Genomic DNA, 144179 nt, shown 5'->3' with positions numbered 1-144179 from the left:
AGTTCAGAATATGCCAAAATATGCCACTTTGGTATGCTGATTACTTCAGGAACTTCAAATACAGACAGAAGTTTTCTCTGAGCTCTCCTTATCTGCCTAAAGATGAATCATTCAAAAGGAACTCAGTTGTCTTGAATCCCCTCCCCAGGAATCTTATTAACCAGGGAAGATTGAACTGGATCATAGGAAAGAATGCTCCAAGCCCAGACAAATGTTTATTCTTCTGATGACCCATTCATCTTGCCTCCAAATCATTTACTCTCCCTGCATCCCCACTTTCATGTCTTCTATGAAGAGGGCATATAAGCTTCTAGATTCCACCAGGTTTGGAGCATATTCATATTTCCCTCATATTATGTCTCATGCATGTAATAATTTTGTATACTTTTTCTCCTGTTAATTTGTCTACTGTCATTTTATTTTATAGACTCAATTATTGAACCTTCAGAGTGTAACGGGAAAGTTTTTCCTCCATTACATAAGCAGCTGGATAAGAGTATTGGGTTAGGGGAACTGTTAGCTTTGCATAAAGACATGTGAGTATCATAAACCTGTAGATGTAGGCAAAGCCACAACAATGGTCAGTCTCACAAAGAATGGACAATCTCACAAACACATAAGGACTGAGGATCAATATGGTTCTTCAGTCCAGGAGGAACCATTAAAGGGAGACTGAGAAGTGGCCAGTGAAGTAGGAACAGAAGTAAGAGGGTCTTGAAAATCAAGTGATGAAAATTGAAGGATGAATGAGCAATCAGTGTGTAAAGTAAGATTCTTACTAAACACTGATCATTGGATTTACCCACATAGCAGTTATTGGTGACCTTAACAAGAGCAGTCTGGATTGCATGGTGGGATCAGAAGCCTGACTTCAAAAGATTAAGAGAGAATTGAAAGAGAGAAGTAGAAGACAGAAAATATAGGTAACTATTTTGAGGATTTTTTTTTACTCTGAAGGCTAGGAGAATAATGGAGTGTTAGCTGGAAAGATCAGTGGAGTCAACAGAAGGATTTGCTTGTTTTCTTTTAGGAATAGGGAGATAATGCATGTTTTAGTGCAAATGGGAAGGATCCAGGAGAGGGGCTGGAATTTAGACAGAGAGGAGGAACTGGCCTTGGATAGAGATAGTTGATGGTATCAGAAGAAAAGACAGTATACATGGGAACACATGCTTATGAGTAGGTAAATGTGATGGAAATAATCTGTAGAAAGTTCTCTTCTGATTGCTTCTATTTTCTCAGTGAAATCAGTCATTGGCTGAAAGTGTGGACGGGTAAGTGGTGCTGGAAGTTTGAGGATAGAGAAGATATGAAAGTGTCATGTAAGGGAATGAGAGAATGAATGAACCGGGGAAATGCCATACAGCAGGTGGGCAGCATTGCAGTCCTATGTAATGATGGTTTTGCTCTGGTAGATTTTCTAGCCACATGGATGCAGGTTTGGAGTAAGCAGAGAGTCAGCTGTTTTCCCAAGTAAAAATAATGAAGCAAGAGTGTGGGGATGAAGGAGTTAAGGGTTTATGAAAGACAGTATTAGAATAATTGACCATGGAATTCAGGCTGAATAAGGAGGGAAATGAAGATATGAAGAAAGGTGAGGGAGAGTTCAAGTTGCGAGAACAATGGATTTTAGGTCCTGGAGGTAGAAGCATTACTGGAGTTGGGACAGGTAGGAAGAATAATGACCCCTCAAAGATGTGCATGCACTAGTCCTCAGAATCTGTAAATATGTTTGGTATGTTATGTGGCAAAGGGGAATGAAGATTGCAGATGAAATTAATAGACTTTAGGATAGGAAGATTGTCAGAGTAGACTCAATGTAATCACAGGGTCCTTAAAAATGGAATGTTAGAAGAGAGTTGGGGGCAGATGTGACTCAGAAGAAGGTCAGAGTGACACGATGTAAGAAGGACCCAATGCGTCATTGCTGGCTTTGAAGCTGGAGGAAAGGAGCTATGAAGCAAGGAACACAGGTGATCTTTCAAGGCTGGAAAAGACAATGAAATGGATCCTACCCAGAGCCTACAGAAAGAAACACAGCCCTGCCAACATCTTGATTTTAGCCCTGAAAGTCCCACATCGGACTTCTGATCTACAGACTGTAAGATAAATTTGGTTCTTTAAGCAATTAAATTTGTGGTGATTTGCTATGACAGCAAGAAAACACTGTGGGTTGAGGATTCCCTTTTAAAAATGCTTTGGATCAGCCATGTTTTGGATTTGGTTTTATTTTGGATTTTGGTATATTAACATATATACATAATAAGATATCTTGAGAAAAGGATTCAAGTCTAAAAACAAAAATTGACTAATGCTTCGTATTCACCTTATACAAGTAGCCAGAAGGTAATTTTTTACAACTTTTTAAATAATTTTGTACATGAAATAAAGTTTCACACGTGACATGAGGTCACGGTCCCTCGTGGTGAGTGTTACAGCTCTTAAGGTGGCGCGTCTGGAGTTTGTTCCTTCTGATGTTCAGATGTGTTCAGAGTTTCTTCCTTCTGGTGGGTTCGTAGTCTCGCTGGCTCAGGAGTGAAGCTGCAGACCTTCGCGGTGAGTGTTACAGCTCTTAAGGCAGTGCGTCTGGAGTTGTTTGTTCCTCCCAGTGGGCTCGTGGTCTCGCTGGGTTCAGGATTGAAGCTGCAGATCTTCCTGGTGACTGTTACAGCTCATAAAAGCAGCGTGGACCCAAAGAGTGAGCAGTAGCAAGATTTATTGCGAAGAGCGAAAGAACAAAGCTTCCACAGTGTGGAAGGGGACCCCAGAGGGTTGCCAATGCTGGCTTGGGCAGCCTGCTTTTATTCTCTTATCTGGCCCCACCCACATCCTGCTGATTGGTAGAGCGGAGTAGCCTGTTTTGACAGGGCGCTGTTTGGTGCGTTTACAATCCCTGAGCTAGATACAAAGGTTCTCTACCTCCCCATCAGATTAGTTAGATACGGAGTTTGGACACACAGGTTCTCCAAGGCCCCACCAAAGCAGCTACATACAGAGTGTGGACTGGTGCATTCACAAACCTTGAGCTAAACACAGGGTGCTGATTGGTGTGTTTACAATCCTTGGGCTAGATACAGAGTGCCTATTGGTGTGTTTACAATCCCTGAGCTAGACATAATTGTTCTCCAAGGCCCCACCAGAGCAGCTAGATACAGAGTGTGGAGTGGTGCACTCACAAACCTTGAGCTAAACACAGGGTGCTGATTGGTGTGTTTACAAACCTTGAGCTAGATAAGGAGTGCCGATTGGTGTGTTTACAATCTTTGAGCTAGATACAGAGTGCCGATTAGTGTGTTTACAATCCCCGAGCTAGATATAAAGACTCTCCACATCCTCACCAGACTCAGGAGCCCAGCTGGCTTCACCTAGTGGATCCCGCACTGGCCTGCAGGTGGAGCTGCCTGCCAGTCCCGCGTGCGCTTGCACTCCTCAGCCCTTGGGTGGTCGATGGCACTGGGTGCCATGCAGCAGGGGGCGGCGCTCGTTGGGGAGGCTCGGGCTGCACAGGAACCCAGGGAGGCGGAGGAAGGCCTCAGGCATGGTGGGCTGCAGTCCCGAGGCCTGCCCCGTGGGAAGGCAGCTAAGGCCCAGTGAGAAATCGAGCGCAGCGCCGAGTGAGCTGGCACTGCTTGGGGACCCAGTACATCCTCCGCAGCCGCTGGAGCGGGGGCTAAGTCCCTCACTGCCCGGGGCCGGCAAGGGCAGCCAGCGGCTCCAAGTGCGGGGCCAGCCAAACTCACGCGCACCCGTAACTCCAGCTGGCCCTCAAGCGCCACACGAAACCCCGGTTCCCGCTCGCGCCTCTCCCTCCACACCCTCCTCTAAGCTGAGGGAGTGGTCTCCGGCCTTGGCCAGTCCAGAAAGGGGCTCCCACAGTGCAGCAGTGGGCTGAAGGGCTCCTCAAGTGCTGCCAAAGTGGTAGCCCAGGCAGAGGAGGCGCAGAGAGCGAGCAAGGGCTGGGAGGACTGCCAGCAAGCTGTCACCTCTCAGTATCATGTTGGTGTTTTAAAGTTTCAGATTTTGTAAAATTTTCAGAGTTTGGTTTTTAGATTAGGGATGCTCACCCTGTAATATAATATAAAATATTAGAGGAAATAAGCTAGACATTCAGATACCAAACTTAAAGGCTCTACAGGGTTGGGATTAGTTTTGGTGGTAACAAGGTCAAGGATATGACCATAGGTGTAAGTCTGAAGGAAGGTGGTTAGCTACATTGTTGGAAGAGTGCACCTCATAGAACTGCACAGTTTAGAACTAAAATTTTATCATGATTTCTATATATTGGTCAAAATTAAATGGTCAGTTATAAACATATTGGTTTTTTGTTTGTTTTTGTGCTAGTGGGCATACCCAGCAGCAGTGCCATCCCTTGCCTTCCTGCAGCTGATCTTTATTGGTGTTTACTGCTCTCGGTATAAACAGTGTGACTCTGAATTGGATGAGGGGGAGATCTGGTCTAAATTAAATCTGTGATAATGAACACTGTTTACGTTTCCTCATACCCTCCCTTCTCCACACACACACACACACACACACACACTCGCACATCAAATTATTCTGGAAATGAAATGCAAAATAAAAGTAAATATAAAGTGCTAGGGCTCCCCTGCTGCATGGAAAGTTAAAGCCCATAGCAGGTTATTAACTGTGGGTGAATTATTGTTTTCACATTTTTACAAAAAGATGAGTGAAAATGAGGACTTGAGTAAGATCTGTACCCCCTCATGAATCATAATGAGGGGAGAAAAGCAAGTGGGCAGAACTCTTCACATTGCAAAACAAGAGCCCAGTGGTTTACTCTCTTTTGATTCTCTTGATCTGACTTTTTTAAAAAATAAGCTAAATAATAAGTGCCTTATAAGTCAGCTTTAATTCCTAATTTTAAACCACCTACTATTTTATAAAAATGCAGTAGAGGTCATAGAGATGCCCTCTATTTACTTTGATTTATTTTAAAGATAGTTAAAGTTAGATAGTTAAAGATAGAGTATCAGCCCTGGGAGGAGAGGGAGAGAAGTGACTCATCACCCTACTTAGACCCTGGGGTCACATAAACTATTAGCATCTCAGGTCAGCTGTGTGGAGAAGTCATGCTCTCAGAAGCTCAGTTTCTTCATCTGTATAATGCAGGGGATAATGGTTCAATGGGTTTCATGGTTATTGGATGAATTTGATGAGACTATTGATAAGAAATCCTTGCATAGTGCCTGGCACAGTGCTCAATGGAGGGATGTTATCATCTCTGTTCTTGGCAGTGAAGGAAGAAAGAAGAGGAGATCTGTGTCCTTTATTTCAGTTTACCTTCTCCCAATACTGGCCACTTTGGGCTTAATTTAAAACTTTGTATTTGATCTAAAATTTGATTCTCAGTAAGTAATTTCTTTATACACTACTTTCCCAAATAAATAAAGGGAATAAATAAGAGGGAATATCAACTGGTTTTTTGTTAATCCCTGTATTGATGAATGAAATATATGTAAGGGCACGTTGGTAAAAAGATATGTTTTTCTTCAAAGAGCTTATAAATGTTATTTAAGGATGCATATGTGCTTTCTAATAATAAGCCAGCCACCAGCCCCATGTGCCTATTTAACTATAAACCAATTAAAATTAAATAAAATTAAAAATTCAACTTCTCAGTTTCACTAGGCATATTTTGATCACGTGTTGCTGGTGGCTACGATACTGGACAGTGAAGATAGATCACATGATCATCACTGTTCTGTTGCATTCATGATAACTGGCCTAAATTGGAATTGGAGAAGCAAAGAATAGAAAATAAAATACAGGACGGACACAGTGTTGAAAGACCAAATGAGAAAGTAAAAAAGAGGAATTTCATCAATTTCATAAGTCAGTATGGAACTAGTCCTATATTTTACCATAATGAAGTCACAAATACTGTACAAAATTTCTCATAAGTTGTCTGTGGATTGTGTTGGAAGGAATACTCAATAAATATTTTAAGCTATTGAAAATTTTGCTTCATTTTGTAAACTTTCTATTTCATTTTGCAGAATGATATTTCATTCATTCATTATATTTATTGTGTGTCTCCTATGTACCATGTACTAGGTAAGGGAGTGAGACATCTGGAGGAAGAGTGTTTCAGATCTATGGGAAATAAGTAGATCAAGAGAGGAATGAACAGGAATGTGGAGTGAGAAATAGACTGGAGAGAGAGGGTAGGATTAAATGAATTGATCAGATAAGACAGCCCATAGCAAAGGGTCTTCGAGCAGATTTTGAAGGGGGGCAGGGAGGGAGTGATGTGGTTACCTAGAGGAAGAGTATCCACAAGGGCACAGGACTTTAAGCAAGGGTGTGCCTGGCATAGCCAAGGAACAGCAAAGGGCCAATGAGGCTGACCAGAGTGAATAAGGGTGTGAGTGTGGAAATGAGATCTGGGAGGTAACAGGGGAGGGGGGTCAGATTATATTTAGTTTAATAGGGCTTTGGTCTTTAGTCAGTGTGAAATAGAGAGTTATCAGAGTTTTTAAAAGTAAGACAGGCTGATCTAAATTACTGTATTAAAACAAGTGTTCTGTATCCCGAGTGTGCAGAGGATATCTTGGACCAAACTGATAGCATGTGTAGGTGAAAATAAATGTTTTCTCACCCATCACTACATTCATGGGTAAGGTCCCTATAACAAAAGGAAGAGTCACAAGATAAAAGCATACACATTTATTTAATTGAAGTTCTACCTGACACAGGAGCCTAAATAAGAAAATGAAGACCCCAAGAAACAGGTAAACTTATGCATTTTTGTGCATAAGTTTTGTGCATCATCATAGATTTGATGAAGAATGGACAGTTGCTGTGAAAAGTGATTGGAAGACAAGAGTGTGCCCTAAGTCATAATAAACTGGGGAGATTTTAGCAAGGCCTATTTGCTCAGAGTTGTCTCTGTATCTTTGTGTCTTCGGAAGCATTATGGATTGAATGTTTGTGTCACCTAGAAATTCATGTTGAAATTTAATCCCGAATGCTACCATATTAAGAGGTGGGACCTATAGGTGCAGTGGCTCCTGCCTGTAATGCCAGCACTTTTGGAGCCTGAGGCAGGAGAATTGTTTGAGCCCAGGAGTTTGCGACCAGGCATGGCAACACAAACACAGTGAGACCTCATCTTTATAAAAACAAAGAAATGAAAAATTACCCAGGCATGGTGGTTTATGCCTGTAGTCCCATCTATTTGAGAGACTGAGATGGAAAGACTGCTTGAGCCTGGGAGGTTGAATATTTTGGTTACAAACATTTAACCAGTCTTTAAAATGTTCCAAACTTTCCCTGATCCTCTGTCTTCTTCTGAGCCCTACAAACTTTTCCAACCTCTGCCCATTAACCAATTCAAAAGCCAATTCCACATTTTCCAGTATCTTTATAGTAATACCCCACTCTCAGTACCAATTTTCTGTGTTAGGCCATTCTTGCATTGCTATAAAGAAAAACCAGGACTGGTTAATTTATAAAGAAAAGAGGATTGGTCATGGTTCTGCAGGCTGTATAAGAAGCATGGTGCTGGGAACTGCTCAGCTTGTAGGGAGGCCTCAGGAAGCTTACAATCGTGGCACAAGCTAAGAAGGGAACAGGCATGTCACATGGTGAAAGCAGGAGCAAGTGAGGGAGAGAGAGATCTGGGCAGGAGGTGCCATATGCTTTGAAATGACTGGATCTCATGCGAACTCACTCACTATCATGAAGACAGTGCCAAGCCATGAGAGATCTGCCCCCTAACTCAAACACCTCTCACCAGGCTCTAACTTCAACATTGGAGCTTACAATTCAACCTGAGATTTTATGGGGACACACATCCAAAATATATCAGCCAGAAAACAAATTGACCTTAGAACATGTGGCAGAAGGGTTCCAATTACTCAAGACTGCTTTCAACTTCTTTTATTATGTGACCCCTTCTATGGTATGGGCACTGAAATTAAAGCAAACAGTAGAAGGATTGGAACTGTATGGCAACATTTTTAGAGAAATGAAAAGGCATGAAAGTCAGACAAAAATTACAACAAACTTCCATGAAGCTACAAGTGTACCTGCCTCTCCCCCTTCACCTTCCACTATCTCTATCTATTCATTTCTGCCACCACTGAGGCAGCAAGACAAACCACCCCTCTTCCTTCTCTCCTTAGCCTACCCAATGTGAAGATTCCCAGAATAAAGATGGTTGACTTCCACTTAATGCATAGTATCTAAATATATTTTTCTTGTGATTTTGTAGCTAACATTTTTATTTTCTCTCATTTATTATTAATATAAGGATACAGTTTAAGATATATATAACATTAAAAAGGTGTTAATTACTGTGTTTGTTACCAATAATGCTTCCAGTCAACAGTAGGCTCTTAGTAAGGATTCTGGGGGAGAACAATGTGATAAACAAATTTTCAAGTGGGTGGGAGTTTGGCTCTCCTAACCCCTGTGTTGTTCAAGGGTCCATTGGAAAATGCTACAGTATTGTTCCTTCTGCTTAAAATTTTTGAAAACAAATGGCTTTTCTTAAGAAGGAAATTATTCATCACATTTCTCCCCAGCATTTTTCAATTGTTAAAGAGAAGATCCAGAAATCATTACTGGCATAAGCTATATCCCCCAGGGAGCTTCCCTGCTACAACAGGCAGCTCTGAAACCTGTCCTAACCAAGAAGTTACATTACAAGGGTTTTTTAAAAAAATTATACTTTAAGTTCTAGGGTACATGTGCACAATGTGCATGTTTGTTACATATGTATACATGTGCCATGTTGGTGTGCTGCGCTCATTAACTCCTCATTTACATTAGGTATATCTCCTAATGCTATCCCTCCCCCCTCCCCCCACCCCAAGACAGGCCCCGGTGTTGATGTTCCCCTTCCTGTGTCCAAGTGTTCTCATTGTTCAATTCCCACCTACGAGTAAGAACATGCAGTGTTTGCTTTTTTGTCCTTGTGATAGTTTGCTGAGAATGATGGTTTCCAGCTTCATCCATGTCCCTAGAAAGGATATGAACTCATCCTTTTTTATGGCTGCATAGTATTCCATGGTGTATGTATGCCACATTTTCATAATCCAGTCTATCATTGATGGATATTTGGATTGGTTCCAAGTCTTTGCTATTGTGAATAGTGCTGCAATAAACATATGTGTGCGTGTGTCTTTATAGCAGCATGATTTATAATCCTTTGGGTATACATCCAGCAATTGCATGGCTGGGTGAAATGGTATTTCTAGCGCTAGATCCCTGAGGAATCACCACACTGACTTCCACAATGGTTGAACTAGTTTACAGTCCCACCAACAGTGTAAAAGTCTTCCTATTTCACCACATCCTCTCCAGCACATGTTGTTTCCTGACTTTCTTATGATCACCATTCTAACTGGTGTGAGATGGTATCTCATTGTGGTTTTGACTTGCATTTGCCTGATGGCCAGTGATGATGAGCATTTTTTCATGTGTCTGTTGCCTGCTTAAACGTCTTCTTTTGAGAAACATCTGTTCATATCCTTCACCCACTTTTTGATGGGATTGTTTGTTTTTTGCTTGTAAATTTGCTTGAGTTCTTTGTAGATTCTGGATATTAGCCCTTTGTCAGACGGATGGGTTGTAAAAATTTTCTCCCATTCTGTAGGTTGCCTGTTCACTCTGATGGTAGTTTCTTTTGCTGTGCAGAAGCTCTTTAGTTTAATTAGTTCCCATTTTTCAATTTCGGCTTTTGTTGCCATTGCTTTTGGAGTTTTAGACATGAAGTCCTTGTCCATGCCTATGTCCTGAATGGTATTGCCTAGGTTTTCTTAAAGGCTTGTAAAGAATAAAACATTACGAGGCTTTTGATTGGTCATTTTCCCCCCAGCTACTTGATTGAAGGCAGTAATTATGTCCACATTGTGTGAGTAAATGCTGCTGGTGTATGCCATTAGAGTTGGTTTCAGGCAACTTTTAGAGAGCAGTCTGCTGTCTTCTTGGAATAGATCATGAAAGTTGGGGCTGAGCCCCACAGCTCTCCTATGTGTCCTGACACCTCCAACTTGCAAGATAAGAGAAAAGAACAGTTCTGAGAACCTTTGGAAAGTGGGAGGACCCCTGCTGTTCTCTAAAAGGCATTGTAAGAAAATACTTTACAGAAAATCAATTGTTGTCACATCAGACCTTTCCTTTAACTCACTATATTCCATTGCACACTTACATTTTTCTTCCAGTGGGACAAAGCAATGTGTAAAAAATTGTGCAATGTTCCTGTGGTGTCTTGAAAGGAAGCTTATAAATTCTTAATATGCATTATTATAAGTCAAGAGTCTCAAAGAGAATAGGGTGTCAATAAAAATTATCTACAGGGCAGATGATGTTTTTGAAGCAGGGAGAAAGGATACTGTTGGGACTGAATAATATGGCTTCAGGAAAGATGACATGAATTTGAAGAAAGGAAAGTGTGAGGTGAGACACAAAACTTTCCACCCCTACCCTGTGAAGTTCTCCAATAAGTCTTCCTGGACATTTCATGCTTTTGCTTCCCTGTGGCTTGAGGCTTCCATTCTCCAGAGGAATTAAGGGAATATTTCTGTGAAAATACTAGGTCCTGATGGATTTCCTGTTGGATTCATGAATTTGCTTCTTTTACTCTGCTTGCCCCCAGTACTCCTTATATTTTATATCAAATATTTTACATATACAGCCACTTTAACTCCAACTGCTGTGTAGCTGACAGCATGGATTCTGGAAGCAAACAAATCCTTTGGTCTAACCCCAGGCCTGATACTTCCTAGCTCTGTGAATTTAGGCAGATTGGTGTAATCTCTCTGAGCCTTCTTTTTTCCCCTATATATGGGAGCACCAGTCATCTCTGTCTTGTGGGATGGCTGTGGTAGTGAGTGTGGCAACACATACATGTTAGGCTGGGGATCTGGCAATTAGAAATGCTAAGAAATGTTAGCTACTATTATTAAAGTGTGAAAAGGTGTTATACCCTCACTCACTGATCATAAGTGTTATGGCAGACACTCCTATAACAAAAGACATGTTAACAAGAGAAAAGCATAACAAATTTATTTAATCAAAGTTTTATGTGAAGAAGAGACTTCAGAAATGAAGACCCAAACATCAAGGAAAACTGTCTGTTATTATGGTTACATTTGATGGCGAATGGACAGCCATATAGAAATGTGATTGGCCAAAGGCATAAACTAAAACAAAACCATGCTAAGCTGCCCAGCTAACTGAATAGACCCACCTCTTGGCCAAGGACTTTCCAAATTAAACCTGAAAAACTAGTTCAGGCCATGATGGGAAAGGGGGCATGGACGTACCTCATTATACCCTCCTCCTTCCTCTAATTCATTTTGAATTCAGGCACAACTAACCAGCATTCATATTTAAAACAGAGATCTTAAGACTGACAAGACAGATCTTTGTAGAAATAATATATCAGATTCCAACATGATTCTAGCGCAGCATCACATGACAAAGAGCAGAGACTGAAATAAATAAAAGTATTTTTAACCCAAAATATATTCCTTTGACATATTTTAAACAATAGCCCTACAAAGATATCTCTTGTGGGGAAAAACTACATTCTGCAGAGAATCCCCCCTTTAAATGTCTTTTCTTTATCCAGGAGAGATTTAACCAAGAATCTAGCATCTTTTAAGGCCTGATAAGAGACAGGTACCATCTATTCTACATAATAAGAATGTTGTTCTCCACGACCCCTTATTTTAACCCATGTAAGGATGTTCCTTTCCTCTGGGTACAGAAAGTGCACCTCTTGAGGGTCTTATGACCTGCTTCAAAGGAGAAGGAGCAGGGGAAAAGTGAGAGTGCCCTTTCTGCTTTTGCTGTTTTTTTCAAAGTCCAAGGTGCCATGTTTTGGAGTAGCATATCCTGAAACCCATCAAAGCCAAGCACCTTGTCTAGATTGTTGAGTGGAGTGCCTTATTCTAAAATAAGACACATTAAGTGATGTGATCTTCTAATATCTGTGAACTACAGAATGTTCATTTTACATATTGTTTGTTCTCCAAAGTTATGCCTAACTTATAATAATAATGTTAGGGTTCAGAAGACAATACCCAAAAGTATGGAACTTTGGCATATTTAATATTTTGAACTAAAGGAGCTTTCAAGGCCTCAGAAACAAGATCTCTCTGACCTTTTCTTGCCCTCCTGTCTCTTGCCCCTTTTTCTCCTCAAGGTAAGTCATAGAAAGCAGAATTCCTCTTCCACAATGCAAGTCATAGAAACAAGAATCCCTCTCCCTGCAAGCACGCAATAAAACCACTCTCCTTTCTTCTCCCTTGAAGACCCTCATTCTAGGGGGTCTTGCCCTACCCAGGAGGAAGAAATGCTACACCAAGAGAACAAGAAGAATCTAAACAGACAGTCCTTGCTGAGATTTCATCCTCAGTTTATTACTATTATGTCATACCTTTGTATCAGTGAAAAAGTGTCAAACTCGGCCGTGTGCAGTGGCTCACACCTGTAATCCCAGCACTTTGGGAGGCCAAGGTGTGCAGATCACAAGGTCAGAAGATCAAGACCATCCTGGCTAACATGGTGAAACCATGTCTCTACTAAAAATACAAAAAAATTAGCTGGGTGTGGTGGTGGGAGCCTCTAGTCCCAGCTACTCGGGAGCCTGAGGCAGGAGAATGGCATGAACCTGGGAGGTGGAGCTTGCAATGAGCCGACATTGCACCACTGCACTCCAGCCTGGGCAACAAAGCAAGACTCTGTCTCAAAAAAAAAAAAAAAAAAAAAAAAAAAAGAGTGAAGCTATAAAATATTTGGAGATAATTATTCTGAGTCAAGTGTGAGAACTATAACACATGACAGTCCTAGGAGGTCCTGAGAACATGTGCCCAAGGTGGTTGGGTTACAGCTTGGTTTTATATATTTTAGGGATATATAACACATCAGTTACTACATGTAAGGTAAGCATTTAATTCTGTCTGGAAAGGCAGGGCAACTGGAAGCAGGGGCTTATAGTTCACAGGAGAACTCAAAGATTTTCTGATTGGAAATTGGTTGAAAGAGTTAAGTTGTTATCTAAAGACCTGGAATCAATAGAAAAGAGTATCTGGATTGAGAAAAGAGATTGTGGAGATCAAGGTTCTTATGATCTAGGATAGATGGTAAATGTCTCTTATCAGGCCTTAAGAGGTGCCAGACTCTTAGTTAAATCTCTCTTGGATTAGGAAAGTGCTTAGAAAGAAGAGTCCTCAAAAGCAATTGCAACAAACCAAAAATTGACAAGTGGAACCTAATTAAACTAAAGACTTTCTGTGCAGCAAAAGAAACTATCAACAGAGTAAACAGACAACCTATGAAATGGGACACAATATCTGCAAACCATGTATCCAACAAAGGACTAATATCCAGAATCTATAAGGAACTTAAATCAACAAGAAAAAAAAAAAAACTATTTAAGGTGGTCAAAGGACGTGAACAGACACTTCTCAAAAGAAGACACATGAGTGACAAAAAACATGAAAAATTGCTCCAAATCACTAACCATCAAAGTAATGCAAATAAAAACCATAATGAGACACCATTTCATACCAATCAGAATGGCTATTTTTAAAAAGTCAAAAAATACAGATATTGGTGAGGCTAGACAGAAAAGGGAATGGTTACACATTGTTGGTGGGAATGTAAATTAATTCAGCCATTATGGAAAGCAGTTTGGGGATTCCTCAAAGAATGGAAAACAGAGCTACCATTTGACCCAGCAATCCCACCACTGGGTATACACTCAAAGGAAAATAAATCATTCTACCTAAAACACACATGCACTCATATATTCGTTGTAGTGCTATCACAATAGCAAAGACATGGAATCAGCCTAGTATCCATAAATGGAGGATTGGATAAAGAAAAGGTGATACATATACACCATGGAATACTACACAGCCTTAAAAAATGATATTATGTCTTTTGTAGCAACATGCATGAGGCTGGAGGCCATTATCCTCAGTGAATTAATGCAGAAATACAAAACCCAATTGATATGGTTTGATTGTGTCCCCACCCAAATCTCATCTTGAGTTGTAGTTGCCATAATCTCCATGGGTCATGGGAAGGACCAAGTGGAAAGTAATTTAATCATGAGGCAGTTACCCTCATGATACCCATGCTGTTTTCACGATAGTGAGTTCTCACAAGATCTGATGATTTTATAAGGGGTTTTCCCCACTTTTGCTCAGCACTTCTCTTCCTGCCTCCATATGAAGGAGGACACATTTGCTTCCTTCTGCCATGATTGTAAGTTTCCTGAGGCCTCCCTAGCCATGCTGAAGTGTGAGTCAATTAAGCCTCTTTCCTTTATAAGTTACCCAGTCTCAGGTATGTCTTTATTAGCAGCTTGAGAACAGGTTAATACACAAATATTGCATGTTCTCACTTATAACTTGGAGCTAAATCTTGGGTAGACATATACATAAAGATGGTAACAATATACACTGGGGACTCCAAAAGGAGAGAGGAAGATGGGCAAGGGCTGGAAAACTTTCTGTTGGGTACTATGTTCCCTATCTGGAGATGAGGATCAATAGAAGCCCAAACCTCAGCATCACACAATATACCCTTGTAACCAACTTGCACATGTACCCACTGAATCTATAATAAAAATGGTTGTTTAAAAAAATAAACAAAAATAGCAGAATATTAACAGAATAAATCAGCAATTCCCAACATATGCATATAGTATACAATATAGCTGGATGCTGTCAGTTGGATCTAAAAAGCATGCCCTCTACAGAGAGTGGGTGAGGGAGAGTTGTATGTCCACCCATACAGAATAGGGGTCCTTCTGCTTAATCCTCTGTAAAACTGCTTTCTAGGTCTGTGATGAGTATTCAAGTGTTAATGCATAAAAGCTTTGCCTTAGTGTCTGGCATGTGTTAGCAATTATTCTTAAGACTCTTGATATTGGAAATTTTTGGCTTATTATAACTGGTGCTTTCAAGGGGCATCAGCTTCATAGAGTCAAGAGACTTTGGAATTAGCATATTTGGTATTATGTCATAGTCTTGACTTGACCCAAAATCACCCATGGGAGGTTGGGTTTGAAGAGTCCATAAAATCCGTACCTACCTCTAGACTCCCAGAATGTTTGCTTTTGGAGAAATCCAAGAACATTTCCTGCTTATCCTCCTCTTTTGTAGAGAAGGGAACCCAGGCTCCCAGAGCTAAAGTCGTTTAAGATCCCACAGCCTAAGCCTGTCAAATTCAGACCTAAAACATGACGCATTTGTTAAAATATGTCCATTAAAATCTTTGCTTGGACTTTCCAGGGACATTCCTTGTTGCTGTTCAGTATTTGAACAGAAAGTCTATAATATGGTGCCCACCCATGGTGGCTCACATTGTAATCCCAGCACTTTGGGAGGATAAGGCTGGCAGATTGCTTGAGTTCAGGAGTTTGAGACCAGCCTGGCCAACATGATAAAACCCCATTTCTGCTAAAAATACAAAAAAAAATAGCTGGGTGTGGTTGTGGCCGCTTGTAGTCCCAGCTACTCTGAAGGCTAAGGCAGGATAATTTCTTGAAGCTGGGAGGTGGAGGTTGTAGTGAGCCAAGATCACGCTACTGCACTCAAGCCTGGGAGACAGAGAAAAAAATGAAAACAACAAAGTTTGTAATATGGTATACTGAAATAAAACAAGGCAAAATCTTAAGGCTTTGGCTGGAGCACATTGAACACAAGAGAGAAACAGCCTTCCATCCTATTGGCTCCTATACAAAGTGAGCAGGTTGGAACTCAGGAGTGAGCTGAGGAGCTGGGGGACCTTGGCTGCTCAGTGGCAGCTGGCATTGGATAAGAGTGATGATTGGATAAGGTGTGCCCTGGATCTCTGTGAGATCCAACATGAAAGCCCTCTGCTCTCCCGACAAAAGAAGCAGTAAACTGAAGCAGTTGAGTTTGAAATGAGACTTCCCTGGGACTTGTCCATTTCATTCTGCTTCACCCACCTGCCATGTCCCTTCCTCAGGAGGACACAGTGGAGGCCAAGAGGAGAAGGGGGAAGGATGTCAGCAGGGGAAGAGGAGATGGAGGTGTGGCATAGGAGATGGATGGATGGCAGTTCCATATTTAAAGGAAGGGAAGGGGAGGAACAAAGCAAAGGGGGATCAAAACAGACTGGAATAATAGAGACAGTTTATTGATAGATACTTGGAAGGAAACAATAAATGAAGCACATCCAATTTATTTTCTCACTCTGCCTGGGGGACAGGTGCATGATTATCCTTGAAGGATACCTGAATATGCCACCCCACAATATATCTGTTTTCCACATGGGTTTTTGAAATACTGGGCATTGAAAATCAGCAGATTCAGGAAAAGCTCTAAAAACAGGGCACAATTTTTTATTTTGTTAAGGAAATTTACATTTATAATGGAAATGTCCATATGAAAAAGTTAACTTCCTCTCACTTATCTAAAAGAGGAGGACTCAACAATTGTTATCCATGGAGAAAGCACTGATTTAAATCTGCATTACAAACCTTATTAAAAGACTATTATTTGCCCTACTTTTCTTTGTCATTTTGTCATAACTTGCTTCTCCTGCCCTGAAGCCTCAAACTCCTTTTCCTTTGTCTAGCTTAAGATGGAACAGAGGCCCAAATCCTAACCATCCCTTTGAGTTACTTACCACTGGATGCTCCCATATGTATGTCCAATGCACATGTTAATAATCTGGCTTTCTTTCCTTGTTAATCTGTCTTTTACTACATTAATTCACAGGGCCTCAGCTGGAGAACCCAAGATGAGTAAAGGAAATTTCTTTTTTCCTTCCTTCCATTATCCAGATGAAAGTCAGAGATTCAACAAGCTTAAGGAATTTGTCCAGAATCACAGCCTCTCTAGATTGGAAAGCTAGGATTAAAAACTAAGCCAGTAGTCTCAAAAGCCATAATGAGCTCCTACTCACTGGATGTTATCCCCCAAGCTCTGTACAGAAGTGGAAATATGCCCATTCAAACAGACAAACGTGGGTGAACGAGGCTCGGAAAAGGGGAACATGTATCTTGCTTGACAGGAAAAGTTTACTGAGAGGTTGAAAAAAGTTCCAGGGAGTAGATATAGTAATGGATTTCCCTCTTTTTACAGAAAAAATGAGGGGATATCTCAAAGCATCCTGAAGGGATCTGCTATGAGAAAAGGAGAAGTGGACCAGCGGGCAAGAAACTTCTTAAGAGTCCTGAGTCTAGACACTAGGGGGAGTGGTGGACTCTACAGAGAGCTGCAGCTTACTCTGTGCAAAACTCTACCGACCAGTATTGAGAAAGAGGCCTGACTCTACCAGGAATGAAGTTACAGCCTCCTGCAGGTTAACATATTGTAAGCAGACAGGCAGGGTCTCCAGGGACTATAGGAATTTAAACAGCTTGAGTAATCAGCCCGTTTTACAGCCTCTTGCACTGCAGCCTGTTTTTTCCAAACACCAAATGGGATAAGGTCATCTGGTTTCCTGAAACTAGTTCCTGACAACCCAGGCAACTTATAGATGAACCTGAGTGAACTTTCCTCATGACCTTGCTAAAGTCTCCCCCGAGGGAAGAGCTATAGCTTCATTACCATAATGTGCGACCTATATGCTGGCATGATGACTTGCAGTGTCTGCACCACTGGTGACTCTTTTATTTCTTTTCTTCTCTTCTTTTTCTTTTCTTTCTTTTTCTTTCTTTTTTTTTTTTTTTTTTTTTTTTTTGAGAAGGAGTCTCACTCTGTGGCCCAGGCTGGAGGGCAGTGTCCCAGTCTCAGCTTATGAAACTTCTGCCTTCTGGGTTCAAGCAAGTCTCCTGCTTCAGCCCCCTGAATAGCTGAGTTACAGTCACCTGCCACCACACCCAGCTTTCTGTACTTTTAATAGAGACAAGGTTTTGCCATGTTAGCCAGGCTGGTCTCAAACACCTGACCTTGGGCGATCCACTTGACTTGGCCTCACCCGGCCTCAGGACCCTTTCTATACATACAATGATGCACCCTCTCCCCTCTCCATTGCCCCATAAAACCTCTACCTCTGGGAGACACTACTTTGGAGAACATGCCTGGTACACCCCTTACTTGTGACAAGTAATAAAACTCCTATTGATCAAAACCTGCATTCTGTGGAGAGTCTGTTGTTATTCAGCAGGCAAAGAAACTCTGGTTTTATTTGGGTAGCAGTACACATATAAACACTAGTCATACAAGTACCTTAGAACAGAGTCAGATTGAACTCATTGTCATTAAAAAGAGAGAGAAGTTACTTATGATGGGCTTATGCAGAAAACCTTCACCAATGATTGGGTATCTGAAAAATGTGTGGCTCCTTGACCCAAGGAATTCAGAGAGATTCCAGGTAGAGGTAAGGGCTGGGAGTTGGAAAGTATGGATGGTGTGTGTGATGGGCTAAATATTTGTGTCTCCCCAAAATTCATATATTGATGTGATAACCAATGTGATAGTATTTGGAGGTGGGCCTTGGGAAATAATTAGGCTTAGTATAGGTTATGAGGCTAGAGCCCTTATAATGGGATTAGTGTCCTTATAGGAAAAGGAAAAGACACAAAGTTAGTCTGTCTCCACCATGTGAGGATAGAGTGAGAAGGGAGCATCTATGGACCATGAGGATGGTCCTCATCAAGAACCTGACCATGCTGGCCCTCTCATCTCAGACTTGCAGCCTCCAGGCTTGGAGAAATAAATGCTTGTTGTTCAAGCCACCCAGCCTATGGTATTTTGTGATAGCAGCCAGAGCTAGGACAGTGTATTAGAAGAACTGTTAACAATTTCATTTTGCTGACTAAATCAGTGAGGTGAGAAAGGTGGCAAGAAAGAGAGTGGAGTGAAACTGGAGGGCTTTGAAGGTCACTTTATTTTGAGGCAATAGAGACACATTGAAACTTTTGAAAATGACATAAGTCCTTTGAGTTCAAAGATTAATCCTACTCTTCACATTCTTTTGTGGCGTGGACGGTCAGAGCCTGAAGGCAGGTGGACCATCCAGCAGGCTCCTGCAACAATTTTGTAGAAGAGCTGATGAGGTTCATTACAAAATATGAGCCAAATGTATGTGTCCTTTTCTGGTGGAAGCTTTAGGAGCTAGAGCAAGCTTCTTCATATGCTTCTTACATCTGCTGTCATGGCCAGCAATGTTTCAAACAGTTCAGGCATCTCTGACAGGGTCCTGAAGTGGGAATGAGGAGAAGAGCCTCCTGCCACCATGCATGCAATGGCTACATAGTATACATAAAATAAAGCTTTGAGGTTTGAAGCCACTGAGATTTGGGAGTTGTTTTCTAGCAGCATAACCTAGTCTCTCCTGACTGATGTAAGAACAATATACTTATGAAGGCATTCGGTCAATTCAGGACTCATTTATTGCATGCTTGCTCTGTGCCAGGCACTGAGTTAGATGCTGGGGATACCAAAGTGAGCAAGACAGATGTGGTTCTAAGAGACTGAATGTGGAGAGTAGGAGAAGAGAAAAAAGAACAGAGAACAGGAGTTGGGGGTGAGAGGACCTAACATTAGGGAACCAGAAGAGGACCCAGATGGTACAGCCTCCAGGAAGTCCCTTAAGAACAGGAGAACATGGCATGAGCCAAAAGAGGGACAGCAGCCTGTGTCAGTCTCAGACCCTTAAGAGAACTGAAAGAGCCAGAAGATCTGGGTGCTGGGCTAAGTTTTCCCAGCCTTGCTTCCCTAATGCAGTCATTCTTGAAGTGTGATCCCAGGCCAGGAGCATCAGCACCACCTGGGATCTTGTTAGGAGTGCAGAATCCCAAGCCGCACTGCAGGCTTACTGAATCAGGTATGGGGCCTAGTGATTTGTGTTTTAACAAGCCCTCCAGGTGACTGCAGTTGGATGACCACTGCTCTGGTGCATCTGTCTTGAAGGATATACCCAACTCCTTCATCAGAGCAGTAAGGAGTTCCTGCATCCACTAGAGGAACTAATGTCTGTGGTGAGAATTACTTTTAGCAATGAAGTCCCTTTGGTCATCTCTAAAGACAAAAGGCTCCAGAGGGTGCACTGCAAGGGCAAGGATGCTATGTTTGGGCGACAAAGGGCAAGACCTCAAGGAACAGCTGGTGAGCCACTGTGGAATTAGGGCTACTGTTGGGACTCACAGTTCATGCATCAGGCTGGGCACCCTGATTGCTTGGAGGTTCCCTGATTCCAGTGTGGGTCAGACCTAGCAAGGAGCAAAGCTGCATACTGAAAGATATGCAGGTGCTAGCCAAGGGAAGAGAATATGGAAGAACACTCTAGACACAAAGTATGTGCCTAGGAAAAAGCAAGTGTTTCTTGAAAAATGCCAATTATTAGACACATCAGTGTGCCTTGAGCACAGCACATGGGCGAGCATGTGTGTCGTAAAGTGGTGGCAGTTAGGAAGATGCTAGGTCACACGGGTCCATATAGGGCATGTGTGGATTGGAGGGTAACACTTGGGGAAAGTGAATTATCTGGATGACATTCAATATTTCTAACTCAGAGTAGAGGATCTGTTACATTCAGTACATGAGTTCCACAATTAATTAATTCCCTATACTCCTTCATAACAAAGATATCATGATAAAACCAATAGCGATAACAAAGAAATGGTGTAGCCTACATGAAATTAGCAAATAAAAAACCCTGTATCACATAAAAAGCAATTATTGAAAGAGGTAATTGCTGCCATTTATTGAGAACTTACTCCCAGATAGGCAGCTCTTATTATATACAGACAATTTACAGACATTCGTTTATTATTTATAATAAACCTATGCTTCGTAGGTAGAGAGTAGTTTCTGTATTTTAAAAATGAGAAAGTGAAACTCACTGTCTTAGTTACCCAGCTAGATAATGGCAAGGAAGGAGGCAAACCAAGTTTCCTGATTCCACTTTCCAGGCTCTGAGCCACTCAGGCTTTTTTGTCTCTTGTGATATGTGGAAGCCAACAAATGGCCTGTGGGTTTGGAGTTGGCAGGAACATGAAGAGGGAAGCTGTGGTTTCCTGGCCCTGGATTGGGATGGGATTAGGGAGTTGTGACCCTGAATTTCTATCTGTTTCTTTTTATCTCTTTCTTAGATCAGATCAGCCTATGAGAAATTAGCCCAGAGTCATCTGTCATGACCTCTTTATTATGTATCTGTGCTATTTTATAAAAATGAAAGACCTCATCAATAACAGAAAATTATTTTCACAAGTGAGATCAAATATCAGAATTAAATATTTTACAAATTTGAAGAGCTTCTCAGTGCCCTTGGGTTTTCTTGGGTAACATCAGTCTCTCATTATAATCTGTTGTTGCCCAAGAAAAGCTGAGGAACAATCTGCTGTGAAGGACAAGCTAACATCTTATTTCAATAATGAATGTTGTAGAAACAGACAGCGTATGCCATCTCCCACAGATTGCACAGCATTGGCCCCTGTCTCCATTGCTTCACTTCTGTGTTCCTGCTCTTCCTTTCTTCCTCCCCCTCTATCAATGGAGTAACACATTACTTTCCCTCATTCCATACAGAGCCATTATATCTAAATCCAGGCCCCTCAGAATCTCCCCCTAAACCCTTCATCTTCAGTATCAGTCAGGATGGTCTACATTATGCTATGGTAACAAACAACCTGACAATGTTAGTGGCTTAAAACAACCAGAGTTATTTCTTGCTCATGATACAGTTCACTATAGGCCATCTAGGGACTTTGTTCTACACCATTTTCTGCCAAAATCACAAGCTGATGGATACCCCACTACTCAAAATGTTGTTGTCAACAAGGCAAGGGAAAGGGAACGCAGCTAATTTTCTTACTGACTCATAAGGCTTTCCATGTGCCACTTCCACTCACAGGTGCATGACTAACTTCAAGAGGAATAGTTCATCTTATCATGTACCAGGAGGAGGAGAAACAGAAACATCAGTGAACAGTACCCATGACTAGCACATACCCATGAAAGTTTATCAAAATATTTTCTCAAACAAAAAGATAAAATTCTGGCACCAGTATCTGAGAAAATACAATTTTTCTCATGTCATTACACACATTATTAAATACTCAAAAGTGACTCTCTTTTTCTTTCTCTCAGAAGTGGCCTGGGCACACAGGGGACCAGAAGAGGAAAATGAATGGGACACTGTGGTGGGAACTTTACTCGTGTTGTCTCTCTTAATACTAACAACAAGGCAGCAAGGTAAACATTTTACATTCCAATTCATAATGAGAAATATAAGCTGCAGAGAGGATAAGTGTGCAGTGAAGAATTAATCTTATCTGAGGGGAGGCCTGGCCTTTGTGTCCGGTCCTGGCAGGGGTTGGAAGTAGTGGAGGGAATTGGGGTAACCCCTAAGCCCTTGGAATTTACTGAGTGATAGGAATGTCTTTGTTATTCATGGTGGACCCCTTGGATCACACATGATAGTTTATGCTAATGAACTGACTCTGGGTGGGGCTGGCTATGAAAGAATCACATTTAACTGTGTGATTAGATGGTTGGGATATCAGCAACATGATGTCTATCTGCCTAACCTCTGGGAAGGGAGGAGGCTGGAGTTTGAATTCAACCACATGGACTCAATTATTGTGGTAATGAAACCCCAATATGCACATGAGGCTTAGATGAGTTTCCAGGTGTGATAGGAAAATAAATATTTGGGCCCCCAAATCACTAAGGTAAAGGGAAAAAATCAAGCTGGGAACTGCCTAGGGCAAACCTGCCTCCCATTCTATTTAAAATCATCCCTCTGCTCACAGAGATAAATGCATATCTGATTGCCCCCTTTGGAATGGCTAATCAGAAACTAAAAAAGTATGCAGACGCTTGTCTCTCACTTACTTATGATCTGGAAGCCCCTCCCCTCTTCGAGTTGTCTTGCCTTTCTAGACCAAACCAGTGTTTTTCTTATATGTTGATTGAGGCCTCATGTCTCCCTAAAATGTACAAAACCAAACTGTGCTCTGACCATCTTGGGCACATGTCTTTAGGACTTCCTGAGGTTGTGTCATGGGTGCACATTCCCAACCATGGCAAAATAAACTCTCTAAATTAACTGAGACCTGTCTCAGATTTTTGGGGTTCACATTTTGGTAACCACGAAGAGACTGTGAGTGGAGGTACACCTGACATTTGACAAATCTCCTATTGGTGCTCGCTACCAGCATGAGCTGTCTATATGGCTCAAAAAAAAAAAAAAAAAAGGAAAATTTGCTGAGTCCTGGAAGCACCTCCTCCAGAGAATCCATGATTGCTCACAATTTGGTCAAGACCTTAAGTTTATTTTGCTGTATAACTTTATAATCTTTATTTTGCTATTTACTTGCTTGCAACACAAGGAAGGCAAGTTTTTCCTGCTTCCATGACAATAGAAAGCAGGTAACTTCTTTATGGAGTTTGAGCTTGCTTCCAACAGAGTAGATGAGTAATTTTTTCCTGCTTCTAGAATGGTGGATAGCAGTTGTCAGCCTGAGACTCAACCCTAGATAAGTAAATGAATTGGGGTTTGTCTTGGCTAAAGTTAAGATTAACAACCAGCTCATCTTAATTTATCCTTATCGTTAGAGTGTTCAGTAATCCTATAAATTGTGCAATTCTTTGTTTTTTGGCTTAACTGTTTTGTTGTTATTGTTTCTGTGTTTCAGTTTTTGTTGTTGTTTCATCTGTTTCCCATTGAGTTTGATCAACTCTATCCAACTTGATCAAATCTGAAGCAAAGTTCCAAATTATAGGGAATAAATCTTCGGAAATAGCTAAATTCCCACACATAGAAAAAGTTGATACGATTGGGGGAGAAAAATGGCCAGCAAAAGGAAAAACCTGTGGTCCCAGCTTTTGGGAGGCTCAGGTGAGAGTGAGAGGAGACAATAAGCGGAGGCTGGAGCTGGCTCCTTCGACTTGCAGGGAGATGTGGAGGGAGAGGTGTGGAGGGAGAGGCGTGGGTGGGAGCTGGAGCTGTGGAGGTGCCGAGAGCAAGGGAAGGCTGCTAGCACATTGTCATCTCTCACTCTGGGACTGCCAAGTCTATCAAAGACTTCTGACACTAACCACAAGTTTGGGAGTCCCCAGGGTTACCCTCACTTCAAACAAGTTGGCTATAAATTCAAGGGCCCCACAAACCTCTTCATGTTCATTAAGTTGCTAAATGACTTACAGAACTCAGGAAAGCACTATACTTATGATAATTTTATAATACCAAAAAGGATACAAATCAGAACCCCCCAAAGGAAGAGACACGTAGGAGTAATCTGGAGCTGGGAGGGCTCCGAACATGAAACATCTGTTTCCTTAGGATTGTGTGTCCCTTTGGTGTCCATGTGTAGCAGTATGTGTTTGGAGTATTACCAACCCTGGGAACTAAGTTAAGTATGGAATGTTACCAACCCTCAATGAACCTTGATAATCTGAGACAACTCTCAGTTAATACAGAAAGTTTATTTTGCCAAGGTTGAAGATGTGCACCAGTGAACAGCCTCAGGAAGTCCTGAAGACGTGTGCCCAAGATGGTCAGAGCACAGTTTAGTTTTGTACGTTTTAGAGACAGGAGACATCAACCAAAATATGTAAGATGAACATTGGTTCAGTCTGGAAAGGCAGGACAACCTGAAGTAGGAAGAGGGCTTCCAGGTCATGGGTAGGTGAGAGACAAAGAGTTACCTGCTTTTTTGACTTTCTGATTAGACTTTCCAAAGTGGGCAATCAGATATGCATTTATCTCAATGAGTAGAGGGATGACTTCGAATAGAATGGGAGGCAGGTTTGCCCTAGGCAGTTCCCAGCTTGGCTTTTCCCTTTAGCTTAGTAATTTATATACTCATTTATATACTCATTTCTGAGTATAGAGCAGATGTTTTCATCTGGGGTGGTTTTATGCCCTCACAGAATATTTGGTAATGTCTGGAGGCATCTTTTGGGGAGGATCCTACTGGTATCTAGTGAGTAGAGGCTAGGGATGTGACTTAACACCTATAATGCACAGGACAGCCCTCCCTCACAACAAAGAATTACCCAGCTTAAAACTCAATCATGCTGAGGTTGAGAAACCCTAGTGTAGAGGTATATTGTGCTCTGGAATTGTGTGAGAGCAACACCTTCTATATTAGTCTGTTTTCACACCGCTTTAAAAAAGTACCTGACACTAGGTAATTTATAAAGGAAAGAGGCTTAATTGACTGATAGTTTTCACATTGTGGGGAAGACCTCAGGAAACTTTCAATCATGCTGAAAGGGGAAGCAGCATGTCTCACATGGTGGCAGGTGAGACAGTGAGTGTGAAGGAGGAACTGTTACATACTTATAAAACCATCATATCTCACAAGAACTCACTATCATGAGAACACCTTGGGGGAAACTGCCATCATGATCCAATCACCTCCCTCTCTCGACATGTGGGGATTACAGTTCCCTCCATTGACATTTGGAGATTACAATTCGAGATGAGGTTTGGGTGGCGACACAGAGCCAAATCATATGACCTTCTTATATATGTTTCTCAATGCTCTGGGAAAGGGTAACACGCATAAATAACATGACAAATCAAAGTACAGGGTAATTAAGCTATGATCATCATCATTCTCTTAACTCATGAGATGTAGCTTTGAGCAGGATGTACTTTCATAGGGGGAATGATAATGTTGGGGCACAGAAAAGAATACCCCAAAGTATGGTGTGTTGCCATGCTGAGTACTTTGAACTGAAGTACATTGGAAGGACCTCAGAAGCAAAGTATCTCTCTGATATTCTGCCTTCCTATCTCCTGCTCCCCTTTTGCCCCTAAGGCAGGTCATATAAACTACAACATGTATTTCCCAAGGTAGGTTATAGAAACTAGAAATACTCCTCTAAACTTCCCTTGCCTTTCTGTGTAGGAGCTGACCACAAAGAATAGTAGGTCATAAGACCATCATTCCACAGGGACCTGCCCTGTAACTGGGAAGAAGGAATGCTGCACAGAAAGGCTCAGAAGAATCTGAATAGACAGGCTCTGCTGTGTTCCCCACTCAGTCTATTAACATCAGATCATTCATTTTTTTGGCAATCACATTTCTACATAGCTATCCATGCTTCATTGAACTGAAGCATAAACATAGTTTTCCCTGGGTCTTTGGGTCCTCATTTCTGAAGGCTTCCAAGTCATGTGAAACTCTGATTAAGTAAATCTCTTATGCTTTTATCTTGTTAACCTGTTGTTTTTTATTGATTTATTTTTTTAAGTTCCAGGATACATGTGCAGAATGTTCAGTTTTATTACATAGGTACATGTATGCCATGGTGGTTTGCTGTACCTACCAACCTGCCATCTAGATTTTCAGCCTCACATGCACTAGCTGTTTGTCCTGATGTGCTTCCTCCCCTTGCCCCCAACAGGTCCCTCCCTGTGTTCATGTGCTCCCATTGTTCAATTCCCACCTATGAGTGAGAACATGCAGTGTTTGATTTTCTGTTCCTGCATTAGTTTGCTGAGGATGATGGCTTCCAACTTCATCCATCTCCCGCAAAGGACAGGATCTTATTCCATTTCATGGCTGCATAGTACTCCATGGTGTATATATATATACCACATTTTCTTTATCCAGTCTATCATTGATGGGCATTTGGGTTGGTTCCATGTCTTTGCTATTGTGAATAGTGCTGCAATAAACATATACATTCATGTAGCTTTATAATAGAATGAATTATAGTCCTTTGTTTTTAACCTGTCTTTTAAGAGTTGAGAGTCTGTAATGATTCTTATAAGTTATCACACTTCCCAACCCTAAAATAGTTATTTCCTAGTTAAAGCTATTGTTTCCTTGGATAATATGTTAGTTTGAGTCCTCTAAGAAGGAGACACCAAGAGAAAATAAAATTTACAATAAATATATTAAGGGAAATACTTACAGGAGAAAATAGGGAAGGACCAAGGGAAGGCAGAAGGAAGACAGGAAGGTTTGGCAGAAGCATACGAGGTTGAAGTATCATCCTTGTGAAAATTAGGTAACACTGTCAGGGTGTCCTTGAGCCAAAGTCATCCATCAGAGAAGTCCTGCATCTTGTGGCTCGCATAAGTATCTCTGCCTTTGCTCAATCCATAGTGGAAAGCAATGCGTGGGAACTGTGGCTTTGTGAGAACACAGCAGTGGACATCTAAGTGCAGCACCTGGGGCTATTGGTCAGTTTTGCTTGCTCCAGTTGGAGATCACAAAGGCACATTCTCACAGCCACTGCAGCTAACAAGCACATTTCTAAAATTAGCATTTTTGGTATGATTTCTGGCTTTTCCTTTCAGACTCCTAAAATTACAAATGGCTAGTTGCATCTGTTTTCCAAATTTACCACTTCTGCTCTCAGAATATAGATCAGAAAATTTCATGTCTGTCTTTGAAAATTTTAATATTGCTTAAATCCAAGATGACATAATAGCATTATTTGGATTTGACATGATCAAGCCAGGACACATCATCCCCAAAATAGCACTGTTGAAGAACAGTATATCCATCTTTTGCATAAGGATTATTTTGAGTTGGTTATTTTGAGAAATTGCAGAGAGAGGAGTTCACCAAACTTACAATTTTGTAAGAGAAGTTTGCATCTATAAAGGAAATGTCCATTTGTAAGGGTGTCTCCCTGTCTGCACCAGGAATGAGAAGGATGACTAAATGACTAGAGACTCCGTGATCAATGGAGAAGGCATCCATTAAATCTGCATAACAAATCTGACCTCTGTTTTAGTGTTTTTCATGGCTATTGCATCTTAAGGGAAATTCTCCCCACACAATTCTTTCTTTGTTTCAGAGAAAAATGGGATATAAGCCTGAATTCTAAGACTACCCTTTTGAGATCTACTCTAGAGATATACTTATTGATCTTGTTATCTCCTTTGTATACAAGAGGTACACATTACTAAACTTTTGTTTATTTTTCTCTTGTTAATCTGTCTTTTGTTAAATGGAGTTCTACCTAAGAATTCATGAAGGGTGGAAGAGAAAATTATTTTTCCCCTCCTACTGACCCTTTTAAAAGTTCTACAGACATCCAATAATGTGTGATCCATAAAAGACACTTAGCTTTGTGTGGATTTTCAAGACATTTGCAATTTAAATAAAGCTTGGCTTTCACATTCACACCAAATTCTACAGTGTAGAACCATATTTTTAAAGATACTAGCTCTTATTCTTAAAGATTTAAGGAACCTTTATTTTTAAATCTTTCTTTTTAGAATATTGCACATAAATTTTAAAAGTCTGGAAGAATATATAACAACTCATCAAGTAGGAATACCCTGAAAGGTTTTAACATTTTTCTTTGTATCAGTTCAGAATTACATTTGGCTGTCTATTTGGAAACTGGAGAAACAGAGGCTCAGGCAAATTGGGGAGTCCATTTTCTCACAAAGTGAGGACTGGAAACAGGTGGTTCAAAGATACCAGAGTCAAGGTCTCTGTGATTCTCTCAGCCTTTCCTGCTTGTTCACAAAGTGGTAGCTACTGCTCCAGCTATCCTGTCAAGAGGAGAAAGAAGGAAAGAAAAGGGACGAGGGGCAATTACCAGCCAAGGCACTCCATTTCTTTATTTACTTTTGATATGAAATTTTGTTCTGTCACCCAGTCTGAAGTGCAGTGGTATGATCTACACTCACTGCAACCTCTGTCTCCCAGGTTCAGGCAATTCCCCTGCCTCAGCCTCCCAAGTAGCTGGGACTACAGGCATGAGCAGGCATGACCACCTAATTTTTGTACTTTTAGTAGAGATGGGGATTCACCATGTTGGCCAGGCTGGTCTTGAACTCCTGACCTCAGGTGATCCACCCACATTGGCCTCCCAATGTGCTGGAATTACAGGCATGAACCACCATCCTTGGCAAAGACACACCATTTTAAAGACAGTTTTTCAACAAGCTCCACCCCTACAGAAAGTTAGGTTTCTGTTAGTGATGGAAAAAATCACTTAATCTCCATTTCAAGTTCCTTTTATTCTAGTTGTTACAAGATGTATTCTAGTCAACTCTTGGTTAGCAAAGTCATTTCAGTGTTTTTATAGTTAAATCACACTTAAAACTCAGTCAATTCAGTTTTTACCTATTTATCTCTCCTTTGCCCTGGGAAGAGCTGGATAGAGAGGTGTCTATGTGCTGGGTAAAGCAAGCTGTGGAGGGGAATTGGTGGTTGACTGTAGTCCTTGGTGGTCTACACTGACAACTATGGAGCTGTTGGTGGTCTCAGATGTCCATTTCAGACTTACTGTGTCCTCCTTGTCCTGGAATACTATCATCTTTTATTCTAGAACTGCCATACCATCTTGGCCCCAGAAACTCTCTGTGAGATGTACCATCTTCTAGGACATTGCCTGGGAACAAGGCTGAGAAAGAACAGGAGCCCATAGTAAGAAACTGAAGCATGGAAATTAAGGAAAATATTGAGTTCCTTCAAGAGACATTCCAGGAAGCTAGTTAACCTTGAGATGTAAGTAAGCAACCTGATAGGCAAGAAGGTAAAAATATCTTAAAACAGTAGCCACCCAAGAAAATTAGAGCCACAAGATGTTTGGTTCCCTACAGAAACTAAAGATAAAATCTTCACATATATCCCTGGGTTGTTTTTCAGAAATCTAGACTCCTATCAGATGGGAAATGACAACTGTTACCACGTAGATCACAGAAAAGAATGAGCTGAAGACTGAACTCTGTCCACTAAGTTTAGATCTCTGTCTTTGTTCTAAATTTATTCCTGAGGGGCCTAGAGAAATTCACATCTGCAGGGCACACATTAACATTTTTTTCTGTTAACCATAAGTTTTTAGGCAAAGCCTTGTTTCCTTAACCAATTGTAAATCAAAGAATCTCTGGATCTACCTTTGACCTGTAAACCTACTGCATCAAGATATCCTGCCTTTGGTGGCCAAACCAATGTAAACTCCATGTATTGATTTACAGTTTTGCCTGTGTAAACCAAAAGGTAAATGGGGCAGGTGTATCAAATGATTAGAGGTTTATTTAGCCAAAGTGGAGGACATGCCTGGGAAAACTACAAATCATAGGAGCATTTGTGACCTATGATTTTCCAAAGAGGATATTGCAAACTTCAGTATTTAAAGGGGAAAGAGCAAGTAAGAGGGAGGGAGGCAGTGAGGTAGATCATTACATTCTTGTGAGTCTCTAAGTAGCCTCAGCAAATCTACATTTTACATATGAGAAGACTGAGTAGGGGGAAAGTCAATTATGCATTGTCTTATGCCCAGTAAATCAACATTTTACATAAGATACAGTTTAAGGAGACAGAATTTAAAGGTAAAAGCATAAATCAATACATGGAAGCTATAGATTGGTTTGGCCCAGAAGGTATACATTGGTTTGGCCCATCTTAAAGTAGGGGCTTCAAGGTCAAAGGTGGATCCAAAGATTTTCTGATTGGCAATTGATTAAAAGACTTAAGCTTTGCCGGAAGAGTTTAAAGTCAGCATAAAGAAATGCTTGAGTTAAGATAAGGGGCATTGTGGAAGTCAAAGTTCTTGTCATGTAGCTGAAGCTTCCATATGGGAGGTTTCAGAGAGAACACATGATAAATTTCTCTTACTGGGCCTTACAAGGTGTCAGACTTTTTAGAAAAAGACCTAGCAAGGGAAGGTGATTCTCTAAGGAATGCAAATTTCTCCCACAAGAGACAGCTTTGCAGAGCCATTTCAAAATATGTAAAAAAAAAAAAATACATTTGGGGGTAAAAACACTTTGATTTCCTTCATGGCTTACTGTCTGTCATGTGATGCCCTACTAGGCTCAGGTTGGAATTTGGTATCCAAAGAGTCTGTTTGTTCAATCTTGTGATCTCTATTTTAATGTTAATGCTGGTCAGTTGTGCCTAAATTCCAGAGAGGAGGGTATAATGAGGCCTGTCCAGCATCCCCTTCCCATCACATCTGAACTAACTTTTCAGGTTTCTTTGGGACCACCTTGGCCAAGAGAGGGGTCTGTTTAGTCAGTTGAGGGCTTAGAATTTTATTTTTGGATTACAAGGTAAAAAAAATATTTTATTCTCTCTTAATGTTACATGGAAATCTTGTTCAAAAGAGAAAAACAAATTTATCTTTGTACTTAGTGTATTATTAACAGCTAATTATACATATGTATATGTGTGTGTGTTTGTGTGTATGTAAGAAATACTAGTTTTATTTAACTAGATTTCACAGCTGAATACTCATTCTATAAAAACTTTACAGATTGCACAGTTTTTACACAGTTCAAACTACTGAATGAAAAGGTAGGCCCCACAGATGCAAAGCTACTGTACCAATCAATCCAAGGTAAAGGTAGATTTGCAAACTATACAGCACTTTGCATGGCTGGTGTGGTGGTCAGTTTTAAATATAAACTTCAAAATTGTATAGAAATAATGTTTTGATTTTATTTCATTCTTCATACATTCAATATGATTGCAAACTGAGAAGGTGATATAATTTGGCTATGTTCACCCCCACATCTCACCTTGAATTGTCATAATCCCCACGTGTCAAGGGTGGGGCCAGGTGGAAATAACTGAATTATGGGGGCACTTCCCCCCATAGTGTTCTCATTCTAGTGAATAAGTCTTATGAGATCTGATGGTTTTGTAAATGGGAGTTCCTCTGCCCAAGCTTTCTTGCCTGCTGCCATGTAGGACATTTGCCATGTAGGAACCTTTGCTTCTCCTTTGCCTTCTTGCCTTCTGCCATGATTGTGAGGCCTCCCCAGCCAGATGGAACTGTCAGTCCATTAAGCTTCTTTCCTTTATAAATTATCCAGCCTCATGTATGTCTTTATTAGCAATGTGAGAATAGACTAATTCAATAAGCATCTGTAGTCTGGAATCAGTACCCCCTCCTGGAAGGAATGCACATGTCTATCTACACAGGAATCACTTGGACACCATATTGTATTAGCATATTGCATAGACATAAAAGCAGAGGCCAAGAACATTAAATGTTGAAGATAAGGCAGTTCTTTTTTGTTTTGAAAGGAGTTTCTGCAGTCAATACTATCTTAAAAAAAACTTTAACTTATTAAATAAAATATATTCAAGTGAACCTCAAAATTACATTTTATAAACCTAGAAATAATTTATTTTAATAATACATCAGTCATATCTGCAAATAGAAAATAAAAACTGTAAATAAGATAGTATTTCTGACCCAGTAACAAAATGCACTTTTGTAATTTTTGTTAAAGGGTCAGAAAAACTATTTAAAGTTTGTTAAGACTAACTTACAACTTAGATATTCATGGTTAAGCTATTCAGTGATTCACTAATACTAGAAAACAAGCTTTCTTTTAAAGAGACAGTGGTTTCTTCATGCTAACTGGGTAACAGCTGGACATAATTTTAAAAAAGGGGACACCAATTGGTATCTCAGCATGAATCTTAAGCATATGTTTGGTTTAGGGGTGTGCTCATCAGTGGATTTTTAATTAGAAATATTTATCTTAAAACATAAGTCTCAGTTTTGATTTAGAATTTCCTATCTCTGAAGTATTTATATCTTCTTGGAGACAAAGGTAATGCCTCAGATATTCTGTATCTCTGTATCATTGAGGCTGGCTAATACCCATTTAGATTCTGTATTCTAGTAGAAAAAGATGAGAAAAACATTATCAAACATTATTCTAGACTTTTCTCAAATTCAAAATTAATAAAACAGAATTTCATTTTTTTAATACTGTAGTAGCCAAAGGAAATAAAAATTAGAGCTTCCAAGAGCAGTCTGGTGCTCACCATTATACTTGAATACTTGTCTGTATTTCAGTATAAAATAATGACATTTGGACAAAGCAGCTTTGTAGTTATTTATTTTAAAGCTACAGTACTTAAAAGCTTCTTGATAATAAATAACTTAGGTGTTTCTAGTCCTGCTTCCAAGTGTGAACTACGGGTGAGCTTATTTCAGGTTGCAAAAATGGATTAGAGCAACCAAAGATGTTTTTCTGCTCAGCCCATCCTAGTGTCATAAGCAGGCAGCTTGACACTCACAACTCATCACTTTTCCTCTACAAGCACTTTGACACGGAGTCTATCAGTTGGGCCAGGACCCAGATTTTCTCCAGCACTTTGTGTTCCCTCTTGTTGGCTTGCTCCAACTCCATCTCCATTTTTGCAGCATACAAGGGCTTTGGATTCCCCAAACACAACTGGATTACATGAGGCAAGCTCCTTAATTCAAATGGTAACTTCCTGGGTGAAGGTTCCGGGCCAAAATACCTGGGCTACCAGCCCTTTGCTACATGTCTCCTGTGTGGTCAGCTTCTGCCCACTGAGCAACATCTCATTTGCAAATGCTTCTCCATTATCTTGGAAAACAATGGTAGAACAGCCAACTGGATTCTGTCCAAAGGTAGTAGATAGCGGTGGAAGCCAAGCCTTTTCATTCGTCCAGATGACATTGCAAAGAGGCAATATAGATGCTCCTAGTCCAATGGCTGGGCCATTGACTACTACAATAATAGGCTTCTGAAACTGTATGAAAGTATTCATGAAATTTATGATAGCTTCCGCTGTTTTAGTGCTTTGTCTTTGCTGTAATTTGTCGAATGCTATATAAAATAAGTTATGTGTACAACAGAAGATGCTGCCAATAGCACTGAGCAGCAACAGCTTGCTGTCATAAGCAGCAGCTGTGCTCAAAGCACTTTGGACTTTTTTTTTTTTTTTTTTTTTTTGAGACAGAGTCTTACTCTGTTGACCAGGAGTACAGTGGTGCCATCTTGGCTCACTGCAACCTCTGCTTCCCAGGTTCAAGCAATTCTCCTGCCTCAGCCTCCTGAGCAGCTGGGATTACAAGCATGCACCACCATGCCTGGCTAATTTTTTGCATTTTTAGTGGAGACAGGTTTTCACCATGTTGGCCAGGCAGATCTCAAACTCCTGGCCTCAAGAGATCTGCTTGCCTCAGCCTCCCAAAGTGCTGGGATTACAGGCATGAGTCACCGTTCCCAACCTGGACTTCTTTCATTACCTTGGGATTTAGTGAGTTATTCTCTGATGATTTTGTGAATATAACAAGGTGGGTGAAGTCATCCTGCTTCCTGATGACAATGTCTATCTAAAGGCACTTTCTGTTTGCCTCAAGCTGAAATGCAATTACTTGCCAAAGGTTGGCTTTTTCTGTTGTCAATAAATTTTCTTCTCCCAGGTGTCACTACTGTAACAAATGCCTGCATGTTTGTTGTTCCATTGGCTGTTAGGGCCATGGCTGCAGTCATGGGACCAGACACCTGAGGCACTAGTGGGTGTATTCAGGGCCTGTTTCCCATCCTGGCCTGCTCCATGCACAGGGTCCCAAAAAGGTCCAACTTGCTATTCTCCTGCCACTATTCTATAGCTCCAACTGGCTATTCAGGCACCACCATGTCCTTCTGACCCTGCTCAACAGGGACCAGTTTCTGGGGGCTCTTGTTCTGAAAGCTACCCACTGTGGTCCTGCTCTTAATGGGGCTCTTAAGCAGGAGTATCTTGATACTTGACTTCACTAATTATACTTGACTTCGTTAATATTATTCCAGCTAGACGGAGATGGAGCTTTGTTTTTCCAGAACTTCTGGGTAGCAGCAAACAACTGGCTGTTTTTAGATTCATGGTGTTTGCCTATCACCAGTGACTTAGGAGAGGTTTCACCAAAGCTGCTTTTGGTGGATCTGGATATTTGTTTCCTAGCACTGTTTGGAGAGGTGCTAATTGTTCTGGCCAGTGTGTTCTCTTTCTGCTTTTTGATGTGGTGTCTATATTCCTCATGGTTCATGAGATGCCACTGTGGTTCCCAAGTGTCATCCTCACTGTCATAGCCATTCCATCAAACAAAATACTCTGTTTTCCCTTCTTATGTTTCATTTTATCAGCAATTCTTTCAGCCTCTCCTTTTCTAGTTGGTGACGGCCAACATAATCCAGTTTACTCCTTTTCCAAATCCTGTGTGCCCAAATAATAGATCACTGGAAACCAATACTACCCAAGATAAAACCCTTCAGATCAGGAATCACAATCATTTCCTACCTTAGGAGAATAATGACTTAAAGCTATTTTTTCACAAAGCCTTATAAATAAACAAATCTGTCCAATTTGTCAGTGAGACTGTAAGGTAAGAGTTCCATAAGCCTTTTAAAAACTGTTTCAATCTTTTGTTAAAGAGTGGATTGATCCTGCAAACAAACAACAAACAAACAAACAAGCAAAACCCTGTTATTCTGACACAGGGGCCCACACTCTGCCATGGTTGTGCATTTGATAGTGTTTAATTTACAGGAAAACTAAATAATCCCTTTTACATTTTAGCCCATTTAAGCACACACAGAATTCCTTTCACAAGATCAATTTCATAAATGCCTATAACTTGCTTAAACCTTCAGTTTTGTCCTATCATTGTACCTTAGGACAAAAATTTACATTCTTTTTCATGTTTCTATGTTTATATATCTTTACCTGACACTGTTTTATTTTTTTAATTTAAAAAAGTCTTCTAAAGTAGGTAAAATTACTTTCTCTTTAACAAAAAATTACATTTCTATGCCTTCATATATATATATATATATATTTTTTAATTGAAACTCATCTTACTTTTCTTATACACTTTGTGTAAAAAATATAGACTGTAAAAAAAATGGCCACCATAAGGGCTGACAACCCACAGAGCTCTCCCTGGCCCAGCTATGCCTCCTGGTTCAGCTGGAAAGGCCAGGCTTCATCTGCAGCTGTGTTTTTTGTCCCAAGCTCTGCATCTGGTACATAATTAAAAATGCATCCTCTTAGGTTTTTCACTAAAAATAAGACGTGCTAAGAGTTAATGCTGTAATTAATGTAAACCTGATCCAAATATACATAAATTGGAAAATTGAGACTGCCTTTGCAAAATTATAACTGAAGAAATAATGACAGTGAAAAAAATCAAACCTAACTTACTCCATCTTTCTTCTAACCTTTAAGTTCTTCTTGTTCATTCCTGGGCATAGGCTGAACTGACTTTGGGAAAGAATTCAGTTCATGGTTTGATTCTGAAATAAAATTGATAATAGGCCTTTCCAGAAAAGACCCACTTCTTGCCTGGGACCATTCTGCCTAGGCAGGACTAATAAATTAACTACAAGATTAGAAATTACAGCTTAGGCATCATGCAGCCTCTGGTTCCAGGAGTCTGAACCTCCGCAAATTCCTTCTGGGGATAACATCACTATTGTAAAACCTAAGATGAGTGCTTGAGATATTTTGCAGACTCTGCACTCCATGGATCAGCTGACACCACTCAGACCTGTCGTCTGTCTCAACCAGTTCTGCCATCCCACCCAGGAACAGAAGACAGTAAGAAAAATTCAGTTTGACCCACTATGGGTACATCTCCAACCTGACCAATCATCATCCCCCACTTCCCAAGCCCCTGCCCACCAAATTATCTTTAAAAATTCTGATCCCCAAATGCTCAGGGATGCTAAATTGAGTAGTAATAAAACTCTGGTCCCTTTTTTCCACTTAAAAAACTTGCCTCACTCTGGAAGCACAAGGAATCATGGAGTTCCCTTTCCTAGTCAAAGAAAGGGGTGACAGACAGCACCTGGAAAATTGGATCACTCCCACCCGAATACTGTGCTTTTCCAATGGGCTTAAAAAACAGCGCACCAGGAGACTGTATCCTGCACCTGGCTCAGAGGGTCCTATTCCCACAGAGTCTCACTGATTGCTAGCACAGCAGTCTGAGATCAAACTCCAAGGTGGCAGCAAGGCTGGGGGAGGGGCGCCCACCATTGCCAAGGCTTGCTTAGGTAAACAAAGCAGCTGGGAAGCTCAAACTGGGTGGAGCCCACCACAGCTCAAGAAGGCCTGCCTGCCTCTGTAGGCTCCACCTCTGGGGGCAGGGCACAGACAAACAAAAAGACAGCAGTAACCTCTGCATACTTAGATGTCCCTGTCTCACAGCATTGAAGAGAGCAGTGGTTCTCCCAGCATGCAGCTGGAGATCTGAGAAGGGGCAGACTGCCTCCTCAAGTGGTTCCCTGACCCCTGACCCCTGAGCAGCCTAACTGGGAAGCACCTCCCAGCAGGGGCAGACTGACTCCTCACATGGCTGGCCAGGTACTCCAACAGACCTGCAGCTGAGGGTCCTGTCTGTTAGAAGGAAAACTAACAAACAGAAAGGACATCCACACCAAAAACACATCTGCACATCACCACCATCAAAGACCAAAAATAGATAAAACCACAAAGATGGGGAAAAAACAGAGCAGAAAATTAGAAACTCTAAAAAGCAGAGCACCTCTCCTCCTCCAAAGGAAAGCAATTCCTCACCAGCAATGGATCAAGCTGGACGGAGAATGACTTTGACAAGCTGAGAGAAGAAGGCTTCAGATGGTCAAATTACTCTGAGCTACAGGAGGATATTCAAACCAAAGGCAAACAAGCTGAAAACTTTGAAAAAAATTTAGAAGAATGTATAACTAGAATAACCAATACAGAGAAGTGCTTAAAGGAGCTGATGGAGCTGAAAACCAAGGCTCGAGAACTACATGAAGAATGCAGAAGCCTCAGGAGCTGATGCAATCAAATGGAAGAAAGGGTATCAGTGATGGAAGATGAAATGAATGAAATGAAGTGAGAAGGGAAGTTTAGAGAAAGAAGAATAAAAAGAAATGAGCAAAGCCTCCAAGAAATATGGGACTACATGAAAAGACCAAATCTACGTCTCATTGGTGTACTTGAAAGTGACGGGGAGAGTGGAACCAAGTTGGAAAACACTCTGCAGGATATTATCCAGGAGAACTTCTCCAATCTAGCAAGGCAAGCCAACATTCAGATTCAGGAAATACAGAGAATTCCACAAAGACACTCCTAGAGAAGAGCAACTCCAAGACACATAATTGTGAGAATCACCAAAGTTGAAATGAAGGAAAAAAAGTTAAGGGCAGCCAGAGAGAAAGGTCGGGTTACCATCAAAGGGAAGCCCATCAGACTAACAGTGGATCTCTCAACAGAAACTCTACAAGCCAGAAGAGAGTGGGGGGCCAATATTCAACATTCTTAAAGAAAAGAATTTTCAACCCAGAATTTCATATCCAGCCAAACTAAGCTTCATAAGTGAAGGAGAAATAAAATACTTTACAAACAAGCAAATGCTGAGAGATTTTGCCACCACCAGGCCTGCCCTAAAAGAGATCCTGATGGAAGCACTAAACATGGAAAGGCACAACTGGTACCAGCCACTGCAAAATCATGCCAAAATGTAAAGACCATCGAGACTAGGAAGAGACTGCATCAACTAATGAGCAAAATAACCAGCTAACATCATAATGACAGAATCAAATTCACACATAACAATATTAACTTTAAATGTAAATGGACTAAATGTTCCAATTAAAAGACACAGACTGGCAAATTGGATAAAGAGTCAAGACCCATCAGTGTGCTGTATTCAGAAAACCCATCTCACATGCAGAGACACACATAGGCTCAAAATAAAAGGATGGAGGAAGATCTACCAAGCAAATGGAAAACAAAAAAAGGCAGGGATTCCAATCCTAGTCTCTGATAAAACAGACTTTAAACCAACAAAGATCAGAAGAGACAAAAAGGCCATTACATAATGGTAAAGGGACCAATTCAACAAGAAGAGCTAACTATCCTAAATATATATGCACCCAATACAGGAGCACCCAGATTCATAAAGCAAGTCCTGAGTGACCTACAAAGAGACTTAGACTCACACACATTAATATTGGGAGATTTTAACACCCCACTGTCAACATTAGACAGATCAACAAGACAGAAAGTCAACAAGGATACCCAGGAATTGAACTCAGCTCTGCACCAAGTGGACCTAACAGACATCTACAGAACTCTCCACCCCAAATCAACAGAATATACATTATTTTCAGCACCACACCACACCTATTCCAAAATAGACCACATAGTTGGAAGTAAAGCTCTCCTCAGTAAATGTAAAAGAACAGAAATTATAACAAACTATCTCTCAGATCACAGTGCAATCAAACTAGAACTCAGGATTAAGAATCTCACTCAAAACTGCTCAACTACATGGAAACTGAACAACCTGCTCCTGAATGACTACTGGGTACATAATGAAATGAAGGCAGAAATAAAGATGTTCTTTGAAACCAATGAGAACAAAGACACAACATACCAGAATCTCTGGGATGCATTCAAAGCAGTGTGTAGAGGGAAATTTATAGCACTAAATGCCCACAAGAGAAAGGAGGAAAGATCCAAAATTGACACCCTAACATCACAATTAAAAGAACTAGAAAAGCAAGAGCAAACACATTCAAAAGCTAACAGAAGGTAAGAAATAACTAAAATCAGAGCAGAACTGAAGGAAATAGAGAAACAAAAAACCCTTAAAAAAATTAATGTATCCAGGAGCTGGTTTTTTGAAAGGATCAACAAAATTGATAGACCATTAGAAAGATTAATAAAGAAAAAAAGAGAGAAGAATCAAATAGATGCAATAAAAAATGATAAAAGGGATATCACCACCAAACCCACGGAAATACAAACTACCATCAGAGAATAATACAAACACTTCTATGCAAATAAACTAGAAAATCTAGAAGAAATGGATAAATTCCTCAACACATACACACTGCCAAGACTAAACCAGGAAGAATTTGAATCTCTGAATAGACCAATAACAGGAGTTGAAATTGTGGCAATAATCAATAGCGTACCAACCAAAAAAAGTCCAGGACCAGATGGATTCACAGCCAAATTCTACCAGAGGTACAAGGAGGAACTGGTACCATTCCTTCTGAAACTATTCCAGTCAATAGAAAAAGAGGGAATTCTCCCTAACTCATTTTATGAGGCCAGCATCATCCTGATACCAAAGCCGGGCAAAGACACAACCAAAAAAAAGAATTTTAGACCAATATCTTTGATGAACATTGATGCAAAAATCCTCAATAAAATACTGGCAAACTGAATCCAGTAGCACATCAAAAAGCTTACCCACCATGATCAAGTGGGCTTCATCCCAGGAATGCAAGGCTGGTTCAATATATGCAAATCAAGAAATGTAATCCAGCATATAAACAGAACCAAAGACAAAAACCACATGATTATTTCAATAGATGCAGAAAAGGCCTTTGACAAAATTCAACAACACTTCATGCTAAAAACTCTCAATAAATTAGGTACTGATGGGACATATCTCAAAATAAGAAGAGCTATCTATGACAAACCCACAGCCAATACCATACTGAATGGGCAAAAACTGGAAGCATTCCCTTTGAAAACTGGCACAAGACAGGCATGCCCTCTCTCACCACTCCTATTCAACATAGTGTTGGAAGTTCTGGCCAGGGCAATTAGGCAGAAGAAGGAAATAATGGGTATTCAATTAGGAAAAGAGGAAGTCAAATTGTCCCTGTTTGCAGATGACATGTTTGTGTATCTAGAAAACCCCATTGTGTCAGCCCAAAATCTCCTTAAGCTGATAAGCAACTTCAGCAAAGTCTCAGGATACAAAATCAATGTACAAATATCACAAGCATTCTTATACACCAACAACAGACAAACAGAGAGCCAAATCATGAGTGAACTCCCATTCACAATTGCTTCAAAGAGAGTAAAATACCTACGAATCCAACTTACAAGGGATGTGGAGGACCTCTTCAAGGAGAACTACAAACCACTGCTCAAGGAAATAAAGGAGGATACAAAGAAATGGAAGAACATTCCATGCTCATGGGTAGGAAGAATCAATATCGTGAAAATGGCCATACTGCCCAAGGTAATTTACAGATTCAATGCCATTCCCATCAAGCTACCAATGACTTTCTTCACAGAATTGGAAAAAACTACTTCAAAGTTCATATGGAACCAAAAAAGAGCCTGCATCGCCAAGTCAATCCTAAGCCAAAAGAACAAAGCTGGAGGCATCACGCTACCTGACTTCAAACTATACTACAAGGCTACAGTCACCAAAACAGCATGATACTGGTACCAAAACAGAGATATAGATCAATGGAACAGAACAGAGCCCTCAGAAATAATGCCGCATATCTACAACTATTCTATCTTTGACAAACCTGACAAAAACAAGGGGGAAAGGATTCCCTATTTAATAAATGGTGCTGGGAAAACTGGCTAGCCATATGGAGAAAGCTGAAACTGGATCCCTTCCTTACACCTTATACAAAAATCAATTCAAGATGGATTAAAGACTTAAATGTCAGACCTAAAACCATAAAAATCCTAGAAGAAAACCTAGGCATTACCACTCAGGACATAGGCATGGGCAAGGACTTCATGTCTAAAACAACAAAAGCAATGGCAACCAAAGCCAAAATTGATAAATGGGATATAATTAAACTAACGAGCTTCTGCACAGCAAAAGAAACTACCATCAGAGTGAACAGGCAACCTACAAAATGGGAGAAAATGTTTGCAACCTACTCATCTGACAAAGGGCTAATATCCAGAATCTACAATGAACTCCAACAAATTTACAAGAAAAAAACAAAAAACCCCATCAAAAAGTGGGTGAAGGACATGAACAGACACTTCTCAAAAGAAGACATTTATGCAGCCAAAAAACACTTGAAAAAATGCTCATCATCACTGGCCATCAGAGAAATGCAAATTAAAATCACCGTGAGATACCATCTCACACCAGTTAGAATGGGAATCATTAAAAAGTCAAGAAACAATGGGTGCTGGAGAGGATGTGGAGAAATAGGAACAGTTTTACACTGTTGGTGGGACTGTAAACTAGTTCAACCATTGTGGAAGTCAGTGTGGCTATTCCTCAGGGATCTAGAACTAGAAATACCATTTGACCCAGCCATCCCATTACTGGGTATATACCCAAAGGACTATAAATCATGCTGCTATAAAGACACATGCACACATATGTTTACTGTGGCATTATTCACAATAGCAAAGACTTGGAACCAACCCAAATGTCCAATAATGATAGAGTGGATTAAGAAAATGTGGCACATATACACCACGGAATACTATGCAGCCATAAAAAATGATGAGTTCATGTCCTTTGTAGGGACATGGATGAAATTGGAAATCATCATTCTCAGTAAACTATCGCAAGAACAAAAAACCAAACACTGCATATTCTCACTCATAGGTGGGAATTGAACAATGAGAACACATGGACACAGGGAGGGGATCATCACACTCTGGGGACTGTTGTGGGGTGAGGAGAGCAGGGAGGGATAGCATTGGGAGATATCGTAATGCTAGATGATGAATTAGTGGGTGCAGTGCAACAGCATGGCACATGTATACATATGTAACTAACCTGCACATTGTACACATGTACCCTAAAACCTAAAGTATAATAATAATAAATAAATAAATAAATAAGAAAACCAGTAAAAAAAAATTTTTGAATGTATACTCTTTCCTCTTTCTGCAACCCCCAATTTTGATATCAGTCATGGTTGCTAATATCCCTGCTGTCTTCAGCAGAGCTGCCAACTCTGTCAGTTTCTGAAATATTGTTTATGCTGGAGCAATTTATTTTTTAGGGAGATGAAAAGCAGATTGCAAAGTAGTCTATTGCCAACTTGTTGGAATGTATGTATTCTAGTTCAGAACACTTCAATATAACTATTGAATTATTATTTATGTTGATTGGTAAAGTGCTTCTCAAATAATTGATTCGTAAAACAGTCTATGCTCGATATAATTAACAATGTTTCCTTATTTGTGTTTATAAGATACTATGTTCTTCAAAATACTGGACATATGGAGGTTGAATTGTAACAGTGCTTCTGTGTGATGTTTTCACATATGTGCTATGCTTAATTTTTGTGGAGAAGCATATTTTTGCTGTACTTTCTCATTTAAAATAGTTAATCATTTGTTTCAAAACTTATTACATTTGTTTCTATATTAAAAAGTACTTGTGGGAATTCAGGTATGGCAAAAATAGCTCCTGTTTTATTTAGTGCTCTTATTTCTAAGAAAAGGCAAACAACTATAAACATTTCTACTTACAACATGTTGAGTGTTGTAGGGAAGATAATAAAAGTGGACTTTCTAAGGAATGCTTACACACTGTTGCTTGCAGTATAAATTAGTTCAGCCACTGTGGAAGACAGAAATACCATTCAACCCAGCAATCCCATTACTGGGTATATTCCCAAAGGAATATAAATCATTTTATTAGAGACACACAGATGCACATGTTCATTGCAGCACTTCACAATGGCAAAGGCATGGAATCAACCTAAACGGCAATCAAGTTTAGACCAGATAAAGAAAATATGGTACATTTACACCATGGAATACTGTGCAGCCATAAAGAATGAGATCAAGTCCTTTACATGGACATAGATAGAGCTGGAGCCCATTATCCTTACCAAACTAACACAAGAACAGAAAGCCAAATACCGCATGTTCTCATTGTAAGTGGGAGCTAAATGATGAGAATACATAGACACATAGAGGGAAACAACATACACTGGGGCCTTCTTGGAGGGTGGAGGGTGAGAGGATCAGGAAAATAACTAATGGGTACTAGGCTTAATATATAAGTGATGAAATAATCGGTACAACAAACCCTCATGACACAAGTTTACCTATGTAACAAACCTGAACTCGTATCCCTGAACTTAAAAGTTTAAAAAAGTAGACTTTCTGCCTTTCATTTTTTAGTTTCTTTTTAAATATCACACTGCATTCTAACGTTCTATCTCTCCCTTTCATTCTCTCCCCTCACTTACCTTTTTTTTTTTAAGTCTAATCTTTTTAAACTCCTCTATTCTCTCTCCCTCTCTCCCTCTCTCCCTCTTGTAGAACTTAGGGAGGTACTAAGTTTTTCCCTTCCAGCATTGATTATCCTGGGAAGTGATTCCCTCACTCTGACTACTATTCTATACTTAGGAAATCCAAAATGTTAATGAGTTTTAAGCTGGGTGGCAGAACTGGAAAGTTGGTGACTTTCTAGCTCATTCTTATTCACTATCACTCTCTTCTATTAGACATTTTATAAACAGATTAATATCAAACATCATTATAAATTTTCTTGAGAAAAGAAAAACAACAACCAGGGCCTTGTATTTCATAACAGCAGTTATTATTTCTGCTTCCAGGAATAGTGACCATTGTTCAGTCTGACCTCTATTAACTTGTTGAATAATTCTATTGAAAAGTTATGTTTTTTATTTCTTGACTCAAAATGCATTAACCTACATGCTATTTGAGAATAAACCTCTATTTTTCATTGTGATTGTACCAAATGGTAAAATATTTGGTTCTCCATTCTTTCTCTGGACAGAACGAGAAAAGCATTCTTTTTGGTTTTTAAAGTAAAAGTATTTTTTAAAAATAGTAAAAGGAATAAAGTAACTGCTTGAATAAAAGACATAACTCAAACATTTCAGAAAGTAGTTTCCAATCTTAGTTTTTGCCTTAGGTTTCCTCAGGATTGCATAGTAATCATCACTGTGGTTATAAAGAACTAGTTGTAGTTGGATCTATGTGGCTGTAATTCTTACTGATTGTTTAAAATAATTAGAGTTTTATATATACTGAGAAATTTATATATGAAATAAATGTCTTCTAATGTTCAAAAAAAAAATGGCACTCAGAAATGAATGGGGAAATTTCATGAATGTTTCCCTTCTCCTTAGTCTCCTTAGTCTTGTAATTTCTTTGTCCCAGGTGTAGCTAAGAACAATGCACATACCTAAGAAGACTGCTTAATATTGTTCTTTTAATCATCCCATCTCTATCAGTTCTTTCCTAACTATAATCCATTTTGTGATTATAATTATCTCATTCTCCCTTGCTAAGATAATTTTCTTACACCTTATTATTTCCTTATGATTGACTTAGCAATTAAAATGTTTCACTGAAATTCCCTGGCTGAAACAAAGGAAAGAGAAGGAATCTTTACACTCTTGATATTTACCTGGTAAAATGTTTTCATATGAACATTCAGAGCATTGTATTAGGATCTGGGCACCACATCTTCAGAAGGACAATGACAAATTAAAATATGCCCATTGGTGATTGATCAGGAGTTCAAAGGTCATGTCATGAGTAATGAATAAACGGTCTTGGGATATCCTGTTAGGAAGTAAAAAGTCTGGGATGGGAGTAGGATATGGGGTAGTAAGGGGCAATAGAAAAAGGGAGAGCCTGGCTGGGATGAGTACTGCCACAATTTGTCAACAGTGTGGCTGCCCTAGGAGGATATTGACACTTGGGATGAAGGGATGGGGGAATATATTGAGGAGAACCAATGGGAAAATGTGGCCTCATGAAGCTTCAGTAGAAAGGGATCTCATCCATTCCCAACACCCACCTGGACATGGGCTTTGCTACTTCCCTCAGTTAGCCTCATGAGTGAAGGTGGTTGATGGTCTCAAAGGACTGACTATGAGACCACTGTAAAAAATATCTTGGAACAATTTAAGAAAAACAACTACTGTGGAAGAATAACCACAAGCACAACAGCACAGCAGAAGAAGCAGACCTATTGACAGATATGAACAGGAATCTTAATACCAAATAAAACATTGTAGATATGAAACAAGAATAAGTGGTTTGAAGGAGAGCCAATCAAAGGTACTAGATATAAAAAATTACAATTGCCAACATAAAAAATAGGTTGAAGAACTGAGTGAATGACAAATGGGTAGAATCTAGAAACAGATCCATACATCCATGGGAACTTGAAATATGTATGCGGCATCAGAGCCTGATAGAGGGAAGATGAATTCATCAGTAGTCTCTAGAAAACTGTTCATCATATGAGAAAAACTCGGAGTAGATGCCCACCCTTTTCTATATACAAAAATAAGCTTTAGGTAGAGTAAAAGCCTAAACATGGAAGGCAAAGCCATATGTCTATCAAAAGCAAATATAGAATATGTATATATTTTAATATGTGTGTGTGACTCTGGAATGGAGAAGAATTTTGTAAGGTGCCAAAAAGTACAAACCACAGGGAGACAATCAACGTAGTTAATGACACCAAAATTAAGGTTTCTCATACCACAAAGTGACCAGATGTATGATAGATTTTGAGGTGACAAAGTGGTAATAACTGACAAATATGTAATATCTAAAATACACAGAAAAATCCTACAAGTGGACAAAAAAAGAAAAGGATGAAGATATTGTAGGAGACCCTGCTGATGCCCTGCCCACATTCCTGGCCCATCTCTGAGTTCCCCTGCAGTGATGGTCGATGGTTCCCAGCGTACACACTGTTTCCTACCTGTGTGTGAGCCTCTCTCTTTCTCAGCCTCAAGATTTTTTCAAGTACTGTGGGAACTTGCTTAATTTAGGTGCAATGCAAATTGGACAAGCTAGTGCCTGAATCTTGCCAGGGGCAGCTCTCAACCAATGAGGACTCAAACAGCCTAGCTTCTCCACATCCAGTGAGTGGCATGTAAACATTCCTGGCTTCTGAGGAGTGTTCAACACAGGTCCTTGGATGGTCCCTAGCAGGACTGAGCCTTGGTCATCTGCACCCAAGTCTGTGTTTGAGACATGCTTTCTAGGTAACACAAATTGGGACAGATATACATTTCACAGAAGGGGAAAGCAGAAAGACTGACAAGTGTGGGAAGAGATGCTCAACTTTAATAATCTGAGAAGTGAAAAGCATGTTGGGAAGTTCACATTTACCTGAAACGTATGGAAAAAAATAAACCTGGATTTCCTAAAGTGCCTATGAGTATTTGGAGAGGTGGAAACCCCATTCATCACTATCGAGGCCATTCTGGAGAGCAATTAGCAATGTTTAGTGGATTTGCCTAGATGCACACCCTATGATCTCACAAATCCTCTTCTGTGTGTAGGCCCCACACAAACTGCCACACTCCCACCCTACCTGGCCTATGAATCAAAGTGATCTTCATGGCTCCTCATAATCTTACCATATTTCTCAAGTCCACCACTCTCCTCAACTTCTTTCTTCTCCTACCTTTTTTTCTTCCTCACATTCAGCTGATGACCCCACTTCTTATTGAATTGACAATATGGAAGCAAACAGAAAAATATTTTCCCACATTCCCATCACCAAATCTATGAATCTACCACTAAGTGTGCCCATATCCTCAGCCTCCCTCCCTTCCTGACACTAACTTTTTCCATCTGTCTCATCTCACCAACCGTGTTCCTAGACCATCACCACTGTCTCCTGATCATCAATTTGTCCTCCCACATTGGTCCGTTCACATTAACCTGCTGCAGCAGTCCCCACACATGAGGAGTAAGAGAATGAGAATGAGGGAGAGGGGCAGGAAGGGAAAGCAGAAAAGGGAGAGGAAGAAAAGGGAAGAAAAAAGGAAAGGAAACGTCCCTCTTTTATACATTCCCCTTTATGTTTTGCTTCATATTTATGCTCCCCTTTACAGCAAAATGCCTCCAAAGAATTGTCTATAATTTTCAGTCTTCCCCTTACTGGGACTATCAACACCACTGGACATAATAGATAGTTTCCTCTCTCTTGAAGCCCTTTATTCACTGCCCCAGGGGTGCTTCTTTCTTACTTGAGTCTTCTATCTCATGGCATCTACTTCTCACTTTCCTTTGCTGGCTCCTCATACCCATTCCACACTTCATGTTTTGCCTTGCTCCATGGCTCAGTCCCTTACTTGTTCTCTTCTCAATCTACACTCACTCCCTATGTAAGCTTGGCTTTAAGTATCATATGTACCAGGACAACTTTCTAGTTTTATTTCCAGCACAGACCTTAATCCCAAATTCCAGAACTACCTTCTTGACAGCTCCATTTGGATGTCTGATAAGCATTTCATACTTAAAATGTTAAAATCAAACCATTGTTTTTTTCCTGAAGGCTGTACTGCCTGTTGTCTTCCTCTTAGTAAATGGTATAACTTTATCTTCCCAGCTGATCAAGTTGGAACTCTTGGGGTCACCCCTTATGCTTCTTTTCCTCCCATTTCCCATATCCAATCAATTAACAAATCACATTGGCTATAATTTCAAAATATGCTGCAGTATTCCGACACTTTTCCCACCTCCACCACCACCATCCAGTCGAAGCACAAACATCTCTGCTCAGGACCACCGCAGTGTTCTCCTAACTGGATTCTCCCTCATATCCTTACTCTCCTGTCATCTATTCTCCACTCAGCTGTCAGAGTGATCCTTTCAAAAAGTCAGGTCTTATCATTCTATTCCTTCAAATCCTTCCTACTTCACTCAGAATGGAAGCCTCAGTCTTTAGAGGCCTGGGGATGCTATCTGATTTGGCTCTAGCCTATTCCTGTGGTCTTATCTCTCCCATGCTTGCCTCCAACCTCCCCTCCCTCTCTCTACTTTAGCCTCAACCACTGCTAGTCCTGGAACATGTCTTGTGGTTGCCATTCCCCCTGTCTGGAATGCACCTTTTCTAGATGTTAGCATGACCCACTATCTAACTGTATGCACTTCCCTATTCAATTGTTACCACATTCTCAGAGGGACATTTCCTGACCACTGTATTGGAAACAGCATCCTCCACTACTCTCTGTCCTCTTACCTTGATTTATTTTCTTACTTGCACTTATTATAACCTAGAATTACATATTTATTGCCTATTTCTTTTCTTTCCATACTAAAATAAGGGAAGGGATTTTGTCTATTCCCAATCATGCTGTATTCAAGTACCTACTTGTATTTAGCACAGACTGGCACCAGATAAATATATTTTAAATAAAAGAATGAATAGGCAAACAAACTGAGAGCTAAGCTAAGCAAAGATTTCATCCCAGCATTTTTCATTAAAAATAACCTTGAAACAAGCTTTATGTCCTAAAATGGGAGAATAATGAATAAAATCCAGTACAAGCAAAAATAATGAAATGCTATTTAGCTGTTCCAAGGAACAAGCTACAGTCATATATGCAACTATCAAAATGGGTAGGTCTTAAAAACTAAAGTTAAAGGGAAAAAGTAACAAGGAAGATGAAATAAAGAGTATAATACTGACTGAATACTAGGACTGAGAAATGAGGAATAAAAGGAAGACATTTAAAAAAATAAATCATAAAATACAAGAAAATAAACTAAGGGCTCTTCCATAAGCCAACAATGATAGTGTTATGAATGGAGATGAACTGTATGTTTAAGGTTTAAAAATAATGTATGTCTAAAAAATAAGAGTTGCCTTGGGAAGTACTTACTTACTTAACTGGAAAATATGGGATGGGATTCCTAAAACCTGTAGGTGAGACCAGTGGGGCCTGATCCCAGAGATATTCCTTGAAGGATGAAAATGATATAAACAGTGTAAGCAAAGAGCAGTAGCAGGTCATTCCAATGGGTCCCAAAAGTCCAGAAGTAGAAAAGCTGCCCATAGACTTAACAGCCTCAGGAGATGGCTCACATATGAGGGGAATGGGTAGAATAGAAAAAGATAAAATTGAACATACTCAGTAAGATCAGATGGTAGAATGTCTTTGGTAAGATTAAGGAGTTTGGACTTGATTCTAACATTGGTGATACTACTTTTGTGTAACATTTGCCCAGTGTCACACAACTATTAATATGGAAGCCCATATTTGACTTCCAGCAGTCTGATGCCAGAATTCCCTCTTTTAGCTGCCACGCTCAACTTCTTTCAGTGAGGAACAGGAATCCAGTCAAGGTTTTTGAGAACTGCAAGGTAATGGACAAGGAATTTTAGCAAGGCGGGTTCACCATAAGTGTGCAGAATGGCTTGCCTGGGGCAGAGACTGGAGGTGAGCAGCCTGTGAGGACGGGAGTGTGACAATGTTCATATGAGCTGATAAGACACTGACTAGGATGGTGCCAGGGAGATGGGACAGGAAGAGACCAATGAAGTAGAACCAATGGGCTTGACTAATCAGACAAGCCACAGATATGCTTTGTAGCCCTCCTGTGTGCTAAGCATTGGTTTAGGCTCTGAGGACAATGCAGTGAAAGAGATGAACACAGATAATTAACTAGTAGTAAGCATGCACACTACTGCCAGATAAAAGGAATGTAAAGGTCCAACAAAAAGCAGAAGGGAAGTGGTCTTTGTATTTAATTAGAGCTCTTCTTCCTAAAAGAACGAATGTTAAGCATGAAGCATTCTTAATGTTTCATACCCTTGAAAAAAAATTTGCAAAAAAAATTACTGGTTTATAATTTCTTTCTATAACCCTAAAGGTAGAATATTTGCCTTTAAAAAATGGATGCCCTTTTCAAATTAATGATCTTTTACCTGAAAATGCAAAGAAGATGGCTTAATGGTCATTGAATTGACAGATGTAACTGGAACTCTAATCTGGTGCTGTGATGCAAAATTATACAGAAAGTAAGAGCTGAGTTTGTGGATTATGAATGTGTTACCTTTAAGCAGGTTTTAGAAGTCAGAATAAGTATACATTTTAGCTGGAAGATCAAAAGCACAAATCAACAAAATTCATCCCTAGGCAGATGTTGCACAAGATCTAGCAATTTTTGACTAATATTATATATTCACATGAATCATACTTCATTTTTCTTATTTAGTAAGTTACTTGATCATCTTAGACATTCTTTTATTCATAAAATGTAATTGCACTGCCATCAAAATGACTATAATATCTGATACCTATGCAGACATTTATCCTCTGTTTTTGTCTTTAACTTTTGTTTTAAGTTTAGGGGTACACGTGCAGATATGTTACATAGGTAAACTTGTGTCATGGGGGTTTGCTGCACAGATTATTTCATCACCCAAGTATTAAGCCTAGTATTCATTATTTATTTTTCCTGATCCTCTCCCTCCTCCCACCCTTCACCCTCTAACAGGCCTCAGTGTGTGTGTGTGTGTTGTTCCCTTCTATGTGTCCATGTGTTCTCATCATTTAACTCCCATATATAAGTGAGAAAATGTGGTATTTTGTTGTCTGTTCCTGTGTTAATTTCCTAAGGATAATGACCTCCAACTCAATCCATGTTCCTGCAAAGAACATGATATTGTTCTTTTTTTATGGCTGCAAAATTTTTCATGGTGTATATGTATCACATTTTCTTTATCCAGTCTATTATTGGTGGGAATTTAGGTGGATTTCATGTCTTTGCTATTGTGAGTAGTGCTGCAATGAACATATGCATGCAGGTGCCTTATTTTATTTTATTTTATTTTATTTTACGTTAAGTTCTGGGATACAGGTGCTGAATGGGCAGGTTTGTTATGTAGGTATACATGTGCCCATCATCTAGGTTTTAAGCCCCATATGCCTTAGGTATTTGTCCTAATGTTCCCCTTCCCTTGCCCCCCAACACCCTGACAGACCCTGGTGTGTGATGTGCCCTTCCCTCTGTCCATGTCTTCTCATTGTTCATCTCCCAGTTATGAGTGAGAACATGCAGTGTTTCATTTTCTGTCCCTGTGTTAGTTTGCTGAGGATGATGATTTCCAGCTTCATCCAGGTCCCTGCAAAGGACATGAACTCATTCTATTTTGTGCCTGCATAGTATTCCATGGTGTATATGTGCTGCATTATCTTTATCCAGTCTATCATTGATGGGCATTTGGGTTCGTTCCAAGTCTTTGCTATTGTAAATAGTGCTGGAATAAACATATGTATAAAAAGTGTAGAAGAGGCCGAGCATGGTGGCTCACATCTATAATGCCAGCACTTTGAAACGCTGAGGTGGGTTGTCAGGAGTTCAGGACCATCATGGCCAACATAGTGAAACCCCATCTCTACTAAAAATACCCCCCCAAAAAAATCAGCTGGTTGTTATGGTGGGCACCTGTAGTTCTAGACATTTTGGAGGGTGAGGCAGAAGAATCAGTTGAACCCAGGATGTGGAGGTTGCAGCGAGCCGAGATTGTGCCACTGCACTTCAGCCTTGGTGACACATCGAGACTCTGTTAAAAAAACAGACAAACAAACAAACAAATAAAAACTCTAGAAGAAAACCTAGGCAATACCATTCAGGACATAGACTTCATGGGCAAAGATTCATGACTAAAACACCAAAAGCAATTGCAACAAAAGCCAAAATTGACAAATGGCATCTAGTTCAACTAAGAGCTTCTGCTCAGCAAAAGAAACTATCATCAGAGTGAACAGGCAACCTACGGATTAGGAGAAAATTTTTGCAATCTATCCATTAGACAAAGGTCTAATATGCAGAGTCTACAAGTAACTTAAACAAATTTACTAGAAAAAATGTACAAGCCCATCAAAAACTGGGCAAAGGATATGAAAAGACACTTCTCAGAAGAAGACATTTATGTGCCAACAAACATATAAGAAAAAGTCATCATCACTGATCATTAGAGAAATGTAAATCAAAACCACAATGAGACACCATCTCACACCAGTTAGAATGGCATGTGTCCTTATAATAGAATGACTTATATTCCTTTGAGTATATATACCCAGTAATGGGCTTGTTGGGTTCAATGGTATTTCTGTCTTTAGGTCGTTGAGGAATCAACATAGTGATCTTTCACTTCTCTAGTTTTCCATAATGGTTAAACTAATTTACACTCCCACTAACAGTTTATAAGTGTTCCTTTTTCTACACAATATTGCCAACATTTGTTATTTTTTGACATTTTATTAATACCCATTTTGACTGGTATGAGATGATATCTCATTGTGGTTTTGATTTGCATTACTCTAATGATCAGTGATGTTGAGCTTTTTTTCATATGATTGTTGGCCACATGTGTTTCTTCTTTTGAAAGTGTCTGATTATGCCCTTTGCCTAATTTTTAATGGGGTATTTTTTTTTTCTTGAAAATTTGTTTAAGTTCCTTGTAGATGATGGATATTAGACCTTTGTCAGATGCATAGTTTGCAAACATTTTCTTCCATCCCATAGGTTATCTCTTTACTCTGTTGATAGTTTCTTTTGCTGTGCAGAGCTCATTAGTTTAATTATATCCCATTTGTACATTTTTGCTTTTGTTGCAGTTGCTTTTGGTGTCTTTGTCACGAAATCTTTGTTTGTGCCTATGTCCTGAATGGTATTGCCTAGGTTGCCTTCCAGGGATTTTATAATATTGGGTTTTACATTTAAGTCTTTAATTCATCTTAAGTTAATTTTTGTATAGTGTGTAAAGAAGGGGTCTAGTTTCAATCTTCTGCATATGGCAAGCCAGTTGTCGCAGCCCCATTTATTGAGTAGGAAATCCTTCTCCCATTGCTTGTTTTTGTCAAGTATGTTGAAGATCAGATAGTCATAGGTTTACAGTCTTATTTCTGGGTTCTCTTTTCTGTTCCGTTGATTTAGATGTCTGTTTTTGTACCAATAATATGCTGTTTTGGTTACTGTAACCTGGCAGTATAGTTTGAAGTTGGGTAGTGTGATGCCTCCAGCTTTGTTCTTTTTGCTTAGGATTGCCTTGGCTATTTGGGCTTTCTTTTGTTACATAAGAATTCTAAATAGTTTTTTTTTTTTTCCATTTCTGTGAAGAATCTTAATGGTAGTTTAAAGAAATAGTGTTGAATCTACAAATTGCTTTGGGCAGTATGGCCATTTTAACAATATTGATTCTTTCTATCCATGAGCATGGAATATTTCTCCATTTGTGTCATCTGTATTTCTTTGTGCAGTGGTTTGCAGTCCCCTTCATGGAGATCTTTCACTTCTCTAGTTAGCTGTATTCCTATGTATTTATTATTTTTGTGGCCGTTGTAAATGGGAGTTCATTCCTGGTTTGGCTCTTGATTTGACCGTTGTTGGTATATAAGAATGCTAGTGATTTTTGCAGATTGGTTTTGTATCCTGAGACTTTGCTGAAGTTGTTTGTCAGCTTAAGAAGTTTTGGGTGGAGACTATGAGGCTTTCTAGATATAGGAACGTCATTTCTGCAGAGATAGTTTGACTTCCTCTCCCCCTGTTTGGGTGTCCTTTCTTTTGCCTGACTTCCCTGGCCAATACTTCCAATACTATGTTGCATAGGAGTGTTGAGAGATGGCATCTTTGCCTTGTGCTGGTTTTCAAAGGAAATGCCTCTAGCTTTTGCCCATTCATTATGATGTTAACTGTGGGTTTGTCACATATGACTTTGATTATTTTGAGGTATGTTCCTTCAATACTTAGTTTATTGAGAGCTTTTAACATGAATAAGTTTTGAATTTTGTTGAAAGCCTTTTCTGCATCTATTGAGATAATTATGTGGTTTTTGTCTTTATGTCTGTTTATGTGATGAATCACATTCATTGATTTGCATATGTTGGATCACCTTGCATCCTGGGGATAAAGCCTACTTGATCTTGGTGGATAAGTTTTTTGATGTACTGCTGCATTCAGTTTGCCAGTATTTTATTGAGGATTTTTGCACTGGTGTTCATCAAGGATATTGGCCTGAAGTTTTCTTTTTTTGTTGTATCTCTGCCAGGGTTTTGTATCAGGATGATGCTGGCCTGATAGAATGAGTTAGGGAGGAGTCCCTTCTCCTCAATTTTTGGGAATAGTTTCAGCAGGAATAGTACTATCTCTTCTTTTTACCTCTGATAGAGTTCAGCTATGAATCTGTCTAGTCTTGGGCTTTTTTTGTTTGGTAGGATATTTACTGCCTCAATTTCAGAGCCAATTAATAGTCTGTTCAGGGACTCAATTTCTTCCTGGTTCAGTTTGGGAGGCTGTTTGTGTCCAGGAGTGTATTTTTTCTATATTTTTGAGTTTATATGCATAAAGTGTTCCTAATATTCTCTGATGGTTGTTTCTATTTCTGTGGGGTCAGTGCTAGTATCTCCCTTATTGTTTCTGATTGTGTTTATTTGGATCTTCTCTCTCTTCTTCTTAATTAGTCTAGCTATATATCTCTATCTATCTATCTAGCTAGCTAGCTAGCTAGCTAGCTAGCTATTTATCTATATTTCAAAGAACAACTCATGGATTCATTATCTTTGTAATAGTTTTTCATGACTCAATATCATTCAGTTCAGCTCTAATTTTGGTTATTTCTTGTCCTCTGCTAGCTTTGGAATTTGTTTGCTCTTGGTTATCTGGTTATTTTAGTTGTGATGTTAAGTTGTTAACTTGAGATCTTTCTAACTTTTTAATATGGACATTTAGTGCTATAAATTTCCCTCTTAACACTACCTTAGCTGTGTCCCAGAGATTCTGGTATGTTGTATCTTTGTTTCCATTAATTTCAAAGGACTTCTCAATTTCTGCCTTAATTTCATTATTCAAAAGACATTCAGGAACAGGTTATTCAATTTCCATTTAACCACATAGTTTTGAGTCAATCTCTTCATCTTAATTTCTAATTTGATTCTGCTGTAGTCCAAGAGACTGTTATAACTTCAATTCTTTTGCTTTTGCTGAGGAGTATTTTACTTCTGATTATGTGGTTGATTTTCCAGCATGTGTCATGTGGTAATTAGAATAATGTATATTCTATTGTTTTGAGGTGGAAAGTTCTGTAAATATCTTCGAGGTCCGTTCGATCCAGTACTGAGTTCAGGTTGTTCATATCTTTGTTAATTTTCTGTCTTGATGATCTATTGTCTCTGGGGTGTTAAAATCTCCCACTATTATTGTGTGGTAATCTAAGTCACTTTAAAGGTCTTTAAGAATTTGCTTCATAAATTTAGGTGCTCATATGTTGGGTGTATACATATATTTAGGACAATTAGGTCTTTTTGTTGAATTGGACCCTTTACCATTATGTAATGCCCTTCTTTACCTCTTTTGATCTTTGTTGATTTAAGTTCGTCAGAAACTAGGGTTGCAACCTCTGCTTTTTTTTCTGTTTCCCATTTGCTTTGTAGATTTTTCTCCTTATTTTGAATCTATGTGTTTCATTGCATGTGAGATAGATCTGTTGAAGACAGCAAACCAGTGGGTTTTGGTTCTTTATCCAGCTTGTCAGTCTGTGTCTTTTTATTTTATTTTATTTTTTATTTTTTTATTTTATTATTATTATACTTTAAGTTTTAGGGTACATGTGCACGAGGTGCAGGTTAGTTACATATGTATACATGTGCCATGCTGGTGTGCTTCACCCATTAACTCGCCATGTAGCATTAGGTATATCTCCTAAAGCTATCCCTCCCCCCTCCCCCCACCCCACAACAGTCCCCAGAGTGTGATGTTCCCCTTCGTGTGTCCATGTGTTCTCATTGTTCAATTCCCACCTATGAGTGAGAATATGCAGTGTTTGATTTTTTGTTCTTGAGATAGTTTACTGAGAATGATGATTTCCAATTTCATCCATGTCCCTACAAAGGACATGAACTCATCATTTTTTATGGCTGCATAGTATTCCATGGTGTATATGTGCCACATTTTCTTAATCCAGTCTATCATTGTTGGACATTTGGGTTCGTTCCAAGTCTTTGCTATTGTGAATAGTGCCACAATAAACATATGTGTGCATGTGTCTTTATAGCAGTATGATTTATAATCCTTTGGGTATATACCCAGTAATGAGATGGCTGGGTCAGATGGTATTTCTAGTTGTATATCCCCGAGGAGTCAGTCTGTCTTTTAATTGGGGCAGGTAACCCATTCACATTTAAGGTTAAAATTGCTATTTGTGGATTTAATCCTGTCATCATGATGATAGCTGAATTTTGCACACTTGTTTATGTGGTTGCTTTGTAGTGTCACTGGTCTGTGTACTTCAGTGTGTTTTTGTGGTGGATGGTAACAGTCTTTCCTCTTCATATTAGTGTTTCCTTCAGAAGCTCTTGTAAGGCAGGTCTGGTGGTAACAAATTCCCTCAACATTGGCTTGTCCAAAAAAGATCTTATTTCTCCTTTGCTTACGAAGCTTAGTTTGGGCAGATATGAAATTCTGGGTTGGAAGTTCATTTAAGAATGTTGACTATTGGGTGCCAATCTCTTCTGGCACGTAGGATGTTAGCTGAGAGATCAGTTGTTAGTCTGATGGGTTTCACCTTGTAGGTGTACTGGCCTTTCTCTGAAGCTTTATTTAACATTTTTTCTTTCATTTCAAATTTGGAGAATCTGGTGATTGTAAGTCTTGGAGATAATATTCTTGTGAAGTATCTTACTTGGGTTCTCTGCATTTCCTGAATTTACACGTTGTCCTCTGTAGCTAGGATAGGGAAGTTCTCATGGATGACATTCTGAAATATGTTTTCCAAGTTGGTTCCATTATTCCCATCTCTTTTGGGTACATTAATAAGTCATAGATTTGGTCTTTTTATATAATCCCATATTTCTCGGGGGCTTTGTTCATTCCTTTTAATTTCCTTTCTCTACTCTTTTCCACCTGTCTTATTTTAAAAAGTCAGTCTTTAAGATCTGAGATTCTTTCCTCCATTTGGTCTATTCTGCTACTTATATTTGCATTATGAAATTCTTGTAGTGTGTTTTTAAGCTTTATCAAGTCAGTTACATTCATCTCTATACTAGCTATTTTGTTTGTCAGCTCCTCAATGTTGTATCGTGATATTTAGCTTCCTTCCATTGGGTTCCAATGTACTCCTGTAGCTCAATGAACTTATAACTGTTTATATTCTGAATTCTATTTCTGTCTTTTCAGCCATCTCAGCCTCGGCCCAGTTCTGAACCCTTGCTGAAGAGGTGATGAGGTCATTTGGAGGAAACAAGGCACTTTGGCTCTTTCAGTTTTCAGCATTCTTATGCTGATTCTTTCTCATCTATGATAGCTTATTTACCTTTAATCTTTGAGGTTGCTGACCTGTAGATTTTTTTTTTCTTTTATCCTGTTTGATGACCTTGAGGGTTTGATTGTGGTATATGGTGTATTCAGAAAACTAGCTAAATTTCTGGGAGATTTTAGGGGGCCAATGCTCAGCTCCCAACTCCTGGACTGTGTGCTCTAACTCTGAGGGACTTATGTTGGGTCCCAACTATGTTCTCTGGCTCCTCAAGGTTGGACTCTACTGTGCTTGGGAGTGGTCTGAGGTGTAGGACCTTTAGCATAGCGCTAGTGCATATGGGGGTTCCTGTCTTTCTGGGTGCATTTACCACAGTGGAGGAGGCAAGGCAACTGGGGACTGTGTATGCTGTTGCATTTGAGGTGGTGTTGGCTTGGGGAAGGGTGCTGGCTGGCACAGGTCTGGGTGCCCTCTCTGTGTCCTGCAAACAGGAGTGATATATCAGGGTGTGGGAGGATCCCCTGTTCTCTGCACAGTGTTAGCACAAGGGCAGGCTACTGGCAGAGGTGGAGTTTGTTGGCTTGGTGCCCACCAAGGCTCTGTCTGCAGTGATGGTCAGTGGAGGGTTGGGCATTGCTACACACCTGTGTCATGGTGGGACAAGTAAAGCAAAGCCTGCCCATGCAGACATGCACCAACAAAGTGATGTGGGGAGTAGCCATGGGCTCAGGGGAAGTTCAGTATGCGGAGGAAACATGTGGGCTGGTGCACAGCCATAGGGGCTGACTTGCTGGAGTCTTCAGGAAACTCTCCATGGTCTGCCAGCACAGAAGCTATGTGGTGGGACCCCAGGGAACCCAAGTCTTCCCTGTAAGCATGTGTGGTCAGGCTGGGGACCTGGGAGTGACCAATAGAGTGAACAACAGACCAAGGAGTGCTCAGATCAGACCAGCCCCATTTGATGTGCAAGATCATTCTGCAGAGATCAGGTCCAATAGATCCCCTAGGGCTAAAGTTTCTTATGGGAGCAATTTAAGCCTACAGGGATGGTCGTTCCTGGGCATACTCCTCCACTACAGACACTCTCACACCAAACCATCTGGGCTCCACATCAGCTGGCTAGCTTCCCCATCACTTTTCTTGTCTCCTGGTGGCTCTACCCCAGAGAGATGTGGGTCAGCAATTGCTCAGTGCAATCATCCCAGGATGGAAGATCTGTGCCATGGACCAAAGCCAGGGGTTCCCTGTCTGGTGATAGCAATGGGGTTGTGTGGGACCTGGAAGAGATGGACCGACCTCCTTTCCTTGGGTCAACTACAGCTTGTTGGATGTGTGGATAATGTACTTAGGGTCTTTGCTTCTTTGTTAGTCCAAGGGTAGCAAGGACAGTTCCACCACAGAGGCAGTGTCAGAAAAGTTTTCAGCTTTCCCTGGAAGCTCCATCTTGGGAGTTGCTGAGTTGCTGCTGGCTTGATAGCTCTGGTAGGGTGTGGCTAGAGGCCCAGGCCTGGAGGACCTCCCTGTTAAGGAGATATGGGAACAGGCACACACATAACAATTTGGCCACTTTTCTGTAGGGCTACTGTAGTATGCTGGAAGTCCTCTCCAGTCCCTTGTCCCCTCAGATTTTCCAGCACCTGGAGATATCACCAGTGAAGGCTATGAAACAGAAAAGGTGACAACCTGTCCCTCCCTTTATGAGCTCTATCCTAAGGAGGTACACACCTGTGTCCAGCCTGAATGCACTTGTGGGAAGTGGCTGGAGACCCCAGTTGGGAGGTCTCACCCAGTGAGCATAAATGGGGTTCAGAATGTGCTAAAAAAGATGTCTGTCCACATTTTCATAGAGCAGCTGTGCTGTGCTTGGGGTCCGCTTCAAGCCCCAGTCCCCTCAGACACTCTGAAGCCCAAAGGCTGGAATGGCTAAGTTGCCTAAACAGCAAAAACGGCGGCCTACTTCTCCCTCTGGAAGATTTGTCCCAGGGAGGTTTGAAACCTCTGACAGCTGGAGAACAGTGGCTGGGGTGGCTGGAGGTCCCATTTATGAGGTCCTGTCAAGTAAGGAGAAATGGGATCGAGGACCCACTTAAAGAAGCAGTCTGCCCACATTTTTGTGGAGCAGCTGTTCTGTGCTAGGGCACCGCTTCTGCCCCTGGTCAGCTTGGACTCTAAAGCCCGAAGGCTGGAATGGCTAAGTCACCCAAACAGCAAAGGTTGCAGCTCACCCCTCTCCCTCTGGGAGCTCCACCCCAGAGGGTTTTCATAGCTTTGTTTGCTGTAGAACACTGAAGAGGGTGGCTGGAGACCACAGGTTGGGATGTCCTCTCCAGTGAAGAGGATCGGGATCAGAGACCCACTTTAAAAAGCAGTCTAGGCTTGTTTTCATAGAGCAGCTCTACTTTGCTAGGGTATCCCTTCTGCCTCTGGACAGCGTGGTCTCTCCAAAAGCTGGAATGTCTGAGTCACCCATAAAGCAAAGATGGCAGTCCATTCCTACCACCAGGAGCTCCTTCTTAGGGAGGTGCAATGCCACTACTGGTGGCTGGCTGGAATTCTAAGCTAGTGGGACTTATCCTGTAAGGTGCAGTGGAAGTGGGGCCTGCAGACTGTTGCTGTTTGGCCCCCTGGATTCAACCTCTTTCTTAGGGGTCCAGAGGTCTATCCTCCCACTTTGACAGAGTTGCAGCTGCTTTTGCCAGAAAGCCCAGAGAGCCCAAGTATCTAAGGCTCCCTGGTCTCCATACATGCCTGAGCAGCTGCACTTCTGAGACTCCACATAGCTCTATGTGTCAGACTGAAGACACTGGTGGAATGGGTTCACAAGTGGATCTCCTGACCTGAGGGTTGCAAAGATCCATGGGAGAAGCATGGATTCCTGAAGTTGCGCATTCAATCTCTGCTTCCCTGGGTGGGGGAGGTTCCCTTGGCTCCACATAACTCCAGGGTGAGCCATAATCCTGTCTTGCTTTTCTCCATGACCCTATATGGCAGATGGTTCCCTATGCACCCAAGAAGTTTCTGGAAGTCACTGAAAGTGCTGGGCTCAAAGGATCCCACAGTCAGAAATGAGGGGCCCAGAAAGAACAAATACATCTCCACAGATGTTAGTGTGGAAGTATAATGGCTAAGACCAGATGCTTACTTCCATCAGTATCTTGATTCAGTGAAGCCCACCTTCCCCCAATACTCCTTAGACACAGAAGGAAACCTACACAAACTGATGAAATCAAGTTTCCACTGCCTGGCAAAATAAGGTCTCAATTAAAAATTTAAATGAATTATAGAGAATACAGAGAAATATATCTTGCACACTTCAGTTTGTAAATGGAAATATAATTATAATACAGATCTGTCTACATCTATATGCTAGATACAGAGATCTGTATCTCTGTATGCTGTATGCTCTTATCTATATGTTATACATAATTAATTTATTATTGTCCAGGTGAATGGTAAGTGCCATCAGAGTAGGTATATCAGTAAAAGAATGTTTTGGCTAAAATAAAAGAAAACATGGGCTGGGTTTTGTGGCTCATGCCTGTAATCCCAGCAGTTTGAGAGGCTGAGGTGCACTGATTGCTTGAGTCCAAGAGTTTGAGACAAGCCTAGGAAACAAGGGGAAAACCCATTTCTACAAAAAATACAAAAATTAGCTGGGTGCCATGTCCCATGCCTGTGGTTGCGGTACTCAGGAAGCTGAGGCGGGAGAATCACTAAGCCCAGGATATTGAGGCTGCAGTGAGCCAAGATCATGCCACTGCACTCCAATCAGGGCAACAGAGTGAGGCCCCATCTAAAAAACAAAAACAAAAACAAAAACATAACCCAGTAACTTGAATTTGAAGTTTTTATTTTTTCACATGACAATATGTTTGGTAGTGGGCAGTTGCTGACTGTTCAATGATGTCTGGGACAGCATCTTTGTTGTTTTCTTCATGTCTCTATTATTTTTTCTCATGGTTGCTCCAATGCTCCATCCGCCACACCTGCATTCAAGGCAGAAAGAAGAAGGTCTGGCTCAAGCTGTACCTGTCTCCCTTCATGAGGAAAGTCATGGCTTTCCCAGAAGTCCCCCAGCAGACATTTCTTTATATCTCATTGGCAAGTAAATTCAGCACCATGCATATCTCAAATGGTAATTGAGGATTTAAGCTGAAAATTGAATATAGTTAAAATTGCCCTTGAATAGTTCCTTAGGATTTTGCCATATTGGAGGCTAGCCTTCTGGAAGCCAACACTTCTTTTAGAAGCCCACACTGTCATTTCTACCACAACGCAGGGACAGATCTTCATTTCAGCAGGTGAACTAACTAGTATTAGGGGTTGTAGCATTTAAACAGTAGGATCTTTAAACAAAGGGATCACACTCAATGCAAAAAGATATTTTACTGCAAGAGAAATATGGAGCTCCCACCCCAAGCTCATTAAACAAAATGATGGGTAGAAATAACCTCACTATTTAAATAGTTGTTCATATGCTATGAAACATATAGTATAGAGGAGTGGTTAAGAGTCCATCCACTGGAAACAGACTGCCTGGATTTGAAAGCCTGCTCCATCGCTGACTAACTTGTGCTGTGACCTTAGGCAACTTACTTAACCTCTTTGTGGGTCAGTTTCCCATCTGTGAAATGAGGATAATAATGCAACCAACCTCATAGTGGTTATTGTGAGAAATAAATCAGTTAATATAGGTAAAGCCCATGTGTCTGACTCATGCTAAATGCTACAGAAAGTTTAGGTATTATTATTATTATTGTTCTTGTTATTCCATAGTTGCATATACTCCTGTTAAATATGCAAAAGATGCTACTCTAGAGAGGAAGGCATTCAATCAAGATTCGTTGAATTAATAAATAAACTATCATATTTAAAGTATTTCACTCAATATCTGATTAATATTCAACCAGCAGTTGTTACTAACACTGCCACTAAGTACCTTTGAACATTAATGATCACGTCTCATGTGAAGGAACACAGAAATGCACCACAGGTGGGGAGGAAGTACTAGATATTTAAAGGAAAATGAAATTCAATCCTTAGTAATGCAAATATTCATCACAAGGTGATCTGTGTAAATATTAAGGGTTTAAATCATTTAACCCTTCCATGCTTTTGTTCGAAGAAAAAGTTGGACTAAGAGAGTTTTACAAGTGAGTTCCCTTAGGTGTTAACAGGTGTCCTTAAATAAATTTGGGAAACCTAGAGGTCAGGTTAAATGAATTACTGCTGTCTCTTTTTTTGTTCCTGCCACATTTATTGGATTCTTGAGGTTAATTTGCCTCATAAATCTCTGAAAGTGTATATAGAATGAAGTACTATACAAACTTGTTTGATGAAAGAATTCTTTTTTTCAATTGCTGTGAACATCCTGCAGGTCTCCTGTTCTGTCAAATGCTAGATGCCTCTAAGGTACCCCATTCATTTAATTCTAAAATCACCTCTATGACTAATGAAAGTCAGTAGGCAGAGGATGCTTTAAACATATGGTTATAGAGTTCAAAAATCCTGAATGGTGCTTATCCTTGCTGGGGCTGGAGCTGTGGTTCTCATCTTTGCCTGCACCTTGTAATCTCCTAGGGAGATTTAAAAACTACTGACACTCAGGTTGAATCTTCAGAGATTCGAATTTAATTGATCTGGTTGCCACCTGAGCATTAGATTTTCAAAAGATTCTTAAGTGATTTCTAATGTGCAACCAGAATCACAAGTGCAACGGTCCATAAAGTTTGGGTGGGGAAATGAAAGGGAAAGTCAGAAAGGAGGCATGATGTGAGGATGATGATTGAAACCTAGCGATGTTGTGGGAGTAAGCTGTGAGAGAGAAGAGATGAGGCTGACTGAGAGTATGGAGGATAGAGTGAGTATGGAAGATAGAGTGATCATGGAGAATGGAAGCTATATATAGAGGAATACTTAGCACATCAACTGGAAAATATCATACACCCTCAAAGGCAGACATACACAAAAATAATCTCAAAAAATGAAAGTAACAAACCTGGTCTGAATGGCTAGAAGCAGACCATGTGAGCCAGAAGATCCACAGCTTCAGGATTGGGGTCTCTCCAAGACTTTCCTTAGGCAGAACCCCTAGTGTTAGAAGAAATTCTTTGAATTGCAGCTGAATTGAGTGTCTCACAAGACATCTTCCTTTTGATTTGCCTCAACTGAAGCCAGTGTATACCCCATTTCCTTCCACCATAGTGAGGTTTATGGGCTGTGACATAATTTCTCATAATTTATGTGAGTGCTGGGCCTCCATTGGACCCAGAAAGAAAGGGGAGGAGGCTAGAAGGAAGTGAATGGGGATTGTATTTGCAGGACACACTCAGCTGTAGGATAGGCTCAGCAGGAAATGACCAGATATCCAAATCAGTGCCCAGAAGAGAATAGCAGCTGAAATCTCATCTAGACTGGCATTGCTCCAAATGAGTACATCTGATGGTGAACAATATGACCCCAGATGTTTCTAAGCCAAGAAGGGAAAATCTATGCAAGCTGTCCCATGTTGTCCACTCTGGCATGCACGGCAGACATAAAGAATTGATCATGGTGCAATTTTATGATGAGGCTGGGCACAGCCTCAGCATGCTTCTCAACACAGAGCACCAAACAGCTATTGCTAAGTGATCAGTTAGGACTCAACTATCCTCCCCATCCTAGGCTGTAGGTATGGTCAGAGTGGTGTGGGTGGCAGGACTGTGGTGGGCAACAAGGTACCATTTATTTATTTATTTATTTATTTATTTATTTATTTATTTAATCATCTCAATATAAAAAAGATAAAACCTATGCCTAGCACCATAGTAGACATTTGGGGATGCAACAGTTGAGTAAAACAGGCATGGTCCCTACACATTAAATAAACTGCTAAACAAACATAAATAAACATATAAATACAAATTGTAATGAATGCTACTGACAGTTTAGGAAGTTAATAATTAACGTGTTCCTCTTCCCCTTGACTTAGAAACAGCTGAGTCAGGCATAGGAGTCAAGGGTTTGGAGGTAAAATATCACCTTCATTACTAATAAGAAGAATACAGCTTAGGTCTGACCAACTGGGCTTATCAATGTGCCAGTGTTCTGAATTGTACTTATCACACTTCTGTGCACAATCCCAGGCCACAAGAACTGATCCATCCCATCAGTTGACTTTGCAGGTGTAGAAGAGTCCCAAACAGCAATTTCTACAACTGAGAAGGGCCAGGCCATGCGTGGCCAGTTCCTTTCCCCAAACCCACCAATAGGAGAAGTGGTTGCTCCTCCACTAGGGCAAAGCAAAAGGTGAGGGGTGTCACACCAGTGGAGGGCCCCTTATTTGGAAACACAGGGAAAGGGGAATAAGTGGTCGACCCTCCTCCACAAGAACTGTACCAGGAAAGTAAAGGGCACAAAGAGGGGTTATAGGAGGGCAATTTTTTAGGATCTGGATGTTAGGAAGGCTTCTTTGAGTGAGATACATAAAATTCTTCCTAAGTAATTTGGCTCCAGAATCCAACTTATTTGGGGAGACTAGATCATGCAGGGTTTCATATTAAGAAGTTGAGTTTCTTCCAAAGAGCAATGGCATAATTTTGAAGAGTTTAAGCAGAGGAGTAATCAGCTTTACATTTTGAAGCAGCTATTAACTAAAGGAAGAATTGCCAGAATTAGAAAATATATATATTATATAATATATATTTGCACACACACATATATGTAGGGTGCCCAGTTTATACAAAAAACAAACAAAACAAAAAACATTTTATTTTATTTTATTTTATTTTATTTTATTATTACTATTATACTTTAAGTTTTAGGGTACATGTGCACATGAGAACACATGGACACAGGAAGGGGAACATCACACTCTGGGTACTGTTGTGGGGTGGGGGAGGGATAGCATTAGGAGATATACCGAATGCTAAATGACAAGTTAATGGGTGCAGCACACCAGCATGGCACATGTATACATATGTAACTAACCTGATCTCAAATTGAATTTTAACTCAGTGTCCAGTATTTTATTTGTCAACCATAGAGGAGAAGAAACAGAAAAACCAACTAAGATGTAGTCATGGGTATTGGTGATGGAGAGAATGGCATGCAGCAGATTCCAGTTCCATTTGGAAGTAGACACTTGGAGATGGATTTATGTGGTAGGAAAGAGATCCTGAGGTCAAGGGCCATGCATATTCTGGAAAGTGTCTGGATGGACAGAGGTGCCGCTGCATCCAATGCCACTAAATGAAAATAAAATTAATTTTAACATTTCAGTCTGCTGCTCTTCTCTTGTAAAGTCATGCACCTTATGTAACTATCCTCATGACAACAATTGTTTATTAGCTGATATCTATATAATGCAGTGTTGAAACTAATACCGAGGGAAAGGGCCTTGTGTGCTGCCAAAAAAAAAAAAAAAAAGAAGTAGCAAATAAACCATAGTCCTAGCATTGCTGTACCTAATATGATATTGCTTGTGACTGAGAAAATTACTGAAAGCCTCTGGGATCAGAAGACAAGATAAATTAGTCCACAGATAGGAGGAATGCTGTTCTAGTTTTCTGACTGTGTCCCTTAATTTTTGATTATGTAAAATTTAATTAATATAACCTGTCTTATCGCATCACTGTTGTGAATATCACGTGAATTACAAATATGAAAAATATTTTATTAATATTCAGGTAGTGTTGTAGACTGAATATTTATGTACCTCCACCCCAAATTTATATGCTAAAGCCCTAATTCCCAATGTGATATTATTTAGAGATGGGGACTTTGGGAGGTAATTAGGTTTACATAAATTTATGAGGATGGGGCCCTCATGGTGGGATTAATGACCTTGTAGGAAGGGGAGGAAAGATTCTTTGCCTGTGTACACCTTGTTCCTGGCACACATGGGAGAAAGGTGATCTGAGGACACAGTGGAAACATGGTCATCTGCAAGCCAGGAAGAAAGACCTCACCAGAAATCAAGTTAACCAGAACCTTGATCTTGGACTTCTAGCCTCCAGAAGTGTGCATAAATAAATTTATGTGCTTTAAGCCACTTAATCCATAGTGTTTTGTTATGGTAGCCTAAACTGAATAATGCAGGTAATTTTATTTTTACAAAAATAATTAGCTATAAGCAACCAAGAATTTTAAAACTAAAGCAAAATCTCTTGCTTTATTTAACTGATTATTTATTTAGAGACAGAGTCTCTGTCTATAACCCAGGCTGGAGTGCGATACTACAATCATGGCTTACTGCACTCTGGAAATCCTAGGCTCAGGTAAACCTCCCACCTCAACCTCCTATGTATCTGGGGCTACCGGTACACAACACCATGACCAGCTTTTATTATTTATTTATTTATTTTAATTTTAGAGGCAGGATCTTGCTATGTTTCTTAGGTTGGTCTTGAACTTTTGACCTCAAGCAATCCTCCCACCTTGGCTTCCTGAGTATCTTGGATTACAGGCCCAAGCTGCTGTGTCCAGCTTCTTGCTATTTTCAGTCTGCCACTGAATTTTCTTAATCTGTAAACTAGTCTTCCTCTAACATATGGTCTCAAGTCTCCAGTCCTGGAGCAAATTATGTTGCATGTATTTCCTTGCCTTTTCCTTTTCTACCTCCCAAACATACACATTAAAGGCTGCCTTGAGAAGGCAATGTCCCAAAAAGTGTGAGTGTGTGAGGAAGAAAGGAGATTGGTTGCTAGGAAACCAGGGAGCCAGTACAGCCAAACAGCCACTAGGTGCTTAGGGATTGTGTGGTTTGTGCTGACTGCATGTATTTTTTTTTTATTTTTTATTTTATTTTCTTTTTATATTATTATTATACTTTAAGTTTTAGGGTACATGTGCAAAATGTCAAAGACTTGGAACCAACCCAAATGTCCAAAAACGATAGACTGGATTAAGAAAATGTGGCACGTGTACACCATGGAATACTATGCAGCCATAAAAAATGATGAGTTCATGTCCTTTGTAGGGACGTGGATGAAACTGGAAACCATCATTCTCAGCAAACTATTGCAAGAACAATAAATCAAACACCGCATGTTCTCACTCATAGGTGGAAATTGAACAATGAGAACTCACGGACACAGAAAGGGGAGCATCACATTCTGGGGACTGTTGTGGGGTTGGGGGAGAGGGGAGGGATAGCATTAGGAGATACGCTAATGCTAAATGACGAGTTGATGGGTGCAGCACACCAACATGGCACATGTATACATATGTAACTGACTGCATGTATTTGAATAGCTGAGGCCTTTCTCTTTTAGCACCTACTAGAAATCTGCCACCTTCAGACCTCTAGTCTGACATCAGATGTAAAAAGATGCTGAATAATGTAATGTCTAGTGAGGCTTTACACTGTGGTGGTCCCCCCTTACTCACAGGGAATACATTTCAAGACTCTCAATGGATGCCTGTAATCAAAGGTAGTATGGACTTTAATATATACTGTTTTTTTCTATACATGTGTCTATGATAAAGTTTAACTCATAAATTAGGCACAGTAAGAGGTTAACAACAATAACGAGTAATAAAACAGAATAATTAATATATAGTAATAAAAGTTATCTGAATGTGCTTTCTCTCTGTCTCAAAATACCTTATTGCAATGTACTCATCTATTTTCAGACCACTGTTAAATATGGGTAACTGAAACCACAGAAGGCAAAGCCACACAGATAATGGGGAACTATTGTATGAAACACAGAAACCCCATTCCAGAAAAGATAATTTGTTTTATATAGTAACTGGGAAATCAAGAGTGGATACTGCTTTGGATAGGACTGGATTCAATAACGTGAATGTCACTAGCTCATTCTATATCATACCTATTTTTCTCTGTGCAATAGTCTCATTCTTACCTATTTTATTTTTCTGACTCTATGTGGGATCCCCACAGGCAGTAAGAAACGGATAGTCTCACTACAGAGCTCTGGGCCTCTATTTTTCCAGGAACCATCTCCAGGTAAAGAAGGAGATTTTCTTTCTGAGGATTCATATGTTAAATCCCAGAGAAGGAATCTGATTCCTTGGTTGGGTCACAGGATCTCATTGCAATAATTACTATGGTGGGAGTAGCAGGGTACTCTGATTTGCAGCCCCATTAAGAACCGCATGGAATAGAGGAGGCAGTTCTCCAAAAGAAAATGGGATGTGTTATAAGAAGTTGTGATAATTAACTGGGCAGGTAAAAACAGCAGATGACCACAAAAGTACTTGAAAAGACATCTACACAGTTAGCTGTGACTTTTATTCATGTATAACTTTAATCAAAATTACATATGAAAGATGTCCACTGATACACTGTTTCTAGTAAAGAAAAAACGGAAACAATCCCAGTGTGCATTCCTAGAGAAGCAGTAAATTATTGTAAATTCATACAGTAGAATACTAAATAGCAATTTAATTACGGACACAGAATGTGGCCTCGATATACATTAAGGGAAAAAAAAAACAAGTTGTAAAGTGTTGTTTAAAGTTTATTTTTTGTAAAAAATGTCATTTCACTGAATATTGCCCCAAATTGTTAAGAGTAGCTTTCTTGTAGGAAGTTACTATTGGATTTCCTTTTGATGGTTTATAAACTCCTAAAATGTGACATTTTAGAATGAGCAAATATTAATTTTCTAGTTAAACCACTAATGATTACATTTAAAAAATTTATTATAAATATTTAAGAAATAGTACAAATATTGTCTACGATTTTGTAGGTTGTTTTTCACTTTCTTGATAGTGTCCTTTAAGACACAAACATTTTACATTTTGGTCAAGTTTCATTTCTCTATTTTCGCCTTTGTAACTTGTACTTTTGGTGATGTATCTAGGAAACCTCTGCCTACTGGGAGGTCATGAAAATTTATACCAATGTTTTATTCTGAATTTTATAATTTTAGTTCTTAAATTTATGTCTTTGACCTATTTTGAGTGAATATTTAAATATGGTGTGAGGTACAGATCTGTGTAGTAAAAAAATTGGCCTTACCCAGAGGACTAGCCTATGCCCTCAGCTTCTGAGAATTGGTCTATATAATACCTGATAGGAGTGTCCTTGTTTAGAGTGCCAGCTGACCACACTAGATCTTAGGGTGAGGCTAGCTACAAAAGAAAGACCAAATATGTGATTTAGGGTGGGGGCTGGCCATGCTAGAAAGATCAATCATGTGATTCAGAGTGTGAACTTTGGGTCACATAGTGTAAGTCAACTTAGAGACTAAATTCAATCATGTTGGCAGTCTGTCAGTCATATGCACATAATGAAACCAGGAAAGGGGAAACAGAAGCTTTAGATTTGGTACCCTCCCAAACTCTGCCCTGTACATCTTTGTTTTACTGATTTGAATATGTGTCCTTTCCCTATAATAAACTGTAACAATCAGTATAACAACTTTCAGTGAATCCTGTGAGTCCTTATGGAAAATTATGAAAACTGAAAGTGGCTTTGAGAACCTACCAGAAATTTGTAATTGCTGTCAGAAGTGAGGACCATTTTGTGGATATTGTGCTTTCTAAACTTATAGTCAGCTCCAGTTATCACAGTTGGTGTCAGAAGTGGGATTCATGGGACCAAACCTGACTCACTGGAGTATGTGGTTTGGGAAGAAAAAGGGTGAAAGAGTGGATGTTAATGAATGTTTAATTTCTGGATGGCTACAGAGTCAGCCCTGATACGGAATTATAGCTGTGCTGTAATCAGTTACTGAAGGTAAAAGTTACAGATGGAATTTTAAAATGATGTACCCAACTCCAAGGAAGTTGTCTCACTTGATGCATAAGGAAATGCAGAGTAACAAGAAAAAGAAAAAGAAAAACATATCATCCTTTAGTTATTGTTATCTGTCATACCTACATGTCAAGTAAGGGGTAATTTAAGAATGTTGGGGAAAATTCTAATGCTGGGCAAAGCTTGGATTCCAGCTGGTTCAAGCTGCAGCTATTAGACTATAGAGCCCCTACCAGTGAATACAGTCCAAATAAAAATAAAAGAAAGTGTTTGTGTGGACCCCCATCCTGGGCCTAGCTTGGATTCCTTCTGTTCCAAGTTATACTGGGTCCCAGGAGTGTCAAAGAGAACAGAACACAAATCATCAAGTATCATTGATGATAGTCAGTCATCTAGTGACCAATAGAGACAAGGAACCAGCTGGTTTTCAGAGGACAGCATGAAAACCTGCACGTAGGCCAGCTGGCTTCTCCGCTGGAGATCATACAATTTTCCTCCCTCTAAATGCTATCCTGAGGAACAGAGAAAACAGCCAAGTTAGATCATTTGATTTGAGTATTTGACTAGATATTCACTCTTTTTTTTTTCTTGACAGTCTCACTGTGTCACACAGGCTGGAGTACAGTGGCATGATCTCAGCTCACTGTGACCTCTACCTCCTGGGTTCAAGTGATTGTGCTGCCTCAGCCTCCCAAGTAGTTGGGATTACAAGCATGTGCCACCATGCCCAGCTAATTTTTAGTAGAGATGGGGTTTCACTATGTTGGCCAGACCAGTCTTGAACTCTTGACATTCTGATTGGCCCATCTTGGCCTCCCAAAGTGCTGGGATTGCAGGTGTGAGCCACCATGCCTGGCTGATATTTACTCTTTTTAATGACCTCCATTGTATCTATCCTTCGCTCCTATATCATTTCAGGAAGGTATTCTACTGTTTACTGAAACGTGAACAAACAAACAAAAAAAAAAACCCACAGGTCAGAAATTTTTGGTGTTAATTTTTGGTAAAATTAAAATTTAATTTTACCCTGATTAAGGCTGCATTTATCAGGAAAATACTGAGATATCTTTCATCAGTGAGTTTAAGATTTTACTTTCTCCACTGGAAAGAACATCTAAGAGGACAATGAGATTAATTCTAGAAACAAAGAGACACTGCATATATATATAATCTAGCACATATGAATTATACTGCTTATATTTTGACCTATTTCATGTCACATACATAAAGCATAGGTGATTTTGTGCAGGATGGTGAAAAGGGGGTCGGAGAATCATTTGCACCCCTCACCAGAAAATCCCTAGGGCACCTCCAGAGGCAGATAGATGTGTTTGAAAACCAGTGATCCATCTGGGGAAATTGGTCCTTCCATCATTAACTGGCTTTACAATAGCAAAATTGCTTAGTTAGTTCAGGAGGCCATACTAGCACCCTGGGACTTAACTTCTAGGACTTTAACAAGGAATAGATCAAGCCTATCTCATTTGTTATCAGCAGGTTGACTTTTTTCCTGAAAAAATAATGTTTTTTACATTTTCAGCTAATTACTTTTGAAACAAGGGCTTTCTGTTGATCTAATGTTAATTATGAGGTCTAGTTCCAAGATCGTTTTTGTCATTTTATCGCAGTGCCTATTTTATTTCAGCTTATAGACAGAATTGTTTTGACTGTGGATATGCAGATCTAATGTTGTGTCTGTAATGTTTTTACTTTTGACATTGTGGACCAGACATTTCTTTGTGAGGTAAGAGGGCTGTCCTCTGCATTCTAAGATGTTTAGTAACATCCTGGCCTTTACTCAATGCATTCTGGGAGGACTTCACCCCATCTCCACTCTAGTTGAGATAAAATATTGCTCTAGATATTGGCAAATGTCCTCTGGATGAGGAGAGCAAAATTACCCATATTTGAGAATTACTACTCTTTCATTATGAAATAAACTGATTCCAAGATACCCCTCTTGTGTACCCACTGCTGACTGATCTTCAGCCTAATCACTATGGTCATACTCCCCAATGATGCAGGGTACTGGAGGAAAAGGACTGTGTATTCAGGAATAATCACTCCCCTCCCCAACAGTGAATTAGTAACACTGTCAGTTCAGGCTGCTTCACTTCTGTAAGGATGAGTATATTTGTGGAGAAACAAATTATTCAATGATACTTGTTAAAGCATGGTAAGGAAGACTTCAATTTAGGACCATTACAGTAGTTTTGGGAACCATTAAAATAGGTTGTTGCAGTCATATAGAGAGATTGGACTCAACTCTGAATATGGAAAGGAAAAATTTACAGCCAAGCAGCAGGGTGGGGGTCAGTGGATGGAAAATTACTAAGGAAATATCAGAGGTAAGGGAAATTCTCGCTAAACTGACTCAACAGGATTCTTGCAAAAGACAGGCCAGGGTGATCAGACATCACCTAGGGGATGGTGGAGAATGTGTAACATAATCAGATATCAAGGATAATCAGATATTGAGGATGGACGATTCTGGCTAAAATTACTTAGCAGACTCCTTTGCTAAATCTGGATTTTATAAGGAAGTACACAGATGGGCCCTGGGAGAAAGATCAGAATCCTGAGTGAAGTTTGGCCAAGAGAAGACTCTTTGTCATATTTCAGATGAATATATCAAGAAACAGTGCCTCTGCTTATATTGTACAAAATTTAAAAAAAATATACAAAGAGCTGGACATTAGTCTGAGGGTATTGCTGAATCTTATTGTTCAAGACATGATGTGGATTTTTTTTTAATTTGGAGTTAAAAGAATTCTAACTGATGAAATTAGGCAGCTTAAGTGAATTCATTTTGAAAACTTAAGGTTTTCATCACTGAATCAGGCCTAATAGCATGATTTTCCAAAAAGTGAATCATAAAGGTAATCAGATATGTTCTCACCAGTTCAAGATAGTCTGAGGGGTAAACTTGGCCCAGAGAATAAGAGATGGGGTTAGAGTCCATAGGACAATGTCTTCTTATTCTCAATCTGTTTGTTTGTTCCCTAGATGAACATTGTTAAGCTTGGAGTTCTGGAAAACACTTACTCTGAACTTACCCATCTCAAATTCTTCTACTGTGTCTCCCTCCTTTAATATGCATTAGTTTTTATTCATTATTTAATTAAGAAAGTATTAATTGAGTGTATGCAATGGGTTGGCCTCTGCTCTGGGGCCACAGATGCAGAGGTGAGAAAGAAGCACATGGCCCAAGCCCTCACAATGTGTGTGGATGAGAACCAAGAAGATGAAAGTGGAATAGAGAAATGACGTTAACAAATTTTTTTATTCTGGCAAAATATACATAACATAAAATTTATAATTTTAACCATTTTTTGCTTTTTTTAATTATACTTTAAGTTCTGGGATACATGTGCAGGATGTGCAGGTTTTTTACATAGTGCCATGTGCCATGGTGGGTTGCTGCACCCATCAACCCATCATCTACATCAGGCATTTATCCTAATGCTATCCCTTGCCTAGACCCCAAACCAAAACATGCTCTGGTGTGTGATGTTCCCCTCTCTGTGCCCACACGTTCTCATTGTTCAGGTACCACTTGTAAGTGAGAATATGTGGTGTTTGGTTTTCTGCTCTTGTGTTAATTTGGTGAGGATGATGGTTTCCAGATTCATCCATGTCCTGCAAAGGACATGAACTCATTCTTTTTTGTGTATTCCATGCTATATATGTACCGTATTTTCTTTATTCAGTCTATCATTGATGGGCATTTGGGTTGGTTCCAAGCCTTTCCTATTATAAACACTGCTGTAACAAACATACATGTGCATGTGTCTTTATAGTTGAACGATTTATAATCATCTGGGTATACACCCAGTAATAGGATACTGGATCAAATGGTATTTCTGCTTCTAAATCCTTAAGGAATTGCTACAGTATCTTCCACAATTATTGAACTAATTTACACTCCCATCCCTCCCTGCTTCTCTAGATTCCTCCACTCTGGGCAGGGCATCTCTGAAAGAAAGACAGCAGTCCCTGTCAAGGGCTTATAGATAAAACTCCCATCTCCCTTTGACAGAGCACCTGGTGGAAGGGATGGCTATGGGCACGGTTTCAGGAGACTTAAACATTCCTGCCTGCTAGCTCTGAAGAGAGAAGCAGAACTCCCAGCACAGCTCTCAAGCCCCGTGAAGGGGCAGACTGCCTCCTCAAGTGGGTGCCTAACCCCTATGCCTCCTGACTGGGAGACACCTCACCGCAGGGGTTGACAGACATCTCATACAGGACAGTTCCGGCTATCATCTGGCAGGTTTCCCCCTGGGATGAAACTTCTAGAGGAAGGAACAGGCAGCAATCATTGCTGTTCTGCAGCCTGCGCTGGTGATACCCAGCCAACAGGGTCTGGAGTGGACCTCCAGCAAACTCCAGCAGACCTGCAGCAGAGGGGCCTGGCTGGTAGAAGGAAAACTAACAAACAGAAAGGAATAGCATCAACATCAACAAAAAGGATGTCTACACAGAAACCTCATCTGAAGGTCACCAACATCAAAGACAATGGTAGGCAAATCCATGAAAAGAGAAAAAAACAGTGTAAAAAGGCTGAAAATTCCAAAAATCAGAACACCTCTTCTCCAAAGGATCACAACTCCTTGCCAGCAAGGGAACAAAACTGGACAGAGAATGAGATTGATGAATTGACAGAAGTGGCTTCAGATGGTAGGTAATAACATTCTTCTGAGCCAGAAGAGCACGTTCTAACCTAATGCAAGGAAGGTAAGAACCTTGAAAAAAAGGTTAGAGGGGCTGAGAACGGTGGCTCATACCTGTAATCCCAGCACTTTGGAAGGCCGAGGTGGGTAGATCACGAGGTCAGGAGTTCAAGACCATCATGGACAAGATGGTGAAACCCCGTCTCGACTAAAAGTACAAAAAATTATCTGGGCGTGGTGGCGGGTGCCTGTAATCCCAGCTACTTGGGAGGCTGGGGCAGAGAATTGCTTGAACCCAGGAGGCGGAGGTGGCAGTGAGCTGGGACCGCGCCACTGCACTCCAGCCTGGCAGCAGAGTGAGACTCCATCTCAAATAAATAAATAAATAAATAAATAAATAAATAAATAAATGGTAGAGGAATTGCTAACTAGAATAACCAGTTTAGAGAAGAACATAAATGACCCGATGGAGCTGAAAAACACAGCACAAGATCTTCATGAAGCATACACAAGTATCAATAGCCAAATTGATCAAGTGGAAGAAAGGATATCAGAGACTGAATGAAGGGGCGGCCTGCCCCTCCACACCTGTGGGTGTTTTTTGTCAGGTGGAACAAGAGACTGAGAAAAGAAAGAGACACAGAGACAAAGTATAGAGAAAGAAAAGTGGGCCCAGGGGAGGGGTGCTCAGCATATGGAGGACCTGGGCTGGAACTGGTCTCTGAGTTCTGTCAGTATTTATTGATCATCATCTCTACCATCTCGGAGAGGGGCATGTGGCAGGACAATAGGGTAATAGTGGGGAGAGGGTCAGCAGGAAAACATGTGAACAAAGTTCTCTGAGTCATAAATAAGTTTAAGGAAAGGTGCTGTGCCCTGATGTGCACTTATACAAACATCTTGGTGCATTAAAGAACGGTATTGCTTCTAGCATGTCTCACCTCCAGCCTTCGTATATAGAACATACAATTGGGTTTTCCACCAAGACATTCTATTCACAGGGACAAGCAGGAGACAGATGCCTTCCTCTTATCTCAACTGCAAAGAGGCCTTCCTCTTTTACTAATCCTCCTCAGCACAGACCCTTTATGGGTGTCAGGCTGGGGGACAGTCAGGTCTTTCCTTTCCCACAAGGCCATATCTCAGGCTATTACATGGGGAGAAACCTTGGACAATACCTGGCTTTCCTCGACAGAGGTCCTTGTAGACTTCCGCAGTGTATTGTGTCCCTAGGTACTTGAGATTAAAGAATGGTGATGACTTTTAACAAGCATATTGCATTTAAGAACTTTTTTAACAAAGCACATCCTGCATAACCCTAAATCCATTAAATCTTGAGTCAACATAGCACATGTCTCTGTGAGCACAGGGTTGGGGCTAGGGTTACAGATAAACAACATCTCAAAACAGAAGAATTTTTCTTAATACAGAACAAAATGGAGTCTCTTATGTCTACTTCCTTCTACATAGACACAGTAACAGTCTGATTTCTCCTTCTTTTCACCACATTGAAGATCAACTTAATGAAATAAAGAGTGAAGACAAGATTAGAGAAAAAAGAATGAAAAGGAATGAACAAAGCTTCTAAGAAATATGGGACTATGTGAAAAGACAAAACCTGCATTTGATTGGTGTACCTGAAAGTGATGGGGAAAATTGAATCAAGTTGGAAAACACTCTTCAGGATATTATCCAGGAGAACTTCCTCAACATAGCAAGGCAGGCTAACATTCAAATTCAGTAAATACAGAGAAAACCGCAACGATGCTCCTTAAGAAGAGTAACCACAAGACACATAATCGCCAGATTCACCACGGTTGAAATGAAGAAAAAAATGTTATCGGCAGCCAGAGAGAAAGTTTGGATTACCCACAAAGGGAAACCCATCAGACTAACAGCAGATCTCTCTGCAGAAACCCTACAAGCCAGAAGAGAGTGGGGGCCTATATTTAACATTCTTAAAGAAAAGGATTTTCAACCTAGAATTTCATATCCAGCCAAACCAAGTTTCATATGTGATGGAGAAATAAAATCCTTTAAAGACCACAAAATGCTGAGAAATTTTGTCACCACCAGGCCTGCCTTGCAAGAGCTCCTGAAGGAAGCACTAAATATGGAAAGGAAAAACCTGTACCAACCACTGCAAAAATATATCAAATTGTAAAGACCATTGACACTGTAAAGAATCTGCATCAACTCATGGGCAAAATAAACAGCTAGGATCATAATGACAGGATCAAATTCACACATAACAATATTAATCTTACATGTAAATGGGATAAATGCCCCAATTAAAAGACAAAGACTAGCAAATTGGATAAAGAGATAAGACTCATTAGTGTACTGGATTCAGAAGACCCATCCACTTGCAAAGACACACATAGGCTCAAAATAAGGGGATGGAGGAATATTTACCAAGCAAATGGAAATCAAAAAAGCAGGGGTTGCAATCCTAGTCTCTTGTAAAGTAGACCTTAAGCCAACAAAAATCAAAAATGACAAAGAAAGACATTACATAATGGTAAAGGGATCAATGCAGCAAGAAGATGTAAAAATCCTAGATATATATGCACCCAATACAGGAACACCCAGATTCATAGAACATGTTATTAGAGACCTACAAAGAAACTTAGACTCCCACACAATAATAGTGGCAGATTTTAACAACCCATTGTTAATATTAGACAGATCAACGAGACCACAAATTAACAAGGATATCCAGGAATTAAACTCAGCTCTGGATCAAGTGGACCTATTAGCCATCTACAGAACTTTCCACCCCAAATTTACAGAATATACATTCTTCTCAGCACCACATGGGGCTTATTCTAAAATTGACCACATAACTGGAAGTAAAACACTCCTCAACAAATGCAAAATAATAGAAATCATAACAAACAATCTCTGGAACCATAGTGCAATCAAATTATAACTCAGGATTAAGAAACTTACTGAAAACCAAACAATTACATGGAAACTGAGCAACCTGCTCGTGAATGACTACTGGGTAAATAATGAAACTAAGGCAGAAATAATAAAGTTACTTGAAACCTATGAGAACAAAGAGACAACATACCAGAATCTGAGGGACACAGCTAAAACAGTGTTAAGAGGGATATTTGTAGAACGAAATGCCCACATCAGAAAGTGGGAAAGATCTAAAATTGACACTCTAACATCACAATTAAAAGAACTAGAGAGGCAAGAGCAAATGAAGTCAAATGCTAGCAGAAGACAAGAAATAACTAAGATCAGAGTGGGAATAAAGGAGATAGAGAGAAAAACCTTTCAAAAAATCATTGAATCCAGGAGCTGTTTTTTTTTTTTTTTTTTTTTAAAGATGAACAAACTAGATAGATGACTAGCCAGTCTAATAAAGATGAAAAAAGAGAACAATCAGATAGACACAGTACAAAATGATAACGGAGATATTACCACTGATCCCAAGAAATACAAACTACTATCAGATAATACTATAAAAACCACTATGCAAATAAACTAGAAAATCTAGAAGAAATGGGTAAATTCCTGGACACATAAACCCTCCCAAGACTAAACCAGGAAGAAGTCAATCCCTGAGTGGACAAATAACAAGTTCTGACATTGAAGCAGTTATTAAAAGCCTACCAAAAACCAAACCAAACCAAACCAAACAAAACAAAAACCCAGGACCAGAAAGATTTACAGCTGAATTTTACCAGAGATATGAAAAGGAACTGATACTATACCTTCCGAAACTATTCCAAACAATAGAAGAAGAGGGACTTTGCCCTAACTCATTTTATGAGGCCAGCATCATCCTGATACCAATACCTGGGAGACACAATGAAAAAAGAGAATTTCAGGCCAATATTCCTGATGAACATCAGTGTGAAAATCCTCAATAAAATACTGGTAAACTGAATTTAGCAGCACATAAAAAAGCTTATCTACCACAATGAAGTCAGCTTCATCTTTGGGATGCAAGGCTGGTTTAATATTCACAAATGAATAAATGTAATCCATCACATAAACAGAATCAATGACAAAAACCACATGATTTTCTCAATAGATGCAGAAAAGGCCTCCGATAAAATTCAACATTCCTTCATACTAAAGACATTCAATAAACTTGGTATTGATAGAACTTTTGTCAAAATAATAAGAGCTACTTATGACAAACCCACAGCCAATATCATATTGAATGGGCAAATGCTGGAAGCATTGTCATTGAAAACTGGCACAAGACAAGGCTGCCCTCTGTTATCACTCCTTTTAAACATAGTATTTGAAGTTCTGTCCAGGGCAATCAGGCAAAAGAAAGAAAGAAAGGGTATTCAAATAGGAATTGAGGAAGTCAAATTGACTCTCTTTGCAGATGACATGACTGTATACTTAGAAAACCCCATCGTTTCAGCCCCAAAACTCCTTAAGCTGGTAACCAATTTCAGCAAAGTCTCAGGATACAAAAAACATATATGACAAGCATTCCTATACACCAATAATAGACAACCAGAGAGTCAAATCATGAGTGAACTCACATTCACAATTGCTAAAAAAAAAATAATACCTAGGAATACAACTTACAAAGGATGTAAAAGACCTCTTCAAGGTTAGCTACAAACCACTACTCAAGGAAATAAGAGAGGACACAAACAAATGGAAAAACATTTCATGCATGAGCATCCATCCATGAGGATGGGAAGAATCAATATAGTGTAAATGACTATACTGCCCAAAGTAATTTATAGATCCAATGTTATTTCCATCAGGCTACCATTGACTTTCTTCACAGAAGTAGAAAAAAACTACTTTAAATTTCACATGGAACTAAAAAGATCTCATAGAGCCAAGACAATCCTAAGCAAAAAGAACAAAGCTGGAAGCATCACCCTACCTGACTTCAAACTACACTAAAAGGCTACAGTAACCAAAACAGCATGGTACTTGTGCCAAAACAGATATATAGACCAGTACAACAGAACAGAGAACAGAGACCTCAGAAATAACACTACCCATCTACCACCATCTGACGTTTGACAAACCTGACAAAAACAAGCAATGAAGAAAGGATTCCCTATGTAATAAATTGTGCTGGGAAAACTGACTAGCCATAGCTAGAAAATAGAAACTGGACTACTTCCTTACATTTTATAAAAAAATTACCTCAAGATTGTTTAAAGACTTAAACTTAAAACCTACAACCATAAAAACCCTAGAAGAAAAACTAGAAAATATCATACAGGACATAGGCATAGGGAAGACTTTATGAAAAAAACAACAAAAGCAATTGCAGTGAAAGCCAAAATTGATAAATGTGATCTAATTAAATTAAAAATCTTTTGCACAGCCAAAGAAAGTATCATCAGAGTGAACAGGCAACCTACAGAATGGGAGAAAATTTTTGCAATCTACCCATCTGACAAAGGTCTAATATTTAGAATCTACAAGAAACTTAAACAAATTTACAAGAAAAAACAACCCCACCATAAAGTGGGCAAAGCATATGAACAGACACTTCTCAAAAGAAGACACTTATGCAGCCAACAAACATATGAAAAAAAGCTCATCATCACTGCTCATTAGAGAAATGTAAATCAAAACCACAATAAGATACCATCTCACGCCGGTTTGAATGGTGATCATTAAAAAGTCTGGAAACAACAGATGCTGTCAAGAATGTGGAGAAATAGAAATGCTTTTACACTGTTTGTGGGACTATAAATTAGTTCAACCATTGTGGAATAAAGTTTGGCAATTTTTCAAGGATCTAGAACCAGAAATACCATTTGACCAAGCAATCCCACTACTGGGTATATACCCAAAGGATTATAAATTGTTCTACTATAAAGACACATACAAATGTATATTTATTGCAGTACTATTCACAATAGCAAAGACTTGGAACCAACCCAAAAGACCATCAATTATAGACCGAATTTAAAAAGGTGGCACATGTACACCATGGAATACTATGCAGCCATAATAAAAAATGGACTCATGTCCTTTGCAGGGACATGGATGAAGCTGGAAACCATCATTCTTAGCAAACTAACACAGGAACAGAAAACCAAACACCACTGTGTTCTCACTCATAAGTGGGAGATGAACAATGAGAATACATGGACACAGGGAGGGGGACATCACACATTGGGGCCTGTTGTGGGGTTGGGGGCAAGGAGAGTGATAGCATTAGGATAAATACCTAATGTTTGTGAGGCTTAAAACCTAGATGATGGGTTGATAGGTGCAGCAAATCACCATGCACATGTATAAGTGTGTAACAAATCTGCACATTCTACACATGTATCCCAGAATTTAAAATAGGTTAAAAAAAAGAAATGGAATATCTGGATTATATGGTAATTCTATATTTCATTTTCTGAGGAATTACCACACTGTTTTCCATAGCCACTGAACAATGGTTTTACATTCCAACCAGCAATGCACGACGGTTCCAATTTCTCCACATTCTTTTCAACACTTATTTTCTATTTTCTTTTAAATAATAGCCATCCTGGTAGAAGTGAAGTGTTAGTTTTTTGTGATTTTGATTTGCAATTCCCTGATGAGTAGTGATGTTGAGAATCTTTTTGTGTGCTTATTGATGATTTGTATAATTTCTTTGGAGAAATGTCTATTCTCATCTTTGGGAGGAACAACATTTTAACTCCTGCTTACTCTTATGCTCTATAAATTTTCACACCAGCACCCTGTCTGGTAATTTTAATACTGACTTAGGTTGCCTTTTACAAAATTTTGGTATAACAGAGAAGTTTCTCTAGCTCCACATCCTAAATTATTATCATCTTATTCTAGGCTAAGAAAAAGTGTAACAAGAAATTGTCTGTGCCCACACAGACTAAAGCGCAATGAAAACCAGTGCAATGGGGCTGACTGTTCTTCAGTTCACGGAGTTCTTCCAGACCTGGCCCACCTACAACCACTGTCAACTTCCTGGACTTCTAGCTCCCCTGGGATCCTCATATGCTCGACCTTGAAGCTTATTTCTCACCCTTTATTTGACCCATTAACATTTATTAATCTGAGTCCAAATATTTTCCTCATTTTTGTAGAAGTAGAAACTCTGTCAGATCCAATCAGTGGTAAGTATTCTTGGGCTCTAAATATCATACTGCAGCCAGTAGTTATTGAACTCCTGTGTCCAGCATGGGGCCTTGGAAGGCCACTTGCACAGTTAAAGTGTGATTAAAATGGTTGGAGTCATGGGTGGTGGATAAGACATATTATTTAGACAGGGTTGCTGTAGACTTTTCCATGGCCCGTTACTCCATTTGGGGAGAAAAATTGAGCAGAAATGTCACATAGACAGAGTAGTCATCTACCCAGCATTTGTGGCTCAGTGGCTCAGTGTTCTTTCCCTTGCCATTTCTGTTCTTATTACAGCATTATGTTCAAATATTAAAGATATTTCCAAAGCATCTCCAAATGTCCTTCAATAAATTAGTCGATTTTCTGCATGTTTTTGCAAAGTTGTGTTATTTTTAATCAATATATCCTCTTGGGTTTTTTCACACATGTTAACAATATGCTTTGAAAAGAAAGATAAAAATTCCTTGCTTAATGAGCATTACATTTGTTTTTAAAGGATTGCCTCTTGGAAGAATTTTTACCCATATTTGCAATTTTCTTCAATAATAGGGAACCAGTACTTGAACTCCTTAGCTCATGTTAATGTGGGTACTATATCTATCTATCTATCTATCTATCTATCTATCTATCTATCTATATATATACATACATAGTTTTTTTTAATGGTTCCCAGCATAAGCTATTGGATGTTTTCTTTTTCAGTTTGTGAAAGCTTGTATGGCAGTCATTTAGTTTTTCTAGCTAACAGATCCAACAGGGGGCCCTGCCTACAGAGCCCGATTAACTCGCAGACCTGAGAAAGATCCAGCCTTCATGTGATTCCACCCAGGAGATGACATGAGGCAGAATTTAGGTGTATCCACTGAACATAGCCTTAACAGTAGATTTGTGAACTAAATAGTGATTGTTGTTGTTTTAAGCTACTAAGTTCTGAATACTTTGCTACAAAACAATTAATAAGCAATTAAGTGGCACATATGACTTCTACTCACTGTCCATTGCCTTTGAATAGTTATGTGACCCTGCCTATTTGCAGGAGTCTGAGAAGTACATATTTCTTAGAGTGTAGGAAGAAGAGGACAACCTGACATTGGTGAGCATTAGTAATGTGTGCAACAATGACTGTTTTCAATTATTTAGAATTTTGTTTATCATAAAGACAATAGTGGTCACAATTGAAAATTTGGAAAATATGAAATAGTGTAAAGAAGAAACTACAAATCACCCAAATGCCACTATCCAGAATTGATGATCAGTGATTCCTGTCATTTTCCTCTGTTTACATTTAAAAAAAATTGGAATCATTCACTTTAAAATTTTGGCATTTTTACATTAAAAACATGTATGTGTTCCTAACATTTAACATTTATTCTGTGGTAAAATATGTATAATAGCCAGGTGCAGTCATGCATGCCTGTAGTCTCAGCTATTCAGGAGGCTGAGGGGAGAGAATTGAGCCCAAGGCCAGCCTGGGCAAAATAGTGAGACCCATTTTTTTCTTTCTTTTCTCTTTTTCTTTTCTTTTCTTTTCTTCTTCCTTCCTTCCTTCCTTTCTTTCTTTCAATCTTTTTTTTTTTTTTTCAGACTGGGGCTTACTCTGTCACCCAGGCTGGAGTGCAGTGGCAAAATTAAAGCTCATTGCAACCTTGGACTCCTGGGCTCAACTGATGCTTCGTCTTCAGCCTCCCCAATAACTAGAATTACAGTTACACACCACCACACCTGGCTAATTTTTAAAAAGTTTTAGTAGAGATGAAGTCTTGCTATGTTGCCCAGGTTGGCCATCTCTTTAAAAATAAATAAATAAATAAATAAATGGACAAAATAATTTTTTAAGTGTACAACATAAGATTCACCATTTTTAAAGTGTACAATTCAAACCTGTCTAATACATTCATGTTATACAACCATCATCACTTCTACTTCCAAAACATTTCATCAGCCCTGAATGAAATTCTGTACCCATTAAACCTTGTTCCCCAATTTTCCCCCTTTTCTCTAGAAACCACAAAACTGATTTATGGCTCTACGGATTTGCCTATGGGAGACATTTCATATAAATGAATCATACAATATGTGGCCTTTTTGTGACTGGATTCTTTCACTTATCATAATGTTTTCAAGTGTTATCTTTGTCATAGCCTGTATCAGTACTTCATTCCTTTTTAAGGCTGAATAATATTCCTTTATACAGTTGTACCACATTTTGTTTATCCATTGATCATTCGATGGCTATTTGGGTTGGTTCTACCTTCTGACTATCGTGGATTCTGCTGCTGTGAACATTTGTGTGTAGGTTTGTGTCTGAGAACCTGTTCTCAATTCTTTTAGGTATCTAGCTAGGTGTGGAATTGCTGAATAATCTGGTAATTTTATGTTTAACTTATTGAGGAACTGCCAAATTGTTTTCTGCAGTGACTCCACCATTTTACGTTCCCACTAGCAATGTGGGGGCCTTCCAGTTTCTCCACACCCTTTCCAACACTTGTTATTGTCTATTTTTTTGAACATAATTATCTTGGTAGAGATGAAATGATAACTCATGGTGGTTTTGATTTACATTTTCCTAACTACTAATGGCATTGGATGTATTTTCATATGTTGGTTGGCCATTTGTATATCTCCTTTAGAGAAATGTCTATTCAAGCCTTTTGCCTTTTTAAAAAAATTAGGATGGTTTTGTTGTTGTTGTTAAGTTATAGAAATTCTTTCCATATTCTGAATATAAAACCCTTATCAGATATATTATTTGTAAATATTTTCTCCCATTCTATGAGTTGTCTTTTCACTCTCTTGTCAGTGTCCTTTGATACACAAAAATTTTTAATTTTATGACGCCCAACTTACCTATTTTTTCTTTTGTTGCTTATCATTTGGTTTCATATCTAAGAAATCATTGCCAAATCTAAGTTCATGGAGATGTACAGCTAAGTTTTCTTCTAAAAGTTTAGTAGTTTTAACTGTTACAGTTAGCTCTTTGATTCATTTGCAGATGACTTTTCTATATGACATGAAGAAAGAGACCAACTCCATTCCTTTGCATGGGAAAATCCCATTGTCCTTGCGCCATTTGTTGAAGAATGATAAGTGCTTTTTGAAAACATGATCTGAGTGACTGCATAGGTTACATAGTGCACCACCATTTGCTTCCTTTTTCTTCTGTCTTGTGGTGTTCTAGAGATGCAGATAATTTACTCCTTGACCATCTTTCTTTAGAGAACATGCTCAGCTCACAGTTTCAGAAAAGACAACTCCTATAGACATCATAAATATTGGTTTTGGACATGGGAGACACTTGGCCAAAGCTGGACCCATCAAATTTTTACTCTGGGACCTTAGCACTGGGATGCTGATACTGTGTCATCTAGAGGTGTGGGAAACAAGTTTAAAGGTAACATAAAGTCTGGGCTTATAATTTTTTTGACTTTATGAACCATCTGGTTCATAAAGGTTATTATGATAATTTCTGTGTTAAGAGGACAGAAGAATCAGCTATCAAACAGAAAAGAAGGATGTTGACTCATTTAAAATAGAAACTACAAGAAGTGGAGAGATTTGCAGTTTGGTAAATATCTAGTTTTCATGAATCCCATAAGATTCTCTCCCTTCTTTACTTTCCCTGGTTTTCTGGAGTTAGTTTTGGTGAATGTCTTTTCCTTTGCAAGCAACATTTCCATGACTAAGACAGACCTTATATTGATTTGGAATCTTAGTTGCTAGAGATAGAAAACTCAACTTAACTGGCTTAAGCCAAAGGACACATACTGCCTCATATACCCCAATTTCCAGGGTATAGCTTGATGTAAGGACAAAAAAAAATGTCATCTAGACATGATTCTCTGCATCCCTCAGTTCCACCTGCTGTGGTATCCACTTAATTTCCAACCTTAGGAATTCTCATCTTCAATCATTGTGGCTATGAGCAGTCTAAAAAGAAAGAACATTTTCCTATCACTCCTGAACAAGTCTGGGATTCACTCTGATTGTGACCACATTGCATATGGCCCATAACTGAGCTAACCCCAGGGGATCTTTTGCCAACTCTGAGTCATGTATTCACTCCTGAGAAGGAAAAACCTTATTGGAATCACACAGACTGAAAATGAGGAGGGAGATTTTATAAAGGAAACTCTGGATACTGTTACAAAATAGAATGGATGCTGAGTAGTAAAAGAAACAATAGACATCAATAAAGGCACTTAGATACATTTTAATTTTTTATTATTACCTATAATAGTTATGTGCAGCCTAGTCCATAAATATTTGTTCACATCTCTCATCTCGTCTTTAGGATACTGTTTAACTCTGTTGTTGCATTACAAATCACAACAAGCATAGGGGCTTAAAACAAAGTCAGTGATTTATTTCTCACTATTCTGTGGGCTGGCTGGGCTCAGCTGGGAAGTGCTGCTCCTTGTGGTATAGTTGAGGTTGCTCATAGACCTGCATTCAGCTGGAAGGGTGGCTGGGGCCGCCCCATCCAAGACAGTCTTTTATCCTCCTGGGTCTTTCTCCATGTGTCCTTTCATCATTCCACAGTGTAGCCCGAGCTTATTTATAGTGTGGCAACTGGCTTCCAGGATAGAAAGAATGGAAATTAGCAGACAGTCCTCTTAAGGCCTACGACTGGAAGTCCCAATGCATCACTTCTGCTTCACTCTGTCAGTCAAAACAAGTCAGAGGGCCATCCCAGATTCAAAGAGAAAAGGATATAAATATATTCCCAGAAACAGAAATGCTAGGTGCAAGAGTATGTATATTTTAAGGTTCATGATACACATTGTGAAGTTCGTTCTTCAGCCAGGCTCTACAAATGTCCAACCATTCCAACAAGTAGTGTATAAGACCGTGTGTTTTACCACATAATACAAACATTTAGTAAATCTCATAGGTTTAGAAATAACAATGTGATTGTTGTCTTATTAATATATGAGGGGTTAAATTTTTATATACTTATTAGCCATTAAAATATTTTTAACATCTATGGTATTAAATTATGATATGGCATGACAATGTGTGCCATGATCTAGTTTAATAAAAAGGACATTACTGTGAAATGTTCTGTGGGTTCCTCCCTAATTCCACTCCCTTCTCTCCCTCTCAAAGGTAACTATTATAAATTTTTGTGCATACTCACATGCCCTTATTTTATTTTATCTTTTATAACAGCTATTTTTGCAATATAATTGACACATCATACAATTGACCCATTTAAATTGCACAATTAATGTTTTTTGTACATTAACAGAGTTTTACAACCATCACCACAATAAATTTTAGAACATTTTCATTATACCCTAAAGAAACCCCATATTCTAACAATTATATTCATTCTCCCCCTTCCCCTACCTCCCACCCTAGGCAATCACTAATCAATTTTATTTCTGTTTATGTTTCTTATTTGGGGCATTTCATTGAATTAAAATTATAGAATATGTGGTCTTTTGTGTCTGGCTTCTTCACATAACATGTTTTCAAGGGTCATCTATGTTGTATCAATCTGTGTTGTATCAATATGTCATCCTTTTTTATTGCTGAGTAATATTCCATTCTATGAATAAATGACATTCCATTTATTCATTTGTCTGTTGATGGACATTTATATTGTTTACATTTTTGACTATTATGAATAATGCTGTTACAAACATTCATGTACAAGTTTGTGTAGTCTTATATTTTCGGTTATGTTGGAGTATATCAATACCTTGGAGTGGAATTGCTAGGTTATATGGTAACTCTGTATTTAAACTTTGGAGTAACTATTTTTCAAAATGTTTTCTACTTTGCCAGATTGTTTTTCAAAGTGACGACAGAATTTTACATTTCCAATAGAAGTATGAGGGTTCCACTTTCTCCACATCCTTACCAACCCTTGGTATTATCTGTATTTTTGATTATAGCCATCCTAGTGTGTATGAAGTGGTGACTCATTGTGATTCCGATTGACATTTCCCTAATGACTAATGATACTGGGCATCTTTTCCTGTGCTTAATTTCCCTTCTTTTGTGATAGTTTAATCACACATTTTTATTTTTAGATAATATGTTAATTAGTTTCACATGTTTTAATGTAATTTTTAAATTGATATATAATAGTTGTACATATTTTGGGGGTACATGTGATATTTTGATACCTGTATGCAATGTGTAGTGAAGTGAACAATACATGTTTTGAAATTTATATTAATGAAATTCTTTATGCAAGTATGATACATGCAGTTGTACATCCTTCAGTAAGATACTTATTTCACTAAATTTAACACTTCTGGGGTTCATCTATATTGAGGCATGTGACTAGTTTATTTCACTTATGTATATATTTCATTATGTGAATACAGCACAATTTATTTATTCATTCCTTTATTCATGAAATTTATGTTAGTTCCAATTTTTCATTACTATACATGAGGCTGCTGTGAATATTTCTGTATACAGACACACAGGTGCAATAATTTTTCTAGGGCATAAATGGAAATGAAATTCCTGGGCCATAAGATATACAAAAGTTCACCTCTACTAGGTAATGCCAATTAGTCTTCCAACATGGTTGTACAAATTCACACTCCCCCAGCAGGGTGCAAGAATTTCTGTTACTGCATTAACTCTTCAACATTAGACATTATCACATTTCTTAAATTTTTCAAATTTGTGTGAATAAAACTGTACCTCAATGTGGTTTTAATGTACATGTCTCTGATTAGAAAAGAGATTGAGCATCTTTTCAGATTTCTATGGGCCATTCATATATTTTCTTTTCTGAAGTGCCTAAGTCTTTCACGCATTCTTCTGTTGTGTTGTCTTTTAAAAATTCATTTGTAGTTTTTTTCATAGAGTGAATACTGATACTTTGTCACTTGTATATGTTACAGGATTTCCAAATGCTGTCTCCTCTTTTTATTATCTTTATTATGTATTTTGATGAGCAAAAATTATGAATTTTAGTGGAACTAAGTCTGTAATAATGTTATGTGATTTTGTGATTTTTTGTATCTTAAAGAAATTATTTGCTTACTTCAACTTCATAAAGCTATATTATGAAATATCTTCTAAATTCTTTATATCTCTGCTTTTCATATTTAAAAATTTTCTTGAACTGGAATTGATTTTAATGTATGGTGTGAGGAAATGTGGATGGTGTAGAACAGATAACCAATATCTCAGCACAGCCTTTCCCCACTAGTGTGTTTTGCCAATTCTGCCATATGGCTAGTGTCATCCAAAAGACTACCAAGTTGGCTAAAAAGTAGAAGGGAGAGTTTATTGGTGATACCAGTTTACAAACAAAGAAGAGGCAGTCTCTGGTGCAAGCTGAAGGTGCTCTTTCTTTGAAGAGGGAAAGGGTAGGTTGGCTTTGAAGCCTCACGGGGTCCTTATTACACAATATGGTCACACATATTCAGCAGGTTTGAGGGAAAATCTATACACATTTATGAGGGGAGTTGAGCTCATGTGCAATCGGTAAACATATTTGCAACATACATCCCATGTTCACTTTGGGGTGGAGTTTTAGCATTAAATGGGGGTGGAATTTTGCTCTTTACATCTCAAGATGGATTAAATACACAAAGACAGTTTGTGCACAGATTCTCAAAGCTGGCTGAAACTAGATTGAGGTCTGCAGTTGCTTATCATGAAACAATGCTTGTGAGACCCGTTCCCAGCCAATCATAGTTGTAGCGGTCTGGGTTGAAAATCAGAGTTAGGAAGGGTCTGACAATTTGCCTGATAGCTCCTATTGTTAAGGAGTTTGACAAAAGTGGGGTTTTCTTGTAGCCACAGGAATTTAGAAAATTGTCATGCCAGCTGAGTCCTGAACCTGCCACCCCTAGTTAACATTTAGGGGTGTTGATAAAAAAGGCATCTGTTTTGTCCTCTCAGATAACACTAGTTTCTGTAATGTATACATCTGCTTCTAGTTCTCTATTCTACTTAATTGTACTTTTTGAGTTTTGTCTATTTTTATTTGGTCAATACCATTACTGTTTAAAATCTTCATTTATTTATTTGGAGACAGGGTCTCACTCTATCACCCAAGTTGGGAGTGTAGTGGTGCTATCATATCTCACTACAGCATCAACCTCCTGGGCTCAAGCGATACTCCAGCCTCAGACTCCAAAGTAGCTTGGATTACAGGTGTGCATCACCACACCTCGCTAATTTTTATTTATTTATTTATTTTTTGTAGAGACAGAGCCTCACTATGCTGCCCAGGTTGGTCATGAACTCCTAAGATCAAGTGATCCTCCTGCTTTGGCCACACAAAGTGCGAGGATTAGAGGCATGAGCCACCACATCCAGCTCCAAAACTCTGTATTTTCATCATGTGGTATCTAGTAAGGCAAGTCCCCCATCTTATTATTTCTTGGGAGTGTCTTGGCTATGCATTCGTCATTCACGCTTCCATATTAATTTTAGAATCCAAATTTTCAAATTAAAAATAAAAGTATGATGGCTGTAGTCCCAGCTACTGGGGAGGCTGAGGTAGGAGAATGGTGTGAAGCCGGGAGGCGGAGCTTGCGGTGAGCCGAGTTAGAGCCACTGCAGTCCAGCCTGGGCGAAAGAGCCAGACTCTGTCTCAAAAAAAAAAAAGAAGAAGAAGAAAAAATTCTGATGGATGAAACTGGAGGTCATTATGTTAAACGAAATAAGCCTAGCACAGAAAGACAAACATCACATACTGCCACTTGTTTGTGGGTTCTAAAAATCAATCAAATGAACTCATGGATGTAGACAGTAGAGGGATGGTTGTTACCAGAGGCTAGGAAAGGTATTACGGTGTTAGCAGGGAGGTGGGGATGATTAATGGGTATAAAACAAACTAGAAAGAATGAATAAGATGAAATGTAGCAGGAGTTTCTAAGGAAAGAGTAAGACTGATAGGGTTGAGGAGAATATTTATTATTTAGGTGCACCAGCACAGTAGGACTAGCATGCAAAGAACCGAGCACTGAACAGAGTTATGTTATCTTTTAATCATTTTTTTTTTGGGTGGGGGGAGATCTGTGCAAGGGGAAGCATATTATAGAAGCAAGAAACAAAGACCATTATTCAATTAATTGAGACATGCATTACATCATTTCTTGCTTTCCAAGAAAAAACAAGTTTTATGACTTGAGTTTATCTGTCTAGTAACTTTGCAGCTGCACAGCTAGAAAGACAGGGTCTTCACAATGCCTGGGAAAGGAAGAGAGATAAGGCTCACTAGCCACAGAAAAACAAGCAGTTAATTTTTAAAGGACTTCAGCTCTTTCTCTTTCTCAGGGGGAATTGAGTTTTCTTACATACCACTGAGTTTCTACTTACACATTCTTTAATTTCTTTTAATTCCTGTTCTGCTACTATTTGATATAACAATAGGGGAATTATAGTAAAAAATATTTATATATTTTCAAGTAACCTAAAGGATGTAACTGAATAGTTTGTAACTCAAAGGATAAATGTTTGTGGGAGTGGATACTCAATATTTCACGATGTGCCTATTTCACATTGCATGCCTGTATCAAAGCATTTCATGTATCACATAAATATACACAGTTACTGTGTACCCAGAAAATTAAAAAAAAAAATGAAAAAAGCCTATTACATTTTTTGTTAAAATTAATTAATTTGACTCTATAGATTAACTAGGGAAGAATTGGCATCTCTATAAAATTGAATTTTCTGACGAATCAACATAGTATAATAAGTACTCCTTTATTTTTGTCTTTTTGAATACATTTCACAGATGTATATTCCTCCCAATTCAGCTTTGCACATCTTTAGCAGATTATCTGACTTTTTTTTCTTATAGACAGATTCTCACTATGTTGCCCAGACTGGCCTTGAACTCCTGGGCTCAAGTGAGTGCCCCACCTCTGCCTCCTGAGCAACTGAAACTATAGGCATATGCCACTACATCCAACTAACACCTCATGATTTTTATGCTATTATAAGTTATGTTTTTTAAAATTATATATTCTGATGGTACTAATGTATAGAAATACATTTTACTTTTATATATTAAATTTGTATCTGTGAAAATTGTTCAGCTCTTTAATTGGCTCATATTTTTGTGTAGATTCCCTGGGATTGACTATGTAGACATCATATCAACTATGAATAGTGACTATTTTGTTTTATCATATCCTATATATAGTCTTCAATTTTCTTCTATTGTATGGGTTAAGACCTCTAGTACAAGATTAAATACAAAAGTTGATGGTAAGTGTCCTGTTTTCTTTTCTCTTGAATTTAAAGGGAATTTTTTCAACATTTCACCTTTAAGTATAACATAACATTTGCAGTAGGTTTTTAGTATATGTCATTTATCAGAAAAGGAAATGTATTTGTATTATTAGATTGATAAAAATGTTTTTCAGGAATTTATGTTGAATTTTGTACAACATGTTTTTCTATATTTTTTGAGATGATCACATTATATTTATTCTTTAAATTAAGATTGTAGTTAATTTTATTAATTGGTTTCTATTGTTAAATCAACCTCTCATTCCTGAAATGAAACTAATTTGGCCATACATTATCAATTTTTCTTAATCTGTTATTAAATTTAGCTTGCTATTGTGTGGGTGGTCTCTTCAGTTTGTCGATTGTATCTTTTGCTGTACAGGAGTTTTTTTAACTTTATGTGATCCCATTCGTCCAGATTTTGCTTTGGTTGCCTGTACTTGCTCAAGAAATCTTTGTGCAGGCTGATGACCTGGAGAGTTTAGCTAATATTTTCTTGTAGTAATTTCATTCTTTGAGGTCTTAGATTTAATTCTTTAATCCATTTTGATTTGATGTTTGTATATGGTGAGAGACAGGGGTCTAGTTTCATTCTTCTGCCTATGAGTATTCAGTTTCCTCAGCACCATTTATTGAAGACACTGTCGTTTTCCCATTGCGTGTATATAGTATCTGGTAGGGTTTGGATCTGTGTTCCTGCCAAAATCTCATGTCAAATTGTAATCCCCAGTATTGGAGGTGGGACCTAGTATAGCAAGAGGTGATTGAATCATGGAGGCCAAGTTCTCATGAATGATTTAGCACCATCTCCCTTGGTACTACTGTATAGTGAGAGAATTCTCAGAAGATCTGTTTGTTTAAAAGTGTGTGGCATCTTGACCCTCTCTCTCAGTTGTGTTCCTGCCATGTAAGGTGCCTGACCCCACTATGCACTCCACCATAAGTAGAAATTCCCTAAGGCCTCTCCAGAAGCTGATGCTGCCGTGCTTCCTGTAATACCTGAAGAATTGTAAGCCAATTAAACCTCTTTTCATTATAAGATAAATACCAAGAGTCAGGTATTTCCTTAGAGCAGTGGAATAATGAACTAATACAATACTTTCATCAAAAATGAGTGCACTGTAGGTTTGTGGATTTGTTTCTGGGCTCTCTATTTTGCTCCATTGTTCTGTGTTTTTGTTTTTATTCCAGTGCCATGATGTTTGGCTATTACAGCTCTGTAGTGCAATTTGAAGTCAGGAAATATGATTTTTCTAGTATTGATCTTTTTGTTTAGGATAGCTTTGGCTATTTTTGGTCTTTTGTTGTTCCTTATAAATTTTAGGATAGTTTTTTCTATTTCTGTGAAGGATAACATTGGTATTTTAATAGCAATTGCATTGAAACTATGGATTGCTTTGGGTAGTATAGACATTTCAACAATATTGATTCTCCCAACCCATTAACATGAAATATCTTTTCATGTTCTTTCTGTTCCTTCAATTTCTTTCACTAGTGTTTTATAATTTTCATTATAGAGATCTTTCACTTCTTTGGTTAATTCTAGATATTTCATTTTATTTGTGGCTATTGTAAATGGGATTACTTTTTAAATATCTTTTTCAGATTGTTCTCTGTGGACATATAGAAATGCTACAGATTTTTGTATGTGGATTTTCTATCCTGCCACTTTACTGAATTTATCAGTTCTGATAATTTTTTGGTGGACTCTTTAGGTTTTTCCAAATATACAATTATATCACCTGCAAACAAGAATAATTTGACTTCTTCTTTTCCAATTGGAATGCCTTTTATATCTTTCTGTTGTCTAATTGCTGTAGATAGGACTTCCAGTACTATGTTGAATATCAGTGGTGAAAATGGGCATCCTTATCATTGTTGTGTTCCAGATTTTAGAGGAAAGGCTTTCAGTATTTCTCCATTCAGTATGATACTAGCTGTGAGTCTGTTAAATATGACTTTTAATCTGTTGAGGCATGTTCCTTCTATACCAAACTTCTTGAAGGTTTTTATCTTGAAGAGATGTTGAACTTTATCTAATGCTTTTTCAGGATCAGTTGATATGATCCTGTGACTTTTCTCCTTCATTTTGTTAATATGATGTATCACATTGATTGATTTGCCTATGATGCACCCCAGGGATATATCCCACTTGATCATGGTAAATCATCTTTTTAAGTGTTGTTGAAATCCGTTTGCTAGTATTTTGTTGAGGATTTTTGCACCAATGTTCATCAGAGATATTGGCCTGGTTTGTTGTTGTTGTTGTTGTTGTTGTATCTTTGTCTAATTTTGGTATCAGAGTAATACTGGACTCATAGAAAGAGTTTGGAAGTTTTCTTTCCTCTTCTATTTTTCAGAATAGTTTGAGTAGGATTGGTATAAATTTTTCTTTAGATGTTTGGCAGAATTTAGCAGTGAAGCCATTTGGTCCTGAGCTTTTTTTTATTGGGAGACTTTTTATTAGGCTTCAATCTCATTACTTGTCCTTGGTCTGGTCAGAGTTTAGATTTATTCATGGTTCAATCTTGGTAGGCTGTGTCTAAGAATTTGTCGATTTCTCCTAAAATTTCCAATTTATTGGCACGTAGTTGCTCATAGTAGCCTCTAATGTCCCTTTTAATTTCTGTGTCGTCAGTTGTAAAGTCTCCTCTTTCATCTCAGATTTTACTTACTTGTATTTCTCTTTTCTTCTTTTTGTTTTTTGTTTTTTTTTTCTCTTAGTCTGGCTAATGGTTTTTCTACTTAATTTTTCAAAAAAACAACTTTTTGTGTCATTGATCTTTTGTAATTTTTAAAATTTTAATTTTATTTGTTTCTGCTCTAATCTTTATTATTTATTTTTTTCTACTAATTTTGGGTTTGGTTTGCTCTTGCTTTTCTTGTGCTTTAAGATGTATTGTTTGATTATTTATTTGAATTTTTTCCTCTTTTTTGATATAGGCACTTATAGCTATAAACTTCCCTCTTAGTGCTGCTGCTTTTGCTGTGTCCCATAGCTTTTCGCATGTTGTGTTTCCATTTTCACTTGTTTCAATAAATTTTTCAATATCTGTCATAACTTCTTCACTGAACCACTGGTCTTTCAGGAGCATATTGCTCAATTCCCATGTATTTGTATAGTTTCCAAAACTCCTCGTTATTGATTTCCAATTTTAATCCATTGAGGTAGACAAGATGCTTGATATTATTTCCATTTTTGGAATGTTTTAAGACCTGCTAGTGGACATACATATGGTCTGTATTTGAGAATGATCTGTGTGCTGAGGTGAAGAATGTGTATTCTGCATCCATTGCATGAAATGCTTTCTAAATAGCTATTAGATCTATTTGGTCTATAGTGCAGATTAAATTAGATGGTTTTTTTTTTTTTTGTGGTTGATTTTCTGTCTAGAAGATCTACCCAATGCTGAATGTGGGATGTTGAAGTCAAGCTACCATTTTATTGGAGCCTATACCTCTCTTTAGCGCTAATAATTGCTTCATATATCTGGTGCTCCACTGTTAAGTGAATATATATTTACAATTGTTCTAGCCTCTTGCTGAATTGACCCCTTTATCATCATATTTTTACCTTCTTTGTCTCTTCTTATAGTTTTTGTCTTGAAATCTATTTTGTCTGATATATGTGTAGTGACTCCTGCTCTTTTTTGGTTTCCATTGGCATGGAATGTATTTTTTCATCCCTTTATTTTCAGTCTACGTGTGTCGTTATATGTGAAGTGTGTTTCTCATAGAAAACAGATATTTGAGTCCTATTTTAAAAATCCATTCAAATGCTCTAGTCTTTTGGTTGGAATGTTTAGTCCATTTACATTCAATGTTGCTATTGATAAGTAAGGACTTACTCCTGCCACTTTGTAATTGGTTTTGAGGTTTTCTCTTCCTTCTTTCTTTTCTTCCTGTATTCATTTTTGTGAAAGTGATTTTTCTCTGGTGATATGACTCAGTTTCTTGCTATTAATTTTTTGTATATCCATTGTATTTTTTCTTTCTTTTTTATTTTTTTGGTTTGAAGTTACCATAAGGCGTCCAAATACTACCTTATAATCTATTATTTTAAGGTGAAAACAACTTAACACTGTTTACATAAACAAGCAAGCAAGCAAAAAGAAAACTAATAAAGACCTGATGCCTTAAATTAACCCATGGCCTTTTGTCTGTTTGTTGTTACTATTTATATCTTATCCCTCAGCTTCTGATTGTCTGGGAAAGTATTTATTTCTCCTTCATGTTTGAAGGTTAATTTTACCAGATATAGTATTCTAGGGTAAAACATTTTTTTGTCCTTCAGTACTTTAAATATGTCATGCCAGTCGCTTCTGGGCTGTAATGTTTCCACCAAAACGTCTGCTGACAGACGTATTTGAGCTCCATTGTATGTTATTTGTTTATTTTCTCTTGAAGCTTTTAGGATCATCTCTTTACCCTTGACCTTTGGGAGTCTGATTTATAAATGCCTTGAGGTAGTTTTTGGGTTAAATCTGCTTAGTGTTCTATAATGCCCTTGACTTTGGATATTTATATTTTACTCTAGGTTTCAGAAGTTCTCTGTTATTATCTTGAATATGCTTGAATATGCTTTCTACCTTCTACCCCTCCCCTATCTCTTTATCTTCTCTTTAAGGCCAATAATTCTTAGATTTGTCCTTTTGAGGCTTTTTTTTTTTAGATCCTGTAGGCATGCTTTATTGATTTTTATTCCCTTTTTGTCTCCTCTGCCTGTGTATTTTCAAATAGCTTGTCTTCAAGCTCACTAATTCCTTCTGCTTGATCATGATCAATTATTCCTTTTGTTTCTTTTTTTTTTATTTTTGAGACAGAGTCTCGCTCTATCACCCAGGCTGGAGTGCAGTGGTGTGGTCTCGGCTCACTGCCAGCTCTGCCTCCCAGGTTCATGCCATTCTCCTGCCTCAGCCTCTCGAGCAGCTGGGACTACAGGTTCCCACCACCATGTCTGGCTAATTTTTTGTATTTTTAGTGGAGACAGGGTTTCACCATATTAGCCAGGATGGTCTTGATCTCCTGTCTTCGTGATCCATCTGCCTCAGCCTCCCAAAGTGCTAGGATTACAGGCATGAGCCACCACGCCCAACCTGATCAATTATTCTTTTAAAAGACTCTGATATATTCCTCAGTGTGCCAATTTCATTTTGTAGTTCCAGAATTCCTGATTGACTCTAAATTATTTCATTCTCTTTGTTAAATTTATCTGTTAGGATTCTGAATTCTTTTGGTGTATTATCTTGAATTTCTTTTGGTGTCCTTAAAACAGCTATTTTTAATTGTGTCTGAAAGGTCCCATATCTCTTCCTCTCTAGGATTGGTCCCTGGTGCCTTACTCAGTTTGTTTGGTGAGCACCTGTTTTCCCAGGTGGTCTTGATTCTTATAGATGTTTGTCTGTGTCTAGATACTGAAACGTTAGGTATTTATTTAGGTTTTTGCAGTTGGATTTATTTGTACTCATCTTCCTTGGAAAGCTTTCTAAACGTTTGAAAGGACTTGGGGTTGTGATCTAAGCTGTATCTGCCTTAGGAAGAGTCTCGAAACCACTGTGGTTCTTACGTGCTTGCAGAGGTACTGCCTTTATGGTCTTGGGCAAGATCCTGAAGGATTCCCTGGATTAATAAACAGAGACTCTTGTTCTCTTCACTTACTTTCTACCAAAAAAATGAACTCTTTCTCTGTTACAAGTCACCTGGAGATCAGAGTGGAGTGATACAAATACCTCTGTAGCCCCCAACCCTAGGACTGCATAGGGTCTCTCCAAAAGCCTGTTGCATCCACTCCCTGACTACTGTCTATGTTTCCTCAATGCTCTGAGGCTCTACAATCATCAGTTGGCAAAGCCAGCCAGGCTTCTATACTTCCCCAGGGTCTGGCCAGGTCCAGAGGTGCCAACAGGGAGCCAAGGGCTAAAGTCAAAAACCTTAGATGTCTACCTGATGTTCTATTGTACTGCAGCTGAGCTGACTTTTAAGCCACAAGACACAGTCCTTCCCAACCTTCCCTCCTCTTTTCAATGGCAGAGGAGCCTTACCTTGTGGCTGCCACCACCTCAGGCCCACTAGAAGTAATACCAGGCTATTGCTGATGTTCCCTTAAGGCCTAAGGACTCTTCAATCAGCTTGTGGTGAATACTGCCTGGCCTGAGACTCATGCTTTAGGGGAATGGGCTTCTGTATGGCCCAAGGCAGGCACAGAAATTCTGTCCAAGAGCCAAGTCTTAGAACTATGGATCCCAAGAGCCCACTTTTTGCTCTACCTGCCTCTGGCCAACTGCTACTGAAGGTGCAAGACAAAGTCTCCTTACTGTTTTCTCTGCTTTTCTCAAGCAGAAGGTGTCTCATTCCATAGCCACCACAGCTGGAAATTTGCTGTGTTTCACCTGAAGCTAGCAAATCTCAGAGTCTCACTCAAAGCCTTTGACATAGGGTATTGCTGCTGGGTATTCAGGGGCCAAGGGCTCTTCAGTTAGCAGCTGATGAATTCACCTGGGCCCTTCCATTCAAGGCAGTGGGTACCCTTCTGTCCCAGACTATGTCTATGTTGTTCAGGAGCTGCAGCCTGGAAAGCAGATTTTGTGACTCTGACTGTTACCCCTATCCTGCTGTGGCTCAGCTGATATCCAAGATACAAGACAAAGTCCCCCCTGCTCTTCTATCTCTCCTCCTCAAGTGGAAGGAAGAGGTCTGTTTTGAAGCCATGAGCTGTGCAGCCTGGGATTAGGGGAGGGTTGATGCCAGCACTACCTTAATTTCCCTAACTAGTGTCTTAGTAGGTCATATGCCTCCCTAGTCCACTGTCTCAGACCCATTTTAGCATTAGGGCTCTCCTCAATATTACCATCCTCGTGCCCTAAACTGCCTTTCAGTTTATTTGGAGCCCTAGAGAACTTTAGCCTGTGGCGGTGAAGCTTATGGGAACTAGTTCCTACTGATGGGATTGGTGATTCCCCCCTGGCTAGGACTGATTAAAATGCTCTCTCCATGTGCAGGTGTCAGCTGAGTTTGGTTGGGTTTTGCTTTCTGCTGTAACTACTGGCTGGTCCTCTCCCCAGCACAAAGAAACACTCTGAGCACTTTGCCACTGCTGCTGAGGGATGGGGAAGGAGTGGTGTTGGTGATTCAAGACTGTTTTTCTTACTTCTTCAGTGTCCCTTTCAGTGCTGTAAAGTAAAACCAGGTACTGTGAGTGCTCACCTGATTTTTGGTTCTTATGAAGGTGTTTTGCTGTGTGTAGAGAGTTGTTACATTGGTGTCTTTGTGGGGAAGATGATTGGTGGAGACTTCTATTCTGCCATCTTGCTCTGCTCCTCTCCCCAGAATGCTATTTAATGTAAGTCATATACTATATACCCTTTAGAGTTTGGCTTCTTTCACTGACAAATCTTATCCTTAATTCTACTTCATTTTAATTCTTCTTGACATATGAAATCATACTTGTATTTAGAAACAGAAATCATTACAAAATAAATACAGGAATAGTTGGTAATTTGCTGGTGTATACTCCCAAGTATAATTTTTTAAACATTTGACTACATTTCTGTCTAATTTCTTGATCCATTAGAGTATTTCTATCTAATTTTTTGATCCACTGGATTAGGTTCTGGCTAAAAGGAATGTTGCGATTGGTTTGATCTTCTGTATAAACCATTCAAATTTTCTCTAAATCAGCGGTAAGGTTATTTCAGTTCCTTATTCATGTGTTCACTGGAGTAGCACTTTTAATTTCCTTCAAGAGCTTTTCTTTTACATTCACAACTTAGCTAACTGTCAGCACCAGAGGCCTGGCTTCTGGCCTGTCTCAGCTTTAAATAATGCTTTCATTAGTAGGCTTCATCATTTCTAGTATTTACTTCAAGTGAGAGACATGTGATTTTTCCTTCTACTTGAGCACTTAGGGGCCATTGCAGGGTTATTAACTGGGCTAATTTCAATGTTGTGTCTCAGGGAATGGGAAGGCCTAAGGAGGGAGAGAGTGAGAGAAAGAGAGAAAGAAAGAAAGGGAAAATGGCCTGCGTGTGGCAGGCTGGGTCTTCATTAGCAACAGGAAGTCAGTTTCCATTAATCCGTGACTATAATGCTGATGGATGTATAAGTTAAACATTAGGAACTGGAGAAACTGCTGCCTTAGTACAAGGGATGCAATGTAAAAACAAACCCATCAAGACCCCACCTGGATTTTTCAGACCTTAAAACCTGATAAAATGATGAAGGCGTTCTTTTTTTTTTTTTTTTTTTTTTTTTTTTTTTTTTGAGATGGAGTTTTTCTCTTGTTGCCCAGGCTGGAGTGCAATGGCTCGATCTCGGCTCACTGCAACCTCCACCTCCCAAGTTGAAGTGATTCTCCTGTCTCAGCTCCCAAGTAGCTGCCATACCTGGCTAATTTTGTATTGCATTACATGTACTGGCTAATTTTATATTTTTAGTAGTGATGAGGATTCTCCATGTTGGTCATGCTGGTCTCAAACTCTCAACCTCAGGTGATCCACCCACCTCAGCCTCCCAATGTGCTGAGATTACAGGCATGAGCCACCATGATCGGCTGATATTTACTCTTTTTAATGACCTCCATCATGTCTATATTTTTGCTCTCTATCATTTGAAGAAGGTATTCTGCTCTTTACTGAAAAGTGAACAAAGAAAAACCTCCATGCCAATGAAGTCATTCTTATACACGGCTTGTACCAGGACCCAGTTAAGATTTAGTAATGTTTCCAGGGTTCTCAAGAAACTTTCCAGATGCTAGAACATATTTAAAGATTAGATTGAATGAAACACTCTTGCTGGTAAGTGCACACCTGCACAAAGACATGTAACTTGAATGTATATAAGCACTGAAAAAAAATTGTAACTTTTAGTTAATCTGGTGAACTTCCTGACTTTCTCTTTTTGGCTGCTGATAGCAATAAACTCTCTTCTTTTCCAGGTCTTCTGCATCTGATTAATTGTACCATAGCACCAAACATCCAGACCTCTGTTTTGTCCAGGTACAAAATCTGGTGGCTCCACTGGGACAAAGCTGCCCTCAGCAGCTACAGGCTTGTGATCAGACGGTCTTTGTGAGATTTGCAGCAGCTGCTGGGTACCAATTGTCCTGGGGACCCTTCTGAAGACTTTCCTAGGCACAAGGACCACCAATTCCTTGCTGCTGGGGAAGAACAGAGGCTAGGATGCTCAAGGGGTGAGTAAAAGTGGATCATAAGCAGGGAGTCTATTGTCTTCCTTATCCGAGCTTGCAAAGCCATTCATTTTGGTACCATTAAGGAGATAATAGGGCTAATTTGTACATTTACTTTGCATTTGTTTGAAATATATTTACATTTTGCTGTAAGAATGTTTTTGTGTGTCTAATATCTGTTAAGTTTAGAGCACTAAGGCTGGGAAACACTGTCTCTATTCCTGCTCATAGCCCCCTAGGAAGAATTCTGGCAGATTGGAAACAGTATGATTATTGACCCATGACTAAAAAGAAATTAATCTTTTACTCTAACATAGCTTGGCCAATATACATTTTGGAGTCTGAAGAAAGGTGGCAAGTTCGTGGGACCTTGAACTTCTACAACATCTCTCAGAACTATTCTGTTAAAGGTCAGGAAAATGGGGGAAAATGCCATATGTCCTGGCATTCATGTTACTGTATGATTAGAATGTTAAGAAAGAAGGTAATCAGTTAATGGTACAATACACTGCTAAGGTTTGTCCTGACTCCCAAGGGGAGGAAGTAAAGGACTCAGAAACTTAAGAGTTAATAAATGCTCTTAACCCCATAGTAGCTACTGCCCCAGTGCTAGGGCGAAGAAAGGAAGATTCACTGCCCACAGGATATAGGGAATCCATCTAATATTAAAGTATATCCATGATGGCATGCACTGTGGGTGAGACTCTTCTTTAGCCTTCATACAGTGGTATTAGAGAGGGAAAGGGCTAAAAGCTAATTTGGAAAATACAGTCCAGCACTGTTATTTGTGTGCTAGAAATGAACCTAACAATCACAGTTGAGAACAACCCAGACATCAAGACAGAGGAAAATATTCACTGGAAAACTGGCAAATAGACTTTCCTCAAATGCCACCCACCCGTGGATTATACAAATACCTCTTAATTCTAGTAGACACCTTCTCTGGCTGGGTAGGGGTGCACAGAATGAGGAACTGAAGTAATTCCTTAGTAAAACTAAGGAAATCATACCTTAGTACATGTTCCTGGACATAATTCAAAGCGATCTTGGGCCCTCATTCACATCTGACATAACTCAGTAAATAAATAAGGCACTTGGAATAAAACAGAAACTACATTCAGGGTGGAGACCTCAATCTTCCAGAAAGACTGAAAGAATGAATTGGACACTGAAAAGAATCATTGCCAAACTGTGCTGGTAAACCCAGTTAAAGTGGATTCATGTACTCGGCACAGCCATGCCGAGTAAGGGTAACCCCCAGAAGTGGGATTAAGTTAAGTCTCTACAAAATTGTATTTGGGAGAGCATTTGCTGCTAATCCATCTCGTGTTAGTGAAGCACCCCTTAACAGGGATTTAACTATTAAAAACCTGTGATACTTACTTGCTACAAACACTTACTGTTTTGCATAAATTTGCTTACAACAGGAGCATTGTGAACTCTGCAGCCCAGTGATCATTCTAGCCCAGTGATCAAGAGCTGTTAAAAGAACGGAAAGAAAGGTTCTCCACAGCTGCAGGAGAAATATAAAGGGCCCTATGACATGCTGCTAAGCACCAATTTGGCACTGAAACTGGTGAACATCAGGCCATGGATCCACTATACATAGGTGAAAAATTTCCTGCAAGAAGAAACATCCATGACAGAGGACACCAATGCTGCTTAATAGGAGATGGAAACACGGGAAGGCCTAAATTGCTGTTCAACAAATGATAAGATTTTCCCTTATGATTTTTCATTTCTTCTCCTTTTGTTGTTTCTGCCTCTGCCTTTAACCTTTTCCTACAGTGGGCACACAGTTATGCAGACGGCTTATAACAAAGAGAGCCTTGCTGGGTCTGTGGCTCAGTACTTATTTCTAACACCAGAGAGCTGCCTTAGTGTGTCTCCCAGCTGCAAGGGAAAGACTTTTTTTTTTTTTTTTTTTTTAAATAACAAAGCTTTATAGGAGATCTTAAACAATGGGCTGGGGCACAGATGACTGGGGTAACTAGAAAAAAACATTTCAGAATGGCCTGTAAGTAAAACTTTAAATCAGCTGTGGCATGAGAAACCATTCTCAGTAAATGAGGCAAAGGATAAAGTAATAGCCTTAGCCACCCCCTTGTTGGATACCAAGATTTGTCCAGACTTTACGACCTCAGAACACTCGATGTAAAAATGGGTTTCTCCTGATATGGGACAGGTTCATTTGGCTGACAGCCACTAAGGGACACTTAAGCCAGATAGCTCCCTTATGCTGGGAGCAAAGAAATCACTCCCTTGATAACTGGCCAAACACAACTCATGTTATGGGTTGGATTCCACCTGGATGCTACCAACCTACTATACTCTTACAACAAAGGGACCTATTTGCCATGGACTGGTCTCAGTGACCTGGCTTGAATTGGTATGCTCCCAGTTGAACCCACTGGCTCTGCGACCCAAACTTATGTCCTTGGCTTCCCTCAGGTTGGTTGGACGCTGCACACTAGTTATTCCCTGGGCACAATGATGCTGGGTGAAAAACACTGAAATCTCTCCTTATCTTCCACACATGGTTTACCAATGGACTAGGTCCATTGTTCACAGGAATGATCACCTACCCACAATCTTTATGCCCTCAGAAGGTTTAGAAACTGCCATACAGCACAAAGAGGCTCTAACTACTTTTACCCAATGTGCCCTAAATGACAGCTTCAAAAGTAGTTCTTTCGTGAATACTGACATGTATTACATGCGCAAGGCCATCTTACAAAACACAATGGCCCAGATATTTTAACTGTGGCTGAAGGAGGAACGTGTGCCCTCATCAAAACTGAATGTTGTGTGTATATTCCCGACAACTCTGGAAACATTTCCTTGGCCTAAGAGGACATGCATTGGCAAGTCCAAGCCATCTCCATCTCTGCATTGTCACTCCATCTCTGCATTGTCACTCCATGACTGGATAGCATCTTGGTTTAGTGGAAGACCTTTCTGGTGGCATGAAATCCTCATAGCCCTTGCCGTCCTCTGGGGCATACGCATAGCACTGTGTTGTGGACTGTATTTTTATCAGGTGTTGTTCCAAGTCAGTCCCCAAACTCAGGCAATTATGTTTCAACAGGAACTGCCCTGGAGCGCTCCAAGTCAGGAGAATTACCAGTGTCAAAGAGATATCTTTCATTCTAACGTCCCCTGACAACAACCCTCTTTAGCAGGAAGTACCCAGAAAGAATATGTCACCCATTTCCCTTTAGTCTGCTATGTTAGAGTTTACACTTTTGTACACATCTTTAATGAACAAATGCCTAGAAAAGTAACTGACATGATAGGAATCATGCAAAAATTGTGGGGATTGTGGCAGGCCACGTCTCCAATAGCAACCAAAACAGTCAGTTTCTACTAACCCTTTACTATAATTCTGATGGATGTGTAAATTAAACATTAGTAGTTGGAGAAATTTGTGTCTTAATAAAAGGGCTGAAATGTGAAGACAAACTCATTAAGACCCCAACTGGGTTTTCTCAGACCTTAAACCCTGATAAAATGATGAAGGCATTTTTACACCCACCTTGTACTAGGACCCACATAAGATTAAGTAATTTTAGCAAGGCTCTAAAGAAATTTTCCAGACCCCAGACCCCAGTTAAAGATTAGATTGAGTGAAATACTCCTAATGGCAAGTGCACACCCACATGTAGGCGTATAGCTTGAATGTGTATAAGGCCTGAAGAAAAACTTGTAACTTTGAGGGGTCTGGTGAACTTCCCTGACCTTCTCACTATGGCTGGTTATAGAAATAAACCCTCTTCTTTCCTGGTCTGCCCACATCTTGTTAATTAGACCACAAGACCAAGCAGCCAGACCCCAGTATTGTTCAGGTACAGGTGGAGCAGTCAGAACACATTTATCCAATAAGTCCACCATCCTATTTGGATGTGTTTCATGGTGTCCCAAAACAATTATGATAGTAACATAAAAGATCACTGATTACAGATCATCATAATAAGTTTGACAATAATGAAATCTTGGAATATTGCTGGAAGTACCGAAACATGACACAGAGACAGGAAGTGAGCACATGCTTTTAGAAAAATTGTGCCAAATGCAGGGTTTCCACAAACCTTCCTTTTTTTTTAATGTGCTGTCTGTGAAATGCAATATAGCAAAGTGCAATAAAAAAGCCATGCCTATATATATCCTCTTCTTCACATGTAATATGATAATATAGAAACTTCAGTGTCCCTTTTTTACTTACTGGCAGAGACTGCTGGTTATTACCAATATATATTCTCTACTTCTTCCTTCATAATAAAACCTCAGACTTGTAACAGAGTATATGGCTACCCAGAAAAAAAAAATGCTTCATAGTCTGTGTTGCAGGAACATTTTGCCCTGTGACTAATTCTGGCCAATGAGATGTAAACACCAGTACCATGTAGCAGCTGGTACACATTATTTTCCTCTTCTTTTTCTGTCATTCTCCTGCTTGGGATGCAGATATTGTTTCTGAAGTTCTATTCCCTATCTGTGACTATAAAGACAAGGGACACATCACAAGGAAGATAGAACACTGACCTAGGTGAGTCTCAGACCCTCAAAGGCTTCAAGGAGTACAGCTGCTACATTAACCCCCTACATCCACAGTTTTAAACAAGAGAGAAATAACACATCATCAAATAAAATCATGGGATCAAAAGTTTTAAGTGTTTATCTTGTAAGTTTTTACATTTTGTTCTTTTTCATAAAATGTGCACTATTGTGTTTGAGAGTGCCAGTTTCCATATATCTTAAGGTGTTTTCAAATCACATGAAGAATAGCTATAGAGAAAGTTGGTTTATTATATTAAACTTGTAAATTTAGTACAAAGGGAAGAGTGTACTATTACTGGGACTGGAAGTTTCCCCCAAGACACAGCACCGGGTTTGTTGGCTGTCAGGTAGAGACCCATAGCTTGGCTTTTATGAGGAAAATACTCTTGGAGACCATCTCCTAAAACCCCTCACCTCCAATTTACAGATGAAGAGAACATCTCCCACAGAGTTTCTGGTGGTCTGCCTTAAAAGGCAGAATCTGTTTTATAGTCTAGCTGTGCCTTCATTCTGTGACTGGGGCAAATCATTTCTTCTTTAGTCTCAGTTTCTTTACCTGTAATAGGAGATACATAAGAATCTTGCAGAGATGTTGTAAATATTAAATAGGCATTTCTATATCCCTATACAATCCCTAGCACAGATGTGCTCAAAATAGCCCATTCCTCCCTTGACTGCTGCTGCCCCAAGATTTTTGGCACCCAAATTTCCACGTGCCTCCTCCTTTAACTGTTACGTCCTCCTAAATGGTCTCAAAGGATTGTTTGCTGAGGCATTTGGCTCTTCAACTCTACTTCTAAACACAGGATCAAGTTCCTCCCATGTAAATCTGCAGCATTAATTCTTAAGTAAGATCTCCACAAATGTGATAAACTCATGATTAAGGACTAGCTTTGGCAACAACAATGGTAAAGCTGATTTCATCAGCAGGTGTTTGAAGCACAGTGGTTGGCTGAGTGTTATTCCCTAATCCCTGATTTCAAATAAAGAAATGACCTTTGCCTGTTTACTGTGCCTGAGTGGTTTGCTCAGGTCAGCAGAATCCTATTAATTATTGAATTGAACAAATGTTAGCTCTCTCTAAAGCTTCTTTCGGTACCAAAACTTTATGCCTTAGAGTGTTAGTTTAGATCGTTTCTGAATTGGATTGGAGGCATTATACAGGCATAGGCTACATGGTAGTTTTATACGATCTCTTAGACTATATGTATTATGGTTTTTTTACTCCATAAATTTTCCTAATATCAGTTTTTCCTTAACCTTAAATCTTCTTTGGCCATTTGCATCTTACTAATGACTATTTTGTTTGCTTCTAATTAGTAAATCCATTTAGGGCAGGCCTCAAATTGTGAACTTTGTCCTCCGCAATACCTAAAACAAGTGCTTTGCATATTGTAGGTGCTGAATGATTAAGTGATTGAATAAAGACAGGAATGAAAAACACATGAACACAGGGAGGGGAACAACACACACTGGGGCCTATCAGGGGAGGGTGGGGGAAGGGAGGAGAGCATTAGGAAAAAGAACAAATGCATGTGAGGCTTAATACCTAGGTGATGGGTGATAGGTGCAGCAAACCACCATGGCACACGATTACCTACGTAACAGACCCACACATCCTGCACCTGTACCCTAGAACTTAAAAAAAGTAACATAAAATAAAATATAAGCACATACATATTTTAAAAAAGAAATACTGAAAATAAATATCTGTTAAATCTTAAAAAGAAGCCAATGAACAAGCAAATAGGTTTTTCTCAGGTTTTGTTTTGTATATTATATATATATATTTATATTATATATATTTTATACAATATATTATATATTAAATATTTTATATATTATATATTGTATATATATTATATATTATATATATTATATAATATATGTATATTTTATATATAATATATAATATATAATATATAAGATATATAAGATATAATGTATATATTATATATTATATATTATATATATACTATATTTCTATGGCTTTTATGACATGGTTGATATATGAAATATATATTATATATAGTATACATAGTATATATAATATAATATAATACTATATATACAGTATATTATATTTTATTATATTATTATATAATATTATTATATTATATTATTATATAATATTATTATATTATATTATATATGTCAAGTTGGGATTCCCATGACCTTGTCTTTGGGTATAATTCGTTTGCTGGAGCAGCTCACAGAACTCAGTGAAACATTTACTTACATTCACCAATTTATTGTAAAGGATATTACAAAGACTACAAATGAAGAGACACATAAGCTGAGGTATAGGTAAAGGAGTGCAGAGCTTTCATGCCCTCCTGGGCATGCCACCCTCTAGGAGGAAACTTCACATGTTCAGCTTTCTGGAAGCTGCCTTCAATTCCTGTTTGCTTAGTTTTTTATTGAAGCTTCATGATGTCAACATTCCTTCTCCCAGGCTATGGGGCAGGACCTCTTCTGGAATGAGGATTTTATGATTCACAGTAAAAAGATCAGGGAAGATTAGAGTTTTCCCTAGGGGAAGGAGAAAGAAGGTCAGAGATATTCTGTTTCCTGAGGCCTAACATACCCGACATTATAACAAAAGACTATAACAAAGGTTATGGGAGCTTTGAGCCAGAAACCCTGGATGAAAAAATATATATAAAACACCACAGTGGGCATTTAGGGGTTAAACTAAGAGATGGCATGATCCCAAGGGATAATAGGGTAGAAGAAACAGTGGGCTTCTCCCACTGAACAGGGTATAAACCAGTTTGGGTATTGTCAAATTCACATGGTAGATCATGTGTGGTGTGATTTTAGGTTAGCGTCTTAGTCAATTTTGTGTTGCTATAACAGAATACCACAGACTGGTAATTCGCAAAGAACAGAAATTTATTTCCCACAATTCTGGAGGCTGGGATGCTCAAGATAGAAGTTTGGTAGGTCTGATTATCTAGTGAGGGCTGCATCTCTGAGAAGGGGAAGAACTCTATGTCCTCACAGGGCAGAAGTCAGAAAGGCAAGCTAGCCGAATGCTGCAAGAAGACTTTTTTTTTTATATAAGAGCCTTAATCTCATTCATAAGAGAGGAGCTCTCATGGCATAATCACCTCTTAAAGGCCCCACATCTTAGTACCATCACATTGGCCATTAAATGTCAATACTTGAATTTTGGAGGGAAATACATTCAAACCTTAGCAATTTGTCAGTTTTAACCCCAAAATGTATAAGTTCCAGAATCTTTTTATTCAGTAGAAGATAATTTAAATTTATTATTCAAATGGCTGAATGTTTAGAACTAATCAAATATGACTTATGATGGGATGCCAATTTTTTTAGCATACTGTGATTTTCAATATTACTGATCTACATGCACACTTTCTATGAAGTATGTGTCCAACTTTTGTAATTATTTTCTTTTATCCGTTGGTATATTTGTCAGACAGCTGTTTGAACCATGTGGACCCACTGGACTATTTCAGACAAAATTCTGTGGCTTGTATTGGGTACACCAAAGCCTTCAGTAAAATTTATTTAATCAATGAGATCTAGCTTAGGAGCATATGCTGCAAAAAAATCTTCCTAGTCCTCTGCATTTGAAAGGCTTACATTTCTACCTCAGTGAACTACAGTTTATTAAAAAAAACCACATACATTATCAAAATCTGTGGCCTTGATTCTGGCTTCTTGTAATTTATCTTATACTAGAGCGATATGTTGGTTTGGGTTGAAGACAACAAGAACTCAACATGAAAGATATACACCTAAGATTACCCACTCTATACAGAAAGCCATGCAACTACTGAGGAATGCTCTTGGCTTGAATGGATGGGTATCAAAGTTAAAGTAAGGACAGGCATGAGGGAACCTGAGGAGTGGAGGCTAGGTGGGAAAATACTAGACTTAAAGTCAGAAGGTATGAACTGGATTCTTATCTCTGCCTCTTAACGAGTCACATAATCTTGGGCAACTCACTTAACCTTTGTATACCTTGATTTTCTTGTCTATAAAATGGGGAAAACTGCCTACTTTCATGGCCTACTGTGAAGTCTTAAGGAGAGAGACTGGACGTGAGAGGATATTGTGACTCTGTGTAATGTGAGAGAAATTGGGGAATAATAGGATAAACAACACTCTAGAAAAGGGCAAACATTTTCTGTAAAGGGCCAGGTAGTAAACATTGTGGCTCTGCAACACATACTGTCTCTGTTGCAACTACTCTATTCTGCCATTGTAGTGTCAGAAAGTCTTCAGTAATATGTAACAAATGCCTCAATCAAACTTTCATTTACAAAACCAGGAAGTGGGCCGGATTTGGCCTAAGTACCACAGTTGGTCAACCTCTGAAGTAGAATGAACTAGAAGCCTAGAACCTTGAATTATAATCATAGATCTGTTTTAATCTTGGTAGGTAACATTGTGTAAGTTATTTTCAGCACCTGAGCTTCATGTTCTTTTTCACTGTTAGACCCTTCCAGGTTTTGTCAATGCTGTGAAAGGTAGAAGAGTGAGGAAGAAGACAAGAAACCCTGCAAAAGCAAAAGGATTTTAATGAACAATATTTTGATCAAAACCAAACATTACAGCAACACATAGGATAACATGAAGAATTAATTGAGTTGTAAGTACATGAGTATGAGTAGGGTAAAGCTCAAAAATCTACAAGGAATTGTGTAGCTTCCATAGTATCCAAATGGATCAAACAGAGTGAAGGTGACACAGGATTGACCTTAATCTCCTTTGTTATCAGGAAACACCCCTCAGCCCAAAACCAGAGAGTGTTCTGGAACTCAGGGGCCTGATAATCTCTGTCTCCAAACCACATAAGTAGGGCTTAGGGCCTATGTGGAAGGAAGCCTGTTGTAGAAGTTGCCAATGCCCTGCTGGTAAGGCCTCAGTTCTCACTTTGTCTGTAGGAGGATAGCTTCATGCCCCTAGCTCTCACAACTCCCCTTTTTTGGTGACAGGTACTTTTTTGCCAGCATGTGGGCAGATCAGACATGCTGGCAGTTGACCTTCTCATGAGGTTAATCATCACCGAATGAGAGATAGGAGCTGGTGGATAAACACCCCAGGTCCCTTGCTCTTTGGATGAGCCAACTCTGAGATGTCTTCTACACTATTTCCCAGATATCCACACAAGGACTGAGTACAGTTTCCCAAGCAGTAAACTCATTAACGCATTTTTTTGGCTCCTTTCTCTTGCCTGTCTTACTTTTCTCCTCTTTTACCAGTGATTCCGGGGATCAACTCTCCTAAAGTTTATTTGCACATACCTGTGTTTTGGATTCTGCTTCTTGGAGAACTTAAAAAAAGACAAAGCCCTTTAGGCATGTTATCATTAAAAGAAAAACAAAAGTTTTAAAAAATAGATTTCCTTCAGTTTCAGCACCATAAGAAAGTCACCCAGGTGTCAGAATAGTAACTCCATGCTTGTATGGTAGGCTTGCAGCCTTGAAGATCCAAGAGGAATTGTCATCCATCTATCAAGTATTTATTATCTATCCAAAATTTATTCACTGAGCTAGCCAGGCAACCAGTTATTTCGTCTATCTTCTTATTCATCAGAGAAATATTGAGTTGCTGCTCTCTTTCAGATATTGTGTTAATCACTAGAGACATTATTTGATCTTCACTCTCTAGAAGTTAAAAGAGTTATATTGAACAAATAATTAAAAGTTACTATGATAAATGGATCAATCAAGATATAATGCACCATTTGGAGAGCATAGAACAAGAATCATGACTTTATGCTGGTTGTGTTTACCCTTATTTTCCAATAATGTATAATTTGTTCCACAAACATGGTCCCAGGAATTTGAGCTACCTCTTCATAGACAAAGTGCTTGGCTGAGGTGTTCCCTGCTCCTTACACGGACTTTCTTGTTTCTCACCTCCTTTCATTGTTATCATGAACTTATTCCCTGAGCTCCAAACGTCACACTGTAAGAATATATGAGATAGAATATATATTAGTATGAAGCACTTTAGAAAATATGGTCTGTCATATCCTTCTAGTGTTCTAGTACCCAGGGGCTCTCATTCTATTTTCTGCCTCAAGGGAAGTCCCATGGTCTGCTATATTAGTCCATTTTCTATTATGATAACTGAACGCTGCGGACTGGGTAATTTATAAAGAAAATAAAGTTTTTTTTTCAGCTCATAGTTCTGGAGCTGGTAAGTCCAAGAGCATGGCACTGTCATCTGGTGAGAGTATCCCATGGCAGAAGGGTAGAAAGTGGAGGTTAGTGAATGACACAGAGAAAGTCAATGGGGACTTACCTTACCCTTTTATCAGGAGTTCATTCCAGTGATAACTACCCCACTATCCAATAATGATATTAATCCACCTCTTAAAGTCTGTACCTCTTAATAGTTATAATGGCAAATAAATTTTAACATGAGTTTTGGTGGGAAAATTCAGATCCTAGCAGTCTATCCCTGGTCCCCTTAAACTCATGTCCTTCTCACATGCAAAATACATTCACTCCATTCAAACAGCTCCCAAATTGTTAACCTGTTTCAGCATCAACTCAAAACTCCAAACTCCAGAATCTCATCTAAATCAAATATAGGTAAGACTGTCATGGTTTGCCTCTGTGTCCCCACCCAAATCTCATCTTGAGTTGTAATCCCCATGTGTCAGGAGTGGGAGCAGGTGGAGGTAATCAAATCATGGGGTGATTTCCTCCATGCCATTTTCATGATAGTGAGTGAGTTCTCAAAAGAGCTGATGTTTTTAAAATGTGGCACTTCCTCACTCTTGCACTCATTTCCTCCTGTAGCCTTGGGAAGAAGGTGTTTGCTTCCCCTTTGCCTTCTTCCATGATCATGTTTCTTGAGGCTTCCCCAGACATGAGGAACTGTAAGTCAATTAAACATCTTTCCATTATAAATTACCCAGTCGTAGGTATTTCTTTATAGCACTGTGAAATGGACTAATACAGAATCAAACATGATTTGTCTCAGGGTATATTTCTCCAGCTGTAAGCCTGATAAATAAAAAGTGTGTCTACTTCCAAAATATGGTGAGACAAATATAGGATAGACCTTCCCATTCCAAAAGGAAGACATAGGCAAAAAGAAAAGAGTAAAAGGCCCTACGTAAGTCTAAAATCCAAAGGGAAGACATTAATTTTTAAAGTTGGAGAATATGATCACCTGGGGCAAGAGAAAAAAAAAGCTGGAGTCCTTTGACTTCATGTCTTACTTCCTGGGCACACTGAAGGGACTGGAATATTGTGCCTGCAACTCTCCTAGGCTGGCATTGCATGCAAGTTACTCTACAGTTGTGGGGTCTTTGAGGTGGCCCTAACCCCATGTTTTCACTGAGTATTGCCCTAGTAAGGGCTGTCTGTTGTGACCCTCCACTCCCACACATGACTGTGTCAGGTGTCTGCCTAGGTTTTCACATGGTTTTCAGCATCCTGTACCATCCAGAAAGAGGAATCCATGCCTTCATGGCTCTTGCATTCTGCACACTTGCAGAATTAGCACCATATAAACACTACCAAGGCTTACCATATGTATCTTTCAGAGCAGTGGGATGAGCCATATTTGATCCCCTTTGAGCCACAGCTGGGGCAGACAAGGGCTGCTATACCAGAGTGCAGAAAACAAAGTAGCAAGGTAGCCTTGGACAGTAAGCCTGCAGAGGGTACCCTGTTCCTATTCCCCAGAAACATTCTGCCCTATTAGAGTTTGGGCCTTGATGAGAATGGCAGCCTGGAAGGTCTCTGAAATACCTTCAGAGTCTGTCTCCCATTGTCTTGATGAATATCATCTGCCTTCCTTCTATTCATGCTAATGTCTTTAGCAAACAGTCATTTGGCCTTACCCATACATACTTTCCTGTTCTTTTCACAGCCAGGCTATGAATTTTCCAAATATTTTCACTCTTCTTCTCATTTAGTTATAAATTCTGTTTTTAAATTATTCTCTCTTCTAGCTTCTTACTATGAGCAGATGAAAGTAGCCAGGTAGCAGCAGCAGCCTGAATGCTTTGCTATTTAGACATTTCTTCTGCCATACATCCTAGTTCATCACTCTCAAATTTCAAACCTTCCATAAAGCAATTTTGGGCATGGATAAATTTCAGCCAAGTTATTTGCTATTTTACAACAAGAATAACATTTGGTCCAGTTTTTAATATCTTGTTCTTCAGTTCCATCTGAGACTTTGTCAGAGTGATTTTACTGTCCATATTATTTCTATCAACATTTTGGTCATGATCATTTAAATAATCTCTAAGAATATTCAGACTTTCCCTAGTCTTCTGATCAATCATTACAATCATCCTTAATGCTCCATTCACAGCAATATAGGTTTTTCTAGCCTGCTACCCCAAATTCTTGCAGACTCTGCCCATTACCTAGTTCCAAAGCTGCTTCCAGGTTTTCACATATTGTTATAGCTATGGTCCCACTTCTCCTTATCAATTTTCTGTCATAGTCTGTTTTATGCTGCTATCACAGAATACCATAGATGATATTTCATTATATTTTATTTATTTTCAGACAGGGTCTCACTCTGTCACCCAGGCCTAGGCTGGAGTGCAGTGTCTGGATCGTGTCTCACTGCAACCTCTGCCTCCCAGGTTCAAGTGACTCTCATGCCACAGTCTCTGAAGTAGCTGAAATTACAGGCACACACCAGCATGCCCGATAATTTTTGTATTTTTAGTAGAGATAGGATTTTGTTGTGTTGAGCCAGGCTAGTCTAGAACTCTTAGCCTCAAGTGATGCGCCCATGTTGGCCTCCCATAGTGCTGGGATTACGGGCATGAGACACTGCTCCCAGCCAATTTATTTTTAAAAACAAAGTTTATTCAGCTTATGGTTTTGGAGACTGGGAATTTCCAAGGATACAGTGCTGGCATCTGGCCAGGGTCATCCCATAGTGGAGGGGTATAAAGCAAAGGTGAGCACATGAGGCAGAGCAAATGGGGGACAAACACATTCTTTGATCAGGAGCCCACTACCATGGTAACTAACCCACTCTTGTGATCAGAATAGTGATCTATTCATGAGGGTGGAACTCTCATTACCTAATTATCTCTTAAAAGCCCCATCTTTAAATACTGCCACAATGACAATTAAATTTTAACATGAGTTTTGGTGGAGACATTCACAGCAACTGAACAACATGGATATAGCTCTGTAGGAGTTCATATTTACTTGTGATAATTAAAATCTGTTCCCTGTACTCCTATATCTTGGTCTTAATTCTCTGCACATGGGACTATACATACCCAATCTGTTACTTCTATTGTGCTTAAAGCACTCTATCCAGACCAGACGCGATGGCTTACCCTTGTAGTTCCAGTACTTTGGGAGACCAAGGCGGGTGGTTCACCTGAAGTCAGGAGTCCAAAACCATTCTGGCCAACATGATGAAACCCTGTCTCTACTAAAAATAGAAACATTAGATGGGCATGGTTGTACACACCTGTATTCCCAGCTACTCTACTCAGGAGGCTGGGATGGCAGAACTGCTTGAACCTGGGAGGTGGAGGTTGCAGTAAGCTGAGACCATGCCACTGCATTCCAGCCTGGCTGAGAGAGCGAGACTCTGTCTCAATCAATCAATCAATCAATCAGTCAATCAATTAGACTATCCAGTAATCCAGAAGTTTTAGTTTTTGGTTCTTTAGGCTAAAGATTCCAAGTTTCAGTGTCTCATTTTATCTTGTACATTTTTCTCTGAGCAGGCTTTAGGTATTTTTTTACCTCGTTTGAAGAGTGAGACCATTAAATGAATATATATTCAGATATGGCTCCACCATTTTAGATTAGAAGACAATGAGTATCCTTCTTGGTCTAGTTCTGGACAAACTTTAATCATCCCAAGGCTACTTTGGCTTTTATTTTTTTTCATCATGTGCTTCTCTTGACTCACGCCCAACTGCCATCAACTAAAACACCCAAATCTTCGTATATGTTGCTACTAATCCATGTTCCTCATTTAGTACTTGAGATTTTTTTTTCCTTTTTAGACTAAAGTTCAAAATTTGTCATTTTCTCTTTTAAAGTTTACCTCATTAAATTTATCTCATTCGTTCAGTCATTTAAAATCTTTATGGATGTACACAAATTATCTGGCTTAGCATTCCATTTAAAGCTGCATACGGCGTAAAAACTCTGTTATGCCATCAGGGCTCATATCCAATTGATTGATAAAAATGTTGAATCAATATATGACTTTTCATGTATGTGCACAGGGACAATCAAACATGGATAAGCAGATAAAATCATCCCTGCTTTTGAAGTGAGGGAACTAGGATTCAGAGAGTTTTGGAGTTCTGCTCAAAGTCACATTATTAATATGTGTGGCAAAGAGGCAATCTAAACTTATGTTTTTTGCTTTTCTATTACACTGAGATATCCATCCCTGGACACTTGGATAAGGAGGAATCAGTAGAAGAGTAAATAAAATGTAAGCCATGTGAGAATGATAAATATGTTAAGTTCTGATAGTGACTGTGGGAAAAATAGCATGGTACATTACTTCCTTAGTTTCCCTTTTCTACTATGGTGTATTTTTTTTTTCTCCTTACTTGCAAGTACCTATATCATCCTCAGAAAGCAGTTTCCTAACTGGTCTTCTTGAACCATACACCTACACAAACACACATCTTCTACAAGACATCGGAAAACAATGATGGGAAGAGCCTCTGATATAGTTTGCCTCTGTGTCTCCTCATCCAAATCTCATCTTATTTTTTTAAGAGTTCTAGGAATATAACTTTTTTGTCTCTCTTTTTCTTTTTTTTCTTTTACTTTAAGTTCTAGTGTACATGTGCACAACGTGCAGGTTTGTTACATATGCATACATGTGCCATGTTGGTTTGCTGCACCATTAACTTGTCATTTACACTTGGTATATCTCCTAATGTTACCCCTCCCTCCTCACCTATATATGTGGGCCCCATTGTGTGATGTTCCCCATCCTATGTCCATGTGTTCTCATTGTTCAATTCTCACCTGTGAGTGAGAATGTGCAGTGTTGGGTTTTTTGTCCTTGTGATAGTTGGCTGAGAATGATGGTTTCCAGCTTCATCCATGTCCCTATAAAGGACATGGACTCATCCCTTTTTATGGCTGCATAGTATTCCGTGGTGTATACGTGCCACATTTCCTTAATCCAGTCTATCATTGATGGACATTTGGGTTGGTTCCAAGTCTTTGCTATTGTGAACGGTGCCGCAATAAACTTACATGCATGTGTCTTTATAGCTACGTGATTTCTAATCCTTTGGGTATATGCCCAGTAATGAGATGGCTGGGTCAAATGGTATTTCTAGTTCTATATCCTTGAGGAATCACCACACTGTCTTCCACAATGGTTGAACTAGTTTACAGTCCCATCAACAGTGTAAAAGTGTTCCTATTTCTCCACATCCTCTCCAGCACCTGTTGTTTTCTGACTTTTTAATGATCACCATTCTAACTGGGGTGAGATAGTATCTCATTGTAGTTTTGATTTGCATTTCTCTGATGGCCAGTGATGATGAACATTTCTTCCTGTGTCTGTTGGCTGCATAAATGTCTTCTTTTGAGAAATATCTGTTCATATCCTTTGCCCACTTTTTGATGGGGTTGTTTTATTTTTTCTTGTAAATTGGCTTAAGTTCTTTGTAGATTCTGGATATTAGCCTTTTGTCAGATGGGTGGATTGTAAGAATTTTCTCCCATTCTGTAGGTTGCCTGTTCACTCTGATGGTAGTCTCTTTTGCTGTGCAGAAGCTCTTTAGTTTAATTGATCCCATTTTTCAATTTTGGCTTTTGTTGCCATTGCTTTTGGTGTTTTAGTCATGAAGTCCTTGCCCATGCCTGTGGCCTGAATGGTATTGCCTAGGTTTTCTAATAGGGTTTTTATGATTTTAGGTCTAACATTTAAGTCTTTAATCCATCTTGAATTGTTTTTCATATAAGGTGTAAGGAAGGGATCCAGTTTCAGCTTTCTACATATGGCTAGCCAGTTTTCCCAGTGCCATTTATTAAATAGGGAATTATTTCTCCATTTCTTGTTTTTGTCAGGTTTGTCAAAGATCAGATGGTTGAAGATGTGTGGTATTATTTCTGAGGGCTCTATTCTGTTCCATTGGTATACATCTCTGGTTTGATATCAGTACCATGCTGTTTTGGTTACTGTAGCCTTGTAGTATAGTTTGAAGTCAGGTAGCAAGATGCCTCCAGCTTTGTTCTTTTGGCTCAGGATAGTCTTGGCAATGCAGGCTGTGTTTTGGTTCCATATGAACTTTAAAGTAGTTTCTTTTTCCAGTTCTGTGAAGAATGTCATTGGTAGCTTGATGGGGATGACATTGAATCTGTAAACTACCTTGGGCAGTATGGCCATTTTCAAAATATTGATTCTTCATATCCATGAGCATGAAATGTTTTTCCATTTCTTTGTGTCTCTTTTATTTCACTGAGCAGTGTTTTGTAATTCTCCTTGAAGAGGTCCTTCACATCCCTTGTAAGCTAGATTCCTAGATATTTTATTCTCTTTGAAGGAATTGTGAATGAGAGTTCACTCGTGATTTTGTTCTCTGTTTTTCTGTCATTGGTGTATAGGAGTGCTTGTGATTTTGGCACATTGATATTGTATACTGTGACTGTGCTGAAGTTGCTTATCAGCTTAAGGAGATTTTGGGCTGAGACAATGAGGGTTTCTAAATATACAATCACTTCATCCTCAAACAGGGACAATTTGACTTCCTCTTCTCCTGATTGAATACCCTTCATTTCTTTCTCCTGCCTGATCGCCCTGGTCAGAACTTCAAACACCGTGTTGAATAGGAGTGGTGAGAGAGGGCATCCCTGTCTTGTGCCAGTTTTCAAAGGGAATGCTTCCAGTTGTCAGCCATTCAGCATGATATTGGCTGTGGGTTTGTCATAAATATCTTTTATTATTTTGAGATACATCCCATCAATACCTAGTTTACTCAGAGTTTTTATCATGAAGTGCTGTTGAATTTTGTCAAAGGCCTTTTCTGCATCTACTGAGATAATCATGTGGTTTTTGTCTTTGGTTCTGTTTATATGATGGATTATGTTTATTGATTTGCATATGTTGAATCAACCTTGCATCCCAGGGATGAGGCGAACTTGATCGTGGTGGATAAGCTTTTTGATGTGCTGCTGGATTCAGTTTGCAAGGATTTTATTGAGGATTTTTGCATCAATGTTCATCAGGAATATTGGTCTAAAATTCTCTTTTTTTGTTCTGTCTCTGCCAGCGTTTGGTGTCAGGATGATGTTGGCCTTATCAAATGAATTTGGGAGGATTCCCTCTTTTTCTATTGTTTGGAATAGTTTCAGATGTAATGGAACCAGATCCTCTTTGTACCTCTGGTAGAATTCACCTGCGAATCCATCTGATCCTGGGCTTGCTTTGGTTGGTAGGCTATTAATTATTGCCTCAACTTCAGAGCCTGTTATTGGTCTATTAAGGGATTGAATTTCTTCCTGGTTTAGTCTTAGGAGGGTATATGTGTCCAGGAATTTATCCATTTCTTCTAGATTTTCTAGTTTATTTGCATAGAGGTGTTTATAGTATTCTCTGATGGTAGTTTGTATTTCTGTGGGATCAGTGGTGATATCTTCTTTATCATTTTTATTGTGTCTATTTGATTTTTCTCTCTTTTCTTCTTTATTAGTCTTGCTAGAGGTCTATCAATTTGGTTGATCTTTTCAGAAAAACAGCCCTGGATACACTGATTTTTTGAAAGTTTTTTTGTGTCTCTATCTCCTTCAGTCCTGCTCTCATCTTAGTTATTTCTTGCCTTCTGCTAGCTTTTGAATGTGTTTGCTCTTGTTTCTCTAGTTATTTTAATTGTGATGTTAGGGTGTCAATTTTAGTCTTTTCTGCTTTCTCTTGTGGGCATTTAATGCTATAAATTTTCCTCTACACACTGCCTTAAATGTGCCCAGTGATTCTGGTATGTTGTGTCTTTGTTCTCTTTGGTTTCAAAGAACATCTTTATTTCTGCACTCATTTTATTATGTACCCAGTAGTCATTCAGGAGCAGGTTGTTCAGTTTCTATGTAGCTCAGGAGTTTCAAGTGAGTTGCTTAATCCTGAGTTCTTGTTTGATTGCCCTGTGGTCTGAGAGACAGTTTGTTATATTTTCTGTTCTTTTACATTTGCTGAGGAGTGTTTTACTTCCAACTATGTGGTCAGTTTTGGAATAAATGTGATATGGTGCTGAGAAGAATTCATATTCTGTTGTTTTGGGGTGAAAAGTTCTGTAGATGTGTATTAGGTCCACTTGGTGCAGAGCTGATTTCAATTCCTGGATATCCTTTTTAACTTTCTGTCTCATTGATCTAATGTAGACAGTGGTGTCTTAAAGTCTCCCATTATTATGGTGTGGGAGTCTAAATCTCTTTTTTTGTCTCTCAGGACTTGCTTTATGAATCTGGGTTCTCCTGTATTGGGGGAATATATATATAGGATAGTTAGTTCTTCTTATTGAATTGATCCCTTTACCATTATGTAATGGCCTTCTTTGTCTCTTTTGATCTGTGTTGGTTTAAAGTCTGTTTTAACAGAGACTAGGATTGCAACCCCTGCCTTTGTTTTTGGTTTTCCATTTGCTTGGTAGATTTTCCTTCATCCCTTTATTTTGAACCTATTTGTATCTCCGCATGTGAGATGGGTCTCCTGAGTATAGCACACTAATGGGTCTTGACTCTTTATCCAATTTGCCAGGCTGTGTCTTTTAATTGGAGCACTTAGCACATTTAATTTAAGATTAATATTGTTATGTGTGAATTTGATCCTGTCATTATGATATTAGCTGGTTATTTGGTCATTGGTTGATGCAGTTTCTCCCTAGCCTCAGTGGTCTTTACAATTTGTCATGTTCTTGCAGTGGCTGGTATCAGTTGCTCCTTTCCATGTTTAGTTCTTCCTTCAGGAGCTCTTGTAGGGCAGGGCTGGTGGTGACAAAATCTCTCAGCATTTGTTTGTCTGTGAAGTATTTTATTTCTCCATCACTTACGAAGCTTAGTTTGGCTGGATATGAAATTCTGGGTTGAAAATTCTTTTCTTTAAGGATGTTGAATATTGGCCCCCACTCTTCTGGCTTGCAGAGTTTCTGCCAAGAGATCCACTGTTAGTCTGATGGGCTTCCCTGTGTGGGTAACCTGACCTTTGTCTCTGGCTACCCTTAACATATTTTCCTTCATTTCAACTTTGGTGAATCTGACAATTATGTGTCTTGGAGTTGCTCTTCTCGAGGAGTATCTTTGTGGCATTCTCTATATTTTCTGGATTTGAATGTTGGCCTGCCTCATAGGTTGGAGAAGTTCTCCTGAATGATATCCTGAAAAGTGTTTTCCAACTTGGTTCCATTCTTCCTGTTACTTTCAGGCACACCAATCAGACATAGATTTGGTCTTTTCACATAGTCCCATATTTCTTGGAGGCTTTGTTCTTTTCCTTTTACTCTTTTTTCTCTAAATTTCTCTTCTTACTTCATTTCATTCATTTGATCTTCAATCACTGATACCCTTTCTTCTATTTGATCAAATCAGCTACTGAAACTTGTGCATGCATCATCTAGTTCTCATGCTATGGTTTTTAGCTCCATCAGGTCATTTGAGGACTTCTCTACACTGGTTATTCTAGTTAGCCATTCGTGTCCTCTTTTTTTAAGGTTTTCAGCTTATTTGTGATGGGTTTGAACATCCTCCTTTATCTCGGAGAAGTTTGTTATTACCAATCATCTGAAGCCTTCTTCTCTCAACTCATCAGTCATTCTCTATCCAGCTTTGTTCCACTGCTGGTGAGGAGTTCCATTCCTTTGGAAAAGAGGCACTCTGATTTTTAGAATTTTTAGCTTTTCTGCTCTGGTTTCTTCCCATCTTTGTGGTTTTATCTATCTTTGTCTTTGATGGTGGTCACATGCAGGTGGGGTTTGGGTGTGGATGTCCTTTCTGTTTGTTAGTTTTCCTTCTAACAGTCAGGATGCTCAGCTGTAGGTCTGTTGGAGTTTGCTGGAGGTCCACTCCAGACCCTGTTTGCCTGGATATCATCAGCAGAGGTTGCAGAAGAGCAAATGTTGCTGCTAATCCTTCCTCTGGAAGCTTTCTTTCAGAGGGGCACTTGGCCTTATGAGGTGTCAGTCGCCCCCCTACTGGGAGGTGTCTCCCAGTTAGGCTATTTGGGGATCAGGGACCCACTTGAGGAGGCAGTGTGTCCTTTCTCAGATCTCGAACTCTGTGCTGGGAGAACCACTACTCTCTTCAAAGCTGTCAGACAGGAATATTTAAGTCTGCAGAAGTTTCTGCTGCCTTTTGTTTAGCTGTGCCCTGCCTCCAGAGGTGGAGTCCACAGAGGCAGGCAGGCCTCCTTCAGCTGAGGTGGGCTACACCCAGTTTGAACTTCACAGCTGCTTTGTTTACCTACTCAAGCCTCAGCAATGGCGGACACCCCTCACCCAGCTTTGCTGTCACCTTGCAGTTTGATCTCAGACTGCTGTGCTAGCAGTGAGTGAGGGTCCGTGGCTTGGAACCCTCTGAGCCAGGTGTGGGATATAATCTCCTTGTGTGCCATTTGCTAAGTGCAGAAAAGCATTGGAAAAGTGCAGTATTAGGATGGGAGTGTCCTGATTTTCCAGGTGCTATCTGTCACAGCTTCCCTTTGCTAGAAAAGGGAATTCCCCAACTTCTTGTGCTTCCAGGTGAGGTGATGCCCCATGCTTTTCTGTGGGCTGCACCCACTTGTCTGGCAAGCCCCAGTGAGATGAAACCGGTATCTCAGTTGGAAATGCAGAAATCACTTGTCTTCTATGTCATTCACACTGGGAGCTGCAGACTGGAGCTGTTCCTATTGGGCCATCTTTGTGCCACCCTCCAAATCTCATCTTAAATTGTAATCCCCATGAGTGATGGGAGGGAACTGGTTAGAGGTGATTAGATCACAGGGGCAGATTCCCCCATGCTGTTCTCATGATAGTGAGGGAGTGGTTATGAGATCTTATGGTTTAAAAGTGTTGGGTAGTTTCCCCTTCATTGTCTCTCTCTCCTGATGCTGCATAAGACATGCCCTGCTTCTGCTTTGACTTCTGCCATGATTGAGGGTTACCGTGGCCTCCCCAGCTATGCAAAACAGTGAGTCAATTAAACCTCTTTTCTTCATAAATTACCCAGTCTCAGGTAGCATCTTTATAGCAGTGTGAAAACAGACTAATATAGCCTTAATGTCTGTCAAAGTCAAGGTAAATCTAAAATGGGCCTGAGTAGATTGCATAAGCAAGTAATGTAGTTTGCATGGAATGGTCCTGGTTTTAGCCCACAAAGTCCTGGGAAAACTAGAGGGTTAGTCATCCTGTCAGTGGGATAGGTTAGCACTCTGTCCTTTAGTCTCCTTCTGAATGCTACAGTGGTTTATGATGGCCACAAATTCTTTGATACTCCTCCATTTGCAAGTGGGGTCTAGATCCCCTTCTCTTGAGTATGGGCAGATCTGCAAGTGTATAGGATACAGGGGAAGTGATACTGTCACAGTACCTTTGTTCAGGCTTTAAGTCACTGTCATCTTCCCCTTCCCATGTCTTGGAATACTGTCACTTGGAGCCCTGAGCCACCATGTAAGGAGCCTAATTACTCTGAGGCTGCAATACTGAAGTAGTCACACGTGGGTACTCTTGTCCACAGTCCAAGCTGAGCAGAGCCTTCCATCCATTAATGTGGCACCAGACATAGAGTGAAGCTGTCTTAGATATTCCAGATCAGAATCACATGAATACCAGTACTGAGGTCACCAAGTGATCTCAATTGAGGTCATGTGGATTAAGAGAATTGCCCAGCTGAGTCTTAGTCAAATTTTTGGCCAAAAAATTATGTCATAAGTATAATATAATTTTTTTTTTCCTCAAGCCATCAGGTTTGGGAAGGGTTTGCTATGCCACAGGAGATATCTGAGGCAAATGCTAAAACTGGCCTAAATAAACTATACCTAATTTTTCTGCTTGCTCTACTTGCTATTATAAGCAATAGTCTGTCTTCAAATAAATGTTCTGCATAAAATCTATGCCGCCTTTGTCTAACTTCAGCAAGCCTCTTCTGAATGGTGAAATAGTACAAGGTGGGACGAGATGCTGGCTTTGAATACCTACATCCATTTTTCCTGTGTCGTGAGCACAACACCTTGGCACACTTCCTTCCTTGTGAACTGGCTCATCTCTGTGCCATGTGCTTCAAAGACTACTTCTTGGTGAGATTCACAACTTTCATTCCAGTCTTGATGGCTTTTTCGAAGTAACAGAGGGCAACCCTGTAGGCTCCAGTCTCCACCAGTGAAATCTCATACATCCTCACATTCCTCTAGAAAAGGAAACACTTGACTGCTGCTTTCCAATTTGGCCCAATGATTGGAAATACTACTGATGAATCTGTAGATTTCTGAAGAACAAGGGCAGTGTTTTATATGTCTTTGGGTCCTGGTGGCTTCTCTTTGGATGAATGAATATATTCTCACTATTGTGGAAGTATTAGGCAGCTTTGTTCTGCTACTTCCCTTGCCTAACCTTTTCACTTTTAGTACCTTTTTGTTTCTAGAAAAAGTAGTTGGGTTCAGAAAATGATGTCCCAAAGTATGTGCCTTGGCATACTGAGTACTTTGAACTAAAGGAAATTGGAATATCTCAGAAACAAAGTGTCACTTTGACCATCTTCTGCTCTCCTTATCTCCTGCCCCTCTTTCTCCTCCAAAGAAAGTCATAGGGAGGCAAAACTTAGAAATGCCACTCTTTTTCTTCTCCCTTGTCCTTTAAGGATTCTCATTCCAGGATGGCCCACCCCTTACCTGGAAGGAAGAAATGCTACACAGAGAGATCAAGAAGAATATAAACAGTCAGGTCTTGCTGGGTCCCTGCTGACTTGAGAGTCTATTACCATTACATGGTATCTTTTTTATTCAATCACACATTATATGGTTGTCCATTCTTCATAAAACCTAATCATAAAAACAAATAGTTTTCCCTAGGTCTTTGGATCTTCATTTCGGAATTCTCCTATATCATGTACAACTTTGATTAAATAAATTTGCCTTGACTTTCTCTTGCTAACCTGTTTTTTGTTACAGAAGTGTTGGCCATGACCCTTATGATGGGTAAGGAAAGATATCACCCCTTTTCATCTTTACAGTAGATATTAAGAAAGAGCAGAGTCTACTGTTGTTAGCAGATTATTTTAAAGTAAAAAGGGGGTGAAAGGATTTTGCATCATTTTGAGACTCCTCAGTTCTCACCGAATAATTTTCTCTGATTCTCTTCCTACTTAAAACTTTTGAATGTTCATGGATTGTGGAAAAGGAGAGTGTGATGCATTGAGGTGGCAGAAGGAAATGTCAGGGATCAGGTTCACAAAGGCAGCTGATGTGTGTCAGCTCTGTGGAAATATTCTACCTAAAGAATCTCAGGATGTTGGAGCTGTAAGGGAATGGTTGGGAAAAGAAGTATATGAATCTGGTTATGACGATGGTTGGTGAAATTAGGATAAATACTCTACAACCTCCAGTTAAATGCCCTTAAACTATACCATGTGAGAACAATATGGCTTTCTCAGTCAGGATGGTGGACCACATGCACTTGTTTTCCCATTCTTTATCTGAATGCTATTAAAATTATGACACAGAAGTTCCAGAGGAAATAAGCCCCCAATAGTGTGGAGCATGGGAGTGAGTTATTAATGAATGTCTGGATGGCAGACAGTGAATGGAAGCATACTGACAGGTAAACAGACGGAGAAACCCACCACTGCCAGAATGAAGACTGCAGCTTACCCTGCAGCTCATCTCCCCCAGGGGTCCAGTAATATTGGAAGTGGGGAATCACCAGGTAGAAAGAGTAGTTGGGATGGTAAACTGTGGAGAAACTGTAAATTGGAAGATTGACTGTGGCAAAGCTATGCAAGTTTCCCTGCCCCCAGGACTCACATACATAAATGTTCCCCTCGCCCACCCATGGAGCTGCAGGAGAACTAGCACCTACGGGTTCATCTCCAGGACAAATGTGGGAGCACTGTCAGCTAAACATACCACAAGAGCTGCCTGGGGAGACAGCAGGAGCTTCCAAAGTGGGGGGCTGGAGTCTCATTTCTAAGCTGTCCTGATTTTCAGAGGTTTTCATAATCTCATATCCTAAAGTGAAGCTGCCATCAAATGACTATGTGCTCCACATTTACCAAGAAACCTCTTAGAAAAGGACCCACACAACTGAAGAAAGAGTCACCAGCCATTTGCATTAGTCTGCAAGAGCCTTACATTTTAGGATGAATGGATGACCAAAAATGCTTAGCCCTTTGCAAGAAATCATTCCACAAGAAAGAGAAACAAAGAAGAAAAGATAGAAAATCTGAGTATGGAGAAGGGAACACTTAAAAGAAATGCCTACTTTAGCCAATGAGAATATTTACAAAAAGAGAAAGCAATAAGGAAAATGAGAGTTCTTGGATATTGAAAATGCTTGCTATACATCAAAATAAATGATGGTAGTAATGATGTGTAACTCACTGCTATATTTCATGTAAGAAAGTTACACTTCATGTTCCTCTTCATGTAAAATAAGAGTCCATGAGTCTGTACAGACTTTAAACAGATGGATAAATGGAGATATATCAAGAGAGACAGAAAGATAGTGAGAGAGATACAGAGAGAAGGAAAATAACGTCCTAACAGTGAAATGAAAATGAATAATTATAGAATAAATGATGGAATTAGAAAATGCTTATTTTGCAAACACTGTAGTATTAATTCATTCAGGCAAGAATCATTTATGGATATTAAGACTCATGTGTAAAAGTGTGATAAGGAACAAGATTTTTATCACCCAATCAATTACTTACAAACTTACAAAAGGAAAATAGTAATTCAACAATGACAACAGCTGGTAGTTACCACTTGAACTAACTGATCAAAGACAACATCACGATAGTGAATCAACATCATGTGTCTCTTGCTATGCTGCACCAGGAAAGATGCAGTATTGTTCTGTGATATTCCTGTGGTAAATGAACAGTCTGAATCTAACCATGAGGAAACATCAGACAAATTCATATTGAAGGGCACTTTGCAAAATAAATGGCTTGTGCTTCCCTACAATTAAAATATCATGAAAGAGTAATAAAAGCTGAGGAACTGTACTAGATTAAAGTAAACTGAAGCTACACCTAAACTAAATGTAAAGCATGGTCCTGGATTGAACCTAGACCAGAAAAAGAACCTGTAAAATATATTATTGGATTTGGAAAAATTTGAATAATTTTGCAGATCAAGCAATAGTGTATCAGTTTAAGTTTTTCTGTTGTTGAAAATTCACACTGAAGTATTTTAGGAGGAAAGGGATTCAATATTTGCAATTTATCCTCAAATGTTTAGAGTAAGAGAGAAATAAAGCAAATGTGACAAAGTGTCAGAAATTAATAAATCTGGGTAAAAGGTATAAGGTAATTCTTTATACTATTCTGGCTACTCTTCTGTAATTTTAAAATGGTTTCCAAATTTAAAAAATTCAATAAAGTCAAAAAGCAAGTGAAAACTGAGAATAAGAATTTGCAACATATATTACAGGTAAAAGAGAATTCCTGTCCATTGATCTATGTACATAAATATGCGTAAAGGCTCTTAAAATGAAGGAAAAATAAAGTAGAAATCTAATTAAAAAATAGATACATGACATGTGTAGACAGTTCACAGAAAAGGGTTTACCAATAGCCTTCACATTAAAAGAAATGCTCAACTTGACTCATCTTAAAAGAAATGTAAACTAAAACCATACTGGTGTACCATTTTACCTATTAGATTAGTGAAAATTAAGAATTTTGACATGGCTTGTTGGCAAGACCGTTGAGGAATCAATCAGGCACTAGAATGTATCATTTTGGAGACTGCAAAGTGGTGGGATCCCTATGCAGGGGAATTTGTCAGTATCTAATTATACCGCTGTTTCTACCCATTTAGCCTTTGATCCAACAATTCTGCCTTGGGCATTTATCCTGAGAATATATTTCTAAAAATCTGAAACAAGGTTTTATAAGATTATTCATTATAGCACTAATTATAATGCTAAAAAATATTAGAAACAACCTAAATATCCATTGTATTATTTTTCCTGGCTGTCGTAATGAAATACCACAGACTTAGTGGCTTGAACAGATGTTTATTTTCTCACAGTTCTGGAAGCTAGGAAGTCCAAATCAAGGTGTCAGGAGGGTTAGCTTCCCCTGAGACTTCTCTCCCTGTCTTGCAGATGGCCCCCTTCTTGCTGTGTCCTCATATGGCCTTTCTTCTGGTGTCTGTTCCTCTTTTTATAAGGACATCAGTCTACTGGATTAGGGCATCACCCTTATGTCCTTATTTAACCTTAATTGCCTCTGTAAGGTCCTATCTCCAAATACAGTCACATTCTTGCATAAGGAGGCAAGAGGACTTCAATATATGAAATGGGGGAGGGATATAATTCAATTCATAACACCCATCCATATGAAAGTGATTTGAATAGACCATGAGATATTCACACAGAGGAATACCATGCAGCTATTAAAAAAAAAAAGATATGAGGAAATTCTCTTTGAATTTATATGAGACAATTTCCAAGATGTATTCTTACTTGAAAAAAACAAAACCAAAAGGCAAAATATTCTATATGTTATCTAAGAGAGAAGTGTGTGTGTATGTATGCCTATGTATATAGATATATATGTACGTATATGTATATAGACATACACACATATGCTGTACTGGGAATAAGCTTGTATGTCTCTGTATATATGAGTATTGTGAATATTCAAAGAGTATACACACATATTGTATGTATATAGCCTCTTGGTATTCCCAGAAGATTAGCTATTTGTGGCAATCAAATTGGGTTGCTGACTGCTTACAGCAGCAGTCTTTCAACATATAGTTCTTTCTAATTAATGAATCAACTAATTATTTTCTGTAGCTTAACAGAACTTAGAACTATGAACTGTAGGTCTTAAAACTGAATTCTAATTAACCAAAAATTTATTGATCTAATGTTACTTCTAATTAGCTGTCATTATCATGTATACTAATATTTTTTAAAGGGCTTGTGGATGTAACTTGAAAGATAGTATTTTTAGGACTTAAGAATGCCTTGGTTTGCAGGTAACAGAAAACTTCACACTTCACTAGAAGTTGTTTAAACAAATGAAGGTTTATTTTTCTCTGTAACAAATATGTCATATATCAGCAGCCCAGGGGAATGCTTAAGGTAGACAGACTCTATCTTTCCACCCAGCCATTCTTAGCATGTGAGATTGTTGCCTCATGATCACAAGATGTCTGCTGCAGTTCCAGGTATCATATCTGTATTTCACACAAACACACACACACACACGCACACACATGATGGAACAGTGACATTTTACTCTGTTCCTTTTATCAGGAAAATTGGGAAACCAAAAACCTTCCTAGAATCCCCCAGTGAGTTTTATCTTACAACATTTTGGCTGGAATAAGTCACATGACAACTCTTAGCAGCAAAGAATCAGTAATAATGGAAACAATGTTGTCACAGTTCACATAAACCAATCAAGATTAGTCACTTGTAGCTCAGTATATTGCACTCAACTTAGAGAAGGAAAAAGTGGGAGACTGTTCTTTTCTCACTACAAATCTATCTTTATTTGTCTCTGCCTGTCACCTTCTTTCTCTTTTTACTTTTTTAGATAGCTGGTGAGCCGCTTTTAATTCCGCTTACATCTGTCTTCCCAGTATCCATTTCTAGGGACGATCTTTCCAGCCAATCCTGTAATAATTCTGCCCTCCTCACTCAAATCCACATTGATAGCATATTTTTATTACATAGATAATCCTTTCTGTTTCTGTGGTAATGGGGAGAATTCAGACATAACCAATAAAGCATCAAAACAATTTTTTGAAATCCCTCAAGTTTTCAACTGACAAAAAAGTGTTGGAACTGGTACTAAAATGGAAAGGCTGATTGGTGATTGTTGTCTAAATATGGATGCCCTAGGAAACCCTGGGACCAAGAATTGAGTGCAAGTAGTTTATTTGGGAGATAATCCCAGAGAGCACTGGTGTGAGGAAGTAGGACAGGAAAAGTAAGGAAAGGTACAAGATGAAGCCAGTTATCACTGAGGACAGACCTATATGTCAATATAGATTATGCCCTTCAGAGTCATCCCACCTGAGGGCAGAAGGAAGTGTAGTATTTATCCTTCAACTCTCAGTTGTTGTAGGGCTGCTGCATGGGGATAGGCATTAATTCCCAGGGACTTGGGTCTTCCTAGGTTTGGACAGAATGGATTCCAATCACTCATGTAAGCCTGTATGTAGCTGGAAGTCAGGCAGTTGTACACTACAATGGTAAGGCCAAGGTCATTGACAGCAGCTGCTGTAGGTATACATGTATATATGCAAGTCCTGTTTATGCTGCTCTAGGTGTACTGTTTTATGATTCTCAAATCATTGGAAATGACAGTAAAACACAAACAGCTACTAAGGGGAGCAGGAAAGCAGAACTTGAATAATATAGAAAGAGAATCATTGAGCATTGGCTGTTTTGTTGGGATCTTCAGTTTTTGAATACCCTAAGACTAGAGAAAAACATTGTGCAATTACCCTCCTCATACCCCTTCCCCAGTTAGATTCCCACTTCCAAGGGAGCACATGGCACAATGATAAACTCACAGACTCAGATGAGAACTATATTTCCTGCTAAAAAGCGTTAGTGTTTAACATACACTAAATAAACATATGTTTGTTTCTGGTGCTGATACAGAAGACAATTGCTGTAGTCTTAGAAGGCAAAAGTTTTGTGTCTCAATATTGCTGGCTTGCTGAAGCCATGAAGAGAGACAAGGTGCTTCTGCAATCCTGGGCTCGTGTGTGCCTAAATCAGTCTACCCCGATGAATATTCCGTGTATTAGTTCATTCTCATCCTGCTCATAAAGACATATCTGAGACTGGATAGTTTTTAAAAGAGGTTTAATTGTCTCACATTGGTTTGCATGGCTGGGGAGGCCTCAGGAAACTTACAATCATGGTGGAAGGCACCTCTTTACAGAGTGACAGGAGAGAGAATGAGTGCCCAGTGAAGGGGGAAGCCCCTTATAAAACCATCAAGTCTCATGAGAATTCACTATCATAAGAACAGGATCTGGGAAACCACACCCATCATTCAATTATCCAAACTTTGTCCCTCCCAACATGTTGGGGATTATGGTAACTACAATTCCAGATCAGATTTGGGTGTGAACACAGCCAAACCATGTCATTCTGTTTAATGCCTCCTAACCTTTACTCAAATAGAAAGCAGAACTCAAGGGAACAGGCTTCAATATGGGGTTTTTGTAGTTCTTGAGGAGATTTCATTGTGCTAAAAAGGGGCATTTTTCAACTTTCAACCCACTCCTCACATAAGCCTCCACTTGAGCTACCTGTACATGACTTCTCAGTGCTGGTCTACTCCCTACTCTGCCTGCAAATCCCTCTGGCATATTCCAGGCTCAATGTGTACCTTGAGCCTCCATACTTTTGTCCCCTTGTGTTCCCACTGAAGCATTTTCCACCTCCCCACCTGGTGAATTCTAATAGTCTTTTAAGGCTTACCTCAAATATTATTTCATTTCTCTAGCTTCCTTCTCTCACTTTTCCTTCCCTGACTCCGGTGTCACCAAGTTTAAGTCCCCTCAAAAGCAAAATTTGTGACAAGGCCTTGGGCACAGATTGTTTAACTGGCACAAATAAGGGAGTAGAGAAAGTAAGATGGGAAAGGAGAAAAACCAATGGAATGTGCATGAGTCAGTGTGTTATTGCTGTGGGCAACTGGGGCTCAGTCCTGCTCAGCTCACTGAGGGACTGCACAGAAAATGCCTTGGAATTGTCCCACTGTAGGACAGGGAAGCTGGGTATTTATTTGCCAACTCTATCCCTCATTGGTTAAGAGATTCTTCTGGGGTTGGTATATCCCAAGCACTTCCAGGCTGCCCTGAGCACAGCTGAGCAAGACCCACACTGGTGCCACATAAAGCTCTTCCTCAGGCGTGGAAGCAGAAAGGCTCAGGGTTGAAGAGGGAAGTTGTCAGCATGTGTAGAAAATTCACACTTCAGCTGTAGGGAAAATCAAGTTGGAATGATGGGATATGAGATGGGTAGGATGTGTAGTGTTTGCTACCCACACTGTCCTGTAGTTAATTCCTCCCTTACAGGTAACCATGTGACACTTTATGAATTCCTTCATAACAGCCCTGATTACTCCATACTTGTTTGTTTGTTCAGCATGTGTATTAAGCACATAAAATGTTTTTGTTTTGCATTCAATCCTCACAACAACTCAAGATGCAGGTACTATAATTATCCTCATCTAATAATGATAAAACTGAGTGACAGGGATTAACTAAGTTATTTGTTTATGTGCTTATCTCTCCTTCCAGACCATGAGCACATGAAAAGCAAGGTCTTTGTGTTTTTCTTGTTTGTATCCTCCCATCCAACACACTGACTGGCATTTCAGAAGTACTTGATACATATTATTTGAGTCAGGTTAATTCAGAAGACTCAAAGTCACAATGGAACGTGGAAAGAAATGCATGGCTTTAACCAATGTCAGTTTTAGAACCAATGTCATTTTTAGAACTGCTCTTCAATAATTCATTAACTTGATGGCAAACAGGGTTTTTACTAACATTTCTAGAAGTAGGCATCAAATATTTGGCAAGAACGTGAAGTTATTTTAAGTGTTACTTTTTAAAAACAAGACACTATTTTAAAACTTTATCTACTCTGTTCTATTAATCTTGAAATGTTTTATTTTATCTCATTTGTGGATTTATCTTGTGGCCAATGCTCAAAGCATTGCTCAAAGTGGGCACTGAGTCAGGATGGGCTAATATGTGTTGCTGTAACAAACAACCCTAATATCTCAGTGGTTTCAAAGAACAAAGATTGACTTACACTCACACTTCATGTCTGTTTGTGTTAGCTAGGGGTTTTGATCTGTGTCATCTTGACTCTGGGACCCAAGTAGATGCAGCATCCACTGTCAGGAACATTGGTGGTTGCCAAGGCAGAGGGAAAGAACACTATGGAGGATATCATTCTGGCAATGAGTTTCTCAACATGGAGATGACAGGCATCATTTGTCATCACAATTTACTTGCTAGAACTAATCACATGGCACCACTGTTGTGGGATGATTTAGGAATCAGAGAAGCCAAGGAGTTGAGGAGGATTTATTATTATTATTTAGGTGCACCGACCCAGTCAGGCTAACACTGAGCCCTGAACAAAGAGTCAGGTTATCTTTTAAGCATTTTGTGGAGCAGAGAGAGACCTGTGCAGGGGGAAGCATATTACAGAAGTAAGAAACAAAGACAGTTATTTAATTGAGACTTGCTTTACATCATTTCTTACTTTTCAAGTAAAAACATGTTTTACCACTTGGGTTTATCTGTCTAGTGTCCTTCCAGCTGCACGGCCAGAGAAACAGCATCTTCACAATGCCTGGGAAAGGGAAAGATAAGGCTTACTAACCACAGACAGAAAAATAGGCAGTTAATTTTTAAAGGATTCCAGCTCTTTCTCTTTCTCAGGGGGAATGGGCTTTCTTACATGCAACTGAGTTTTTGCTTACACATTCTTTAATTTCTTTTAATTCCTATTCCATATTCCCCCTTTGGTGCTTTTCATAAAAAAGTTGTTCATAGAAAGCACCACTATCTGCCACCTCTTCACGGAGCTGAGATTCTTCTTCTACCCGCAGTGGCTGATATTTGGTTAACGCCATTAACTACGCAGTAATGTGTCAGGTTACTACTGTCTCTATAGTTGACTGAATGCTCCCAATAAACAGGTGTAGAAAGCAAGGGAGGATGAGGCAGATTCCAAGAATAAACAAAAACCCACCAATGCAGGTTTTGAATCCTCCAAAAGTTGAGAACCATCCTCCAAACAAGGAATCCAGGGACGATCCAGACCAAGTATGAACTGGAACATGGGCCAGCTTGCACATTCTAGCTGTAGTTTCCATGACAGCTTAGCCATTATTATCAATTTCTAGGCAACAGTTGGTTAAATTAAATTTTCCACATACTTCTCCTTCTGAGGTTAAGAGATAATCTAAAGTCAATTTATTTTCATATATAGCATTTTTCATTTGTGTTATTTGTATTGCCAATAAATCTGGTACCCTTGAAATTTCATTGGTTATAATTCTAGGACTGCCTGCAACCTTATGATGTGGCTGAGCATATAGATTGGGGTACACTGCCCCCATGATCTATCTTGCACCCAGGTAGCTGGCCCATAATATTTAATGATTCTTTCAGAAGAACATTCATTATCTTTTCAGTCTCCTATGACCACATCCTTTTGGCATTTGTGTTTATTTTTTGTGATTATGCTTCTTCTAGTTCTTTTTTTATTTTCATCATAAACTGGATACCCTAAGAGTTTCCCGTGCTTTGCAGAAATTAGAAAGAAGGATGGCTTGATTGTTCCTAACACACATGACCCTGTCTATTTATCTGGCAGTTGCCAATAGAGGCCACAGATCCAATATAGGCCAGAGGTTGCTTTCCAAGCATTTGGACATGTAGCTGATGCCAATTGTGGCTTACGGTAGAGAATCAAGAGAAAGGATTTGGATCTGGTAAGTAGGAGTTGTTCTGGACATTTCTGCATAGAGTTTTGTTTTTAGTCTTATCATAATTCTGTTGCCCTAGGCAGGATGTTTCTCCCACTGCCTCTGTGAAAGTCTTTCCCAATTGGATGATACAATGCTTTCTAATTATGGAGGTTTTTAACAACCAAACACTGGCTAAGCCTGTTGGTTCACTGGCAGGCTTAGGTGAAGTGAAGTGATCTTGTGGCATTAGTTCCTTTGCCTCCCATGGCCACTGGTCCCCCATATTAGTACCTGCACATACACAGCATGAGGAAATTCCTAAGCTGCCAGCTGTATTTTCAGCTAGGTGAGCAAATAAGTTTTTGTTGATGGGGCAAGCTCAGGCACTGAGTGCTTAAAATGTTTATGGAATAACTTACGGACCTGGAATTGCGGGGTTGGATGCATTTGAGTCTTTCTCATCTTCTTGACAATTAGTAATGGAACTCCAAGGCCTATTCCTTGTCTATCAACCCATAATAGTGCTGTCTGTCCTGTAGACCAAAAAAGTAGCTCTGGCTTTAAGATAGTAAAATTCAAAGGATTGCATGTGTTTGTCATACAGTTTGATTTGGTTGACATACTACTTAACAGAGCAGTCCTTCCTGAATACAAGTGTTGGAGCTCTGTTAGCATAGACTACTAAATGTTACAGTCTGGGCATTGGATTTGTGGTTCTCCATACAGATGTTAAGTGCTGCTCCTGCTAAGCCTCTCTTGTGTTAAACCATTGCAAACTGCTTCTGGTTTTTCAGGATTATGAACACATGTGGCATGGCAGGCATCAAAGTACAAGGAAATAGGCCCTTCATAGGAGGGAGGGGCTTCTTTGGTTTGAGCTATAAGCCCTCCTTCTTTTTTTTTCCTCTGATTTAATATGTACCTCAAACCAGAATTCATACCATAAGAGCTTAGGGTCATAACATATGTATAGCTGATTATTTCCTGGGTCACAGAGTTAATAGGTGGTTTGCTTATATGTGCAGGTTCCTAACTTGGCTTATGTACATTCATAGTAGATATGGTACAGTAGAGTTTTGACTGTGGTACTCCTTACCCAGGTAGTATGTACACAGTGTGGACATCCTTCTAGAGATTTTTCTCCTCTTAATATAGGCAGAATTGATAACAACATCAATGTATGTAATAAAAACATGCTTATACTACACATGGACATGGAAAACTTTCCTCTGGGCATAGACATTTGCAGCATTTGCAATGATATCATAATAAGAGAACAATCAGTATTGACAGAATTATGACTAGGGTTATAAATTGTATCCAAATTTACTTATCTGGAGATGGTCCTCTTAGCTTCAGTTGTGCATAGACTAGTCAGCTTCCGGGATGTGACTAGAGCAGAGCTTGCAGTATCAAGCTTCAGCCATGCATAGAATGATCAGCCTCTGATGTGTTCACAGCAGGGCAGTTGTCCTTCTTACTGGTGGTTGGGTTTAGCCATAGGACTATTCAGGTGGGGTGATCTGGTCTTGTTGGCTAATCCACTGGCTGTCGTTGGCAGTCACTGCTGCTGCCGGTTTCAGCCAGCTATGATGAATCCAAGGTGTGATACCTGCAACTCTAACAGCAGTGGGAGTAGACATGATTACAATATGAGGCCCATCCCATAAGGGCCCCAGGGTTGTTGGATTCCACCTTTTAACCCAGACAGAGTCATCCGGCTTACGTGGATGCACTGGGTCTGTTAGACTTATAGGCATCCTTTCCCTTAACCAGCTTTGCACCTCTTGCATTGCCACTATAAAGCCTGCATCTGTCTCCGAAGGGTTAACTCTCCTAACTTCTTTAAATCTGCTCTAATTTGATTAATGATTGGGATGGCCTTCTGAACAATATCTCACAGGGTGAATTCCCAGTTTGTTTTGGAGGTGTACACCTGGTCTGGAGGAGGACCATGGGCAACCCCTGATCCCATCATAAATGAGTTTCCTGGCAAAATTTTTTTAGTAGCTCTTTGAGTGTCCAGTTCATCCAGTCCAGCTTCCCTGAACTCTGTGGTTGGTAGGCTGTGTGCAGTTTCCATTTGATCTTTAAAAGTTGAGTCAGCTGTTGTACTACTTCTGCCACAAATTCAGGACCATTTTCTGTTCCTAGGGTTAAAGTCAACCCAACTTTGGCATGATGTCTTTTAGTAGCACCTTTGTCACCTCTCAAGCCTTTTCCATTCTGGTGAGGAAGGCATTAACCTACCCTGAGAATGTGAAAACAAACACTGGCATATACCAGTAACCTCCTGCTCAAGGCAACTTGGTAAAGTTTACAAGCAAGTTCTCACAAGGCACAGCTTCTACTTCCTGAACTCCTAGAGGTCAAGTAGGTCCTTGTTTTGGGTTATTCCCGGAACAAGATAGACAATGTTCGCAAACAGCACAGGTGATAGCAGAGAGCCATGGCACATAGAAGTGTTGACCTATCAAAGTCTCTAGGGCAGCCCTTTCAGTGTATGTTCCTTAATGGACCCCCTTTACAAACCTTGAGGCTATTGTCTCTGGGATGGCTAGCCTCCCATTAGAGAAGAGCCACCAGCCACCTTTAATTTATTTCCCTGTTTCCTGACCAAACCAAGCTTTTTCACTTGAAGAGTAATTGGGCACCTCTAGCAAAGGGGGCTCTATAAAGAGAGGTATTGCTAGAGTTATTTCTTCAGGTAAAACCTTGCTCATTGGTGCCCACTTAGCCTCTCGGTCTATCTTTCTGTTGCCCTGCACCTCATAGCTTTTCCCAATTTGGTGTCCCTTGCAGTGAATAACAGCCACCTTCTCTGCAGCCTATATGGCTTCCAATAATTGAAAAATTTCCTCTTCATTTTTTATTTCTTTTCCTTCAGTAGTCAAAAGTCCTCTATCCTTGTATATCATCCCATGGTCATGCAGGGTTGCAAAAGCATATCTTTAATAAGTATATATGTTTATTTTCTCCCCCTCAGCCAATAAGAGTGCTCTGGTTAATGCTGTGAATTCAGCCTTCTGAGAAGAAGTCCTAGAAGCTAAGGCTTGAGTCTCGGCTATGGAGTACTGTGTCTCTACTGCGTACCCTGCATATTGAACCCCATTTGTTATGAAACTGCTACCATCAGTGAAGTAGTCAACATCTGGGCTTTCCAAGGGGATATCTCTGAGATCTTCCTGGCTTGAGAACACTTTGACAATCCTGTTTATGCATCAGCGGGGAAGGTCTTGCCAGCAGTGAGGCAACCCACTGCCCTTCCAATCCTGTTCCTCCGCAGGCAGCAGGGTACGCAGTTATTCAAGTTATTCAAGTAAATATTCAAGTTATTTACAGTCTCCAGTGTTATCTGAGGATTTTCACACAGAAGCCCTTAATACTTTAGCATTCTAGAGTTGGACAGCCAACGATGTTCTCTTGGCTCCAGTAAGGTGACTTCAGTGTGTGGCACCAGAAGCATTAACTTCTGACCTAGGGCTAGCTTGTTGTCATCTTCAATAAAGATTGTAGTAGCTGCCAATGCCCTGGCACAGTGGGGCCAACCTAAGGCAACAAAGTCCAGTCTCTTGGATAAGTATATTACCAGCTGGTGCCAGGAGCCCAAGAACTGAGTTAAGACTGACTGCTATTCCCTTTCATTCATCCACATGCAAAGAGAAGGACTTTTCTACATCCGGCAACCCTAGTGCCGGGGCTTGGATGAAAACTTCTTTTATATTTTTAAAGGACTTTTTCTGTTTATTTTCTCATAGGAAGGGCTCTCTTTCTTTTCCTTTGGTAGACTCATATGAGGGCCTTGCTTTAAGGGAGAAGTTTGGAATTCAGTTTTGGCAGAATCTCAGCACACCTGGAAATTCTCTGACCTGCTGCCTTGTAACTGGGGTGGGCAATGCAAATACAGCCTCCTTGCATGCACTTCCAAGCCTGCGCTGGACTTGGGATATTGAGAATCCTAGATATCTAACCTCCCTAAAACAGACTTTTGCCTTGTCCTTGGACAAGCAAATCATCAATGTATTGTAATAGCACAAATTGTCACAAGGTGGTGCAAAATCCTCAAGGTTGATAGCCAAAGCCTCCTCAAAGATAGTGGGAAAATTCTTAAACACTTGCTGCAACCTTGTATACTGTGATTGTCCCCACTGGAAGGCAAATATAGACTGACTTCGGGGAGCAAGCCTCAAGCAAAAGAAAGTAATCTTTAAGTCCAGACATGTGAATCACACGGCCTTAGCAGAAATCTCTCCCAGCATTCTGTATGAGTTGGGTACTATGGCATGGATAGTGACAGTGGCCTTATTTATTGCCCAGGTGACCTGCACTGGCCTGTATCCACCATTTGGCTTGGGCACAGACAGCAGAGGAGTATTCCAGGAGGACTTGCCTTTCACTATAATCCCATGTTCATAGAGCTGATTTAAATGTTTTTTTAATGCCATCAATTGCCTCTCTGGGTTGGGGTATTGATGGACCCATACTGTGGCAGCATGAGAGTTAAGCTCTACTACCACTGGGGGTCTCTTTGCAGTAAGTCCAGGGGGGTTGTCCTCAGCCCATATGGCTGGTACCTTGAAAAACTTTCCCCACATACCGTGTAGGTCCTTCTCTGGCAGTCTCCTGACACACAGTTCATACAGCCACCATTCCTCAGTTCTAACTTGATAGAGTGAATACCATTGCCTTAGACTTTCCAAACTCCAGGGTCATATTCCCTTCAAGTGGAAAGGAAATTTATGCCTGCACTGGCATAAATTGGGGCACTGGATAATTTGACGTATACAGAAACTCATGCTGCACTTCTGGTCCCCCAATAACACATCTCTTGGATTTGCAAAATGGTCTCTCTTTTTTTTGGTCCCCTTGCTACCTGCAATAGTGCACAGTTCTTTCTGGGGGGGGTGGCTAATTCAGTGAGTTACCACAGATAAATCAGCAGCAGTATCACCCAAAAAATCCATTAATCAGCCCCCTACTTCCATAGAGACCTTAGGTTCCCCAGGGCCTAAAAGGATGGAGCTTGGTCTGTCTCAGTCCTTGAAATTCTTGGCCCCCACTAAGCTGAACAGATCTGGATCTGCCTTTGAAGAACCATAACTAGCAACTGAACACTGCTCTCAGGGTTAGACCATTGACCATCATCTCCATTCTTTTCCTTGTTGGGGCACTCTTCTTTCCAATGCCCCATTTGCCTGCACCTTTCACATTGGTTCCTGTCCAACTGGGACCGGCTTTCCTCTCCCAGTCTTGTCTGCCCTCTTCCTCAGCCTCTGCCTCAGCCATGCCCTCTAGCAAATCCAGGGTTACTTTCTGCCAATTTATAGCAGCTATAAATTGAGTTGTCTCTTTATTTCTATTTCTGGTTTTCCTTTCTTCCTTTCTCTCCACCTCTTCTTCCCAGTTTATGTATACTTTATTTGCTATTTCCAGGAGTTCACTAATAATTTTCCTTTCAAAGCCTTCCATCTGCTGAAGGCTTCATCTTACGTCTCCCTGAGCTTGCCCTACAAAGGCTATATTTATCATATTTTGGTTTTCAGGAGCCTCTGGAATAATTGGAGTGTACAGCTTATATGCCTCACAAAGCCTTTCATAGAATGCACTTGGGCTTTCATCAGGCTTTTGGTGCACTTCTGATATTTTACTCATGTTCATTGCCTTCCTTCCTCTTGCCTTTATCCCATTCATGAGTGTCTTTCTATATAGCTGCAGCCATTCCATGTCCTCGGCCTCATTTGGGTCCCAGTTAGTGTCCTCATTTGGGTGTTGCTCCGTGGCCAACTGGCATGGGTTAGGGGTGGTCTCTGGGGCTTCCCCTTTTAACCAGCTGAGAGCTGCCTGATTAACTCTTCTACACTCCTCTGTATTAAACAAAGTTAGCAAAAGTTGTTGACAATCTGTCCAGGTCCAGTTATGTGTCATAATAATAGAATTCACCAAATCAATGAGAGTCTGAGACTTTTCTGCATATGAAGGGGTGTGCTGTTTCCAATTTAAGAGATCAGTAGTGGAGAAAGGCTGATAAACATAAAGCCTGGGGCCTCCATGTATCTGCCCTTGGTCATGATAAACCTGTGTCCTGATCTCTTGAAGTGGCATCTGCAAAGCCCATGGTTGGCCTGAGCAGAGGGGCCTAGCTGCCTTGCCCTGTCCATCTTACTTGCTTTTCTCTAATGGGGGCTTCTGTTCCTCTGGAGTAGGGGGGGAGACTGAGTCTCACTTTCCTCCAAGCTCGACTCTCCGGATGCTCCTGACTCTGCCTCCTGCCTTATTCTGTCCAAAGATGGGTAGACTGGCACATATGGGGGTGGACATTCCCTTTCCTCAGGTGGAGCCTGAAGAACCTGTTTTGTCTGAGGCTTTGAGGATTCCTTTTCCTGGGAGACAATAGGGGCTTTACGTTCCTCTGCTTCCTTTGGTTGGGATGCCTGAGCCACTGATGACTTTCAGTATCCCTCTAGGTAGGGCTGTAGCCACTTGGGGTGAGTTTGTGCCACATTGAGCCAAGAGGCTATATAGGGAAACTGGTCTGAGTATCCTGGTTGTCCTCCAACTCCTTAAACACATGGCCAATTAATTCCTGTCTATTGTAACTTCAGAGAGCCACCCCACATTAAAAGCAGGCCAGTCTATCTCACAGAATGTCTTTAGGTTTTGAGCATCCAGTTTCATCCCACAGTCATCTCTAAATCTTTTTTGTTTTCAATTATTTATCATGCACTCCAAAGGAGTTGGTTTCAATGCTTTTCCTCCCATTTTCTTCTTTGTGGCACACTTTCATTCTCAGGTACACCAGACTGGGTCCTATTATGGGAGTTTCAGATGCTGCTTACCCAGGAACATGCCTTCTCCTCTCACAGCCTGCTGCAGCCATGGAGCTGGTCCTATCAGCCTTATGCAATGTCCTAGGTCTGATTTCCCCTGCACTCACCTCAGAGCACACAGGCCGTGCTAAGAGATCTGTGCTTTCCCATGTCATTCCAAGTGTTGGCCCCTCCTGTGACCTTCTCTTTTATACACTTTCACACCCCTCACCTGCCCCAAGACTCCTCATCAGATGAAACGAGCCTCTCCCGAGTCCCAGGTGAGCCTAGTTAGGCTCCCACATTCACACACATACACACACCACTCCTACTCCAGGACTCTTCATTGAATGAAATGAGCATATCTCATGTCCCAGGTAGGTTCACACCCACCTACACACTCCCAGTTGGGTGGCAAGCCACTCTTGCCACTCTGCTAGCAAGCTCTTCCTTACTGCACTTGCCACTTTCATGGCCCATTTTCTCCCTTCCACTTTATCAGTGGGGACATGAGGTTCATCCAAATTGGCAGGCCACTCCTGCCACCCCCAGCCACTCTGGGTTGGATTACTAGTCAGTCCCCGGGAGGTGATCAAGCTCCCCTTCATCCCTATGAGATGGGCTTTCCTGCCTTGGGCACTTTCTCCTTACTTTGGTTCCTGAAGTGCTGGTATCATCCTCCAGTTTTGTTTTGTTGTGCTGCTGGGTAGGCCACCAGAATGCAAGGAGAACTGGTGTCCATCTGGGTGAAGCTCCCCCACAGCACACCTTGAATGTTGGGTCTCCCCCAGCCCCAGGTTCTAGTCCCACAGGCAAAGGAGACAGTAAATCTGTCATCTTCAATCCCCATAGGGGCCACTAGAAATGTTTCAGGATAATTTAGTAATCCAAGAGACTGAGGGGTTGCGGAGGATTTATTATTATTGTTTATGTGCACCAATCCAGTCAGATTAACATCCAAAGGACTGAGCCCTGAACAAAGGGTCAAGTTACCTTTTAAGAATTTCATGGGGTTGTGGGAGATCTGTGCAGGGGGAAGCATATTACAGAAGTGAGAAACAAAGGCAGTTATTCAATTGAGACTTGCATTATATCATTTCTTACTTTTCCAGGAAAAATATGTTTTATGACTTATGTTTATCTGTCTTAGTGAATTTGCAGCTGCACAGCTAGAGAAAAAGTGTCTTCACAATGCCTGCAAAAGGGAGAAATAAGTCTCCTAGCCACAGACAGAAAAATAGGCATTAATTTTTAAAGGACCTCACCTCTTACTCCTTCTAAGGGGGAACTGGATTTTATTACATAAAACTGAGTTTTTGCTTACACACAACTGAGTTTTTCCTTACACATTCTCTAATTTATTTTAATTCCTATTCTACCACTACACTATAAGGAAGACTAGAAGTGCAATCTTGCTGCATGTCCTCAAGGAGAGGAGTCTGGACGTTGATGAACGATGCTAACAATTATCATAAGCACTCATTTTCATCATTATTTAGCATGACACTGACTGAATAGTCTCCAGTGGCTCTTTCTTGCTATCCTTCTTCCGCATGAAAACCACTATAATATTTCTGAAATATATTATTTCAAAAAAATAAACAAAACCCCTTGATATACCTTCGTTGCTACCAGGATAAAATATGCCTTGTCCTTGACTAGACCTCCATGACCTGACCCCTGCTGACTGTACTGCTCTCCTCACATGTCTGCCTCTTTGTATGTGCTGTTCTTCCCAATAGAATGAGGTGCAAGTCCCCCTCTTCCGTTCTTCCCAGCTCTACTTTGCAGTGTATCAGGAGATTAATTTTGAGCCTTGTCTAATGAGATAGTGGGCTGGATTGGCAGATCTTACTACAACTTTGTCTATAAAATACATACTTAAAATTTTATTAAATTTTAGGAAGTACAGGGGTTCTTTTTTTCTTTGCTACTTTCCTTCCTTTTTTCTATCTACAAATATTCATTTGAATATGTACCAGGCCTCTTGATGGGTCGCAGGAATATAAAGATCATCCAGACATTGTCCCTGCCCTCATAAAGCTTATGATTTATTTAGTGGGGGAGATGTAGTAATCACACTGCACAAATTTGAATTAGATTCAAATACAAGTTGAAATAAACAAACTAAAATGAATTTGAGTTACACAAGATAGAAGATTACTTTCTCTCATATTACTGTAGATAGACCAGTGTTGATATTGTCAGTGTTAGTGACCCAGGTTCCTTCTATCTTGTCCCTTATCCCCAGCGTATGGCTTCCATTTCATAGTCCAAGATAATGGCTGAGTCTCCAGACATCATGTCTGTATTCTAGTAAGAGGAAGGAGAAAGATATAAAGAAAAACATGTCCTGGAAAATGAACACACCACTTCCACTTACAAATCTTTGGCTATAATTTAATCACACCTCCATATTTAGCTGTAATAGAGGTGTGTAAGTCATGTGACCTGTTGAAAAAATGGGGCTTCTGTTACCAAGAAAGAAAGTGAAAGCAGATAGAAGGACCAGACCAGGCTTGTCTAGAAGATTAGTTTAAAGAAAAACTTACAAAGAATTGAGATCTGAAAAATAGATAGGCTTTAACCAGGGGAAGAGTGATCAGGAAGAATAAACATCATGTGCAAAGGACCTGTGGTGAGAGGAAGCCCAGCCTGTTGGAAGGACTAGAAACAAAACCAAAAAAAAAAGAAACAAAAATCCACAGTGACTAAAGTAGAGAGGAGGAAGGAATGTGAAGCAATGTAAAGGAATGCAAATATCCCCTAACTAAGTAGTCAGGGGACAACATTGCAGAGCCTTGGAGGGCTAATTAGGGGTTGAGATCTTCACTCTAAAAACAATGGTTTGTAATTGAAGGTCTTTAACTAGGAG

The 144179-nt window shown here is 39.5% G+C and overlaps 1 pseudogene; it reads right to left on the bottom strand.

The window, feature by feature from the left end:
* Positions 1-32928: 32928 nt before the first annotated feature.
* Positions 32929-112706, bottom strand: LOC129053213 (chromodomain Y-like protein; annotated as a pseudogene).
* Between the last annotated feature and the right edge of the window lie 31473 nt (positions 112707-144179).

Source organism: Pongo abelii, chromosome Y, assembly GCF_028885655.2.
Source record: "Pongo abelii isolate AG06213 chromosome Y, NHGRI_mPonAbe1-v2.0_pri, whole genome shotgun sequence".
Taxonomy (NCBI): domain Eukaryota; kingdom Metazoa; phylum Chordata; class Mammalia; order Primates; family Hominidae; genus Pongo; species Pongo abelii.
The sequence above is the reverse complement of the archived record's forward strand: the minus strand, read 5'-3'. Positions and strand labels throughout refer to the sequence as shown.